We start from the raw sequence: 144,179 nt of genomic DNA, 5'->3' as shown, positions 1-144,179 counted from the left end.
AAGCCATCCATTTGGGAAGTCCGCCCAGTGCCCGCAGGCTAGTGGGGGCCAAGAGGGTAATGGGCTCGGTCTCTGGAAAGGGAGAGGTGGAGCCTTGCTCTTCATTAGCGGCCTCTGCTCTTTAGTCAGAGCACCCACCGCGCTAGAAAGGGCATCAGAGGTAGCAGTCATCCATTCCTGCCTTGGCTAGCCTAGTCTTTTACCCACACTCACCCCCAGGCCCACAATTCTCCCTCCAGGGGCAAGGCCCCAAGATGCCTTGAATCAAGAGCATTTCTGAAGCGTCTCTCACACACACACAAACACAGCAGAGGAGTGAGATTCAAAGGAGCAAAGCCTCCAGCGGGACATTGTCTGCACCCCGCTTACTGATGTTTAAAAACCATTTGCTCTCTCTAAGCTGCGGCACCCAGCGCAAGTACTACACTATAGACCCTGAAAACAGGCAGGTGCTTCTGAGAGCTTATCGAATCGCTTATCACACACAAGGTTCAAGGAAGTATGCTTTCAGAAACACTGCACACAGACTCACCTCCAAGCACACAGCCCAGTGTGAGAACATGTGGACCGTTCTTTTGTACACCAGGAAATCGGAGTGTCCCAATGCACTGCCCCAGATGGTACGCACAGTGACGGATGGATTAATTAAATGAAATGAAGGCCCCGGTGGCCAAAGAACGGACGAAAGCTATTTAAACACCAAATTGTATTTACTTTCTGCTTATTATTACTAGAAAGAAGCCATGGCGTAGAAGGCTCACACATCGCCTCTGAGATTGTAGTCTGTATTTTGAAAGAGACATTGTATAATTAAATGGCTAGGTTGAACAATATTCAACTGAATATTCTTCCTAATCCTTAAAAAGAGGATATATATATATATATATACACACATACATACACACATATACACATACGTGTGGGCGCGCATGTGTGTTACTGGGGATTGAACCCAGTGGCTCTCCACTGCTCTACCACTGAGATTTGACTCTCGGCCCTTTTTTGCTTTATATTTTGAAACAGGTTCTTGCTAATTGATGGCTTTGAGCCTGTGATCCTCCTGCCTCAGCCTCCCAAGCACTGGGATTACAGGTGTGCACCACTGCACCTGGCTAAAATTGGGGGGGATTTTTTTAATAGTCTACTATTATCAAAACTATATAGGTTTTCTTTATATTTACACTGTCCAGAAATTAATCATAAAATGCTAAATTACACCTCCTTTATATCACCCTCCCTTCAAATAGTTGTTGGTATCTTGAAAATACATTGGTTGACTTTCTTCTCCTCCTCTTCCTCCACCTCCACCTCCTCCTTCTCTCCTCTCCTTCCTCTCTCTCTCTCTCTCTCTCTCTCTCTCTCTCTCTCTCTCTCTCTCTCTTTCTCTCTCTCTCTCTCTCTCTGTATTAGGGATTGTATCCAGGGGCCGTCTACCTCAGAGCTATGCCCCAGCCTCTTTTATTATTATTTTATTTTTATTTTGAAACAGGGTCTTACTAAGTTGCTAAGGGTCTTGCTAAATTGCTGAGGCTGGCTCCAACCTGTGATCCTCCTGTCTCAGCCTCCCAAATACTGGGATTACAAATATGTGCCACCATTCCCAGCAACCGCTCTTTTTTTTTTTTTAAATAAGATTTTGAAGCTGGGCATGGTAGCTCACGCTTGTAATCCCAACGCTTGGGAGGCTGAGACAGGAGGATCGCACAGGTTCGAAGCCAACCTCAGATACTTAGTGAGGCTCTTGGCAACTTAGTGAGACTCTATTTCCAAATAAAGTATAAAATAGGTCTTGGAGTAATGCCCAGAGGTAGAAGGCCCCTACGTTCCACCCCCAGTACCACACATGCACAAAATAAATAAATAAATAATAAGATTTTGTATTCCTCCTGATGGATCCTTTAAAACGGTGCCAAACTCAAGTTCTAAACCACTTTCTAGTTATTACACAATTTCAAAACCAGAAGGTCAATATATTTTCTGTAGTTTTGAATTAGTGAATATCTAGCTGCTATTTTAATTTTTTTTTAAATTCCAAGTTCATATTGTCCCTCTCATTTCTTTTTTCTTTCTTTGCAAAGCTCATGGTGGTTTGAGTGAGTAAAGAATTTGATTTCCATGCAAGTTACTTAGCTTCCCAGGCCCTCAGTTTCCTGACCTGTGAAATGGGGACAGTTCTCGCCTAGATGTGGAATTCCAGGCGCGGTGCTCACTGCACAGAAAGCTCCCCTCAAATTCAAGAGCAGAGAGCAGTGACTCCCTTCTCACCTGCCATGACTTCCTTAAAGGGACACTCCTGGGAAAGGACTACTTACCCCTGCTTGGTGCATCCTGGGTCCTCGCGTGCCTTCACTATAGCCTCCGAGATTTATCCTCCCATGCACAGCCCACTCTGAAGAGGCCCAGACTATGACAAGCGCCACCACAGAGCCATGAATTAAACAGGCTGGAGGATGTGTTAAGTCCTGCGCAGCGCAACAACTCTGTGATTCCACGTGGGTCACGGATCTACCAACATCCGGCTGTGCCGTTGACCTCACTTCCTAAATACACCCAGCCTGGTCTTTTTAGTATCACCCACCAGGAATTGGTGGTATTAGGTAATTTAGAAGGAAAGCACCGGGAGCCATAGACATGCCCTAAAAAGGGAGAGAGCTGTGACCGCCCCCAATACAGAACAGACATCCAGCTTGACAAGATTGAACAAACCCAGGGCCCCTTGACTTCCTTTAACCATCCTTACCTCTTGAGAGACCCTATCTCCAAATACATTTGGAGAAACTAGAGGTTAGAAACTCAACATATAAAGTTGGGGACAGCACAGGCCCATGGCAGCTTTTATATCAGTAAAAGCATGGCATACATTAAGTTTGACAACAGAGACTCCAGCCACTTAGTGAGACCCTCAGAAACCTAGAGAGATCTTGTTTCAAAAACAAACAAACAAAATAAGCCAGGTATGGTGGTGTGTGCTTGTAATCTCAGTACTTGGAGACTGAGATAGGAGGATCATAGGTTCAGGGTCAGCCTCAGCAATTTAGTGAGGCCCTGTTTCAAAATTAAAGAATAAAATAGGGCTAGGGGTGTAGCTCAGAGGTAGAATGGCCCTGGGTTCCATCCCCAGTACCACAAAATAGATAAGTAAATAATAAGGACCAGAGTTGTAGCTTAGAGGTAGAATGCCCCTGAGTTCAACCTCTAGTACCAAAAATAAAAGTAAAAATAAAAATTAAAAGAGGCTCATATTTGTATCCACAGGAATATCAATGAACAAATGAGAAAAGGGACTGAATCTAGACCCTTGAGGAACCTTCCCTGAAATGAAGCGGGTGTGTTCCCTGTCTCTGGGTGAAAAATAGACCATTTCAATCTGTAGATAAATAAAAATCAAGTAAAGGCGAGGGTTATTACAACACTGTTAGGAACAGTGTTAATAGACTCATAGACTCCACTCACAAACCTTTGATAACATAAACCAAGAGAAATCTGTTTGAACCTGGGGGGGTTCATCCAGCTGAGGAGGAGGCTGGCAAGCTGCCTCGGTCCTGGGCTGGCTGGACCCAGCATTGAACTTTGTAATCTACCAATTTATGAAGAAAGGGAAGGATATTTCACAAGTACGGTTCGCTGCTTTACCTGGGGCAAGTTCGGTGACCAACTAATGACATAACTGCTATTCTACCATGGCCATGTCAATCCTCCCATTGTTCCAGAGACGACTGGGTTAACTAGCCAACCAATTTCTATTTTAAAATTTCTTAACTCGATACGTTCAGATGTATAGTCACGATCCTTCCCAACGCTCCTCTGTTGAGTTCTTTTAGACTCTCATTTGGGGATTTGCTAACTATGTCAGCCCACGGAATGTATCTGAACGGCATAAAATTTCATTAGATGTTGGTCATCACATTGCCTGAGCAAGAAGCTTTCACAGAAAATTAAAGTGGAAAAAAAAAAAAAAGATCTGGTATTGGTTATTAACTCTACCTCAGGGTGACTTCTCTTCAGGGGCAATTAAATAGCAGCTCTGGGCTGTTAAGTTTAGTGGCTTTACTTGTAGGTGGTACAGTCTTCAAGGACATCTCAGCTCAGATCCACTTTGATTTTGCCTGATGGCATGGAGGCTTCCTCGCGGGAACCAGGTTTTGTTTGAAATTGTAGACGTGACCATGCCTAGGTGCTCCGACCTTTCTTCTTTAAGAAACTAACTTTTGCACCAGGTAAATGCCCTTCCGGGGAAATTCCATGGAACACTGGGGACATCCTGTGGTCACTCCGGTTTAAGGCAGCCAGTCTTAGCAACTGTCTCAGGGAATAAAAGGAAGAGCTGTCCCATATAAATACTAGTTTGTTTTGCAAGCCTAAAAAGAAAGAAAAGAGAAGGAAAAAAGACGCATTCATGTCCTTAATCATCTTAACAACATGAGCATCTCTTTGAGTGGGAGCCATGAAATTTTTCAGTGAATGGGGATGGAACAAGATTCTGTAATAGGTATTTTGGTTAAGAATACATGTTTTTATTATTATTATTATTATTATTATTATTATTATTATAATACTGGGGATGGAACCCAGGGGCATTCTTTCAACCAACTACAACCCCAGCCCTATTTTTTAATCTTTATTTTGAAACAGGGTTCCACTGAGTTGCAAAGGGCCTAAGTAGCTGAGGGTGTCTGCAAACTGCGATCCTCCCATCTCAGCCTCCCAAATACTGGGATTATGAGCGTGAGCCACCATGCCCGGCATTTATTATTATGATGATTATTATTTATTATTATTATTATTTATTGCAAAATAACAGCTTCATCTACCAGTGGACTGTGCCACACTGTCGGGCGCTGTTCCTACTGGTCTTTCCCATCCATCTGCTATTTTAAGTTAGATGTCCCTCCGCTCAACTTCTAGTCTTTGCAGGAGACAGCTTTCTACAAAAGAGAGCCCAGCATGGCTTAACGGGAAAACAGTGGGTATTTTGGCAGTTTTACACCACAGAGAGTGTACCAGTGACACTAAATTGAAGCCATTTAGTTGTAAATGTGATACCGCATTTGACGGTTTCCCTGGGCAAAGCGCTGAGCTGCCCACATTGAACAGAGGCAAGGAAATAGAACCGGGGGGAGAAAGCCAGTCACCAGAGAAGAGGACCGAGGGGGCTCGTAAAAGCATTTGTCAGCCATTTAGCGTCATAACTCGGCTCCGCACACATGCTACCAGGAGCAACGAGCTCAGCTAACGCGTTGGAGAGCAGGCTGTGGAGTTTATGTTGTTCCTCTGTTTATTAAAAACGGATGGGAGCACTTGACAGAAAAATCAAACTTCTGGTCATGGCTCATTAATCCCTGTTGTATCTGTCAAGGGTATGTGTGCCGAGTTCCAACAAGCCTCCGCAAGTAAGATCGCTGTCGAGCCCTGGTATTTTCTCTAATTTTGAATTGGGGGGGGGGAGACCTGCCAATCACCGCCAAAGAGAGAGAGACGACAAGGTTATTTTTAACCCGCCTACTTTAGTGGTCATTAAATATAAGTGAGTTGGTTTAAGAGAAAAATGATTGTGGTTAATCAACTTATTGCGGATATTTTTCATTGAGCTTTCTCTGGGAGAGGCAGAAACATTCAGAGCAGCGTGGCCTAGAGACTGATGTTATAGTTCTCTTGTGAAAAGCAGGACTCTTGGCGGCAGACCTTCAGGGCAGCCTTTGAAGACTCCTCCTGTGTGTGCGTGGTCATTGGAGGGCAGCCCTGTGCTAAATCAAAGGGCCCCTCAGCCAGATATGGAGACAAGACCCTGGCCACCCCCACCGTTTCCATCAGCCCAGAAGACAGGAGTGGGCTTCCAACCTCTCTCTGGGGAACAATTATCATTGGTAAGTAAACACAGGTCTCTAAGCCTTCACTCCCTGCTTGCAGGTTCAGTTGAGCAAAAGCCCTGGGTCAGGAGAATCAAGACCATAGGGCCAGGGGAAATGCTGCTTTTGCTGTGCAATAGGGTGTGGAACCTCTCAGAGCCTGAGTATGTACATATGTATTTATTTATTCGTTTATTTTGTGGCACTGGGGATGGAACCCAAGAGCTTTCTACCTCTGGGCTATACTCCCAGACCTATTTTATATTTTACTTGGAAACAGGGTCTCACTAAGTTGCTGAGAGCCTCACTAAGTAGCTGAGGCTGGCTTTGAACCTGCGTGATCCTCCTGTCTCAGCCTCCCAAGTGCGGGGATTACAAGCGTGCGCCACCACGCCCGGCTCCTTCCTTGTATTTAAAGGGGATATAAGAACACTTTCTTAGCACATACCTGGGAGGACTTCCTTCCTAAGGATTAAATAAGACAATTCGTGCAAATTGCTTACTCATAGTGCATGGACCATCAGAAATGCTCGGGGACAGATGTTCCTGACGTTGCTTTTGCGACATTACCCTGCTCATCTTCGTGGAGAACATTGCTGCCTCTACACTGTGCTCTTTCCGTGTGGTATTCTCCGGCTGCACACTGGGAGACCCTGGTGGAAGGGAAGGTGGGTGAGAAAAGAGTCCTCCCTGGTCAATTTTCTCCAGTGGTTGGGGCAACCATCAAGGTCATACTTCTGAACTCAGGGCTAAGTTCGTGGTTGAGAAGGATACTGAGAAGTTTTCAATGTCATCTCTGAACCCAATAAACTTAAATCTAATTCATGTTCGTGGATGCAGGAAATTCTCTGTGCAGGCAATCTTCTGTCGGTAGCTTTAATGTAAGGTGGACGAAGTTCTCCAAAGGAGACTAGTGCCAACTCTAGGGAGAACTCAAGTCCTGGGCAGGCACTGAAGCCAAGCGCCTGTTAGATCTTTGAGTTCACTAGTTGCTAGGGATTGTCTGGAGCCATGCCTCTGAGTGCTTCCAAAAGAGCCCAGCACTTCCCTGGTTCTTTTTAAATTGTTTTTTTGTTAAGAAACAAATATGGCGGCTCCTTTCCTTTGCCCAGTATTCTCTACCAGTTGAATAATCAAAACCCAACCATCTGAACATGGAATGAGTTTCAGATAGGAGTAAGAAAAGCTCTAATGAGCTCTACTGTTGTAGTCTTTTTTTCTTTTTAAACCTAGGACCTAAACTCCAAATAAATCCTTCTAAAAGTAATTATTGACACCCTCAACGGAGCATAAACCCTAATGCCAGATTTGGCAGTTGATACACAGACAATCTGGCTTCTCCATCAGGGAACTGATATTGCAGACAGCAAGAGGTTTTGTGTTCATAAGGACGCTGGAAGTAAATCAGGCAGTACATGTTAAGTGACTGCTGCGGTCTGGATACGGTTTGGGCGTCATATCCCCACAGATTTAGACACTAGAAGTCCCCCTCACATGGCTCCCCAGTGTGTCAGAGTATAAAATCTTTAAGAGGCAGATCCCCAGTGGGAGGCGGTTAGGTCATGGGGGCACTGCCTTAGCGAGGGATTACTTCTGATCTCCTATGATGAGTAAGTTCTTGAAGAAGCCAGTTGTTATTAAGCAAGGTCACATCAACACATGGCCAGGCCCTTCTTCATCTCTCTACCATGTTGTGAGGCAGCCGGGGGTGGGGGTGGGGGGTCTCACCAGTGGCCACGGAGATAGGGCCAACTGACCTTGAATTTTCAGCCTCCCAGACTATGAGCTAAATAAATTTTCGAATGTCCCCAGCATTGGGTATTTTCTTATAGCAACACAAAACAGACTAATACTGACATAAGTCACCAAGTTCAGAGATGGAGGGAGCCCTTCTCAGGGGCCAGTCAGAAAAACTTCCTGAACTAACAGATTTTGCTTTCGTTGGACCGTGGAAGATTCTAGGTACTGGACATGCCTCCTAGAGTATGTTCCCAGCGGACAGACTAGCAGAGCTGGCGCCTGGGGCCAAGATGCTGAGGCATTTGGACAGAAAGGAGTGTTAGGCAACTTACAAAGAAGCCCCTGGAAATCTCTGCCTCACAAGTACAAACAAAAGTATTTCAAGGAGGGACACTTTGCACAGGAACTCTTATCTCGCCAATCTTGTCAAAACTAGTTCATTCTCTGCAACAAGGGACATCCCGATTTGGGAATCTAACTAACCCCATGGGTTTTGTTTCTGTTATAACTCCACCCTGTTTATCCGGCCCTTTCTCGCTGGGCCAGAGCACGGGGAGCCGAGGACTGTGGGCAGCAGCATCATAAAGGAGCATCGTGGCTGTGAGCCGTATTTTCAATTTTTATTAGCATTTCTTATTTGCCCACAGCCTGATTTCTTTTAGGCTTGACATCATTTGCATGATTGAGTTAATCCAAGTGTGAAATGCAGTAGGGACCCGATTCAATGGGTGGCCGGAAAGGCAGTATTATTAGGACATAAAAGAGATGGGGCAGGGCTCTGCCCCCGCAACTCCAGGTGCAAACAGACCACAAGGAGAGAACCGATCTGCAGGACCTGAGGATGAGCCAGCCGTGTGCGCTTGGAGGCATAGGAGATGCTTTGCTCAAGTGCCTTCTCCGAATGCTTCTGAGGCTGGTGCTATATTGGGGGTGGGCAAACAGACACTCTCCACGTGGTATCTAAATCTCCCAGCTTCATTCTTCCAGCACACCCTGTCAGAGGAATATTTTCAGCATGATCTTCATCTATCCACATTTTACTTTTTATTTTAAAAGAATGTTCGATTTACATGAAAGTAGAACACAGCGTTCCCATATCCCTCTCCCCCACCTCCCCCAATGCGAACATCATACATTACTAAGGCACAACTATCAGAACCGAGACATCGAAAGGATACAATACCGATAACTGAACCACTGAGAAAATAAATTTTCTGAGATGTGCTAAATTTAATTACAAGGGCCAGAGGACGGAGGGGTGGGGATGAATCACTTAACAGCTTATGGGCTGAAGCAACAGAAAAACCATTTCATATACCTGAATGTATGTTGAAACCTTAAGTCCCATCCAGAACCTCTGGGCACTGCCACATCCTGGTAATAACCCCAGAAGGAGCAAACACTTCTGTGTTCTGCCCTTTCAACCCCAAAGCTGCCCCCTCACAATGATCCCATCCCTCTTATCTATAGACGGTGGAGGTGCAGTCTCAACAATTTACACAATTTATGCTTTTCTCTCTCCAATTTTTCTTAATAAAAAAAAAAACCTCGTACTTTAAATTCAGTGGACATATTTCCAGTTTCTATCTAGTCTTGCTGCTGCTCAGTGTGGGAACTGGTCCCAGGACCCGGTTCCTCCCCCCCCCCCCCCACATCTATAACAACTCAATATGACCTTTTCTTTCGGAGATCCCTTGGTTTCAAGAGTTTTGTCTTCATTCAGATCTTCCCAGCTTTCCTACTAATGCCACTTTATTCATTTTTTTTCTTTATGAAACCCAGGGGCATTTTACTTCCATCTTTGAGCTACACCCTCAGCCCTACTTTTATTCTTTATTTTTTATTTTTGGTGGTAGTGGGGATGGAACCCAGGGGCCTTCTACCTCCAGGCTATATTCTCAGACCTATTTTATATTTTATTTGGAAACAGGGTTTCTTAAGCCAGCTGAGGCTGGCTTCAAATCTCCACAATCCTCCTGTCTCAGCCTCCCAAGCACGAGGATTAAAAGCGTGTGCCACCACACCCTGCTATTTATTCTTTATTTTGAAATAGGGTTTCACTAAGTTGCAGAAGGCCTCACTAAGTAGCCGAGGCTGGCTACAAACCCAGATCCTCCTGTCTCAGGATCCCAAATACTGAGATTACAAATGTGTGCCACCATGCCCAGCTTACTTTATTCATTTTTAAAGAGATATTTTGCCCTTACTCATTTTGATAATTACCTTTAAGCAACAGAAAATTATTTTTCTCTTTGTTTTTTCTTTCTCCCCCTCCCCTCCTCCTCCTCCTCCTCCTCCTCCTCCTCCTCCTCCTCCTCCTCCTTTTGAAACAAGGTCTCACTATGTTGCCCAGGCTAGCCTTGAACCAATGGGCTCAAGGAATTCTTTTATCTCAGCCTTCCATGGCCAGAGAAAATGACATCTCTCTCTCTCTCTCTCTCTCTCTCTCTCTCTCTCTCTCTCTCTCTCTCTCTCTCTCCCTCTGTCTCTCTCTCTTTCTTTCTCTCTCTCCCCCTCCCTCCCTCCCTTTTCTCTTCTCTATTTCTCCTCCTTTCTTTCCTCTTTCTTTCTTTCTTTCTTTCTTTCTTCCTTTTTCCTTCCTTCCTTCCTCCCTCCCTCCCTTCCTTCCTTCCTTCCTCAAGCATGTTAGGCAAGAAAATGTCCTTCTTGACTCTGTTTTGCAATCCGATGGCCTTGCCTGACCTTTGGGCCAATCAGGATGCAGCACATCATTTCCCAGGAAGCCAGCCGAGCCTCAGAGCCCCTCCCACTCACACCCTCATCTTTGCCAGAATCTCTGGGGACAGACTTTCTGTCCAGCCATTCTTGGAGCACGGAGATGGATAGTCCAGAATGCTAGCTCCGAGGAGCAGCTGCAAATGTGCTGGCACTTGGCGAGCGTGGCTGTGGAGAGCAGCTGTCCTCGGAGACCTTCACACCCAAAAGGAAGACCTCCAAGGGGAGCACGAGGACATGCAAGAGCAGTGCTCCGTATGATCCTCCCAAGCAAGGGTTTTAGCTTTCTTTTTACTACTGCAAACTCCTTTCATAATAACATACAGTCCCTTATATCCCCTTAAAAGTTTTCCTAATTATTTTACTGTTTTGTTAAAAAAATTTAGTTAAAAATGTGTCAATGTTATATTTTAATTTAAAATATTTAAATTTAGAATTTCATATTTAACAATCCTCCAGTGTTATTTCATATTTAACGATCCTCCAGGATAAAATAGATCTCAATTGTATAAGATATAAATAACATAGAATATTTCATTTAATCTAAAGTCATCTTTCAGGAAAATGAATGCTTTGTTGACTCATTAGTTTTAAAGTGGTACATTATCTCATCCTGGGAAACTCAACATATACTAAAATACATTACAATAAGCACACATTACTACCTCAAATGTACTCAAAAGACATTTCATGGCCTGGTATTTAGAAATCATGCATATTGCCCTTAAAAAGTCAACTGGTTTATTTTTATAATTCCCCCCCCCCTTGCTGACAAGATAAGCAAGAAAGTTTCATGCCGATGTTTGCAAAGTTTTGCGAATAACACATTGAGATGCAGATAGCTTTCCATTTTAAGTTCCCAAGAGATAACAAGTCAGATTGGATGTGTTTTATCTTTTTAACATTGAATTTTGACGTGGTCCTCTGCAACGAGCCTGCCTGCGGATCCATGCAGATTGCTCTAAGAGGGATTTGCAGACCCATTATCATTGTGTGCTCTTCTGATTAAACATTTGGCAGGATCAGTGTCTCCTATGCATCTCTTTCTGGCCAAATGTAAGTTCAAACTGTACAATACTGAACTATAAATAGAAGTAAGTTAAGCAGACAGAGTGGTGAAAACCACCCAGCCAGTGAGAAGTGTCCGTGTGGGCAAAAAAACCACCTGAGTCATTAGCAAATCTGTCTTGGCCCATTTTCTGTGGTTACGGCTAAGTAACATAGATTGGGTAATTGATAAAGAGAAGATGGCTATTTGGCTTGTGGCTCCCAAGGCTGGAAAGTCCAAGAGCCTGGTGCCAGCATCGGGCGAGGGCTATTGGTCTGCCTCATGACGTAGCCGACAGCATGACCTGGGAGACACAAGGCATCCTCTCTCTGACTTCTCTTCTCATAAAGCCACAATCCCATTGGATTACAGCATTACCCTCTGGTCTCATGGAACTGTAGTTAACTCTCAAAGGTCTCGCTTGCTAATACCATAGTCAGATTAAGTTTCCATCCTCTTACCGCCTTGCAATGGGGATTACATTTTGCCATGAGTTTTAGGAAGAACGATCAAACCACACTCACCCCCATGCAATCCCAAGTCAGCCCCAGGCGTACTCACTAGGTTAACTAGCGGATTGCCCACAAACTCCTCAAAGGGAAAGATGTTCCAACAGTTACTACATCTTTAAATCCATGGAACCAATGTGACAGTTCAAACTCTAAGTTGGAGAAAGGCCCGTGAGGGACCTTTGGACATTTGGGGACAGGGAAGGGAGGAGAAAATAGAAGGGGAAGAACACAGCTTGGGAGTTAAATGCTGGCTAGCCAGAGGGCTTCTGCCAAGTCCATCTCTTTTAATCTCTTTTCCTCCGTGGCTCCTGATTCTGAGCATCCTTATCCTCCACATTCACAAGAATTTCCCACCAAAACTTTCCGAGGGATGACTCCGTGTAAGGAAGACAGGTTGGCCACGTGGGGCAGAAAAGAGAACAGAGAGAAACCCATGTATTCAAGAAAAAAAAAACATTACTATAGTCTATATTTTAGGAAGGAAAAGATTGAACTCAGTCTGGTAGGAAAGGCTTGGATATGTGTGTGGCCACGGGCGTGGGACACTGAATTATTTATTATGGTAGATATAAGGCTACAGTGATATGTGAGGTAATCCATTTGGCATTTGAATTTTGTTTTTATCCACAGAAAAGCCTGGATTCTTATATCAATCCTGCTTTCCCCTTTCCAAAGATAAAAGCAAAGAGTTGAATTTCCAGGTCTTTCTGTGATCAGATTGTTAAAACTACCCAGCACATCAGCATGTTATATAGCTCGTAGCAAGAGGTATAATTTTTTCTATTATAAGGGTTAACCTTCAACTTCTAGGGAGATGATATGAATGAGAAAACATCTATTTCGGGAAAAAATGCAAAAGAAACTTTTTGTATTAGGCCCTGGCCAATTCTCACTAGAAATGTGACTTGGCAAACTGAGGCCTAATAGTCCATTTCCATCTGGTGTTGGAGCGGAGGCTGGCTGTAGATTAGAAGAAAAGTCACGAGGCTGTTTCGGGAGACAGCCCTGGTGTCCCCTCCTCACTCAACCATCCCTTTGGTTTTGGGGCAATATATTTTTTGGAGGTACTGGGGATGGAACCCAGGGGCATTCTACCTCTGAGTGACACCCCCAGCCCTATTTTTATTCTTTATTTTGAAACCGGGTCTCACTGAGTTTCAAAGGGCCTCACTAAGTAGCTGAAGCTGAATCCATTCTGGGATAATCATCTCATAAACTCAGATTGATACATGCCAGTGTTTCTTTTCTTTTTAAAACAATTTTAGTTTTTATTATGGAAACATACAATATGTACAAAAGTAGAAAGAGTAAAGCGAAGCGTCCACATGTGTCCACTCCCTAGCTTCGATAACTGATTATCTACAAAAGCCAAACATCTGTGCTCACTCACTTGTCCTCACCCACCTGCATGGGCTTTTCCAGATTGAGGCAAAACAAAACAAAATCCCATATAAAATAAAATTCACCCTACCCACTATTTTTAAGTGAAAAGTACACTATTGTCAACTGTCTGCATTTTTTTTTTTTTTTTTTTTTGGTGGTACTGGGGATAGAACCCTTCTACCTCCAGGCTACACTCCCAGACCTATTTTATATTTTTATTTGGAAACAGGGTCTCTTACGCCAGCGAGATTGGCTTTCAAACTTGCGCGATCCTCCTGTCTCTGCCTCCCAAGCGCCACCACGCCCGGCAACTGCCGGCATTTTGTTGTTGTTGTAGTACAGCAGATCCCAGAACCCCCATTAAGCCTCTACGCCCACTGAACAGCTCCCCACCTACTCTTCTCTTTGGTCCCTGGCACCATAGCCCTGTTCTCTGTTTCTATGAGTTTGATTACTCTGGACGTTTCTACATCAGTGGGACCACGAAGTATCTGTCTTTTCGAATCTAGCATTTTTCACTCGGTAAAATGTCCTCAGGGTTCATCTGTGTTAAACTCACAACAGGATTTCCTGTCACAGAGGCCGAGAGCACTATTGCATTGTACACATACACAGAGTTTTTCTTGCCCATTCAGCCATCATGATGAGATTCATGCTATGTTACGTACTTGATGTACATCAAGAGGCGATAACATCTGTGTGCCGCCCTTTGTTGTGATGCTAAGTTTGATAGCGGGTTTATGCCTTGACAGACAGGCATACTGGTTATGATTTCCCCTATCGGCTATCACCTGATGGTCTAGCAGTCATTAGTGAGCAGTGGCTATGTTCTCTTATTTGGGATTTCAAAATGATTCTATTATGTTTCTACCATTCATTTCAGATGAGCATTTCCTCAGAGCAAGGTATTGTTCTGCGAGCCTCCTTGACTCATATGTAAGATAGGAATAAGAACATCTGCCTCACCTGCCTCACAGAGATGTTGGATAGAATCGTACGTCACTGGGCAGGCGGAAGCTACTATATATGGTAGACATCGTTGTTGACCCCCAAATCCATTCCACTAGGAGGAAGAAAAAAGAAATCATGTTAGTAACTGACCTGGGAATGGGCTTATTGATCATACCCTCATGTATCAGTCAGCAGGGAAAAGAGCTTTTATTCTCTGATAGAGCCATAGGCAAAAACAAATGACTCTTTTTTTCCCTGCTGAATAATATATCTGAAAATCTCACCTGGAATAGGTGTTATTACTTGCTACCAGCTTTGATACTGTATTTACAAGAAATGACAAGGACTTTTATACTTGATGCTACTAATCTGATGGACCAACTAACTCTAGAGCCCATGATTATTAATCATCTCCTGTTAGGAGAGATACAATATTTATTATTAATGGCTAGTGTTTTTTGTGGTGCTGGAGATGGAACCCAGGGGCATTCTACCTCTGAGCTACACCCCCAGCCCTATTTTATATTTTTTATTTTGAAACAGGATCTCACGAAGTTGCAGAGGGCCTCATTGAGTGGCTGAGGCTGGCCACCAACCCAGATCCTTCTTTCTCAGCCTCCCAAGTACTAGGATTACAAACACCCGCCACCACACCTGGCTATCAATAGCTAGTTTGAGTGTGGATTTCTGTTGCCATTAAAAAAATAAAATAAAAAACTCTGCTAACTCCTAACTAGCAGAGAAGGTCAGAAGAAAATGGTGGTGATGGTGATGAATACAGCAATACAAACTTATCAGGACAGAAATTGACTTCAGAGGTGTTGAATAGAATGAGAACACATGAACACTCATTGTTAGTCGTCACGAACACTTCTTGTGTATGATCTCTGTTCAGAGCATTGTGCAAAATTCTGATTAAAAATTTCAAAGAGATTTCCAGGAATGGGCTATGTAAGGTTTCTAATTAAAACCTATCAGCTCTGATGTCTGCCCTGAAAAGAGTTCCTAGATCATAATGTCACGGTTTGGGTTTTTTTTTTTTTTTCATTGTTTTGTTTTGCTTTGGTGCTGGAGATTGAGCCCAAAGGCATTCTACCTTTGAGCTACCCACCCCCCAGACTTATTTTTCATTCTTCTTTTTAAAGTGTCTCCTCGCTGAAGATACATATGTTTCCTCTAATATGCCCAAACTAGGAAACACAAAGGATACCAGTGGGACTCCAGATATTGGAGGGGAAATACTAGCTAAGTTTGAATGGAAAGATAGGAGAGGAGGAAGGCCGATCTTGATTAATGAGGGTCTACACCTGAACATGTGTAAAATTATGAATAAGACATGGTTAACCTGGACAACCATTGGTGGGAGGGGGGAAGGGAAAACAGGGGCGGGGGGGGAGAGGACACCAAATATAGTTTAAATGTATACTATTTATGTTCAATAAAAAATTTGTTAAAAAAAAAAGTGTCTCCTCGCTAAGTTGCAGAGGGCCTCACTAAGTAGCTGAGGCTGTCCACAAACCCTGATCCTCCTTTCTCAGCCTCCCAAACACTGAGATTACAAGCGTGCCCCACCATGCCCGGCTCTGGTTTCTCTTTTTGAGGGACCACCTTTAAGCCATTTTGTAGGTCAGTAGCATTTGTGAGTGTGGAATTCAGCTGTATCTCGGGAAATGTGCTAGATGACTTCTCCAGTGTGTAACTTCCCACACATGGCTGCGAGACACTCCCAAAGGCACTTTCAAATGCACAGTGTCTTTCTCATTTGAGGGATGTGTTATTTTTGGAACACAAAATAAAAGTGATGCATCCTAAGAGATGTTTTTAGCACCTCGATGCAAAGACATATTTAAATCCCAGAAATATCCTGGATGCACACAGCCTTCTATCTAACTTTGATAAAGCATTTCCTCCTCCTGGATAGGAATATAAAATTGTATATTTTGAGAAATGTAAGAGGACTAATCCAAAAGTCATTAGGAGAATTTTTAAACCTCGGGTTTCACTGTTAACAGCCAGGCTGGAACTGGGTTTGGGGGTATCTGGAAACCATCATATATTAGTCAGCAAGATATTTCTTTAATTAAATACCTGAGGCAATTAACTTATAAGGAGAACAGGATTACTTTGGCTCGTGGTTCTAGAGGGCGACCTCACTGCATTGTACCTCTGGCAACGGTGATTGCCAGGCTGAGAAACAGACGGGACATCAAAATGGACACCGGATTCTTAGAACAAATAAAAGCAAAGACTAAATGTAAAACACCAGCCTAGCCTCAAAACTATAATTCGCTTTCCTCAGTCTCCCAAGTAGCTAAGGTTACAGGCATGTACTACCCAAACCGGCTTTGTGTGAATATTTTAAGTCAAGTTCCAGGGAGAGAAAAATCTCTGAAGTCGAGGTCCCTGGAAACTAACAAAAGAAGAGTTAGTGTTACGGTCAGAACAGGCAAGCGCTAAGGACAGTTACTTGCCAGAGAGACTCCTTTGGAAGTATGGCGCCCCAACCCTACACCTGCTTCTCTGACAGCCTTAAAAGTCCAGGATGCTGAGAAAAGCAGATAAGTTGTTTAATCTCCAAATTCATTATATGAAGGACGTTCATGGAAGTGGCCTATGGAGACCTTGGCAAACCTGACCATGTATCTGGCGAGGGCTGGGCTGGAAGTCTTCCATTTGGCCCTCCAGGCCCCTCCTCACCCGGCTTCCTACCTGCAGGGGAGCAGAAAGGCGGGCTCGGAGTGAAGAACCTCATTGGTCTCTGCTTCGGTGGGTTCAGCTGTTCAAGGACACCAACAGGAAGAAAGAGAGTTGAGGAAAGGTATTTATTCCCTCAGCCTGTCCCTGCCGCCGTTGGCTAGAAAAGACTACAACTTCCATCAAATAGCTCCTTCAGTCGACTAGCCCACTCTCCACCCCTTCTCTCTTTCCTTACACTCTCTCTCTCTCTCCTTCCCTCCTGCCCTCCTGCCCTCTACCTGGCCATCACTCTCTTGTCTGCATTTAAGTATTTAAGTTGAGGTGTGGTCAAGCTGCTACGGTTAGCCACAGGTACTCGCACCATCCCCCCTTGCCTTTTTTTTTGTGTGTGTGGTACTGAGGATGGAACCCAGGGGCATTCTACCTCTGAGCTTCACCCCCCAGTCCTATTTTATTTTCTTTATTTTGAAACAGAGTTGTGAAGGGCTTCACTAAGTAGTAGCTGAGGCTATCCTCGAACCGTGATCCTCCTGTCTCAGCCTCCGAATGCTAAGATTACACCCTTGCGCCCTTAATGCTTTTCCTAAACTTTGCCTTTTTAAAGAATCCCCGTATTAAGCTCAGCTTAGTTACCCAGCTCCTTGCGTACCATTAGACAGGATTGTGAACAGTCTAAGGACACAACCGGCCACTGGCACTAAGGTTGATTTTGTGCCTCTTGTCCTTGCCAGATGGATTTTTAAGAGTTGGTAAAGCAATCTCCCAGCTTGTGATGAGAAAGGAAGGACAAGATGACCCCCTCGTGGGAGCCCATGGGTGGCAGTAATTGAAGGCTGAGCAAAAAACGGGGGCCCCCTGTCTCCACACTATGCCACAGTGATAACAAGAAAACTCAACCCAGAGACAGGGCAGCAGGCTCCAGAGACTGACACCTCATCAGGAGGTGTTCAGACACACTCTGCTGTGCGGGCAGGTCCCTTCCTGCCCCCACTGTCGGCTTCAGTGGATCAGGTACAGCCAGAAAGCAGGAGCCCAGGCCCTGCGCGGCGCGCAGAGAGCAGAGCAGCCTGAGTGAACCGCGATAAGATTTCCCGCCCCTCTTCACAAAGCTCCTCTCCCCGTCACTGGAGGGGTGGCTTCCCTGCTGCCAGCACAGGCATCCAGGAAGCCGATTCGGTGAGAAGGAAGCAGAGGCCAACAAAGGATTCGTCCTTCTAACCCTTTCTTCATTTTCTTCTCTAAAATCTGGATTTCTGCTTGGAGATCGGCATACCCCAGCTCTCTGACATTCAACAATATTCTGTTGTTTCTTCAGTGACATGACAAGAAGTCGCAGCACTCTGGGATGAGATAAATGGTTTCGTGGTAAGTCCTCAGCAACAGGTAGCTTTTGAGTTTTCTTTCTTTCTTTCCTTTTCTTTTCTTTCTTTCTTTCTTTCTTTCTTTCTTTTTTTTTTTTTTTTTTTGGTACTAGGGAAAAAAACTCGGAACTAAACCCCAGCCCTATCTTTTATTCTTTATTTTGAAACAGGGTCTCACTGGGTTGCAAAGGGCCTCACTAAAAGCTGAGGCTGTCCTCGAACTGTGATCCTCCTGTCTCGGCTTCCAGAATGCTGGGATTACAAGCATGGGCCACCACAACCGGGCCTGCAGACATTTTTAAATTATGCCCTCAGTATGGAAGACGGAGACAGGAGGATCATGTAGGTTTGAAGCCAGCCATGCTGACTTAAGAGACCCTGTTGCCAAATAATAAAAAATAAGTATAAAATAGGTCTGGGAGTGTAGCCCGGAGATAGAAGGGTTTCCAGGAACCTCAGTACCACCACCAAAAAAAAAAAAAAAAAAAAAAAAAAAAAATTATGCCCTCAGTAAAGGACCACACAGTTCTGAAGACATTTGATTCTCTTTTGACTACTTTCCCAACATACCAGTGGGCCCTGTTAATAACATTACCCCAACATGCTGCAAATCAACTCATTTTCCCCGATTCCCACTGGTGCCTAAGCCCTCCCACCACGTCTTGTCTGTGCCGCCCTGATAGTCTGACAATATCCTCCCTAGTTCCTCTCTATGCTACACAGGACATCCACGTTGATGTTTTAAGAATATAACCAAGCCGAGCGTGGTGGCCCACACTTGTAATCCCAGCATTTGGGAGGCTGAGACAGGAGGATCGTGGCTCAAGGATAGCCTCAGCTACTTTGGGAGGCCCTTTGCAACTCAGTGAGACCCTGTTTCAAAATAAAGAATAAAAAATAGGGCTGGGGTATAGCTCGGAGGTAGAATGCCCTGGGTTTCATCCCCAGTACCACAGGAAAAAAAAAATAACCATTTTATTCTCTAGATTAAAACCCCTTAACCACTTTCCATGCTACTTAAAATGCACCCTCCCCACTACAACCTGGTGTGCAGAGGCTGTGGTATCCGGCCCTGCTCAGCCCTGTCCGTTGCCAGAACCTACAGGGCTCTCTCCAGCCCCTGCTGCTTCTCCTCTTCCGGAGCTTTTGGTGTCTGCCTCCTCCGCACTCCTCAGGCTTTAACCATAGGGCATCCTCCTGAGAACGGTTTGGCCTCCTTGCCAAAAATATAGTCAGTGTTCCATATCCACAGCTATATAGTCAGCCTTCCATATTCAACTGTGAGTGGAAACTTCAAAAAAAATTTATGTCCATGTAAAACATGTACTGACATTTTTCCTCTTGTAGTTCTTCCCTAAACAACATAATATAACAACTACTTACGTCACATTTGGTAGCATAAGTAGTCTAGAGATGATTTAAAGTATCCGTAAGGATGTGCATTGGTTCTTTCTTTCTTTCTTTTTCTTTCTTTCTTTCTTTTTCTTGTAGCACTGGGCATGGAACCCAGGGGCATTCTACCTTCGAGCTATACCCCCGCCATATATATATATATATATATATATATATATATATATATATATATATATAGTTTTTTGGGGTGGTACTGGGGGTAGAACCCAGAGGCTTTCTACCTCCGGACTATACTCCAAGACCTATTTTATGGTTTATTTGGAAATAGGGTCTCACTAAGTTGCTGAGAGGCTCACTAAGTAGCTGAGGCTGGCTTCGAACCTGTGCGATCCTCCTGTCTCAGCCTCCCAAGCATGGGGATTACATGCACCACCATGCCTGGCTCCCCAGCCCTATTTCTTATTCTTTATTTGGAAACAGGGTCTCACTGAGTTGCTGAGAGGCTCACTAAGTAGCTGAGGCTGGCTTCGAACCTGTGCGATCCTCCTGTCTCAGCCTCCCAAGCATGGGGATTACATGCACCACCATGCCTGGCTCCCCAGCCCTATTTCTTATTCTTTATTTGGAAACAGGGTCTCACTGAGTTGCAAAGGGCCTCACAAAGTAGCTGAGGCTGGCCACGAACCTCGATCCTCCTCCAGAATGCTGGGATTACAAATGGGTGCCGCCACGCCCTATGCAAATATGGCACTTAAAAAGGAACTTGAGTAGCTGTAGGTTTGGGATCTGCAGAGGGTCACGGAAGCAGTTCCTGTGAGTACTGAGGAGGGATAAGCTTCCCACTCCGCTTACTCTCGGTGAAATACCTGTGTTGATGTTCTTTGTATAACATCACAAGTATTGCATAAATTTTTATTTCAAAATATATGTGTCTCCCTCACAGGAGCTCAAGTGCCCCAAGGGTGGTGATACCGAGCAGCTTGTGTTTGGTTGTCTGCCCAGGGCCCAGCTCAGTGCTTGGCACAGAATGGACTGTCCATAGTACTTGTTGGAGAGATCATGACTGAAAACTGGATTTCCCTCTCTTGGCTCACCCTAGATCCTCATCACTGGTTCTTTCTTCTATCTAGGAGCGTCCTGCCCCTGGGATTCAATCCTGTGCCCAATCTCATCAGGAAATGCTTCTCCTCCAGATTCAAATGTGGGACTGATATCCAGATATCCAAAGTTCCAAACTTCTCAATTCCCCTTTTCTGTAAATTAAAGAAAAACCCAGTAAAAATAGAAATGTCTCCTGGGTTTATTATTACTTTCAAATCAAAATCGAAGTTTCCTCCCTTCTCCTATCCCTCATCTCCCTTCTCTCAAATGGACAAGGGCCCCTGGTGGCTGAGGGCCAGCACTGACCTACTGCCTTGGTTCTGACATGTTAGGACTAAATGCTTTGGATAAGAGATAAAGAAGACCAGGAATTTTGGCACATGCTTGTAATCCCAGCATTTGGGAGGCTGAGACAGGAGGATCGTGGTTCTCCAACAGCCTCAGCTACTTAGTGAGGCCCTTGCAACTCAGTGAGAACCTGTTTCAGAATAAAAAATAGGGCTGGAGGTGTAGCTAGAAGGAAGAATGACTCTGGGTTCCATCTCCAGGAGAGAGAGAGAGAGAGAGAGAGAGAGAGAGAGAGAGAGAGAGAGAGGGAGAGGGAGAGGGAGAGGGAGAGGGAGAGGGAGAGGGAGAGGGAGAGGGAGAGGGAGAGGGAGAGGGAGAGGAGAAGCAACTTGCCTACTGGGTAAGGTCAGGCTCTGCTCTGACCTGTTCCTGCTCCCACTCTGGTCCAGCTTGGTATTAAAAGGAAGGCAAAAATAAGGACAAAACAGGTGCAGGCTAGACACGACAGTAAGTATTAACATAATTATGGTCCTGGTCACTTAGTGACAGACATGCATTCTGAGAAATACGGTATTGGGTGATTTTTTGTCATTGTGCAGAATCACAGTGTGCGCTTACACAAACCTCGATGGTGCAGCCTGTTGATCCATGATCCAAGATGAGTAAAGCGTGGGGTAAAATCAAGCAAGAGAGCAATTATACAAGTGAGAGATGCGATCAACATGAGACGCCTGAGGCGTGGCCAATGTAATGGGGCATCCTGCTTTGCAGTCAGCTTGTTTTGACCAGAAGTAGAAGGAGGTACATTCTCCGATGAGGATAAAAGTTATAGTATAGTAAATACATAAACCAGTCACATAGTCATTTGTTATCATCAAGTATTATCTAATATACATAATTGTATGTGCTTTGCTTGTACACAACTGGCAACACAGTAGATTTCTCTGCAATGCCAGCACCACACACATGAGTAATGCCTTTAGCTGCGCATGACTAGGCTGCGACAGCTACTATGCTACTAAGTGATGGAAACTCTTCATATCCACTCTAGTCTTATGGGACCACCATCACACATGCAGGACACTTGATTGTTGATCAAAATGTCACCAAGTAACACGTGCCTATATTTGCTCCCCAATAAGACTTTGAGCAGTCTTTTGCTGGTTTTGTTTTAACTTTCAAATTTAAATTTTTTTTAAATTTTCAAAGTGATCTCAATGGAATTGAAAACAGGGAGATATTTTCTTGAGAAATATGTCATTACATATGGTTTTTAATCTAACCGTTAGTTGATACTCTCTTTTCTCAGTTTATATTCATCATAACCCGTTGACTTTATATGTACATAATGTAATTTATGGGGCTTTCCCCTTTACTGGGTACATGTTATATTTTGGATAATAATCATACCAAGCAGAATGGAACCAAGGATGAATTAGTCACTTTGCCTGTTGTGAGGGACGTTCAGAAGGATGGCAAACAGGGGAACAGTTCAGTAAAACATTATAATGCCCACAATGGCAGGAATGTGTGCAGTGAAAGGCAGGGGGGGGTGGATTTTGCACATGAGAAAACTTCTCATAGCGACGGCATCGTGATGCACCGTAAACATGTCGCCTAAATTATTTGAAGCATTTCTTATTAAGACAAGTCTGTGTCCCCTACTCCTGGACCTGGGCTTTGTGGCCACATGGCTGATGGAATGGCTGTGTACTTTACATGCCAGGCCTTAAGGAGCTGGCAGCTTCCACTTCCTGACTCTCGGGCTGCTTGATCTTAGAAGCCACCGCCATGCTTGGGGGAAGCCCAAGGTAGCTCACCTGGCGAGAACCCATGGTAGAGCTGAGCTTCATGAGCAGGGAGGACTCTGGCCTGTTTTTACCTGCTCCACCCCTGCACTGTTCCAGCTTCGACCACTGTCTGCCTGGGCTCTAGCAAGGAGTTCTTCCATATGTCTCTCTCTGTCTCTGTCTCTGTGTCTCTCCTCTTTCTCTCTCTCTCTCTCTCTCTCTCTCTCTCTCTCTCTCTCTCTCTCCATGTAGTCTCAGTGCGTTTCCTCATGGTACCATCTTTACTTTACTCCCAGCATGGCCATATCAGGGTAATAGGCCTCTTACATGACAACTGGATTCCCCCAGAGTGGGTTCCAAGAGAACAAGACAGAAGCCATGAAGCTCATTATTCCCCAGGCTTAAAAGGCTGCCATCCCAGAGTCAGTGGAGAGGGGAATGCACAGGTCACAACTTCCAGGAGGCAGGGCCCAATCAGAGGGACATCTTTGAAGGCCAGATGGTAGCTTAGCTATTATCCTTTGCATAACTGGGAATCACTGAGGCTTTTAAGCAGAAGAGGGATTTGATTGGAGTTTTTATAAAAACAATTATTCTGGAACCAAGTGGAATATATCAGGGAAAAAATGATCCATTTCCCTTCTGGGTGACATAAAGGGCATTTGGGAAGGGTTGCTGACCTCTTAAATGCCAAGAAGAGGTTCAAGACCAAGAACCCTTTGACTCCAAAGTAGAAAGTCTCCATCCATAACAAATAAAATAGCTAGTGTTATATCAATAAAGAAAACAACTCGGTGTGATTTTAAATCTCAGGCACATTCCAGAGAACTACTTCAGAGAAAAGAAATGGGTTGACTGTGGGAAACAAGTTAAGACCTAAAACCGTGGTCACATGAATTGTACATCCTGTATCTTATTTCTGTTTGTTGTGTGACAGTGCGGATATGCTAAAGGAAGTCTCAACTAGAAACAAAAGCGAAGGACAATTGCGAGTCCTATCTCACGGCAAGAGTCCCATACCTCATATTTACGCCAGCATGGTTGGTCCAGCCCAACTGGGACTCAGGACTCTAGGAGCAGACACTGGTGGGGAAGGAAAGGCGGCTCACACTGTCACACACTTATTGGATGCCGAGTGCTCCCGCACCTCCGGGAAAACGCTCTCTGATTTAATTCACAAAGTGGTCTTAGAGGGTGGGCATCAGTTTCAGGTTCTTTTGAGATGAGGGAGCTGGAATATAACTCACCCAAGTTCCCCCAGCCTGCAAGCATGGGAGCCAGGAACAGCCCCTGCACCCTGCTGTGTCTTACATGGACTTTTAATGAACTCCTCTGCAGCATTTTGTTATCAGAGGGTCTGCAAATGAAGAAGAAAAGGACTCCAGAGCTGAGGGGAGCTCCCTACCTTTGTGGGGTCACCCCGGCCATAAGCCTACTAACCATTTCTCGGAAGTATAACCTAAGGCTTTAAGCCATAGGCACCCCGACCCGGAGCTTAAAATTCTTTTTATTTTATCAGCTCCTTTTGGGAAAAGAAACCCTTCTATTCTTCTAGTTAAGAATTCTTAGTGGAGTTCAGCTGGAAAAATTAGTGAACACTACGTTTAATGGCTTCGATGCCTCTCATTTCTATAACGCTTCTATTGCATGGACTTTTTATGGCGTGTTAAACATGATGCAAAGTTGGCCAGGGCCAGAGGCTCTCAGCGGCACCGTCACGCGAGGCTGCAGTGGGTCTGCAAATCCTCGAAACTGTGGATCTTACAGCCCAGCGGCACCGAGGCCTGTTCACCACAGTCTCAGATTTTCAAGAGAGTCAGTCTGAAATCTCAAAGCCCCATAAGTGGTCAGTGAGTCACTCACAGTGGCTTTGCGGTACTTTATGTATGATACCCCGGGATCCATTCAGGAAACTGAAAATATGCCAACTATGAAAACACACCTATGTGTATGAAAACACAACTATGAAAACACAACTATGAAAACATTAAAACATATTTTAATGAGATGATTTAACAACAAAAACAGGTGACTATATATTGAGGAGCTAAAAAAAAAGGCAAAAAGGGAACACTATGAATTACAGGGAGGTAACAACAGTAGGGAGCAGATCCTTCTAGGACTCGAGGTCATGGTTATTTAAACTTAGAAGCTTTCAGAAAAGACCCCACAGGGCTAGGACGCAGACTTCCAAGGAAGGGAACCCAGTGGCTGGTGCTGGGGTCTCTGATAGGCTGAGATGAAGCTGTTTCTGTGCATGCTAAAAAAAAAAAAACTATAAATTACTTTAAAATGCAACCATTTCAATGAATCGCTGCTGCCTGTGTGAACTGAGGCAAGAAATGGATCCATAGAGACAGGAAGCAAATAGGAAGTGAGCAGGAAGTGGTTCTTTCTCCCTTCCGCCTCCAAAGCAACGTATCCCTTTTGTACCCCCTACTGACGATGTCTATCAGGGAAAGAGCTGGCAAACCAAGTGTGGCGTGCAGGATCCCAGCCTTGGCACCACAAAAAAAAAAAATGAATAGGTTTGAGTTTAAAGACAAGAACCGAATAACTGGCATATTTAGAAAGATTTGAAAAATAAAATTGATACCAGAAGCAAAAAAAAAAGAAGAAGAAAAAGAAAATCATGGCGCTAAAATACATTCATTTGGGAAAATATTTTTAGTTTAACCACTTGCTTTTTATATTAAGCCATTGCCTGCCTTAGTACTGGGAAGGGAAAAAAGTGTTATATTATTATTGGAACCCCTACATTCAAGTAATGCAAATCTGTCTTCAAGTTCATTTAACAAAGTGACATTTAAATTACTAAGAAGAATGGAATAAACTCTATGTTATTTGCACTCTCCCAATACACTGGGATGAAATTGTCCTGGGATCAGCAACTGATTAAGCTGATTATATACCTCATACATGTAGGATGTGGTTTTCAACCGGCCACAATCAAAATACAATTTACTTCTGTTAGTATAATAATGTAGATGCTATAAAAGGCATCTCTTTGTAAGTGTTTTTCATTTACATTTCTCCTACTATTAGCAGGGTGTTTTCACAGTCTCACTCTGTCTTTCCCCTTGCCTTCGATTCCATATTCTAACCGTGCGATTTTTTTTGTACTTCTTGAACTCCATACAAGTAGTGAAGCGTGTGTGATGCACATTGAGGATGGTGGAGGCAAAGCTGCGGGCTGCAGGGAAGCTGTCACTGCTAGCCTGGAACATGCCAGGAAAAGATGAGGGTGTTCCTGAAAAGGTGTTGGGCAAATTGTCAGGTAGGCCAGCAGAGCATCACCAGCAACCCAGATGGAAATGGATCTGCCCACCAACGAGCAGGCACTGTCTCTGTGTTGTTTCCCAATGGAAATGTGCATGAAGACCAAATCCCCGGAGGCAGTGGCTCATCTGAAAGAAAGCAAAACATTGGATAACTGGATTAGTGCCTACTGTCTCTCTTCCAAGCAGCAGGCCAGTGATTGGTGTGCTGCCTATCTCCTTGGCCAGATCATGTAGGGGAGATGCTGCAAAAAGCTATGAAGATTCAGGAGAACTCTTCTGATTGGCTTCTAGTTGGTGATGCAGGAAACTATGTGGAGCCCTATGTCTTCTCTCCATCCCTCCCGAAACACATCACTCCATCACTTTGTCATCATTCTTGCCCGGGCTTCTGTGCTCATCTTGTGCCTGGTTGTATTAGTCAAGGTCCTTCAGAGAAACAGAAGCAATAGGATATATAAATACATGTAGATATGTATTGGAGAGAGATGGGGGAGAGAACATGAGGTACTGGTTTATGCAAATATGGAATTTGAGAAGCCCCGCAATCTGCCATCAGCAAGCTGCAGAACAGCTGATGATTTGGTTCCAATTCAAGCCCAAGGCCTTAGGACCAGGACAACCTATGTTGCAAGTTCTAGTCTGAATCCAAAGGGCCGAGGAGCATCAGCTACAGTGTACAAAGGCATGAGAAGAGGAAGGGCCAATGCAAGGGGGGAATAAGCAAAGCCATCCTTCTTCTGCTTTTGTACTCTATTTATTCCCTTAAGAGAGCAAACGGTGTCCACCCACAGTAGTGATGGTGGAGCCTCAGCCCTCAGTCTACGGAATCAAATGCTGATCTCTTCTGAAAATGCCCTCAGGTGCACACCAGTCTCACCAGCTATCTGGGCATTCTTTAGCCCAGTCAAGATGACACATCAAATTAACCATCACTCTCCTCTTTCCAATCCTGTTCTTGTTCCCTTCCAATCCCTATAAAGCAGCCAGAGTGAACATTCAGAAACTCAACTTGGACCATACTCCTCCCTCATAAAAAAATACTCTCAGAAGTTCTCACTTCAGTTAGACTAAAATATACATTGGCAGAACTTTTAAGGTCCTGTATGATCTCATCCTGTGGGGCCCAACAACTTCCATCGGTGGCATTCTCCTCATTCCCTCTGTGTTAGCAGTGCTGCTCTCTCCGGTTTCCATCTCTCTGATGTCATCTCTCCTCCATGTCTTGTACATACAACTCCTATTTAACCTTCATCCCTAAGCTCAGGAGTCACTTCCTTGGAAAACTCCCCTTGTCCCTCCTTACCCCTTTCCCAATATGGAGAAAGTCTATATTCATTTATTTCCAGAACCTAATTATAATGTATATCCCAATACAATTATTTAGTTCATATACTGCTCCTCATTAGAAAGTAAGCCCCAGGAAGTTAGAGATTTTTTTTTAAGTATCTGTTGTATTCCTGGTGCTTAACAGGCTTGGTATATAAATAGGTACTTAATAAAAATTTTATTGAATAAACTGGTCGCACAAAATCAGTATAACGGTTCCTTAAAATACTAGGAATGAAACCACCATATGATCCAGCTATACCACTCCTTGCTACCTTTCCAAAAGAATTAAAGTCAGGAGACTACAGTGATATATGCATATTCATGCTCAAAGCAGCACGAGTCACAGTAGCCAAATTATGGAACCAACCTAGGTGTCTGTCAACAGATGAACAGGCAACAAAAATGATCTGATATATGCACAATATAACTTTACTTAGCCATAAAGAAGAATGAAATTATGTCATCCACAGGAAAGCGGATGGAACAAGAGAATATTATGCTAAGTGAGATTATCCAGCCTCAGAAAGTCAAGGGTCAAAGTTTTCTCTCAGATGTGGAAGCTAGAGAGAAAATAGGAGACAAAAGAGACGTTGGATAACTGAAGAGAGTGACCAGTAGAATAGTAGTAGGAAATGGGGAGGGAGATGAGGAGAAGTAAAGGAAGAACTGATGAAAGAAATAGTTCAAATTATGCTATGACCACGTTTGAAGGTATCACTTCCAAACTTGATATTATATATGGAGAGGGGTGAATAGTCGGGTGGGACCTGAAAAGTAACACACCAAAACCTGTGTGCATGTTCATTCGTATGACACCGAACCTCACTGTGATGTATAATTCCAACACACTAATACAAGTACAAAAAATACATATTGTCAGTCACAGTTGTCCTCAAAAGCCATTGTCATCCCTGACATAGAGGTTTTTACTGGCCAGGTCCAACTCATTGCTGTGTTTCCAAGCCACTTTCCTTCTCCTGCAACCTTGACACCTTTTCTCTTCTCACTAGTTGTTGGCCTCTAACATCTGGATCACTAATGTATTCTCTGCCTCAGATTAGCTTTGCATCTCAGTGGACCTGCTGTAGAAAAGTTACTAAAGTCACGTAGGTCATAAGTCAAGTAGGTCGTAAGTCACATAGGTTGTAACTACTTCAGGAATCTCCTGCAGTCACTAACTGTCACGTTTCAACTTCTGTAAGCCGGCCTGCCTACTGCCTCCCTTTGTTCGATAAAACGAGAGCTCAGGTGGAACTTGAGGCCTGAGTTTTTCAGGAGCCATCCCAACTTGGTGCCTGCCACTGTAATACACTTCTTCTTTTCCACCCTAATTGGCGTTGGGTCAATCATTCCAGAGAATTTCTGCAGCAGACCCTAAATAAGCAGTAGGCCAGCATTTCCATATTCTAAAATTCATCAAGAGAGTATGATAAATGAAGGGCTCAGTGATCTGTTCTCCATCCTCCGACACCACAGAAAGAAGCTCTCCTTCAGCCTTTTGACTCCAACACTAGTTCCTTCAATTAAATAGAAAAATTATTTGTTCATTTTTTTTTTGCGGGTCTAGAAATGGAATCCAGAGGCATTTGACCTCCAAACTACATCCCCTGACATATTTTTTTTATTCTTTATTTTTAAACAGGGTTTCACTAAGTCAAAGAGGGCCTCACTAAGTAGCTGAGGCTGTCCGCGAACTGTGATCCTCTGGTCTCAGCCTCCCAAATTCTGGGATTACAAGCATGCACCACCAAGCCCAGCTTTGTTTGTTCATTTTTTTTGCATTTAAAGTTATTTTCTTTTTCCAGTCTCAACCTCTTAAGAGTCATGGAAATTTTCACTTCCCATGACATCAGTGGTCTATAGGTGTTGTGGTTATAGGATATGGGTTTTACTTCAGAATCAAGGAAAACTGAAGTCTTTTGAAAGTGGAATCTGGGTTCAGTCACTCAAAGTGCTGGACACAATTCTGCTGAGCCAAACACGTGGCCACTACCCTATGGAGAATGCATCCTAAAAGGGTGACCATATAAGGAGGGGGCTTCCCTTTCTTATGTAATTTGTCAACATGGAAATTCTTGGTTTCAACAAGAAATTTATCTCTTTTGTTGAAATTCACTAAAGTAGGTCAAAATATTTTTAAATTCAGGACTGTAAGATTCATATCATGAAACAAAATTTTGTTTATTTTCAAATATTCTAGTTAGCAGAGACTATTCTACACTAGATAAGGAAAATTACATCTTTTCTCTGTGTCCTTATATGGGGAAGGAACAAGAAAGCTCTCTGGAACCACTAGAAAGGCAGTACTTCCATTTATGTGAACTCTGTCCCCTTGAATCAATCACTTTTCCAAAAGCCCACCTTCTAATAAGAGAATTACATTTCCAACATATGAATTTTTGGGAGACACAAACATTCAGACCATAACACTCAAAAAAAAAAAAAAAAACAAATACCAAACACACCCAAGGGAGCCTATATTATTATACCAACAATAATATTTCATCTACATCTGTAAGTACGCATAAAGTGCATGGAAAGGTTTTGTAAATTCATGGCTGAGCAGAATTACTGCTACTAAACCAATAAAAATCCCTTTAGTGAGAATCAAATGTTCTTTCTTCTGCTGACCAAATTATAAACCGTCTGAAATGAAACACAATCGTGCGGCAGCAATACGCTCAAGTCTGCCACAGAACAACTGGAGGTGTGATCGGCTCTGGTGGGTGCTGGATTCTAAATGCAGTAATTGCAGGGGCAGAATTTGTCAGACCTAAACACAGTGAGAGAACACGCATGATTAAGCCACTCTCGGAAGGAAGGAAATCTTTGACACAGCAACATCGAAAAAGCCTCAGAATTTTTGCTCTGGACAATTAGAAAGAACTTGACTTCATTTGTAAGTTTATATGCTTAACACAGAGAAATATAATCTAAATCGGACAGCAGGCCTGGAACTTCCATAAGCACCTTTCTTTTAGAGCTTTTTGCTTTTCTATGAGATGGAGGCATTGGGCATTTTTACTACTTTGAGATCTAGGTAAGAAGCGGGAACAGAGAGACAACTATCCCAGGTCATCTGGGTAGCATCGTTAGAGGCAGGGCCCATGGCTTCTCACTGACACTGTGGGTGGCATGGCATCTGCGTTTTCCAATTCCATGCCATTTCAGATCCAAGCCCAGGAGAGGCCTCAATGGTGTAAGAAAGTTGGCTAATTTCATGTCCTATGATTTAAAAGAATTTTTAAAAGATTTTATTAGGGGGCTTCTTGATTTAAAGTGGTACTTCAGGAAGTAATCAACTGTTTTACTGTCGTATTGAGATAATAGCTGCTTCTCAGCCTGTATGAACTAAAATAATACTTATATCAGGACCTACGCATGGGAGAATGAAGCATTTGAGAGGAAACTGACTGGAAAGGGGTCATTACAGCTAAAAGCCCACAAGAATCCTTATGAGGACCAGCGCCTACTGATCGTGGAGATAAGTGGCAAACTGTACCGACATCCGGGTATCTCTGATTACTTGGTAAGTGGAAAAGAAGAGAGAAAAGTGGGTAAGTAAAAGGAAGAGTAAGTAAAAGAATAAAAAAGGGAGAGCACGTAAAAGAATAAAAGAATTGGGGTGTAAAAAATTAAACAATCCACTTGTGTCAAATATAAAACATGTCTGCATTGTTTGGAAACTTCCAGTGAATTTGGACAGTTTACTCAATTAAAAGAAAGCCATTTATAAACATATTGAAGTCAACCACTAAGCCAAGCATGGGAAGGATGGATGGGGAGGGAATAGGGTAGGAGTTGGGTAGGGGCTGACTGGGTGATGTGTGCATGTATGTCTACACAAGTTTTTTTTTTTTTTACTCCATATGATATATGAATACAATGTACCAATAAAAGATTTCTAAAAAGGAAGCCATTCAAAGCTATTTTGATCCTGATGTTTTCTTTACTGGTGATTTAATTTTTATCCATTCATAAAATATGTTGAAATATTGAGATCCAAAGTTTGGGCTCTTATGATGTATAGTCATTAAGCTGGCCTTTTGGGATGGTGCCAGTTCACTTTCATGAACAGTCACTAGCATCACTATCACTACCACCACCACAACTACCATCATCACCATCACAACTACAATCTCCATCCCCACTACCACCATTGCTATCTCCACCACCACCCCAACTATCATCATTATCACCCCAACCACCACCAGCACAACCATTGTGACCACTATCACTACTATCACATCTCTGTCACTACCACCACCATCGCCACCATCACTGCCACTACCACCACCACCATTACTGCAACACTATCACCTCTACTGCCATCACCACAGCTGCCATCACCATCACTACTCTTATAATAACACTATCACCATCATTACCATCTCCATCATCACTACCACCACCATCACAATTACCAACATCACCACCATAACTGCCATCCATCATCACCAACATCACACCATCTCCATCACCAGTACTGCCATCACTATCACCACAACCATCACCATGGCCATCACCACTACCACAACACTATCACTGCCATCACCAACACCGTCACCACCATCACCTCCACTATTGTACCCATGCCATCACCATCACCACCACCACTACTATCACCATTGTGCACCCGAGCTACATTAAAACTAAGAATTCCATACTTATGGAGAGCTCAGGAAAATTAAGACACATTTCTTACTAAATTTCAAAACTTTCTAAGTGCAAGGAATTGTAAAAAGAAAAAAATACACACACACACACACACACACACACACACCGTTTCAGCTCATTTTTCATCCTGTGAGTAATAAAAGTAGAAGGAAGACAAATTGATGCAATCAAACCGACTCAAAAATAAGATCTGTCTTGCCTTTCCTGTTCTCCAGTCAGGTTGCCCGCGCCCCCTTAATTACCCTTTGACACCTAAGTGAGCAAGGGCTTCATGCAAATAAGTAGCTTTCTTTCTGATGAAAATAATGTTTGCTCTACAGCTCAGGATGCAGCATAATATGAAGGTTATATTTACAGCAATAATCGTTTGAGAGATTCTGACTTAATTCCTTTAACATGGGGAAGGCTTGCAAGAGTGCAGTTACATACTGAGCCCTCCTTTGGATGGAGAAGAGCCATCAGTTTAACAGGCAGAGGAAAGGTATGCATTTTTTTGTGTGTGGTACTGGGGATTGAACCCAGGACCATTCTACCTCCGTGCTACACCCCCAGCCTCATTTTTTATTCTTTATTTTGGAACAGGGTCTCTCTAAGTTGCAGAGGCCTCACTAGGTAGCTGAGGCTAGCTGCAAACCTGGATCCTCCTGTCTCCGCCTCCCAAGTACTGGGATTACAAGCGTGCGCCACCACACCCGGCTTGAAAGGTATGCTTTCGTTCAGGAATCTATTCATTTATACTTTGCATGCCTATGGAGTATTCTAGGCACTGGGGGTACAGCTATGGGGAACAAAATACCTTGTCCACTTACATGACCCACACCCTACATACTACCTGGAGGGGAGATGATAAATTAAATCTATAAATATATAACAAGAAGGAGTCATGTTTGGGAGCTGAGCATGAAAACCCTGGGTAGGTTCAAGTCTGGTGTATTTCAGAGATTACATACAAACTGAGCATGTCTGAAACAGATGAAGCAAGGAGGGTCTAGTAGGAGATGGGGGCAGGGAGGCAAGGGGACCAGTCCTGTAGGAACTTGGTTCATCGCCATAAATACTTTCCTGTTACTCTGAGCAACACGGGAGCCACTGGAAGGTTCTGAGTAGAGGGATGACATGATCCCACCTCTGACATTTTAAGACAACGAGAATACAAGCCGGGATGTCACTTGAGAAGTTACAGGACAGTCAAGATGAGGTAAAAGAGTTCCTGGCACCAGGTCGGTGAGCAGTGGGGTGTCGTGAGGAATTAGAGGATTCTAGATTTTTTTCTTTAAAGGTTGACTCAACAGGATTTCCTGATGGGTTGGATTTCTCGTGTGAGACAAGGTGGTCAAGGGAGATTCTGGGTTTTGGTTTGTGCTCTGGAAAGATGGAGTTGCTGCTGCTGATCTGAGACAGAGCTGGGCTGGAGCAGAGCTGGGGAAGGGGAGGAGATGACTCATTTACTCTGGAATATTGGACATTACAGGTGTCCACTAGACACCTACGTGGAGGGGGCAGGTCGAGAGCTGGACTCACCAGTCTGTAGTTGAGAGGAGAGGGCAGGACTGCAGACCTAGATTTGGAATGTGAAGGCATAAAAATGCATGGGGTTATTGGGGGGGGGGTCTGAGCAGGTTGAAAAGCATAACGTGGTCCCAGGATATAAGGAAGGTTGATGATGAGGAGCCCATAAAGGAAGAAGAAAAGCCAGAAGCTTGCACATAGATAAGAATGAGATGGAAGCCATGTGAACGATGAACCAATCAGCTGTGACTAGTGCTGAGATGGATGGGTCCTAGAGGACAATCACTGAAAACCACCCTCTAGTGGAGTGGGTATAAGGCAGGACAAGAGGTGACTGAGAAAGCTGGAAAGGAGCCGCAAACACAGAGGTCAACAAGGGGCGGTGATGTCCAGATACGTTCTCCATCTAACTGGTAAAATTCGAATAGATCTCCTTCCTCGATCACTATGAAATGGTACTATGTTATGGCCAAAGCAGGAAATTATGTCCTTGATATGTATATATTATATATATGTATATATGTGTGTATACATATATATATAATATATGTATATATATTATATATATTATATATATTATATATATTATATATATACACATTTCAACAATTTTCACAGGCTTGTCATCTACTCAGAGATGCCAGCATAGATAAGAATCAGCCAGGCACCAAAATCTAAATCGAATGGGTCAAGTTTTACATCACGGTATCTTGCTATTTCAGCAATAATGTCAGTGATTATACGCTGGCCCCGTGCCTAAACGCTGGTTGGAATCTATAATTTAAATACATATCACGCTAAATAGCGTCATTGTGCAAAAGCCAAGAGGTATTTAGTGGTTGGTGTTTCCCTCCTTTTCCAAGCACAAAGAAGCTCTTTTGGGGTCTCCAGGATGCAGGTGTAATGTTGGAAAATGCCTCGGAAATTCCACCCATGCATTTGCCTGGGAAAAAGAGCTCATTTTTTAGGTTATAAAAATATACTTGCACTTCCATCTGAGTGGGTGGATGGAAATGGTAAAAAAAAAAAAGTACCATTTTCAGCTGATATTGTTGATATAGCCAAACCCTGAAAACATTTCAAAATAAACAGTCCTAAATAGTTAAGCTAATTTAAATTTTGCTCTGAAACGTTTATCATATTTATTATTTCGCATTGAACCTTTTCTTGTACACAAGAAAATTAGATTAAGTCCCTTTCAGTACATTAGGAACTTTATCTTTTCAGAATCACTTGCAATGACTACAAGGTCAGGAAATCCCAAATAGCTTCTTAAAATCTTAAGTGCAATGAATTTGTGGCAATAAAAAAGATGTAAAGGACATGAGCAGGTAACGGTGCTCTTGCCAGACACACCTCCCTGGCCTCACTGAGTGGGAGACAAATGTTGGATCTTGTACAGCACCTGCAAACAGTACCTGGAGCTGAACTTGAACTTCTCAGTGTCTACCACTGCAAAATGGTTTCAGTTACGGCTTGGGCTGTTTACAGAAAGAAATTTCTTGGGCTGTTTACAGAAAGATATTTCTGTTGTCCTGAGCCCCAGTTAAATATGTCTAGGATGTGATACTTTTAAAATGAAACAACAACAACAAAAAGATTTTTATTTATTTGATATCATGGACAAAACTAAAAAGATATAAGCAGAATCAGTCATCCATCTTTCTAGTCCCACTCCCCTGGCCCAAGGTAGGAGTTGATTTTTCTGGATGTTCTTACTCAAAGCTTGTAGTTAGTCAAATTGGTGATGTAAATAGCCTTTCTCGTAGACCAGCTTGGCTGTGGCTGTGGCCCTGTTTCTTGTTACTTGGCTTGTTCTCTTGGGGGAGTCAATAAGGAGGCATGTAGGTCTTAAAGCACTGTAGTAAGCTGGGCGTGGTGGCTCACGCTTGTAATCCCAGTACTTGGGAGGCTGAGACAGGAGGATCCAGGTTTGCAGTCAGCCTCAGTTTCCTAGTGAGGCCCTCTGTGACTCAGTGAGACCCTGTTTCAAAATAAAGAATAAAAAATCGGGCCAGGGGTGTAGATCGGAGGTAGAATGCCCCTGGGTTCAATCCCCAGCCTTCCTCCCCCACACAAAAAGGATTGTAGGAGGCTACTAAGAGTAGACACATATTATTTGGTCCTCCTCTCATTTCCTCACCTCTCGGATGAAGGATGCCGAGTGACCCGCTTTGAACAGTGGATTGCAGCAGAAGTGAGGTTGCGTGCACTGAAGGCGGGTACCATGAGGTGGCTGTTGCACCCATTGCAACCACGCGCCAACATGAGGACAAGTCCAGGCCGGCCTGCAGCAGCAGCTGGGAGAGGCCCTGGCACCTCGGCTGCCCCAGCCCTTCCAGCCCTGAACGTGTAAGTGGGCTTTTGCACAGACCGGAAGGACACCCCACTGAGCTCCATCCAAATGGCCTCAGCGTGGGCAGTATGTTTGTTATGCAGCCATGGATAACTGCTACAAACGCTATCTGAAAAAGCAGGCGCATCTTGTGTGAACCCTCTTACACTGTCTCCTTCTTCTCTGTCTTTACTTCCACTGAGGGGAGACTGTTTCTTGCCATCCCACGTCTGACAAAAACAGTTGATCATGTCAGAAAATGCTTCATTTGTCCCCAAAAGATGAACCTACTTGTGAAAACTGACAGGTTTAACCAGGCGTGGTGGCACATGCCTATGATCCCAGTATTTGGGAGGCTGATACAGGAGGGTTGCCAGTTTGAGACCAGCCTCAGCAACTTAGCAAGACCCTTAGCAACTTAGTGAGGGCCTGCTTCAAAATAAGAAATAAAACAGGGCTCAGGGTGTAGCTCAGACATAGAGTGTCCCAGGGTTTAATCCCCTGTACCAAAAAGGAAAAGAAAAAGAAAGAGATGACTTCTCTGGATAAGATGTTCTCACTATCAAAAAATTAACTCTAGTCCTTGGCATGCATTAAACTAAAAAAAAAAAAAAAAAAGCATCATTCTGGGTTGAAGAAACTAGATATAAAGGTCCCCAGAGATGAGTCTCTCCAAAGAATCAACAGAATGCCCGCCCCCAAATAAAAAATAAAATTTCAAACTCTGCCAGGAACAGAAAGCACAACACTCTTAGGAAAGTAGCAATGAGACTTTCCTCCTCCACACCTCTCCTACCTCCTGCTCCACTCAGCTTTGACCTTCATGGATCAGAAACCCTGTGAGCAGAGCAAAGAGATGAAGGCTCGTGGTCCTTTTCCTTGGCTCCCACCTGCAGAAGACCCCAGCTGGGTGGGGAAGATGTTTTCAATTAAATCAGGCTTGGAGGCTTGGTTGTCACAGAGATGGCAGCACCTCCGAGGGGGCCAGTTCTCAGCTGTGTCTGCCTTGCAGTAGAGGGCCGAGCCGTGCTGTATTGGCAATGCCTTCAGAAGGGAGTCCTGGTGAGCTACGCACTTTGAATCAACTCCGGCCTTGGTGCCCTACAAATGCAATGAAAACAGTCCAAGAATCACTCGGTCTGGAAATGGTAAATAAATGGTTTCTGAGCTTAGTCATCTCTACAATGGTCCTGGGGGCTGTCCATTCCACATCAGTCCTCCATGGTTCAGAGCGAGGCACGAGAAGCAGGGAAGACACTGGTGACAATCTGCTCGATAAGCAGCAGTGGTCTCAGGCTCACATTGACAGGACAATTGATGAGACACAGCAGGTTTCACGCAGCGCGCAGCCAAGTCCCCTTTTATAAAGGATACACAGAGCTGGACGTGGTGGCTCTCGCTTGTAATCCCAGCATTTGCGAGGCTGAGACAGGAGGATCGTGGTTCATGAACAGCTTCAGCTACTTAGTGAGGCCGTTTGCAACTCGGTAAGACCCTATTTCAAAAACAAAGAATAAGCAGGGCGTGGTAGCGCACGCTTGTAATTCCCCGTGCTTGGGAGACAGAGACAGGAGGATCGCTTGGGTTTGAATCCAGCCTCGCTGGCTTAAGAGACCCTGTTTCCAAATAAAAAAATATATGTAAAAAAGTAGGTCTAGGAGTGTACCCTGGAGGTAAGGGCTTCCAGGAACCCCAGTACCACCAAAAAAAAAAAAAAAGAAGAAGAAGAATAAAAAAATAGGGCTGGGGGTGTAGCTCGGAGGTAGAATGCCCCTGCGTTCCATCCCCAGTACTGCAAATAATAAAATAAAATAAAATAAAATAAAAAGATATACATGGATAACACATGTAAGTATAAATTTATAAAACTCCGAGAAAGAATGGGGCAAAACTCCCAAGTTTTTAGACTCGACATCAAAAGCGTGACCTTGAAAAGAAAACTTCAATATATTAGACCTTAACAACAACAACAACAACAACAACAACAACAACAACAACAACTGTGTCTATGAAAGAGCACATTAAGAGGATGAAAAAGATAACCTACGGAATAGGAAACCACATATTCAAAAAAGAACTTATATCTGGAAAATATTCTCAAAAGTCTCAAAATCATTGGTTTAAAAAATCCTTTTAGAAAACAAGCAAAGGACATGCACATATTTTATTGAAGATATATAGGCAGCAAATAAATAAATGGAAAGCTGTTTGGCTTCAAAGTCACAATGAGATACAATTATAATTCTATCAGAATATCTAACATAAGTATTAACAACAAATGCTGTTGTGGATGCAGAGAAACAGGAGCTCTTACACAGTGCTCGAGAGGGAGGGAATTTTGCACTGCCCCTCTGGAAAACAGCTTGATAGTTCCTTATGAAATTAAACGTGTAGCTACCATAGAACTGGCAATCACACTCCTGGTCGTTTATCCCAGAGAAATAAAAACTTACGTCCATATAAAGGCTGCATTCGAATACTCATTGCAGATGTGCTGACAACAGCTGACACCACTCAGGTGGCATTCAGTGGGTCAAAGGTTAAACGACCTGCGGTACATCCACATCATGACCTATTGACTCAGCAGGCACAAGGAACAGATGGTCCACAGAACAACCTGAGTATCACGTCTCCAGGGAATTTTGCTAAGTGAAAAAAGCAAGTTTCAGAATGTCACGTATTGCATCATCCCGTTTATATAAGATGCTTGAAATAACACGATTGCACAGACTAGGTTTGTGGTTGCTGGAGGCTTAAAGGTGGGTGACTATGGAGAGAGAGAGAGAGAGAGAGAGAGAGAGAGAGAGAGAGAGAGAGAGAGAGAGAGAACCGGTGCATTCCAATAAACTCTCTGCATTGTCCCAGTGCCAACTTGATGGTGTGATATTGTACTACAGTCATGCAAGATGTTACCATTGAGAGAAACAGAGAGAAGAGTATATGAGACCTCCAGATCCATGTTTTTTTGCAACTTGTTGTGAATCTGTAATTATTTTAAAATATAAAAATTTAAACAAAACCAACAGAGGGATACCAGACGGGCTGTACGACACACCTAACAACAGGGGGACGACGATCTGTTGTTCCTTCAGGATGGGTTGGAAGAGAGGAGGCCCATGGGCATCTCCTGGAAGCCATCATCAGTGAGGCTCCCATTCTACAGGGCTCCGTTTTGCCAGCACTGGTTACTGGTAACTTGATCAGCAGTCTCAACAGGGAGGCACAGATGCTGGGTTTGGTACACAGACTTAGGTTGGAATCTCACTTCTCCTAAACCTCATCTATGTACCTTGTATGAGATTCCTAAGCTGGTAGTATAGCAAATGGCATTGAGCCGACAGCCATCTAGCTAAAGGAAGCTAGAGGGCGGGCCACACGGCCAGTCATTGACCTCTTCTCTCCAGTATCTCAGTGCCCACTCGATGCCATTAATGCATAGTTGCCAAATGTTCAGTATTGAGCTGCACAATGAATTCTGAGCTGAACTTCAGAATGTATGTGAGAATGATAGTCCAGAAAAATTAAAATAGTCAGTGTCCGGGGCCCTGGGAAATCTATGTAACCTGCTCATTTGCAGAAAACAATTCTTGGCTGAATTTTTTCATCCTAGGAGGAAGAGTCTAAAATGTGTATTTGCCTATACTTTTTTTTTTTTTTGGTCCTTATGGGATATAGAGTATCCCAGAAGGATTTACAAGAAAATTTCCATAATTTACAAGAAAATTCTAGAATTTACAAGAAAAAATCCAGAATTTACAAGAATTTACAAGAAAAAATCCATATAGGAAAAGGATTAAATATAGAAATCAGAAGAAAATTTAACTGATAAGCAGGCAACTTTCTTCGTGTGAAAAAGCAATTGTGTTCTCAATGACAAGAGGAAACAAAAACTGAAACAAAATGCTGTGTTAAGATTAAAAGGAAGTAGGGAGTGATAAGAAAGCGCTAAAGGAAATTACAAACCAATAGCACATCTATAACTTCAAGCTTATAAATAGTGGCATAAAGGATGAGGCTTGCCCTGTCTCCTCTCAAAAATTACCCTAGAGAATTAAGAGAGTAAGAAACAGAAGCACAATCCACTTTCCATATACCGGGAGACAGCTGTAACCTGACTGCAGCAGAAGAGGACTGGCTGGCCACTTGGGAAGGTCAAGCAGAAGTCCGGAGCTGCTGAGAAGGACAGCCAGTGTCACAGGTCTCAGAGGACTTGGGCCATCACTGCTGACAAAGTTACCGTCCCTCAGTCTCAAACTACCCCTTGCCAGCAGGGGGTGCTAGAGGAAAAATTGAAACAGAAGGGTGGCAGTCAAATCATTTACCACCAGTAGTAACTGGTTGCAGGAAAAGTTGGTTCCTTTTCCAGCTTTTCTACATCTCCAGAGCACCAACCTCATTTTGGCCCCTCTGAAATACCAGCAACTAACTGGCTGACATTTCCCCTCACAGGTCTGGGTCTCCCTGTAGGTGTTAATCCTAACTTTCCATTCCTCCAGGACTAGGGAGGGTAGCTGCCTCCTGCATTTATAATCTCTATGTCCAGTCCATGAAGTCTTTTTAATAATATTTTCTATCCTCTGATACCTATTTAGTAACTTTTTATATTAAATTTGCTCTAGTAAAATAACTGGTGGGATTCTGTTATCCTGATTGGCTCCTGGCTGATGAGAATATCACCATCCCGAGAAAAAAGGAAGACACCCTAAGGGGTCAAAGTTAAAATTTCTGAGGGCTGCTGGATGGAATTTTCCTAGACTCTGATTGATGTGAAGCTTCCAGAAGCAGGGCGGTGATGCTGGATAAACTATCATGTAGGCAGACGGCAGGTGCAAAAGGATGTGGCTTGGTGCAGTGAGAGCTGAGCCAAGGAAGGATGCTTGGTCTTATGATCCAGCTGCAGTACTTGTGTCCACTTGTCCACGGAGAGGTCACGTCTAAGAGACCACTCACAGGAGGGCCTGTGTCACAGGAATTCTTGCCAGGCTTGTACCTGCGATAGATAACTGGTCCAGGAAAGGCTCGTCTTATTCAAAGGTGATCAGCAATCCAAGGTGAACCTGACCTAAATTATATGCAGATACATACTACATCCTAGATGAGAAAACAATAGCTAAAGCGTGTTAATCCATCAAAGGAGGGGGGGGCCATAGCAAAAGATGGAGTGAAAAGGCAGATTGGTGAACCTGCACTGCAGTCTCAGAAAACAGCAGGGAAGAGCAGTCAGAAAGATTAGAGGCTTTCACCCACCCCAGACAAGCAGAGGAGCTGTATAGGCTGTTAAGTGTATTAGATTAGATAGAGGTGACTGAGGTTGGAGTAATCTTTTATTTGCATTGCTTTTAAGAAATGAATGTGAGAACTATCAAATTTCAATTAGACTCAAAGGAAAATTGCAGACCAAGAGCCTTGGCCCTTTATCACAAGAGAATTTAAGATATCTATTTATCAGTAAATTGAAGAATGTGAGTTGAAAGTTTTTTCCGTGGCAAGCAATCAGTATCAACAATACTTACAAATGGTATATAGTCTATAGTATGCACACTTTATTTGTTTTAGGAAGTGTAGATTAAAAACTAACAGATAATCATAAGAAATTATACACTCTCCCAGAAAACCACAACCTTGACATGATAGAGAATATATTACTTAAAGCAATGACCAAAGCCTTTACTAATCAGCCAAGAATTTACCATTAGAATATGTCATAGATGGTTGCATAAAGAGTACAGATCATGCCTTCTCATTTGAGAGTAAAACAGAATATACTAAACAGCTCTACAAATGACTTTATAGACCATAAGAATTTAAAGTAAGCATAACAGTATTAGTACATAATTTTTTATCCTTAAAGTCCTTCAATTTTGCGGTAATATTTAGAAGTATAATTTTATTATCTATGCTGTGGACTCATTTAAACTGAGGTCTTTGAAGTCATCTATAGGAAGTCTTTCATGTTTTTTCATTCTTTTTTTTTTTTTTTTGTAGTACTGGGGATAGAATCCAGGGGCATTCTACCTCCGAGCTACACCCCCAGCCCTATTTTTTATTCTTTATTATTGAAACAGAGCCTCACTAAGTAGCTGAGGCTGTCCACAAACCATGATCCTCCCGTCTCAGCCTCCCGAATGCTGGGATTACAAGTGCGCACCACCATGCCCGGAATATGTTTTTTTCATTCTTAGAAACAGATTATTAAATTGTATTTAACAACAAGTAAGTATAAAAGAAAACCAAGTTGAGATACAGACTAAAAATTTTAATTGCTGAAAAAAGAAGTTGACCAGATGGTATGATTATTAGAATGGTTGGTTGCACCAAAGGAATATTCATGAACAGAAGATCAGATCAACAAATCTTCCACAGAGCATCAGGATGTAATAAAATGTAAACTTTAAGATAATAGAGAAGCCAAAGTGAAAGGTAAAAAAAGAAGGAAGAAAGCACTTGAAAACAAATGTATAGTGACTAAATCCTCTGTGGTGTGTGTGTGTGTGTGTGTGTGTGTGTGTGTGTGTGTGTGAAGCCAGGGACATTCTACCAATAAGCTACACCCCCATTCCATTTTTATTTTGTATTTTGAAACAGTGTCTCACTACTTTACCCAGGTGTCATCCAACCTGCAATCCTCATGTCTCAGCCTCCCAAGTACTGGGATTATAGGCGTTCACCACAACGCCTGGCTTATGACTGAGAATTCTTAAAATGTGAGTAGAAAGAAGGCAGATCACATGCAACAAAAACAAAAGATACCAAACTTCCCTGTAACCAACTATAACAGATTTTAGATAGAATGAAATGTCACCAATAGCTCATGTGTTGGAGGTTTGCTTGGTCCCTATTAAAAAAATGTGTTCATATGTGGGGCCTTTGAGAAGTGATTGGATCGTGCAGACTCTAATCTCATCATTGGATGACCCCACTGATGGATTCATAATTTAATGGGCTACTGGGAGGTGATGGAGACTTACGAGGTGGGATCCAGCCGGAGGAAGTGATCCTTGGAGGAGAACCCAGAAAGGCTGTATCTTGCCCCCTCTCTCACTTTCTCTGCCTCCCAGCCTCCACAAATTGAGCAGTTTTGGTCCATCACACGCACCCTGCCATGAGGTGAAAACAAAGCAAGCCACCACAGATGGAAACCTCTGAAACAATGAACCAAAATAAATCTTTTCTCTTTTACCTTGATTTTCTCAGGTGTTTTGTCACAGTGACAAAAAGCTGACGGGCACAGGGGACATTCACGATCCAAGCCATAGCACTGAATAAAAGGGCTTCAGTTTCCAAAGCTGTCAGTCTGATGACTTTTTTGACAATTAAACTCAGTGAAGAATTTTATAGAGAAAATAGAGAGAAAGAGAGAGAGAGAAAGAGAGAGAGAGAGAGAGAGAGAGAGAGAGAGAGAAATTAAGCAAAATGTCCAGATGTCATCTGTTAAAAAATGTTTTATTGAGACAATAAACAAATAGCATCAACAAGTACTAAAATTTTAATTAAAATATGATTTACAACATTGCTATCTACCACGGGAGGCATTCTTATTGACAGGAAATAAGATTGCTCTGCTTGTATCCTTAGGACACTCAAACACTCCATTTGACTTTTTGGGTCTCCTACCCAAATAGTGTGCTCTTATATCTTTTCTATGCCCATGAGCATGAAAATTCTTCTCAATGCTTTAAAACACAACAGCAATATCAATCGTTCCCTTTCATGGCTGGCTACATCACTAAATAGATGTATATTATGTTCTCTTGCCTTCTGCTCAGAAGAATCTAAGTATTGCGTTTCTGTCAATCCATTGATTGAAGAGCTTTCCCCACAGAATGTTGACAGCTGTTTCAGACATTTACAAAATAACTTGGATAACAGCTGCAAACGGATTGGCTAAAGAAAATTTGGAACCGTGTAATTAGCATTCATCAAATGCACACATTTCCATTGCAAACCCTCTTCAACCCCAAAGTTGACTTTTATCAGGAAGTTGATATCAGGAAGCTTTCTAAGTCTCCAAACAGGACTTGCGAGTGCTTAGCTTTCCACTTGCTGATTTTAAATGGAGCATATTAATATGGTTTCCATTAACTAAGTTAATGTAGAGTGTTACCTGTAACCAACACTGCTTTGATTGTTATCCTTTATCTAGCTACAGTCATGTGAGAATGATATCAAATAATAAAATAAGCATGCGCACCTTACACATAAAAAGATTGTAGCTCGGTGGTGGGTGACAATATCTTCTATAATACATGGATGAAACCCTTCTACTTCAGTTGATGCAATTACCCAGATATAAAGTCACCTAATTAATTACCTTTCTGGACATAAAAATGTTCTTAACAGAAAACAAAAATTCCTATGTATTTTAGTCACCTCTATCTTCAGAAGTGTTTTAAATGCTACCACTAAACACCTAAAGATTGGTGGTAATTATTTACTGTCATGATTATGGGAGACTTTTTCTCTCTTCCTGTATATTGTATTTTATTTGAACATATAATGTTTATATAACTGAAAGAGTAAACTTTATATTAAAATGCATTGTACTTAAAGGAAGCTACAAGTTGCCTTCAGAGCCAAAGGACTACTGGTTCTTTAGCTACTTTGAAAGGACCTTCAGCACAAAAGAAACTTTCCCAGGGACCAGGTCCTAAATATACATAAATAGATACTATGGCATTTGTGTAATAGGCAGTCCAGTGCCTTTAAAAATTCAAGTGGCCTGTGAAGAATCAGGACTCTTAAACACAGGCTCTAATTTAAAAATAAGCTACAGTATTTGATTAGTAATATGATTATGAATCTGAATATCCATGGAGCAAAATGTAGGATACCTAGAAAAAAAGGTATTGTACTTAAATACCACCCCAAGCTTTTCCAAATCTATGCACTTTTTCCCCAGATAGTTCAGTCTACCAGAAATTCATTCCCTTCTTGACACTTTTATTTAAATCTTTCAGGACTTCTTTCGGAGTCGTCCCTAATTCTTCAATCATGTATGCATCTCCTCGTTAGCGTCTACAGGAGCCAATCACTTCTCAAAGGTGCCACCTAGGAACACTTTCTCATCGGGGACCAAACCTTCAACACAGGAGTGACTGGGTGACATTTCATACCCAAACCATGACATCCTCCAAAGCCCCAGGTATTAAAGGCTTGGTCTCCAGGGCGATGCTATGGGAGGAAGTGGACTCTTTAAAAGCTGGCCTAAGCTGGGTGTGGTGGCACACGCTTGTAATCCCAGAGCTTGGGAGGGTTGAGATAGGAGGATAGCATAGGTTCGAAGCCAGCCTCGGCTATTTAGTGAGGCTCTCAGCAATTTAGTGAGACCCTGTTTCCAAATAAAGTATAAAATAGGTCTGGGAATATAGCCCAGAAGTAGAAAAGCCCCTGGGTTCCACCCCCAGTACAAAAACAAAGCAAAACAAAACAAAACAAAAAAAAAAAACCCCAAAAAACTGGCCTAGTGGGAGGACTTCAGGCCAATGGGGGCATGCTTTGAATGGGAATGTGGGACCCTGGCACCTTCTTTCTCTCTTATTTTGGTGTCCACGTGTGAATGGTTTTGCTCTGCCATACACTCCCACAAAGATGTGCTTCTTTGCCACAGCACAAAGCAATAAAGCCAACCAATCATAACCGGAACCAAACCTTTTCTCTTTACAAGTTGATGAACTCAGGTTTTTGTTTTAGTGACGGAAAGTTGACTGCTACATTCGGCCTCAGAATCAGTGTGTTCAGGGGAAAAAAAAATGCTTTTGTATTGCTAGTGGCCTTGATTCTGCACCAGAGAGGCCACTTCTTAAGAGAAGGCTTAGGTTACTTTTAACCTTGATCTGGTATTTATTTTTTGCTATGGTTACAGCCTTAAGTGGAAAAACAATTATCTGTTAGAGCCATGCTCAAAGAGAAATTAAATTGAACCCACTATGTCTTTCCATCAGCAAGTGGTCCCCAAATGATTCTTGAACCACCATGACCTACTTAAAAGTAACCCAATATTTTTCTTAAAGAAAGAAAATCATGTCTGCTTTGATTTTTCATGTAACCATGTCCCTGCAGGAATAGTCATAACTTGTCACCCACTAGTAACCAAAAGACATAATTAGGGTATGGAACTTTGGGGAAGCCTGCCTGGTAAGTCATGCTGGAAGAATACACATACCCATCTTTGCAAATCTGAAACGTTTCTGATGATCAAATATGTGGAAACATTTTGCTGTCTGACCTTTTCTCTAAGAGCTGGAAACACCCATTGTCATTGCATAACATCCTCAGGCAATTTTTTTAAAGCACACAAAATAATATTTTAATTTTTCAAATAAAGATTAAAAATAGAAAGTCCTTTTGTTGTCTTTAGTCATTGCTGGATGTGTTTATCTGTTTCTTTCTGATGAATGTTACATTCATTATTTTTTCTTTCTTTCCTCAGCTATTTTCCCTTTCTTTCTTTCTTTCTTTCTTTCTTTCTAGGGTCAGTTAACCCATGAGACCATCATCATGCCATGGCCCCCAGAAGTAAATCCTGAGATGGGATATGTTGCAAGTGATTTGCTAAGTAAATGCTCCCAGTAGAAAAAGATAAGGGAAGAAGAAATGAAGATAGGGGAGAGGAAAAAGCCAAGCAAAGATATGATCTGAGATAAAGTTCCCGGGACAGAAGATTCAGCCTGGTTTGATCTATGAGTCTTGCGTTAGTTTATCTCAACTAGAGACAAGAGAGTTGGGCTGTACCCTTCAGCCATTAGCTAAGTGCTGGGCTGTTGGAGACAGAAATTCTCTGTCCCTATACGTATACACAGTAGCCCCAATAGATCTTGGGTAGACCTCCAAAAAAGACACAGGATGGTATAGGAGAAGTAAAAGTATAAGAGGGTATGGGAAGGGTGCACAGGAATAAAAAAGATCGATTCAAACCTGGCTGAACAGCGCCCACAAATAAATACATATGGCATTATTCCTGCAACTACAAAGTGGGGCTGACACTCCCATGGAAAGCATGAGCTGCACTCTAAAGGAAGAACATGACTATCTGAACAGGCATATGTTGGGTATCAGGCTCACTGTTGCAAGAGAAAGAGGGTAAAGATCAGTGATTCCTACACCCATGAGGGTCACTTTAGGGGGAATTTAGAAATACCAGAACTTGGGTCACACTCCAGAACATGTATACAGAATCTCTGGCACTGGGAACAGATATATATCTTTCACACACGGAGCCAGTGTTGGTGCTGGTTCTTGTGCTTTCCATCAAAAGAATCGAATAGAAGCACACTACGGCAAGATACAAGACTCTACTGGGACCTCTAGCTGTAAAAGATGGTGATAAAGAGTGGTGAGCCAGGGTAAGGACCCGGGCCAGCAGCTCTTCTGAATTCTAGCTTGAGACCAACCACAAAGCAATTGAAAATGAACCAATCAGGGTCCAGACCTAAGGGACTAAAAATGGACCAATCAGGGCCCAGATCCAATAACCAATAAGAAGAGTTACCAGATTATATGTGCTAGCCTCAATATTTCAGAGCAGCTACAACAAGCAGGAAGAGAGGGTCAGCAGCTAGCAATAGCAGCAACAAAGTAGTGACACATTCAGCCCCAGAGCTGCACCACCAACAGCAAAGCTAGAACAGGCACAAAAGTGATTTGATGGCACCTCCTTGGCTGCAGCAGCAGCAGCAGCAGCAGCAGCCAGGGCCCAGTGTGAGCACTGGAGTGTGCAAGCCTTCCAGGCCCCCTCCCCTGTGCACAGCCCTTGCTGCTTTTCCACTTCTTTCTGTTAAACACTGTACCCTGATTCTTGTGTCTTCTGACCTGAGTTATTTAGCTCTTAACAACAAATGCTGCGGTAAGCTACCAATCCAGGACCAAGAGCTTCTCACCCCAGCCTAACCCATAGCAGCCTCTGTCTCACTGGGAAATACAGTGCTGACCAAGAGAGTGTCGTGTTGGCTCTCATGAAAGTCAAGGAAAGAGCTAGATGGATTGATCCCGGGGGGTATTTTACCTCTGACCTCATCCCCAACCCTGTTTCATTCATTTTTTTTTTAAACAGGGTCTCACTAAGTTGTGGAGGCCTCACTAAGTTGTGGAAGCTTCTCTAGAACCTGTGATCCTCCTGTCTCAGCTTCCCACGTACTGAGTTTACAAGCATGCATGACCATGTCTGGCTAGAAAACTGTTTTCCTAAATCCTTATTTACTCATTTTATTCTAAATTTGGAAAATAAACGTGATCCCTCTTGTCAAAGGAGCATTTCATGAAATCTGGCCACCAATACTTAGTGTGGTAATGCAATTATTTCAAAGGCTATTAAGGGATTTTTCTCATATTAAGATTATTAGATTTGTTCTATGTATGGGTTGTATGTATGAAGAAATTAAGAGCATACAAGAAATTTAAGAGGTAATTCTATTTTTACAACCAATAAAACTAAGTAATATTTCTTCTCTGAAGTATTGCTCTTTGTATTTAATAGGTAGCTTTTTGATGTTATCACAACTTTTCTATTGTTAACATGGGTTTTTATCACTTAAAATATACGTGCCTGTAGGCCCAAACTTAACACCGTTCCTGGTATGCTTACAATCTAATTAGGGTGGTCTGAGAATCAAACAAGGTAAAAAAATATATAAAATTCTTTGTAAAACATAGATTATTGCATGATTATAAGGTGCAAATTTCCCTAGGTATGGTTTATAAGTCTAATTTGAAAAAAATCTTATTAAGGGAAAGTTTATAAAACAAGGAATTTAAATAGTGTAAGATAAATGCATTTAATTCCTAAAAGTGCTGAGCTTTGGATACTTCAATTAAATAGTCATCCTGATAATTTGTTTACAAAAATACATGGACCTGGGTCTGCATGTGAAATAAAATGAAGGTTTCTACAAATACCAAAAAGCAAAATGTAATACCAATACATTCTTTTAGATCAATGCTTTACAAACAAGTAGAAAACCCTGCATTAAGAAAATAATCACAAGGGAGGGAGGCATTTGCCAAGTAATTGGGAGTTCTCTTTATTTACCTCCATCCCACCTCACAGAAACAAAACCACGTCAAGGATGCACTATGTGGAGAACTGTCATGATAATCATTGCTATCTGAGTAATCATGTTGTATTTGCCATGCTTCAGGAACTGAGATGCTTTTTCTAAGGTTAGAAGGAAAGCATCTTTTGCAGGATTAAAAATCTTCAATGATACTCTTCTTTGTGCTAAAAATAGAGATATAGAGGGCTGGGGGTGTAGCTCAGTGAAATGGTAGAGCATTTGCCTAGCATGCAGGAGAAAGAGAAAGAAGGAGGAGGAGGAGAAGGAGGAGAAGAAGAAGAAGAAGAAGAAGAAGAAGAAGAAGAAGAAGAAGAAGAAGAAGAAGAAGAAGAAGAAGAGGAGGAGGAGGAGGAGGAGGAGGAGGAGGAGGAGGAGGAGGAGGAGGAGGAGGAGGAGGAGGAGGAGGAGGAGGAGGAGGAGGAAGAGGAGGAGGAGAAGAAGAAGAAGAAGAAGAAGAAGAAGAAGAAGAAGAAGAGGAGGAGGAGGAGGAGGAGGAGGAGGAGGAGGAGGAGGAGGAGGAGGAGGAGGAGGAGGAGGAGGAGGAGGAACAGATACTCATCAGGCAACCACACAGTTATTATAATGGCCAGTCCTACATTGAGTTAACTATCAAAACATATTTAGCTGTCAGTCTAAATAGAAGGCGTACATAAAGGCACTCACACATCCACAATTTAGGAAAAGGAAATGATATAACAAAATTATAAAAGGTACAATCTATAGGACATAAGAGAATAGGGAATAATTCATATACAAAGGTTGACCACTGAAAGCCGGTGGAGACAGAAGCAACACAACTTGTGTTTTATTTATTCACTCATTCAACAGAGTCTTTATTGATTGCCTTCTGTCAGGCACAGTATTGAGCTGGAGATGCAACATGAACAAAACAGGCAGAGCCCTGGCCTCGAGGTGTTTAAAAAGAGCCTGAAGTGCATCTCATCTAAGCATCTCCTAACTATCCAGGGGATGCTTAAGCTCTTGCCACAATATCCCATTGTTTGTTGCAAAAACTGTGGATAAGCTTCTTCAACATCCAATATCCTTCCTTCAGTGAATGTTTACACTCCAGATGCTGGGTACTGGGTACTGTTTGGAAAACTCTTAGGAATAAAACAGTGAACGAAACAATAGAAAAAATACTTTCTCTTATGCCACTAAAGCGGAAGAGAGTTCTAAATAGGTTTCTTTTCAGTCTGAGGCACTCATCTGAGACTTGAATTTGGAATTGAATTTAGTGAGCTTGAGAATAGACAGGCAGATCATAAGCATCTACTTAGCCAGTGCTGTTCACTGCAGAGGTAGTGAAGTTTTAGGGCCTGGGAGGTGTTCCTGAAGCTCAGTAATGGCTTGACCCACCTTCCCTTTTAATGATTTTTTTAAGCAAATTAATACCTGGGAACAAATCCCTTTTTACTGAAACCAATTAGGGTTGTTTCTGTTGCTCACAACTGATCATACAACCTGAGGCAATGAACTTATTCTAAGGCTTATGCCAAGTGTTTAGCGTGGATCCCTCTCTAATGCTGGCAAGCTGTGCAGTTATAGTACTGATGACGATTTGTGTGACTATAGCATGCATTAAAAAAAAACAAAGACCATTAAAGCTAAAACATTTTTGCTTTTCTCATGATCCACAATAGGTCAAATGTGTGCATGTGTGTGCATGCACACGTGTGCATGTGTGTGAATAAAATCTAAAAGTCATTCTAATTCATACTATCAGTTTTATATTTCCTGCTATAAATTTGTTAAAGTTCTAAACTGAACTCTTGATTTTGATAACATAAAGAAACACATGGTACTGACTGGATGAAAAAATTATAAAGGAGACGAATATTTGACAAGGGCATGCCCTGAGGTCAGCAATCTATATACAAAATATGTTGAATATTTAATTAAGTTGACAAGAAAACAGAGATTTATTATATAAGCATAAGCATTATAAACACTTCTCAGCTTTAGGGTCATTAAGAATGTAGCTCTAATATCTTTGCTGGAAAAGTGATATGTATATTTCAGGAAATACAGATTTCTCAGGATAAAATGTTCCTTTGAGTCTAAAGTCAAAATAGCACCATGCAGGTGTTTACAATTTAATCACAGCAAACTCTATTCATAAAGAGATGAGATAGTTTAATCACACACGAGGCTGTGAAATGCTCGTCGAAATTGGACACAATTTCAGATATCAGATACTTGATTTTGGAAAACACTTGGAAAATGGGCCAGGAATGTTCTTTCATTGCAAATAGGTAAGATAACATGTCAATGCTTAAGAGTTATTTAAGGATATTGAAGAATAATTTTTAATCACATAATTGAGAGAGAAAAATCCCACTTTGTAGATATTATATAATGGGGTAGATTAACTGCTTTTAGAAAGAGTTTAGAAGTCGTTCTGCATAGGGGTAAAGAAACGAATTAGATGATTTCTTTATTTTACTTTGCAACACTATAAAACATTTAGAAAATAAAGCCATCTTGACCATTTGGGAGGAAGCAATGTTTTCCTTCTTGATTTCTTCAATTACTTTGAGAGTCTTTCATGACTCTATCATGGTATTTTTAGAATTATCATATTCATGTACATAGCTCCCCCCCATACAGTTATATGCCTCTGAAAGGTAGGTACCATCTTAATACTCAGATGGTTCCTGTCACCAGAGCCTTGTGAAACATTTATCAATAAATATTTGTTGATAAAGAGAAAGCAGACCCAATGGGTATTTCTTTTACAAGACTCCCCGTGATGAACACTGAGTAGATTAAACTCTTAACTTCAATTTCTAAAATACCAAAATTCTACTTTCCAGCTGGGCAGCAAACCAGCAGGGATATTGGACCAGATTTCCCATGTCTCCAAATCACAAAATATCCAGCACCTGATTGTCCTTTCTAGAAGAAACTTTTCGTCCTAAAACCCTAGTATTTCTAGTCCTTTCTGGGTAAGCAAAACTGAGCAGTTCTGAAGTTCATATCTCTATATCAGAAATCATTTATCAAGTGTGTTTGTGCAGCACCCATGGTAGGCAGCCTAGACAGCAAGGATGTAACAGGAGCTTGGGAACAGCTTGGTATATATATAGGAGCTGAAGGCAGAGTAGGTGGAGGATGTAGTAATGGGCTGATGTGTGATTAATAAAAGCATCCATGCTTAAATTTAAATTTCATGCACATACACACAAAAAATACAGTGAAAAAATTAAATTACACACACACACACACACACACACACACACACACACACACAAACATGTATAGGCCAAAGAAGACATATTTGATTGGCGGCCAGTTTTCAGCCTCTTAAAAGCAACCAGGGCCAATATAATCTCATTCCTTACACAGGAGATAGGATAAGGGTCAACTGAGAGAGTGTGAACAGAACCGAATGGTTCTCCATGCTGAGATAGGAGGACAAGTGGACTTGGGTCCTCGGGCGAGGCACACTTGGTGAAGACTGAGGATTAAAGAGGGTGGTAGTTGCTGAGCGTGTGTGGTGGCCCATGCCTACAATCCCAGCACTTGGGAGGCTTAGACAGGAGGATCACAGGTTTGAGGATGAACTCAACAACCTGGGGAGAACCTGTTTCAAACCCAAACCCAAACCCAAAACAACAACAATAAAAGGCTGGAATATTGCTTAGGAGTTGAGCTATCGCTTAGAGATAGAATGCCCCTGAGCTCAGTCCTTAGTAACACACATACACAGACAGACACACATATACACAGACACACAGACACACAAATAGGGTAGTGGTTGGGTTCCGTGTGCTCTGGTCACAAGCCATCTGGGTCCATCTTGGAAGTTTGGGATATTAACTAAGCTGTTTAACATTTCCCTATGTCAGCTTCTGTATGTCTAAGAACAGGATACGAATAGTACCTCCCCACAGAGACAGTGCTATGACTGAGTTAAAACATTTAAGGTACTTACCACAGGGCTCAATTAACTCTATATCATGTTAGGTAATGTTCTTTGAACTCAGTAATGTTGTATGTAATGTGTCTGTTTACATGCAGATGCACATCCAATCTATGTAATTATCTTTCCATTTTTTAGAATTTTGTGCCTCATGGTCCATTTGAATCTCCACTTTTTTTTTTTCTTTCTCTGATGGAGACACACGAGATGGTGTACTCTCTTCTTTGCTTCCTTAAAAGGTTAAGAATGAAAATTACACTTGAGAACATTTCTCACTTTTCGGATCCAGATCACAGTCTTCTTATACTTATTTACATTTTCAGGCTGCATCGACTTCAGAGAGGCAAGGCACTTTTTAAGTTGCCGCCCTGCTGTGTAAAGTGGTACTCCTTCCATTTGTCCTAAAATAATCTCTTTATGCCTCAAGGATTTTCACTTCGGCTCTAGCTTTCTGGAATTTGATTATTAAGTCTGTACTTATTTTCACCAAATTTTTTCCTCGTATCCTTCCTTCCTCCCTTTCTTTTTTTCATTCATTCTGAATGTCTTAGTATCCTAAATATATCCAGTCTGTAGCTTTGTTTAGTTTTCTGTTGTTAGATCTTCTTTACCTCTGTTCAGTATGCATCAGAGGGAATCTTTTAAAAGGAAAACCCATTGGATCTGAGGGTACAGTTCAATGATAGGGCACTTGCCTAGCATGTGCAAAGCCCTGGGTTTGATATCCCCAACACCATTAACAAATAAAAACAAGCCTGGTACAGTGGTGCATGCCTGTAATTCTAGTAGCTGGGAGGTTGAGATGAGGGGATTGCAGGTTCAGGGCTAGCTTTAGCACCTAAGTGAGGGTCTCAGCAACTTTGTTTAAAAAATAAAAATAAAAAAAAGCTAAAAGGGCTGAGAGTGTAGCTCAGAGGTAGAATGTCCCTGGCTTCAGTCCCTAGTATTAAAAAAAAAAAGACAAAGAAAAAGAAAACAAATAACCGTGATGCCATAGCACTTTTTCAATACACTATTATTTTCATATTTCAAATAGGGGATCCACTCTTAATCCCACCACCCTATTGCATATTGCAATATGTACTTTAATTGCTTACCTGCCTTTTACGTGTTAAGATCTATGCAAAAAAAAATTTTGCAAACACAGTCAAGAAAGCACTGGCCCCAGGCACATTTGACCCTGAACTTGTGAACGCTTCAAAGGTATTTTCAATGCACAGCGAATGTTGTGATTGATCCATCTTTATGTTCCATGTAAATTTGTTTTATTTTTGATAACTAAGCCTGGAGAAATGATGCTTGAAGCATCACAACAGTATTGACTGACAGCTCCCTGAGTGTGTTGTCTCTCTTAAAGCAAACATGATTGACAGGTTCGTTGGTAAAGGCCCTATGTGGATGGATTTGGTCTACATTGAACACAGTGGGGGGAAAAAAATCAAAGAAAGTACTTGCTCTCTTTGTTATTTGTGAAAATCCAATTAATGCAGTAAAATGTATGCATCTGGGGAGAATATATTTACCTGTTTGCTGAAACAGATTTTGTTTTTACACTGTTATGGAAGTAATCATATAGCAATCATATGCTGAAATTACTTCCTAAATATTTTAACATTTCAATGAAATTTACATTGCTCATTTCCTTACCCATATATACTGTTTATTTTGTTGGGAATGGTCTAGGTAATTAGGAATTTTTTAAGTTTTAGAGTTAAATACCACTTAAATTTTCTTTGGTGGTACTTGTCTGTGTGGATTAAGTTTAAAAATCTTACTGGGCGTGGTGGCACACGTTTGTAATCCCAGCATTCAGTCGGGAGGCTGAGACCGGAGGATCGTGGTTCGCGGACAGCCTCAGCTACTTAGTGAGGCCCTCTGCAACTCAGTGAGACCCGGTTTCAAAATAAAGAATAAAAAATAGGGCAGGGGGTGTAGCTCGGAGGTTGAATGCCCCTGGGTTCCATCACCAGACCCGCAAAAAAAAAAAAAAAAAAAAAAAAGTTTAAAAATCTTACCACCTCCTGGGCACATGCTTGTAATCCCAGTACTTGGGAGGCTGAGACAGAAGGATTACAAGTTTGTAGCCAGCCTCAGCTACTCAGTGAGGCCTTGTTTCAAAATTAAAAAAATAAAAATAAAAAAATAAAGATTGGGGTGTAGCTCAGAAGTAGAATGCCCCTGGGTTCAAGCTCACTATTGGAAAAAAAAAAAAAACTGACCACATAAAATGAGAATCCTGCAATTTATAGGCAGAAGTATCACAAGTTTTCAGCCAGTCTTGCCTCCTGCAATTCTAAGAAATAATTACCTCCTGCAATTTCTAAGTACGTAACTACAAGAACGAAGGCAGGGATTTGAATGGATATTTGCACACCCATGTTCGCAACAGAATCATTCATAATGCCAAAAGGTGAAGACAACTCAAGTATCCATCAATGGGTGAATTATGGGTAAACAAAATGTGGTATATACAGTGGAATGTTGTTCATCTTTACAGGACATTCGGACACATGCTACAACAAAGTGAAACAAGATGGCCATAAAGGGCACATAGCACATGATCTCACTTGTATGAGGTCCCTAGCATAGCAAATTCATAAGGATAGAGAGGAGAATGCTTGTTTTGAGGGACTATGGAGAAGGGAGGAATGAGGGCTTAGCGCTTAGTGGGTAAAAGGTTGAGTTTGAGAGAATAAAAGAGTTCTGGAAGTTGGGGGTGGTGGCGCACACTTGTAATCCCAGCATTTGGGAGGCTGAGACCAGAGGATCGTGGTTCAAGGACAGCCTTACTTAGTAAGACCTTTCACAACTCAACGAGACCATGTTTCAAAAATAAAAAGAATTTAAAAAAATAGGGCTGGGGTTATAGCTTGGAGGTAAAATGCCCCTAAGTTCAATCCCCAGTAATGGAAAAAAATATAAAGCTATAGAGATGATTGGGGTGACGGTTGTCCAACAATGAGAATGCACTTGATGCCATTTAATTGTACACTTAAAATAGTTAAATGTTAATGGTATACATTTTTGCACTATGACTACAGTAATGACAATAATGATAATGATAATAATAATAATAATAATAATAGACTAAAAGACATATAGGAATCTACCAGAGGAACACAGTGGAAAAAGGCAAACAAGTAGGTAAAATGTAATGACATCTGACCAACTATCAAAAATAAAAACAAACAAAAGGATCACGATTCACAGACAGCCTCAGCTACTTAGTGAGACCCTTTGCAACTCAGTGAGACCCGGTTTCCAAATAAAGAATAAAAAATAGGGCTGCGGGTATACCTCAGAGGTAGAAAGGCCCTGAGTTCCATCTCCAGTACCGCAAAAATAAATAAATAATAAGTGCATAAATAAATAAATAAATAAGGACTGGCATCATAACTGTATTAGCATCCATCCAAATGACCTCAGCTTAGTATGGTAATCACCTCTCCATAGAACCTATTTCCAAGTAAGGTCACATTAAGAGGTACATGGGATTAGGACATAATTCAACTCACAATTAAATGAGGGAGTGCACCTGCTCCTGCTCTTGCTCTGAGAAGTACACCTTTGAGAACCACTGATCTAATATTCCCCATTGTTACACTCATGAGAAATGTAGGATACGCCTCAGCTAAATGAACAAGTGTCAGAGAGCAGGGCTCAGTTGAGAACTTTGCTTTCATGAACTAGCCAGTGTTTGGTCATCTTTGATTCGATGGTCCCAGTTATCTGTGGGATAACTGAAGCCCAGGGGTGTGGCCGACCCCATCGCCTGGGCGGAGTTGACCCTGAGTGGGAGGGTTAGTAGTCATTGAAATCGGCTTTTGTGCTTTTCCTAGGCTAAGGGTTTTTATACCCATCTGCAGTTCATCAGACAGTTTCTAGGAATTCTTTAAAGATGGAAGGGAACCACTTCTCTGAGGATTACATCATTTAGTATTTGAGTTATATACATTAGGTAGAAAGGGAGAAACAGTATAGGCTGGAGAAGAGGCAAAAGGAGAGACAAAAATAAGGAAATGAAGTAAGAATATTGTTTTTAGGGGGAAAAAAACACAATCCTGATAGTTTACAGCTTAGCCATTGCATCACCGAGCAATGTGAATCAGCATGAGACGAGAAACGAAAGTCATCCTGTTAGATGTAAACTTGTCCCTTGAGATCCATGCTAGAACCTCCCTGGGACACCAAAATCCATGGATGCTCAAATCTCATAGAAAAGGGTGTAGCATTTGCACATAACCTGTACACATCATCCTGTACCCTTTAAGTAACCTGCCATTTTGTAACCTGGAATTCTTAATATGTTATGGGTTCATCAGCACATCCCAATCTTTTCTTCTGTTTCCAAATTATTTATCCATCATCAATCTATAGCATTGACATAGATTGATCAATCTAAATACACCTAAAAGTTCCCAAACTTTAAGGCTACACAGGAATCTTAAAGCAGTAGTACCAGTTTTGCCCCTAGAGGTGGGCAATAGACTACTATTGCATTATATTATAGAACTGTAACAGGAATTTTAGAAAAAAATAAAAAATCTTTACAACTCCTAATCCTAATTTTGTTATTTCTTACATGTTCCAATATCAGCTTTTTATTGCTATAAATTCGGCTTCTACATACTTGTTTTTTAATCTGGTTATAGTTTTATTATTGTTTCTTTTTTGTAAAAAAAAATGCTGCAGTAAGAAGAGCTATTTAAAGGTATACATTTTAGTGAGCTATAAAGTTGATTTTCACATGTGAGTTCATGGACCTCTGTCAATTTCTCATCAAATTTTCACAAATCTAAAAGGTAATAATTTACCCGGGCGTAGTGCCGCATGCTTGTAATCCCAGCATTAGGGAGGATGAGACAGGAGGATTGTGGTTAGTGGACATCCTCAGCTACTTAGTGAGGCCCTTTTCAACTCAGTGAGACCCTGTTTCCAAATAAAGAATAAAAAATAGGGCCGGGGTGTAGCTTGTAGGTAGAATGTCCCTGGCTTCCATCCCCAGTACCACACACACACACACACACACACACACACACACACACACACACACACACACAAAGTAAAAGGTAATAACTAAATGCCAGAGACAGCTTGTCATACAACAAAATATATTACATGTAAAGAACTATCCTTTATTCTGAGATTACGCCATTTTCTACCTTAATGTTAAAAATCCTGTGCTTTGTGAGATGTTTATAGTATTTACTAGACCACTCTATGATTTGATCTTGTGTGTGTGTGTGTGTGTGTGTGTGTGCGCGCGCGTGTGTGTTAATTTGACTGCTCCTTCAAATCTAAGTATTTGGAAATCCTTTCTTGGAAATCCAGTGGGTACTGGCTTGCAGCGGCCCCCTGGAGGTAGCATGTTTCAAAGGAGAAAAAATCCTTTTAAGATGGTTTATTACATCATTTGATTTGGATAGAAAGTACCATGGGAATTGACAGAAGCATGCAAGTTTCAGAAAGCAAGGCATACTCATCTCTATTCAAGGAATACTTAATTTTGACCAGTTTCAAGTGAGCCTTAGTACAGATGCTTGGGGAATGCCCTGCAAAGTCCTGTTTGTCCTCAGCCTGTGCTGTTACACAATGTGAGAGTGCCAGGGAACCCAGAGTGGTTGGGCAGTTACTGCAGTGGGTCCTGGATCCTGAAAAACGTAGAAAGTTAGAGAGATGAAGAAAGTCCATTCTAGGAAGAAAAGCAGACAGAAACCATGGCTTTGGGAGTGTGAACGAGGACCTCAGAGAGGCCCTCTGTAGGAGAACTGAGAACTCCAATCCGACCGGCAGGGAAGCGCGGCAAAGGAGCACAGTCCAACAGCCTGAGCGCACGAAGAGCCAAATTCAATGACTACTAACCCCGCCCACTCAGGGTCAACCCCGCCCAGGCGGTGGGGTTGGCCACGCCCCTGGGCTTCAGGCACCCAATCATCCGCGAGCAGTCTCGCCCCGCGGAACACGCCCCCTTGTTGCACGGGCCTCCGCTGCTCTTCCTCCCGACAGTCTCCAGGACGCGGCATCCTCGGCGCCTGCGCAGTGCTCAGGCCCCGCCCCTCGCCCCTCCCGCCGGGCTCTCCACAGCCAACATGGCGGCGCCCTGTGTGTCCGGCGGCCGGGTGTTATCCTGCCGGTTCCTTCTCTGGGGTAGCGTCGGCCGGAGGCAAGGGCTCCTGAAAGCCGCAGCGGCTGACTTGCAGACAGGTTCCCGATCTCAGGTAAGGCCGGGGAGAACTGGAGACGATGGTCCATGTAGCGCGCTGACACCTCCCTGGCGTCTCGCGTGTCCGCAGGCGGGGATCCTGCGGTCTTTGATATTTAGTAGAGGTCTGAGTTTAGGAGTGGGCAGGTGGGTACTGGCTTGCAGCGGCCCCTTGGAGTTTGCTTTTGAGTTTTGTGGGGTGCAGTGAAGCCAAGTTACCTTCCGACGGCGTTGGAGGTCCCCTCTCCTGACTGCTGCAGAGCGGAAGGTTGGTGCCTAGGTGTGATGTGGGGTGCAGAGGGGAGGAGGGCTGCCCCAGAGGACGACAGTGGGAACTGGACCCTTCAGTGTGGTCTGAAACACTGAATGGAAAAAGGCAGGCAGTGGAGAGGATGGCGAAAGTGCCTGACATCTGTGTAGTTCCTGATTTCTTAGTTTTCTTGACACTTTGTCTCTGGAAGCACTTCATCCTGAGGGCAGCGGGAAGCTGTGATGATTATGCCAGTTCACCGACATAGCGACTCAGGAGGAATACAGTTTCAGAGGGAAGAAAACTACTTTAGTTGTGGATATAATTGTGTTTTAGACATTGTGGAATTTCCAACTGGAGATTTCTAGTAAGCCTATAGATGGGCGTGTCTATACCCCAGGAGAACTGATTGAGAAGTCCTCTGTTACCTTGTATTTGGTAAGTGAGGCCTTGCAAGGAGAGAGTACTTTATGAGTAGTGGGCAGAAGGACAGGATCCTAATGGACAAAAAAGTCAAAGAAGAGGAGGCCCCAAGATACTACAGATTAGCTGCTAATGAAGTAGGAGAAACGACGGACTGTGTTCTGGAAAACAGGAGTATGTTTCAAAGGAAAAAAAGTACCAAATATTGATAGAAAAGGACCAGTAGTTATCAGAATTACTTTTGATAATTTTGATAATATTAAATTATCAGAAGTAATTTGATATTACTTTTCAGTAATATCAAATATACTGAAACGTCACTTTGCCTGGAAAAAACATACTGAAAAAAGGATACCATCTTTTTTATATATTGAATATTTTAACCTAAAGCACTCCCATCCATTTATTATCCATCAAACATTTATTTTTATTATTTTTTATTGGAAAATGTGTTGCAACTTTTAATTTTTTTCTACATCTCTTTTGACTCATCTATTCTAGTTACACATAAGTATATGAAAGGGACTGTAACATCAGTTTGCTTTAATTACTGGTACTTAATGTGTTTATGGGGGTAGGTGGCTAAATTTCTTTATTTTTACCACAGTCCTGAATCTAGTATCCATCTTTTTAATGTCTCTTTTCATGTTCTTATAATCATGTAATGATATACATGCACATGCATACTTTAAAAAAATAGTACCATGTTGGATCACATTCTACTTTTTGCTTTTTTAACATGGTAGAAATTTCTTCAAATCACATATGTCTCTAAAACATTTTTTAACTGTGAAGTAATAGTCTGTAGTATGAATACATCAAAGTTAATATAACACTTGGTAAGCATAGGCATCCTTTCGCTTTCTTCCCACCAGCAGTGTTGCAGAAAGCATACTGGCCTAGTTCTTAGGTACTGATGCTTTTATTTCTGTGGAAGACATTTCCACCTGGGAGGTTATTGCTGCAAAGGATGCATACATCTTAAATTCTAATAGATGTTTCCATAGAGCTGTCCTAAAAGGCTGTAGCAATTCATATTTCATCATTAATGAGATGATTTTCTACCTACATCAGGATTTATCTATGCAGTACAATAAGATGGATGAAGACTGATTTCTTCTAATTTTCACCTCTCTGTCCACTCTTAAAATTATGGGCAGTGTTTGCTGAGACTTCACCAGAGCCAGACACTATGAGGTAAATAATATACCTGGCAGTATCAATCTTAGCACTCTCCAGGAATGGTCCTGAGAAGGCTGCATCCCACAATTTCTGAAAACTGCTATAGCATATATTTTATCACGTGAGGTATAGCTCATATATAACTTGGCAAAATTAACTGATCCCTTTAGATCCTTAATGATTCTATATACTGTAGCTAAAGACATTTAGAATGCTCCTTTTTTTCTAGTTCAGAGCTCATCTGTCTTAAATATTAATATTTTTAATCTTCATAATAATAAATACCTTGTTCCATATCCAGTTTTAATCGCTATATTAATAAAATATTAAATTTTAACCACTTTATGAGTGACTAAAACACAGTGCAAACCTTTATTTTTTTTCCAAGTTCCAACCCATTAAGTATGAAATCTTAGGTCAGATAACTTGAAAGGAATAGAGAAAATATAATAATGATCAAGTACATCTCATGTAGGTTAAGTGTTTCTGCATTTTGTTTACAGGTATGCATTAGGTGGTGATATAAACAGTACCTATAACTGGGTCATGGTCAAAAATAGTTTGAGAAACAGGCAGAAAAAGGAAACCAGTTTTATTAAACTACAACTTGAAGTAGTTATTTATTACTCTGTAATAAACTACCTGAAAATTTAGCAGCTTAAAACAGCAGATACTTGCCGGGCATGGTGGCACATGCTTGTAATCCCAGTGCTTGTGAGGCGGAGACAGGAGGATCCTGCTGGTTCGAAGCCAGCCTCGCTGGTTTAAGAGACCCTGTTTCCAAATAAAGAATATAAAATAGGTCTGGGAGCGTAGCCCAAAGGTAGAAGGGTTTCCAGGAACCCCAGTACCACCAAAAAAAAAAAAAACCACCACCACCACCAAAAACCCAGATATTTGTTTCCCCACAGTTTCTGGGAGTCAGGACTCCAGACCCACCTTGCTGATCTTCTTGACTGGGTCTCTCCTAAGACTGGTTGAAGTGTTTGCTGTAGCTGCAGTCATCTTGTCTCAACCTGGAGGGAATCTACTTCCAAGTCTTGGTGTAGCTGTTACCAGAATTTAGATCCCAGCAGCTGTTAGCCCCAGTTCTTTTTGTGACCTAATCTCAGAAGTGACATCCACGCTGGGTGTGGTGGCGCATGCTTGTAATCCCCGCGCTTGGGAGGCGGAGACAGGAGGATCACACAGGTTCGAAGCCAGCTGCACTGGCTTAAGAGACCCTGTTTCCAAAAATAAAATAGTTCTGGGAGTGTAGCCCAGAAGTAGAAGGGCTTCCAGGAACCCCAGTACCACCAAAAAAAAAAAAAAAAAGAAGTGACATCCACATTTTTAATTGTTTCTGTTCATCATAATCAAGTCACTAGGTCTACCCTGCACTTGTGGGAGGAGGGGATTGCACAAGGCATCATCAGTGGCAGACAGCAGACACTGGGAGCCCCCTTGGAAGCTGCCTATAACAGTGGCAGCCTGAGGCCGTTTTAGCTCTTTATCACATGTACTTCTTTTGATAATATCTAAGTGCCTAGTATAGTTAGAGCTTTTTGCTGCAATTGCTTTGTAAACCTCTTGAGGAGAAAAAATAGCATGTCCCTGCCGGCGTGGTGGCACTTGTAATCCCAGCATTTGGAGGCTGAGACCTGAGGATTGTGGTTCACGGACAGCCTCAGCTACTTAGTGAGGCCCTTTGCAACTCAGCGAGGCTTTGTTTCAAAATAAAGAATAAGAAATAGGGCTGGGGGCATAGCTTGGAGGTAGAATGTCCCTGGGTTTCATTCCCAGTACCACCAGGAAAAAAAAAAAAATAGCAGGTTTCTTATGTCCCCTCTGTGATGTCTAGCAGTATATACTGGTAGCTTGGAAGTGTTCACTGTTTTTCTTTTTCTTTTTTAGTTAGGGATTGAACTCAGAGGCTTATTACCACTGAACTATATTCCCAGTGTTTTTTACTTTTTGTATCTTGAAATAGTCTCACTAAGTTGCTCTGGCTGGTCTTGAATTTGTGATCCTCCTGCCTCAGCCTCCTGAGTTGGGATTACAAGCACATGCCATGGCACCCTGTTCGCTGTTTCTTAAACATGTGGGCCAGGCCCAGTGGCGTGGACCTGGCTATAGTAACAACTTGGAAAGCCGTGGGTGGAGCACATTTGAACCTAGAAGTTCAAAGCTGGCTGGGGCAACGTAGGGAGACGCCATCTCAACAAACAAATACACACCACAGGTGTGAGAAGTTCTTATGTATTGGCATATGTGTAACACATATATGTCTATGTATGAATACCCTCCACATTATTCTTTTTGCCAAGTAGAACTAATAGCTTAATGAAAACTTCATCTTTACTGTATTTTATATTTCCTTACTTTATGACAGCATTCTCCTGTAAATGCCACTCAGATCTGCTTTATAGTTCTTTTTCTTAAAATGTAGGACAGAGCCTGGCTCATAGTAGTACTTCATATTTGTTAAGTGACCTTGTAAAGTTGTTCATTCATTTATTTTTGTGGCACTGGGAATGGAACTTGGCACACCCCCTCGTCCTATTTTATTTTTTATTTTGAAATAAGGTCTCATTAACTTGTAGAGGGCCTCCTAGGTTGCTAAGACTGGCCTCAAACCTGTGATCCTCCTGTCTCAGCGTCCTAAATTCTGGGATTACAGATGTGCACCACCATGCCTAGCCTGTTTTTTTAGAATTTAACCAAGGAAAATTTCAAGCATATATAAAAATAGAGTAACTTTATAACCCCAGGTGTCTGTCAGCCAGCTTCAACAAGTATGAAGGTTTTTCCAGTCTTGTTTCATTTCTCTCTACAGAATATCTAACAGAATGAACAGTTGCTGCCATTTAATTACCCTAAGTGTCTCAACAGTAACTTTTTGTAGTTGGCTTGTTTTAATCAGCATTCAAACAAGTTCTACAGATTTTAGTATGTTTTGTCTCTTAATTTATAAATTTGTGAATGAATATAAGTGGTGAATATTTTGTAGCAGTGTAGTTAATTTTCTGTTGAACCTCGCATCTGTTTCCCCTTAATAGCAGCACCTCGGTTTCCTCAGGAATTCTTTCCTATAAAATATAGTTCTGAATTCTCATCTAGGGCACGAACCCAGGGCGGCTCTGCTACTTATCTCCCTGCCCTGAGATCTTAGCTTAGAAGCTCAACAGCTGGAATCCCACTTTATCCTATGGCCACGTTCTAAATACATGTAACCCGTGGTGGATCATCAGGGTTCCTGCTTTTTAGCTGCGAGACTCTGTGGGTCCTGCCCGCTTTTATGTGTTGTTTTATGGGCTACTGATTGCTTCTAAGAAACGTTTCTTTTGCTTAGGTGAATGAAAGCTGGCCTTTTTGGCCTGGATCCAGGGACCTGTTTTATACCTCTTCACAGAGGTCAAGTCCTCACTCTCTTGGCATAGCGTTTCTAGACGATTTTCTCTTATCTGACTTCAGTCTTACCTTTTTTAAAATTTCTGAGCTTTTTCCCTTTTCTATTCAAATTAGCAGCACATTCTTCTTTGTTCCTTTTTTATCCAATTAAACCAAAAGGAAATTCTTCGTACTGCCGTAATACCGTGAAAGTAGTGTTAACGCTGGCATTTGGCCAAATGTGGGACATCACTACTGTCAGGATGTGTCTGCATCTTTGGCAGCCAGCTTTATTGAAATTATAGTTGTCTGACCCAATGATTATCTTTAAAAAGAAACAAATCTGTCAGGTTGTATCTATACTATTCCTTAAACACAGTCTGATGAAAATCCACTGTTATAGAAGGGAATCTGTAGAAAATTAGGTTGGGAATTGTTAACAGTGGCGAAGCCAGTCCTCTAGGCATATTTTTTTTAGTGTTTTTGGCTAAAGTCAGTTTCTTTCAGTCGTAGCTTCCCTTTACTTAATGGATTGGACCCGTGCATAATGGACTTCATTGAATGCAAATATTTTTGTATGAATTCCTTGCTAAAATAATTCAGAACATTTAATACATATATTCCATAGCCTAATATTGATGGTGTGATAACTTTGTGAATTTAACAAATATTATGAATTCCTATGATGTCAAATTGTGAAGCATTGTGTAGATATGTTTTCCGAGAAGATTCTAGAACTTTCTGAAAATACCAACTTAGGGACACTTTTTTAAGTCCCATGTAAATCAACAATAATAAAAGTTTTAATAATTATGTTAAAACTCACTTATATTAAGCTTACTAGTTCATGTCACAAACTCCAGAGAATGTAGATTGATGTGAAATTTTAAATAAAGTAAAAAAAAAAAAGAAAACCCTAACTTTAAGGCAACAGTCAACTGTTTTGCTTGAGAATATGCCAAAATGCTATACGCCAAGAAAAGGAATGGTGTGGAAGAAATGGATGGGTAAAATACACAGGGACGAGGCTTGGAGCCCTCTGCCTTCCCTCACCACATGGTTTTGCCTTTGTCAATGTGTTAGTCGTAGCCCAGTGCAGTCCTAACGTATTTGTCTTTACTCTTCCCAAAGAGAGATCACGTTTGTGTAACTTCTATACCACATGATTATAATTGCTCTATTTTATTATTAGTTATTAATCGCTTACTGTGCTTCATTTGCAAATTAAACTTCACCACAGAAATGTTCATATAGGAAGTAAAAGGTGTATTTAGGACTCAGTATTGTCCATAATTTCAGCACTGGGAAGTCTTGGAATGTATCTTTTGTGGAAGAAACTACCTGAGTTTTCAGGGGAAACGATTTTACCACCACTACTCGTAGAGACATTCTTAAAATGTTTTGAGATGGGATAAGACCAGAAGATACGATTGAAAGGATTTCATGAGGCGTGAAGTTTGAAGATAGACCAATGAGACAGAAGCCTAAAAATGCAAAGTTGCCAAGGGAAGCCGACTTGAGACTGCAGAAAGAAGTGACGGTTGAAAAACTAGACGGATTGTGGAAACAGGGGACAAGGGGTAAATGGAGAGAAGCTGGTGTGTGTGGAGAACAGACGACCGTTGTTGATAGCAGAATAAGCTGGTGAGAATTCAGTGGACATTGTATTATTTCCAAAGTTGAAAGGAAAAATACACTTAAGCGTTTTACCCACAGGGACACTAATAAAATAGAGCAGGTTGCATACTATTCATATTGTCAGATCAAAGGAAAAATTTAAAACAACGAAAAGAGCCAGGCGTGGTGGCGCACGCTTGTAATCCCCGCGCTTGGGAGGCGGAGACAGGAGGATGGCGAAGGTTTGAAGCCAGCCCCGCGCGTTGGCTTAAGAGACCCTGTTTCCGCATAAAAATATAAAAAAATAGGTCTGGGAGTGAAGCCCGGAGGTAGAAGGGTTTCCAGGAACCCCAGTACCACCAAAAAAAAAAAAAAAAAAAAAAAAAAACCAAACCAAAAAAAACAAAAACAAAAAACAAAAACAAAAAACAACGAAAAAGAAAAACCCCGCCTTTTTCCATATGGCAAAAGAAAGAAAATAAGAAAGCATGAAAAATGAAAAGGTAAATGCGTGATAAGACAGAATAGCTATTTAAACCCATGTAAATAGGACATTTTCATCTATTAAAAACTTGGGCCTTGTTAAAAAACAACCTAAAATTTAAATGAAAAACTTAGGCGATGGCATTTCAGGAAAATGTAAATAGGTGGTTGAAAGAGTTGTAATATTATAGTTCAATTAGGATTGAACTCAAATTAAAAAATATTTCATGAAAGTGGAAATCTTTGTAATGCTGAAAGGTACAATCTGCCCTAAGATATAACTCTCAGAACTAAATAATACATTGAATATACCAATGAAACATAAAAGGAAATCTACAGGAAATGAAAAGATAATTGACAAAGAAAAATATCACACACACACACACACACACACACACACACACACACATACATGTTATTTTTCTCCTTAAATATTTTCTTGTAGTTTTCCTATCTGCGCTTTATATCGTTGTTTGAATAGGAAGTGCTTAGCTCATCACTAGGCCTTTTTGCTCTCAGCAGGCCATCTCATGTCCTACCTCATAAAGAAAATAGTGACCATAGACCAACTACCTTTTGTCCTCACCTGTAAATGGTTTCTTTTTTAATTATTCACTGGTGCATTGTAATAATACATCATTGTAATAACACATGAGGTACAGGATGGTAGACGCATATATGCACCCATCACTCATTCAGCTCTTCCCCAATTCCCCCTTCCCTCCTCCTCCCTCCTCGTGTTTGGCTTAGTGGCCGACTTTGATATGTTTGTGAATGTACATCGCACACATTAGGGTACTTGCCTCTTCCCCCTCATCTCCCTCAGAAGGTTTCTCCTTTGTCTGGAGTCCCCCCTGCATCCCGTTTTCTCCCTAGTTCCCACATATTAGGGAGAATACCTGACTTTCCACTTTTTGTGACTGGCTAATCTCATTTGGCATGATGTTCTCCAGTTCCATCCGTTTTCCTGCAAATTGTTTCTTTACATAGTAGAGAGGACACTTCCCACTCTAACACCAGGGCCTGCCGTTTCCCCTATCCTAATGGTGTCCTCGTCCAGTCTCATGAGAGTGTTGACACAGACTGCCCCTCTGCTCCGGTCTGACTGTGCATACGCCTTCAGAGCCATCCACCTCCTGGATGTCCATCGTGCATCTCCAACTCAACATTTCCACGCTTTTCCAACTCATCGCGGTCCTTCCTGATCTTGCTCTTCCTCTGGAATTCCTTACTTCAGTGAACACAGCCAGGCTCGCTGGCAGGCTCCTTGCTCCCTCTGAGGGCTGTGGCTGGTGACTGGTAGGGAGGGCAGCGTAGTAACCTCAGAGAGTATCTCCTGACTGTGTTTGAATTGTGGGCTCACCTGTATTATGAATGGATCATTTTAGCAGTGGACAAAAGCAGTATTGACAAAACCGGGTGTATAATCATCATTTGGTAGTGGACCGTGTGGGAGAATTAATTACCTCTGCTGTATGACTCCAACTTTTTGGCCCCAAACTTATACCTTTTCTGTGATTCTTGGGGGCAACAGGGCACTTTCTCCTCACTCTGAATACGGGAAGCAACATTCTCTTTTGCTCAAAAGACACGGAATCATAATGAAAACAAAAATACTCCTGTTCACCAGTAATAACAGGAAGTGATAAAACTAGAGTGGGAAGTTGATGGCCATGGGCAGGGGACCACAGTGAAGGCAAGCCCTGCTTATAAAGGAATAAGCTAACTTGTAGTCTCCCCTTCTTCAAGGGAAGTATTCTAAGACCCCCCTACATGATGCTTGACAGGTCATACTGTGTTTTCTTATTTTGACACATGTGTGATAAAGCTTAACTTATAAATTAGGCAAAAAATTACTTAATAACTAGTAATAAAGTAGAATAGTTATAAAAATAAACTAAGCTTTTTCAATGTGGTCTCTCAAGATATCTTCTTGTACTATACTGTTTTTCAACTGCTTTGGTAGATTAAACCAGGATAAACTACTGTATACATAAACAAGTTGTGGTCTTGTTTTTATTTATTGATAGAAATACTTTTTTTATAAAGCATTGTAAAAAAAATAGAATTCTTGATTAATTAGAAATTTTGAAAGAGTTGGGTGTGATGGCCCACACTTGTAATCCCAGCATTTGGGAGGCTGAGACAGGAGGATCACGATTTGAGGCCAGCCTCAGCTACTTAGTGAGGCCCTTTGCAACTTAGTGAGACCCTGTTTCAAAATAAAGAATAAAAAATAGGGCTGGGGATGTAGCTCAGAGGTAGAATGCCCCTGGGTTCTACCCCCAGTACCACAAAAAATAAAATAAATTTTGAAGGAAATTCCTCTGTGCTCACACCTAAGGAAAAATAAAGTTTTATGGAATTTTAAATTGTTCTTTTTTTACCCATTAAAGAGTAAGAAGATGGTTTTTTTTTTTATCTTAATTTGGAAGTATTTAAGAGCATAATTTCTACAGTGGTAAAAATGGGAATCATAATATTTTCCCTGCATTTTTCTTATATTTTCTGTTAAAACTGTAGTGATGCTGATGTTATCTGAATTTAGAAGTCTTAGCAGAAGGGAAAAGGTGTGGGAGGGGTGGATGGTGGATGATATATGTGTGAGAGAAACTTTTATGTGTATGAAAAGGAAAATGAGTGGATACTTAAGATTGCAGCTTTTAAGTCTCTTGCAGTAATAGTGTTTGGTATTGTTGGGCCATGGGTAGATTCGTGATCTGCAGGACAGCCAGTGCCAGAAAGACCTGTGCCGGTCATCGCCATCTACCGAATGCGGCTGAAGGGCATTTGGAAACCTTTCCTGGGCTTCTCGCACCCTTACTGAAGATGAAATGCTAATGCTTTAGAAGGAAATTCCGAGTTCCACAACGTAAAAGGACCAACAGCAGCAGCAGGCGTGATATAATTGCTGATGTTTTAAAAAGATCTGGAAGCCTTTATTTCTACAGTGAGCATGCGAAACCAAATTAAGAACTCTTCTCAATATTCAGTGAAACAGTCTTGTCATTATATTGTTTAGTCTTCGGCCCACGGAATAAATTCTTTGCTAGGTCAAACCTATTATTTTAAAACATTTAAAGAAAGGCTATATTACTACTCTCACACCAGGTGTGTGCCCAGTCTGAAGGCGCTCCTCCCAAGTCCACGGTTTCCCCCATGTCTTCCGTTTGCTAGTTTCTGGCTGCACGTGCTCTTGTCTCTTTGTAGGGGAGTCATTTTACTCTTTAGATGTTTGCTAGAGATACGGAGGTATAGCATACCACTCAGCAAGTTTGTGGGAAGGAATCAGTTTTTAAGTGACTTTGTTTTTGTTTGCTCTGTGATTCTGGGGATTGAACCCAGGGCCTGCTGCGGCCTGCTAGGGCAGGTGTTCTACCACCGGCTGTATCCCCAGCCTTCTAAGAAATTTCATAAAGGACCCTTTTACTTTGTTGCTGGACTCCTGTCAATTGAATATAATCATAAAAAGGACAACTGCTTAAAATCCCGTTTTATTGGATCACTGTTTAACTTAAAATCTTTTCTATTTATATTTTCTGTTAGATATTAAGGTTAATACACACCACAGTTGTAACAACAAAGAAAAATGTTCCAGCCTCCAGACGTGAAATGTACACAGAGGATTTTATTAAAAAGCAGATTGAAGAGTTCAACATAGGAAAGAGACACTTAGCCAACATGATGGGAGAAGATCCAGAAACTTTTACCCAAGAGGATATTGACGTAAGTACAGTTAACTCCACTGCAAAAGTAATTGGTGTAGAGTTCTAGACATTGAAAGCACTTTTCTTCTGCATGATCCCCCTTAACTCTTTGCAAATTTTAATCAAACTGTCAGAGTAAGGAAAAATGTCACTGTACAACTCAAGTTGGGACCATGATTACAAAGAGATGTCACTCTGTATTTGAAGCGTCACAAGTATTGTGGGTTTTGATTTTAGCCAGAAATGGGTACTTTTCTTGACTTAAGGTCATAGTAGTCAACCGAGAATACTTATACACTATTTAAAAACACTTACCTTATTTTATAGTCGTAGATTCTGCTTTCTAACAAAATTATAAAATACATGGTAATGGAATTAGGGCCAGGTTTATGGAAAAATCCTGTAAGTACTTTTATCAACTTAAGTTATAAGTATTTTTTTTATCAACTTGAGTGTATGTTTGAATTGTCAGAATAAAAGCATATTCTAAGTGTTTTGACAAATTAGGGTCAGAATTATACCCTTTTATGTTTACTATATTCCTCAGAAAAGTAATAATATTCAATAATACTTTTTTGCTAGAAATCCCAGAGTAGCTAGCAAAGGAATTTAAATTTAAAAAATAAGTAAAAGGAAAAAAAAGAATTTAAATTAAATTTAACATTAAACTGATTTTTTTTTTTGGTGATACTGAGGATGGAACCCTTCTATATCCGGGCTACACTCCCAGACCTATTTTATATTTTTATTTGGAAATAGGGTCTCTTAAGCCAGAGAGGCTGGCTTTAAACCTGTGCGATCCTCCTATCTCCGCCTCCTAAGCACGGGGATTACAGCCTGCACCACCATGCCTGGCTTAAACTGATTTTTTAAAAGTACCATCTAACATCTCATGATTTATATGACACTGAAAATGGCATCTTGACATAGGTGTAACCCTGTGATTTTTAAGTACTACTGCTTTTAAATAGTAGTGCTTTGAGCCGGGTGTGGTGGCACACGCTTGTAATCCCCGTGCGTGGGAGGTGGAGACAGGAGGATCACGCAGGTTCGAAGTCAGCCGCGCTGGCTTAGGAGACCCTGTTCCCAAATAAAAATGTAAAAATAGGTCTGGGAGTGTAGCCTGGAGGTAGAAGGGCTTCCAGGAACCCCAGTACCACAAGAAAGAAAGAAAGAAAGAAAGAAAGAAAGAAAGAAAGAAAGAAAGAAAGAAAGAAAGAAAGAAAGAAAGGAAGGAAGGAAGGAAGGAAGGAAGGAAGGAAGGAAGGAAGGAAGGAAGGAAGGAAGGAAGGAAGGAAGGAAGGGAAAGAAAGGAGAGAGAAAGGAAGGGAGAGAAAGAGAAAGAAGGAAGGAAGGAAGGAAGGAAGGAAGGAAGGAGAGTGGTGCTTTGCTTAAGGAATGGGGATGCATTCTGAGAAATGTGCCCTAAGGTGACTTCATGGTTTTGAGAACATCATTGAGTATATTTAAACAAATAGGACAACAATTTCACTAGGCAGTATAATCTCATGGGACTACCATGTTATATGGGGTATGTCTTTGGCTGAGCCATCGTTACGTGATATGTGACTGTACAGTTGTTCCTCTGTATCTGAGGGGGATTGATTCCAGGACCCCCATGGCTAACAAAGTCCGAGTCTCTTATAGAAATGATGTAGTATTTGCACATGACCTATATACATCCTCCTACTTATTTTAAATAAGCTCGAGATTACTTCTAATACCTAAAGCAGTATAAATGCTAAATGAATTAATTACTGTCTTACTGTATTGTTTAGAGAATATTGACAAGAAAGAGTCTGCTTGCTCAGTATACATGCAATTTTTCTTTTCTCAAATACTTTCAGTCCATTATTAGTGAATCCATAGATGCAGAACCTACAATACAGAGGGTTGACCATATTAATCATTTTTAATCATGATGTTATGCATTTTAGTTTAATTTCCATCTTTTAGTGTGCCTTTCCTGTCTATAAATGGTACTGGAGTATCTCTTTGATGCTACAGATCCATGTTTTTGACTCAATAAGAACATCCATTTCCATTGCCCCCCTAGGTCTAGGTGACGGAGAGTCATCCTCTTAGCTGCTATCCTTTTTTAATCTTACAGCATTATGGATAGTGTTTGGGTGTGTTAAGAAGACTGTGCTATTTAATTTTATTTTAGTTAGTATAGCTGTTGCTCCATTTTTTTATTAAAAAAATGGAGACTGAGACACAGGCTAAGCATCATGTTTAGTATTAAGTATGCAAAAGCACAGAGGCTATAAGACTTTAAACTTTGAACTTGGTGTTTTTTATTTGTATCCGCCTCAATTCAGAGACCATGGAAACTTGATGGTACCCAGAATGTATTACATAACTTTTCGCTAAGATAGGTATATACACCAAAAATTATAATTTTTAAGAATTGAAAAAAATGAACAAAAGGTAGTATCTGTATACTCAAAAACTTTTTTTTTTAAGAAATGAAGAAAAGGTCAAAGGCAAAATAGATGTTCTTCTTCACCGTCTTACTTCATGTCCCTTTAAAAGGATAGAATGGTGAGCATCATGGTGCAAACAGTCATGGCACAGATCTTTCTTTTCCAAATAGGAATGAGATTTTTGCTTTCCTAAGTATTATGTCCCAAAGTAATTCTTTTGCGGTTTCCTCTTTTGGGGGGTAACTTCTTGGTTGAGACGGTAATTCACATATCATTTAGGGTGCACTGGGTTTTAGTCTTCTGTTCACAGGGTTGTGCAGTCGTGACCACCATCTGCTTTAGAATGTTTTCCTCATTCTAAAGTGAAGCTTTCTACTTGTTACCACTCTCCACTTCTTTCATCTCCCAGCCTATCTGCGCACCTGCAGCCACTTTGTACATTCCTTCTCCATAGGTTTGACTCTTCTGGACATTCCATATAAAGAGTCAAATTATATGCCGCCATTTGTGACTGGATTCTTGTAGCATATGTAAACACTTTAGCCCTTTTTATTACTGAATAATTTTTGGTTGTAAGGATACACCGTATATTTTTAATTCAATCAGTGGGCACTTAGGTTACGTCTATCTTAGATTGTTTCCCCTTTTGATTATTATGAAAAATGCTGCTGCGAACATGAGTTCTGTGAACACTTTCGCTTCAGTTGGGGATATAAAGAAACCACTGCGAATCCAAGGTCCTGAAGCATTACCCTCATGTTTTCATCTAAGTTTTATAGTTTTAGTTCTTAACATTTAGGTTTTTATTCATTTTGAAGTAATTTTTGTATATTGTATGAGGTAGTGATCCAACTTCGTTATTTTACATGTGTATATTCAATCATCACAGAATTATTGGAAGAGAATGTTTTTACCTCCCTTGAATCCTTTTGTTACTCTTTCAAAACCCAGTTGACTTACATGAAGGTTTGTTTTTAGACTCTTGTTTATTTTCTTTACGATATGTTTATTATGTTAGTGACACTCTGTTTTGATTACCATAGCTTTGTAGTAAGTTTTGGAATTGGGAAGTGTAAATACTCCTACTTTGTTTCTTTTTTTTTTTTTTTTTTTTTAAAGGTAATTCTGTTCCTCTTGAATTTCTGTATAAAATTTTAGAATCTCTTTGTTAATTTCTTCAAAGAGCCAGCTAGGATTTTGATAGGGACACTGCTGAATCTCTAGATCAACATTGTGAGTAATGCCAACTTAATGTTAAATTCTTATCTCTGTGTGTAGGGTGTCCTTCTGTTTATTTAGATCTTCAGTGTTGTCCAGTGTTGTTTTACAGTTTTCATGGTTTGTTTGTCAGGTCTTTTGTTTTTAAACATTGATCTTTTAAAAAATACTACTGTTAAGTTGAATTATTTTCTTGTCTTTTTTTTTTTTTTTTTTTTGGTATTGGGGATTGAACCCTGGGACCATTCTACCTCTGAGCTACACACCCAACCCTTTTTATTTTGAAACAATGTCTCGCTACATTGCTGAGGCTGGCCTAAAACCTATGATCCTCCTTTTTCAGCCTCCCAAGTATTGGGATTACAGATATGTGCCAGCTTTCTCTTTGTTTTCTTAGTTTCCTTTCTGAAATCTTCATTAGAAGTAGATTCAATCTACTTCTACCACCAAAAAGAAGAAGAAGAGGAGGAGGAGGAGGAGGAGGAGGAGGAGGAGAAGAAGGAGAAGGAGAAGGAATATAGAGGAGGAAAGGGGGGAGGAGGAATATATTTTGTGTGTTAATTGCAAATCTCCAACCTTGCTGAACTCATTTACTGGTTCTACATATAATATGTGCTCACTCACAAGTAGTATACTTTTACTTCTTTTTTCTAAACTGGATGCCTTTTCTTTTGCTTTTCTTCACTGATTTCCTTGCTTAGGAGCTCTAGTAACGTTGAATAGAAATGTCAAGAGTAGACATTCTCAACTTGTTCTTACCTCAAGTGAAAGCACTCATTCTATCAGAGTTAAGTGTGATGTTGGCCATAGGGTTTTTTTTTTTTTTTTTTTTTTGGGTGGTACTGGGGTTCCTAGAAGCCCTTCTACCTCCAGGCTACACTCCCAGACATATATATATATATATATTTGAAACAGGGTCTCTTACGCCAGCATGGCTGGCTTCGAACCTGCGCAATCCTCCTGTCTCCGCCTCCCAAGCGCGGGGATTACAAGTATGCGCCACCACGCCCGGCTTGGCCATAGGTTTTTGTAGAATCTTTGTATAAGATTCAGGAAGTTCTTTTTCTTACCTAATTTGTTGAACTTTTGTTGTTATTTATTCTGAATGGGTGTTGAATATTGCCAGGTGCTTTTTCTACTTTTTTTTTTATAATCAAATGTCTTTTGTCTTTTATTCTATGGTTATGGTATATCATGTTAATTACTTTTGGAAGATTAAACCAACTTTGTATTCATAAGATAAATTCTACTTTTTCACTTGTGTAATCCTTTTTACATGTTTCTAGAGTTGGTTTGCTAGCATTTTATTAAGGATTTTTGCATCTAATTGATAATAGTCTATAGTTTTCCTATAAAATTGTTGTTTGAGGCCGGGTGTGGTGGCACACGTTTGTAATCCCCGCGCTTTGGAGGCGAAGACAGGAGGATCGCGCAGGTTCGAAGCCAGCCGCTGTAGCGTAAGAGACCCTGTTTCAAAAAATATAAAATAGGTTTGGGAGTGTAGTCCGGAGGTAGAAGGGCTTCCAGGAACCCCAGTACCACCAAAAAAAAAAAAAGTCTTTGTTTGATTTTGATATCAGACTAATAGTGGCCACTATGGAATAAGTTAGGCAAAGTTCTTACCCATTTTTGGAAGAGTTTGTGAAGAATTGGTATTAATTCTTAAAAAGGTTTAGTTGAATTCACTCACAAATCCATCTGGGTCTAGCTTTGTCTGCTTGTCTTCATAGGTTGGCTTTTTAGTTTTTGTTTTGTTTTGTTTTTCTCCTTTTTCTTCTCTTCTTCTCCTCCTTCTTCTTTCTCCCTGGTACTGAGAATGTAACCCATGGATGCTCTACTACTGAGCTATGCCCCTAGTCCTTTTTATTTTGAGACAGGGTCTCTCTAAGTTGGCCAGGTTGGCCTTGAATTTGAGAAACTCTTTTCTCAGCCTCCCCAATCACTTGTGCCAGCAGGCCTGGCTTATTTTTTACTTTGTAACTGTTGTTTAAAAATGCTCCTGCTGTTTCCTTATAGCCTGTGAGTAACAGTTCTCATTACCAACTGAGTTTTTCACTAAAGTATTTTTGAGTAGCTCTTAACTACTTTTTTGGAGATATTAGGGCATATTTAGTTTATTGTGAGAAACAGTCATTCAGCAGTTTTGTAATTCTATCTGAAGGGACAAACATTTTCACCTTATACGTATTATATTAATATGTTATTTGGAGTAGGTAGTTCATTGCTTGGATATTTACTTAGAATATTAAATTTTTTTGTGGGGGTTTAATTTATACAAAGCAGACATGGCCTATAATATAATTACCTAGTTAAAAGTCTAGGCTAACTGTAATTCTCACATAGGTAAATTAAGTGCCATTGTATTTAGATTAAACCATTCGTTTCTGTACATTAGAAACCATTTTTTTAATACTGCTTACCCAATTACTAAAAATATAAGCCAGCACCAATTATGAAATGTATTTAGGCAAAAATGTTTAAAATTTATGCTGGAGCCAGCCTGCAAAAGTACGGGTTCTAAAGAGAGGCGTGAGGATGAAGAATTCAACTCTTAAGAATTTGATTCCAAGAATATTTTATTCTAATGTGGGGGGACCGCCAGCCTACTCCTGAGTCAATATCTTTACTGGCCGCCCCTGCTCTTGGGTCAATATCTCTACTAGTCGACGACTGCTCCTGGGTCAATATTCTCTATTGGGCCGACCCTGCAGTTTATTTCACTAGAGGTATTTATATAGTTACAGGGCAGTCAATATCCTTGTGCTATCTTTCAGTCATCAGCATTAATCCGAGAATCTTCTATTTCTTTTTGATCCATATGTTGCACCAGCCGCTCAGATATCCACCGTGCATTATCTTCATCCTGTGAAAAAACACAAACATGCCTTCTTCCCCATATTAGTATGGGGTCGGCACCTTTCCAAATTCCTGTGCAAGGATCTTTCCATTTTACTAGAGCAAAATTGTTTTTGGAGGATAGATGCCAATATCTATCAGTTGCTGTGCAACCAGTTTTGTCACCATTCAAGAAATTAATAACACCTCCTTGGCCCAGTTTTGTCAGCATTTAAGAAATCTGATAACACCTTGACCATCAGTGTCTTCAGTAACCGGGAAAACTCTGAATCTCCTAGTATCTTCTTTGTTTTCTGCAGCCCGATTTATAGCTGCCTGAAGCAGTGATATTAAAGATAACAACTCATCTCTATGGTACTGAGCAGCAGTTTCCTCAAGCTGCTCCTCTTCTTCAGTATCTAAAGTATCCTCATCTTCCTTAGGAAGCTTAACACAAAGCATATCTTTTAACATATGTGCAAAAACCAAAAAACTAATTTTTTTGACCCATTGTATATTACAACTCTTACGTTAGGCGCCTTCGTGTTCTGTCTTAGTTTCTCTAGCACAAAGCATCTCTTTTAATTAGTCCATTGTATATTACAATTCCCACGTTTTTCACCGCCACCACAAATCTTCAAGCACGCTCCTTTTTACTCAGCAGTGTCCTTCACTGGATCCTCAGTTTCAGAATCTCCCCATATGGGCCACCACCTGCCGGAGCCAGCCGGCAAAAGTACGGGCGGGCTCCAAAGAAAGGCGTGAGGATGAAGAATTCAACTCTTAAGAATTTGATTCCAAGAATTTTTTAATTCTAATGTCGGCGGGGCTGCCAGTCTACTATCTCTGCTGGCCGATCCCTGCACCTGGGTCAGTATCTCTACTGGTCAACCACTGCTCCTGGGTCAATATTCTCTATTGGGCCGACGACTGCTCCTGGGTCAATATCAGTATTCTCTTTTGGGCCGACTCTGGGTTTATTTCAGTAGAGGTATTTATACAGTTACAGGTCAATCAATATTCTCGTGCTATCACCACCACAATACAATAAAGACCAGTCCAAAGCACATACATTACAGGTAGGTTAATCAGTACCCTCGTGCCATCACCATCTGATCTTCTCCCAGACCTTTTACTTTGAACTTTCCATGACCCCAAACCTTGTTGACTTTGGATGAAGGACAGTCAGCTGAATCAGAAATATTCTTTTAGGGGAAAACCTTAATGGCTTCCCACAAATTTAAAACAAATCTTTTTCATATATTAAAATATCTTAATTTTTAAAGGTGTTGACAACAGGCATACTGGTGACTCCATCTAAAGTATCCTTTTACTATTTAGAGAAATCTAAAAGCATATTACAGCTTAGTGAGTACATTGTCAATCTAGTAGAAACAAACTTTGGCAGCATTTAATGCCTTTTCTACAAGTGATTTGTTCTGATTCTCAAAATATGGAATTGTTTTCCAGAGAAGAGACACTTAACATCACTATGTAAACTTAGTAGTGACATCTGTTCTGTACTTTTAAAATTGTGTATATGTATATATGGTAAAAGTAACTTGATGTCATTTTGTCATTATGTTAATAGAATATAATAAAAATTTCTCTTAGTTTTAGCCAGTTAAGTAATGAATTAAGATTAAAAAAACCAATTCTTTGTATAAAATGTGTAGACTTTCTAGCTGGATATGATGGCACAAGCTTGTAATTCCTGTACTTGGGAGGCTGAGACAGGAGAATTGTAGGTTTGTAGCCAGCCTCAGCAACTTAGTGAGGCCCTCTGCAGCTCAAAAAATAGACGAGACCCAGAGATGTATCTCAGGCAGAATGCCCCTGGATTCAATCCCTAGTACCACGAAAAATAGGTAGATAGATTTTCTAAAAGGAAGTTAATTTTTTATGAGGAATATAAATACAGACCATGAAAAACCTTGTTATTACATGAATTTTTTCTAGTTTGTCTTGATAAATTCATTGTAATTGAAGTGATGTCGAAAGATGCAGAACTTGGTGTTAGGAAATTCTTTGCTTTGTCATCAGCCAGCTTTGTAATGTCGAACAAATCACAGCTTTCTGTCACTTGATTTTCTCATGTCCAAAATAATACTTGATTGCCTCAAGATATGACTAAAGAGCACGAGATTAATGCAATGTGTTATTATTCCGAGGCCTATCAGTAGTAATAAATATAGTCTGCCATAACTGGAATCACTCCCTCTTTCTCTAATTGCCTTTGTCTCACAAATCTTCCGTGCCCCTGAGGCTGAATGTTGGGAGAGGCCCCGGAATACTGACTGTGGAGCCTACTGACTCGTTGGTGGTTGACCTACAGGGAGGCTGATACCGTGTCTCGCCTAGCTTGGTGTCTGCAGCCCGTGTGGAGTGAGTGTTCGCCATTTTCCTTGACACTGATTGGCTAGTTCTTCTGTGTTAGACTTTGCTGCAAGTGATTGATCCCGCTTTACGTTCACATTTTGTATCGCTGAGCTGCTCTAGTGTTTTGTTAATTTTAGCGGTTCCTTTGGCATCTGATAGATATAAAGGAAACACAGGACAGTGACAACCAGCTCTTGCCAAAGCATTTTCATTATTATACCAATGATGATTCCTGTTTTAATTTGTTTTTGGAACTCTTGTTTTTGTAAAGGACTTAGCTGTGTAAATAAACTGAAAGTATAGATGATGAATCTTATTAACATTTCTATGTTGAAAAAATGCTTAGTTATTTCTGAAGACAATAATTTATTCAAAAATCAAAATTGTATTTCTTTTTTTTTTCCCTTTCGATTTGTTGTTGTTGTTGTTGTTGTTGTTGTTGTTGTTGTTGTTTTGGTACTGGGGATGGAACCCAGGGCCATTCAACCTCCGAGCTATAACCCCTGCGCTATTTTTTATAGTTTACTTTGAAATAAGGTCTCACTAAGTTGTAGAAGGCCTCACTAAGTAGCTGAGGCTGTCCACAAACCACAGTCCTCCTGTTTCAGCCTCCCAAATGCTGGGATTACAAGCGTGCTCCACCATGCCCAGCTCAAAATTACATTTAAACCCCCATTACAGTTGCAGTTACGTATTAGAAATTATAATGCTTCTATATAATATCTTTGACTTTTAATATATAAATCAAAAATAGATATATTTTTCTTATTTTATATGATCAGGAGATTAGATATTTCATAAAGCGAGTTTTCAGAAAAGGGAAAACTATTTTAATTGTTATTTGTAATGAAGTATATCAACACCTACTGGAACTTTCTGTGTTTGTGATGCTGTTGAAGAGCCTGACACGTTACCACGTTTGCTCTTCATAGGATATCAGAAGATCTTTTTTATCCAAAGACTGTTTAGGTGACATTTTCTAAGTAGGTTGCCTTCTCTCCAGCCTTTCTGATGTAGTGAGTGTTGTCTGGCCTCACGGTGCTCCGATCCCCTTTCACGGGGCTCAGCACAATGGCGCACAGCGTGTGTTTGCCCTGTGCTGAGCAGCCCAGTGGTGCGGCTAGTGATTTTTGTCGTCTCCGTTCTTGGCAAGATGTCTTCTGCTGTGTGTCTGCTTCCAGCGCGCTCACCTGCCTGCTGGCCTCTGGCATAACTAAACTCGTTAGACATGTGAATTAAAACCATGAGCCATTACCTCCGAATGAGGGCCCTATGCCCTTCCTATGTCAAATCCATGAATTTCATGTCAGCTATTTCAGTTCCTCTTCAGTCTTTTTCATTGATTTGTAGGTTTACAACTTTATTTCAGAGGACCGAGTTTGAATAGAAATGTGGCCTTACTGAATATAGCAAATATAATTTATGTGTGAGAATTATGCCTTATTAATTTTACATGCTAATGTTTCATGATTTAATTAAGCTTTTATCTTTTATTACTGTTTTCATTTTTGGTACCAGGGTTTGAACTCTGTGGCATCATTCTACCTGTGAGCTACAACCCCAGTCCTTTTTATTTTTTATTTTGAAACAAGCTGTCACTAAGTTGCTGAGGCTGGCTTCAAACCTGCAATCCTCCGTCTTAGCCTCTCAAGTACTGGGATTATAAATGTGTGCCATCACTCCTGGTTTAATAGGCTTTTTAAAGAGTACAGATGTGAATTGGTAAAAGGAAAAGAAATACAAAGTATAGATTTTCTGTTGTTGTTTGGTTGGTACTGGAGATTGAACCTAGGGACATTCTACCTCGGAGCTATACCTTTGGACCTGTTTATTTTGAAACAGTCTCACCAAGTTACTGAGGGCCTCTCTAAGTTACTGAGGCTGGCAGCAAACCTGAGATGATCTTGTCTCAGCCTTCCTAGTACTGGAATTTCAAGCATGTACCACCACACCTGGCTAGAATTTTTAAATAACAGTAATTTTATTCAACAATGCTTGTCACGGTTGGTATTTATACTTAAGTTACATCATCTAATAAGACTTATTATTATTAAGGCTATGGTACTATGTGTTGGAATTTTTTTGAAATTGCTTTGGTACATACTTGTAATCCCAATACTTGGGAGGCTGAGAAAGGAGGGTCACAGGTTCATGGTCAGCCTTGGCTATTTAATGAGGCCCTCTGCAACTTAGTGATGCCCCTGGGTTCAATCCCCAGTACCACAAAAAATAAGAGAGAAATTGCTTTGCTATATTATTTAATGCATAATCTTTTTGTTAAATTGATATGAAAAATATTTTTAGTTGGCATGGTAGCAAATTAAAAGGCAACTTGTCGTTGGCAGGTATAGGTTCTTCTATTTCAAAACAGTTTAATTTCTGTTTGCTTCAGTTATATTGAAGAGAAACAAATTATGATTCCTATTACCACTCAGCCACTCTGGTGCTACTGATAAGCTTCAGAAGATGTAACAGGAAGAACCATGTGGCCTCTAAGAACTAGTAGTAGATATGGCGTTGGGTGGAAAGTGCTTACATGCATGCTAAATAGTTTGAAAATAGACCTTCATGCTAGGATTCTCAATTCCTGCCCCATTTCTTTCACAGGTTACTGCCAAATGTTGATGGGTGTGCACAAATTATTTTTGGCTGTAACAGCATTCATTAGTGTGAGGAGGAAGCTGTCAGATAGAACATTGAGCTGAGTGGGTTTTGTTATGCAGTGGAGAGCAATTATAAAAGAAGAATCTGTGTGTGTGGAGGCTGTAAAGAAGTAAGCCTGTGCGTGTGTTACCAAGGGCAGGAATAGTTTTTCTTTTCCACCCCCAGGCAACAGGATGGCCAGGTGAATAGTGCAGCCACGGCCGTGGAGCTTTGTGGGCTCTGGACCGCATCGGTGTGCCAGAGATGGGTAACAGTTGGTGGCCGTTTTGTTCAGTGTTCTTGTTCCAGAATCCTTCATCTGTACCAAAACACTCTTTTACTCAATCTTGCTGTAAACACAGAAAAGTTAAGTAGCACTGATATCTACATGGCCTCTTTGAGCAGGTAGTAGTTATAAATTGTAGTTCGGAGACGTCTCATTCATAGTAAATCCTATGAATACAGGCTTGCATTTACTAATGTCTTTTTATTTGAGAATTAAAAGTTAAGTTCTCCATTACTATAGAATTTCAGGAAAAAAGCCAGCAAATTGATATATAACACTGCTGAAGTCTACCAATTACTTTTTAATTGGTATTATAGACCTCATTCTGAAACCAGAATGTTTTATTCTCCTAAGTGTGAATATGCTGTATGAAGTTTCTCTAATTGATTTGCTGTGCCCATTCCATTTGATGTATCATTTTTCACAATATTTCATAATTTGTGCTCACTTCTAATGAACAGAGTCGTTAGGACAGGCATGTCTAAGTACAACTGACAGCTAACATTAGGTGCCAGATGCAGTTTATAAAGCTATGTAGAACTGTAGAGAACAGTTTAAATAAATTAGCACCTGTACATTAGTCTCACTTGCTGGTAATTTATAAGCGAATCAGTAGAGATGACATTTAGGTAAGTCATTGATCAAGTTAACAGCTGCAAACCCACTGCCCAGCTGGGATACCTAATTAATAGAAATTGCATTCCTGACCCAGTGCTTCTCCTGGGTTGAGCCCACTATCCTTTTATACTTTGACTTAAGCCTTAAAATACAGTCAAATACTTTGTGTTCATTTTAGGGAACTGTTAAATTATCAGTATTCTGGTTAAAACTCAAAAATTTTGAAAAAGAACCATGTTTACTAGTGAGTTTAACTTTATTTTATGACATAGCTAGATGAAATTTTAAAAACATACCTTCTCTTTCTTTTTATTATGTGAGCTTTCTTATTTTCTATTCAGGTTAAGCACACCTTGCATGCTGTAGTCCAAGAAGTTTTAAAGGATTCAGTACTTAACATTAAATGTAATCCCATTCTTTTCTTCCCAATAGATACAGACACTTTCTTTTTTGTTTTTGTGGAGGGTTTGGATGTCTCCTGGTTTAATTAATAATTTTTATTTAGGTTGAATAGAAGGGAGAAAGACTTTATTTCAGATTATTATAAAACTTCTGTTAATTCTCGCGTGGTTGGCAAGCCGCAGCTTGGAGTGAACTGCCTGCCGGATTCCTCTTGCTTAAGATGTCAGAGGGTCGTGGCTGGTGGTCGTGGCGCCTGTTCTGGTGTGCCTACTAAGGGCCACACAAAGAACACCTACTGTGAGCGGGAAGGCCACATCTGCAGTGAGTCCTTCCCTTGTGCCTTCCTTTGGTTTCCTAGTTGGCTAATTTCATGTATCATATCTAAATTTTGCCTTATTTTTCATGCTAATATGATGAACGTTTGGGCTGCTATAGAAGACTGAAGTGCCCCAACACTTCCTTGTTTCTTTGTTTCTCATTTTCTTTTTTCCTTCTTTGTACTTCAGAGCCTTTCCCAACAAGTCTGTACTCTAACTTAAAACTGTGTGTGAGATAGGCTTCTGCTCCCAACCATTTATGCTACTTGTTCTTTGTAACAATTACCTTGTTTGAACAAGGTGGTGAATTTAGTCGGAATGTTTTAGGTTAAGCTTCATGCTTTCTTGTCCATTGGAACATTGTGTTTCTAATTATTGTGTGCTCTGGGAAGCCCTGCACACTCATGATATCAGTTCATGGAAGGTTGTATTTCTAATGAATTGTTTTCTCAAAATAGAGCAAACAATGTTTAACTAAAAAAGTAAGAATGAAGTTGTTACCTGTTCAGGAAGAGCTTAGTGAAATCTCTTGAGCTGGTGGCTGGAGGGAAGCTGATTAAGAAAGCCACGCGCCATCAGTGGGGCAGAGGTGGAGATGTAGATTTGAATCTTATATTTGGAAGGGCGGGAGCAAGTGCCTTTCTGCTGAAATGCACAGGTGCCCTCATGGCTCAGCTTGGGGCCCCGCAGAGCTGACGCAGTCAGGCGTGTGCCCCTGTGGTGGTTTCCCCCTAGCCAGCCTGGTCTTGAACTAGGTTTGTGTAATCCTGGTCAAGGAAGGTGAAATCTTAAGCATAGTGTTTGTGGGGTAGGAAGGCAATTTGAGAGGAAAACTGACTAAAACCACCTAGAGTCTTATGGTCACCACCAGCTACATGTGGCTATTTTAATTAAAATTAATTAATATGAAATAAGGTAAAATGTATATTTTCAGTTGCACAAGCCATATCAAGTGCGTAATAAGCCATGGAGGCTACAGGTTATCATGGGACATCACAAATTATAAAATATTTCTATCATCAAAGGAAGCTCTTTTGGACCCTGTTGGCTAGAAGGTTGTTTCTTCATTCCTTCCCAAATAGGAACTTAGGAACTTGTTTTTTTTTGTTGTTTTTTTTTTTTTGTTTTTTGTTTTTTTTTTTTTTTGGTCTCGTGTTATTTAAAAGAAAGGGAATACTTGGAGGTATAAATAGTATCACTCTGCCATTTTGTTTATATATTGTCTTTCACTGAAACAACCCAAAATACCTGAAGAGTCAGTTTTGAAAATAGTTCATGCCAGGCGTGGTGGTGCACGCTTGTAATCCCAGTATTTGGGAGGCTGAGACTGGAGGATCGCGGTTCGCCGACAGCCTCAGCTACTTAGTGAGGCTCTCTGCAACTTAGTGTGACCCTGTTTCAAAATAAAGAATAAAAAATTGGGCAGGGGGTGTAGTTCTGAGGTCAAATGCCTTTGGGTTCCATCCCCAGACCCACACACACAAAAATAAGAAAATACTTCACAGTACTACAAAAGAATAAATTGAAATGTAAAAATGTAGAAAGTGGTTGCCTGAGCCAGGTGTGGTGGTGCACGCTTGTAATCCCTGCACTTGTAATCCCTGCACTTGACAGGAGGATCTTGGGAGGCGGAGACAAGAGGATTGAGCTGGTTCGAAGCCAGCCTTGCTGGCTTAAGAGACCCTGTTTCCAAATAAAAATATAAAATAGGTCTGGGTGTATAGCCCGGAGGTAGAAGGGTTTCCAGGAACCCCAGTACCACCAAAATAAAAAGAAAGAAAGTGGTTGCATGAAATAACAGTTTAATAAAGCAGTTACAAATACACAAAAGCAAAAGATTCATGACTCACATGTATCTATGTATGTACATTACATGTATATTGGAACCAGAATTGAGAAACATCAAAACATTCTAGGTTGCTGGGCATAGTGTTGCATGCCTGTAATCCCAACACTCGGGAGGCTGAGACTGGACGGATTGCAGGTTTGAGGCCAACCTCAGCAACCTAGCAAGACCTTGTTTCAAAACAAAAAATAAAAAGGGCTGAGAGTGTATCTTAGAGGTAGAATGCTGAGTTCAGTCCCCAGTACTATTCATACTCAGATGAAAAGGGTCACTGCAACAGTAATGATACTGCTGTGCACCCTTTGTGTAGCCTAGCTGTGGTTCTGTCTCAGGTTCTGCGTATATCTTATGCTATATTATTTTATGTATAATAAGAGGCCCTGTGTTGTCTCTGCCTGCTGAACGAGGCTGGGAGCCAGATCATGTCCATCTTTCTAGCATAGTGCCTAGGACTCAGATGTGGGGGTGGGGGTAAATATTTTGAATAATATTTAGTTAAGTGAATAATCAGTTTCTTGGATTTCTTTTGGATTTTTCTCTAAGTCTTACTACTAAATAGCCAACATCTTTGGTGTCAGTGAAGAAGTAAGTCTGTTATCTTAAAGAACTGGATTCGTTCCCTGGTATAAGAAGATCACATTCCCAAATTAAATTTCATAAGGTCCACGTTCTGGCTTCGCCACTTATGTGATTTTGAACTAGCCCTTAACCTCTTCTCTTTTCATCTGGAAACAGAACTAATGAATGTATGACTTAAGTTTCAATACAGGAAATAATACTTTTAAGTTTCAACATGGGAAATAATGTGCTTTATGTTAACTGAGAATTCTTGTGCATCTCTGTGACATTCACTGAGCCTGCTTTGTGCTGTGCTTCTACAAGTATCTTAGTAAATCTCAAGTAGATAGAAATGGTTCTAACGGGAACACAGTAAGGATTGTTTTTACTTCTTGATCCCATTCTCTCTTGTCCATCACTCCCTTTTTTTCTGAATTCTGCAAGGTAGAGAAAGTAAAGGTTTTCCTGTTTTATAGCACATACTGCTCTGCCCAAAACACATCTCTAAGCTGTTCTTCTCAGTACTAACACTCAGAATTCTCTCGTTGTTTGTATTTGTTTCAAACGGTTATTCGCCTACTGGGATTTTAACAATTGTATTAACTGGGAATTAAGCAGACCTAGAAAGTAGCAACTTTTTTTTTAATTAAAGCCTGCTAGCCCTTTGTTTCAGAATTTGTAAAAATTCTGTGAAGAACACCCATAGGAGACAAATGGAAGTAAGAGGTTAGGTCATATTAGTGGTGTTCCGTGCGTACTAAACGCGGCAGGCCGCGTGCCGGGAGCCTCTCTTTTCTGTCTTCTGTGTTCTGTGACTTGGTTTACCAACAGCTGGCTTATTTCATTTATCATTCCTGCACTTGTTCCAGGTTCTTCTGTCCTTTGTTTTTCGTTCTTTCCCCTGAACTTGTGATTCCTCTTGACTTGACGTATCTAATGCACTGTAGGATGCTGGGTTTAATCCTCAGGACTACACACTCCCAGAGGAAAAGGGTCACTGTAACAGGAACTACTTTGTACCCTCTGTGCAGCCTAGATATGGTTCTCCCGTGGGTCCTTTGATATTTTATTATGCACACACATGCCCAGACTTGAACACACGTACACCTACAAATGGAGTGTATTATTGGGCATCCTCATTGTTCTTTTTGATCAGCAGATTGTCCTGAGTTTGGCCCGGGAGCCCTTTGGAGCTGATATCCATGTCCTTTCGAGTACTTGCTTATTTTCTGACCCAGGAAGATGTTCTTTGTCTGCTTCTGGCCTGCAGTCAGCCATTTAGTCCAGACTCAGTTCTCTATACTGAGACTATGTATTTGGAAACTAAGATTGGAAGCATCTGTGTTCTTTTAAGAGAAGAGAAATAGGAAATACGACTTTTAAAATATTATAGAGAGCCGGGCGAGGTGGCGCATGCTTGTAATCCTAGCATTTGGGAGGCTGTGACAGGAGGATCACAGTTCGTGGACAGCCTCAGCTACTTAGTGAGGCCCTCTGCAACTCAGTGAGACCCTGTTTCAAAATAAAGAATAAAAAACGGGGCAGAGGGTGTACTAAATTAGCACTCTGATGTTTACCTCTGTTTTTAAGGTGCTGCCAGTGTTACCTGTAAACATTTAATGAGAGAAGGGAACCTGACCCAGAGACACAGCTGGGGTCCCTGATACAACTGGGTTTACACCCTTTTCAGAGGCCCCTCTTCAGGTCGGCTGGCTCAGCACATTCACTGCCTGGACGGAAGAGCGGCTGCGCTGTCTTTACGTGTGCACCAGGTCATGGAGAGTTCAGTCCAGATGCTAAGCCCTCAGGCCACAGCCTTCCCCTGGCTGTCCAGCAAGGACATTGCACACTGTCCTTGAGGGGGAGCAGTGCTAAGACAGCACCCCGAGGCTCCAGCCACTCTTCCCAGGGAAGCCAGTGCTGCCTTCTGGGGTGGGGGTTATTTGGAAATGTGTGTGGGGAAATTTGTCGTAAAAACAGTACAGGTTGAAAAAGCACCATGATGTTCTGCACTCTGAAAAGTTGCCTGTACTGGGGTCTTCACCAGTGTGACTGGGGTCTTCACCAGGTGCACCTGGTGTCAGGAGCACCCCATTGAGAAATGGCACCTGAGAGAATTTGTTTGGAAAGAATGTCATTTAAAAACTGGAAGGACTTGGGTAGTGTAGGTTAGTGGTAGAGCATGTGCTTAGCATGTGCTAGCCCCAACACTAAAAACTAAAATAAAATTTCTAAGAAAAGTTGAATAGCATCTAAATACATGAGCAGTGTTATTTCCCTCTGCTTTTCCATCACCGTGGCCAGAATGCCTGACCAGCAACACAGCGGGGAGGGCTGTTGGGCTCACAGTTTCAGCGCGCAGTCCAGAGTCGGCCGGCTCCAGGGGGCCGGCCTGGGTGTGCGGCAGAGGGCAGCCACTTGTGCCACGGCAGCTGGAAAGCGAGGGGGTGGCCAGAACAGAGGCCGAGACCTTGCCTCACCTGCCTAAGTCCATTCAGAGACCTGTCATTGATTGGAACCTGGATTCGATTATTTTACCTATGGATATTTTTGCACTGCTGATATATGCGCTTTTCCAGTGGGGGAGACATAGAGCCTGCTCCTTGGGTTTGTTTTTCCCCTATTTGTGTGACCAACGCAAGTTGGACTGAGCACATTACCCAGAAGGTATCTATGCACATCTCTAGTTTTTCTTGAGAAATAAAAGGTGTGTGGCATCACATTCAGGGAGTGACACATTTGAAGCTAAAACTTGAAAATTGTCAACAACCAGTTTAATTTTGTGGGCAGTAGATGGTAATTTTATTACCTCATTAAAAAAATTACTAAATGAGAATTAATGTGAACTCTAGTTCAAAATCTGTTGTACAGTAAGCATGCGATAACTGTTATAAGGTAAACTTGTTTTTATAACAGCTGTTAATTAACCTTTGTGTATTATTTTCAGAGAGCTATTGCATACCTTTTTCCAAGTGGTTTGTTTGAGAAGCAAGCCAGGCCAATAATGAAGGTAGTTATCTTAATTACTTTTTTAAAATTTTTATTTAGTTTTATATGTTACAGTAATTATCTAATCTACTTTAAATTTATTTTCCAGCATCCTGAACAGATTTTTCCAAAACAGAGAGGTAAGTTTGCCCAAGAATAAAATAATTCCTCCTTATTTTTGTGTCTGGTTACATATCAACAGTTCTTACATATTTTGTAACTAATAATGAGTGACTGGAGTTTGCCAACTATTAAACAATATTAAAATTAGATCAGGTTAGTGTGTATGCCTATGTTAATATCACACTACTTTTATTATTAGCATGCCTTTTTAAAGAAGAGCTTGATTTATACCTGCTGGTAACTTTTTCAACTTTGGTTTATATGAACCCACCACGCCCGGCTCATCCACATTTTTTTAGTTTTAATTTTCTTATGGTGGAAGAAAGAACTTAAAGAAACTTCTTAAGAAACCATAGTACAGCTGGGCGTGGTGGTGTACGCTTGTAATCCCAGTGTTTGGGAGGCTGAGACAGGAGGATCACACAGGTTCGAAGCCAGCCTCAGCTACTTAGTGAGGCTCTCAGCAACTTAGTGAGACCCTGTTTCCAAATAAAATATGAAATAGGTCTGCAGGTGTAGCTCGGAGGTAGAATGCCCCTGGGTTCCATCCCCATTACCGCAAAAAAAAAAAAAAAGAAAGAAAGAAACTATAGTGCAGAATATACCTGTATTTCCATCAGTTTTCACCTCCAGTACACTAAAGTTGAACACAACATGTTTTTTGCAGTTTGCCGTTGAATCTTTCTAAAGCATTCAGCTTAGTTTTCATAGAGGCAGCAACTACTTTGTTTATGCTCATATTTCATCTGTTTATGTAATACTTAATTCATGTACAGTAATTATAGAAATAAGTGCAGCTGTAATAAATTGGTTTGGGGATAAACACAATTGACTCTTGGTGAGCATGTAAATCAGTAGCAGAAATGTGCAGATAGAGCTAGAGTAGCCTGAGAGCCACAGGCTGCAGTCAGTGCGCAGGCAGCAGAGTCAGCGTGCTGCAGTCCCAGTTAAACAGCGACTGGTAAGAGCCCATGTTCCTACAGAAAATGTGTGTGTTTTACATTAGTGTTTCTGCTAAGTGGGAACTTTTCTGAACAATGCTTCTGTTCTCCTTCATATCACTTCTTGAAGTGATGATCTTTCTTTTGAATCAGTTGTTAAAATATTTTGAATCTCACCAGGCGTGGTGGTGCACGCTTGTAATCCCCGCACTTGGGAGGCAGAGACAGGAGGATTGCACTGGTTTGAAGCCCCTTGCTGGCTTAAGAGACCCTGTTTCCAAATAAAAATATAAAATAGGTCTGGGAGTGTAGCCCGGAGGTAGAAGGGTTCCATCTCCAGTACCACAAAAAAAAAAAAAAAAAAAAAAATTTGAATCTCTTTATGAATATGTTCTGCATATCCTATTTTCTCAATTCTTAGATATGATCCATTATATCTAACATCAATTTGATAATAGCTTTTGGATAAATAAATGAATGCTGTGTTAAATGCCCCTGCAAATGTAAAATATCATGCTCAGTTTTGTAGCATAACCACATTCATAGAGCACAGCAACTGATGCCTGTGGCTCTTCTGTAAGTGTTTGTAATGGTGATTTTCTCTGGCTCCTCTTATTTTCAACCTCTCAGGCTTCCTAGCTCCTCCCCCTCTTCTCTTGGTTCTGTGTATCTCTACTGTTGTCTCTTCCAATGCATCTGTCCCTCTAAGAATTGTTTATTCAAATCATAGCAACTTCTCAGTATTAGAAGTTCCTTGTTATGAGAAGCTGCTATTCAACAATTGAAAGTTCCGTATATACCTGCAAAACGCCCATGTGTTATTTTTAAAATATGTCAGTGTTGGTAGGATTGTTTTGCATTGCAGTTCTGTATATTTAAGCACTGCTTCTTTAGAAATAGCAACATAGCTTTTTTTTTTTTTTTTTTGTGGTACTGGGGTTCCTGGTAACCCTTCTACCTCCGGGCTACACTCCCAAACCTATTTTATATTTTTATTTGGAAACAGGGTCTCTTAAGTCAGCAAGACTGGCCTCAGACTAGCGCTATACTCCTGTCTCTGCCTCCCAAGCGCGGGGGTGACAAGCGTGCGCCACCACGCCCGGCTGCAACATAGCTTTTGATGCACACCTTCCTACCATCCAGTTTTGTTGTAATTTGTAAATATAGGAAAAACTGATTTTTTTCTGTGTTTAAAAAATAAGTCAACTTTAGATTTGGATAGATTATAGCACTTCTAATTTACTACCACTTCCTTTGTTAAAAGATGGAAACTTATAGAATGAGTGAACATAAAAATTCTGCTCAACGAGTGATAAGAAGATTGGGGAAATGCAGCTGCATCTCGGCCGGTGACAGAAGCCAGTCGTAGCCCTTGCTGTTAGACAGCATGGTGTCCTGGGGTGAGGGCAGCCGCTGAGGCAAGAGCGCTAACTTACACTGGTGAAAGCCTGTCGCCGTTACGTGCATTGGATGACCTTTTGCACCAAACGTTTAGCATCGAAATGTTATAAAGCAACAGTTAGCCGGGTATGGTGGCGCACATTTATAATCCCAGCGTTTGGGAGGCTAAGTAAGAAGGATTGCGGTTCAAAGACAGCATCGGCTACTTAATGAGGCCCTTTGCAACTCAGTAAGACCCTGTTTCAAAATAAAGAATAAAAAATAGGGCTGGGGGTGTAGCTCGGATGTAGAACGCCCTTGGGTTCCATCTTCAGTACCGCAAATGAATAAATAAATAAATAAATAAATAAATAAATAAAGTTTGTTTAAAGCAAAAACTTAACTAAGGCTATAAAGAATTGAATAGCAGCATGATTTTATAGCTACAGTTAGTATTTTGTATTCAGATGCCTATGGAATATTAATAGTTTATGATATAATGAGTCATAGGGAAAACATTGCAAAATCAAAAAAATGAAATTGTATCAATTAGATTTTCTGACTTAAAACCAACAGAACCATATCTCTGTTGAGTTAGAGGAATAAAAGTTGAGATGACAGACTGTCTAGGGATATATGACAGAACAGTTCCTATCAGATCTTATGGAATGTAGACATTGTATTATGCAGAGACAAACACATATTATTAGTAATTAAGAAAGGCTGGAAATAGATGAAGTAAATGTTCAGGAATCCAGTAAAAGAAAAACAGAATTGATGAGCATAATAAAGAAATTTGTAAAGGGCATGATAGATAAAACCAAGTATTTCTTTGGCAGAGCCAATGAAACCAATCTGCCAGCAAATCTAATCAAAGGAAAGAAGACATACGAGGACAGTATTAAGGTGTTTGGTGTGGCGGCGTGTGCAGTGTGGGGTTAAATCCAGGCTTCACGCATGCCAAGCTAATGCTGTTCCACTGAGCACATCACCACTCGAGTATTAAGAAATTTTAAATAAAAACATTCAGAGAATATGTTTTTTTAAATGGAAGATTTCTGTGACTTTATTCTAATTAATTTGAAAAATCTCCCAAATAGTGGGCGTGGCTTGTAATCCCCACGCTTGGGAGGCAGAGACAGGAGGATCATGCAGGTTCGAAGCCAGCCATGCTGGCTTAAGAGACCCTGTTTCCACATAAAATAGGTCTGGGAGTGTAGCCCAGACTTAGAAGGGCTTCCAGAAACCCGAGTACCACCAAAAAAAAAAAAAAAAAAAAGAAACCTCCCAAATAATAACAGTAGCTAGCATTTAGTGAAACTTAAGAGTATAACAGGGACACTCTGTTTGTGTTCTAACTCAAAACCTTGCCAGTGGTTTATTAGGCACATACTGTTATTCCCCCCACTTCATAGATGGTCATATTGAAGCACACTGAGGTAAGGGGCCTGGCACAGAGAGCATCGTAATACCGTACCATACGCACAGCTGTATAGGAGTGAGCTAGAACTCATTGTATTAGCATAGGTGAGATGGTGGGCTGGGAAAGCAGCTAAAAATGTGTGATTTAACTGCAGTATAATACCATTTATGTTTACTTACTTTCTTTTTAAAACAAGCAAACAGTACTTATTTCATTTAGTTACACAGGTGAATGTGCAGTTTAGAACATTAAACTCATCTTGCCAGAGAATTCTTATAGCCTGTAAGAGAACAATGTATTGTGTAATTAAAGTTATATACTTTAAAATTTATTATAGATAACTAAATGAGAAGAGCTATCAAGAGCAACAAAAGCTAAACTATAAATACAGATAAAACAGGTAAACTAGGTAAGAGGTTTGTATATTAAAGACTGTGAGCAAAAATCTTAATAGTTGAAAGAAAGTGTCTATTTTCCTGTAAGGGAAGATAACATTGTAGGGTTACTACTTTCAAAATGAACAAATTGCCTGTCAAAGGCTTGGTATGATTTTTGGGAGAAACTTATTAATTTAAAAAGTACAAGAAGTGAGAAATTTTAAAAAGAATGAAAGAGCTTACTCTATGTGGTAGCAAAATGCAGCAAAATGCTCTGATGATTAAAATGGTGGTTGAGGTACAGAATGGGTGAACTAGTAGAGTCGAATAGCCTATTCACCAGGTGTTTATACTAGATTTTATGAATCTGAGACACGATTTTTCTTTAATCTTCTTCCTTTCCTTTTTTCTTTTCTTTTCTTTTTTTTTCTTTTTTCTTTTTTTGGTATTGAGGGTTAAACCCAGGGGCATTCTACCTCTGCGCTAATCCCCAGCCCCATTTTATTTTTTTGTTTTGAAACAGGGTCTTGCTAGGTCACTGAAAGTCTTTCTAGGTTGTTAAGGCTGGTCTTAATTAAACCCATAATCCTCCTGTCTTAGCCTCCATGTTCTAGGATTACAGGTGTGCTCCACTATGCCGAGCTAAGACATGTTTTTCAAACTTTAATATCTTTGATAATAGGATGCATGTTGTATTAATATAAGTTTTGATACATACTATAGTTTGTGACATTTTTGTGGTACATAAAAGTATATTATGGGACATCTTAAAATCTGTGTCACCTTAGATTTAAAGAAATCAATTATGTGTATATATGAATATATACATGTGTATGGATGATGTACCCACATTATGAAATCAAGTGTGTGCGTATGTGTATGGATGACATGAAGCTTAACTTAAAAGTCAACCCAAACTTAAGTGTACATTCTTATTTATAACCATTATGTTTGTCTTTTCTGACTGAATAATAATAAAATGAAAAGCTATTACATAATAAAGACAAATATTGAGAAATATGTAGGATTTTTGTGAAGTCTTTAAAATAGTATTAGAAATGCATTTATCCATATGACTTTAGCAAATGTAACTTTGAATCTAAATACCCAATTAAATCTGTTTTTGCCATTATGACATTCTGGTTTTTCATGTTAAGTGTATTCACTTAAAAAGGTTCATGTCTAGGATCACAGTTTGCAGATAGCCTCAGCTATTACTTAGTGAAGCCCTCTGCAACTTAGACCTGTTTCAAAATAAAGAATAAAAAATTGGGCTGGGAATATAGCTCAGAGGTAGACTGCCTCTGAGTTCCATCCCCAGTACGGGGAGGGAGGGAGGAAGGGAGGAAAAAAAGGCTCATGTCTAGCTAGGCCTGGTGGCGCACGCTGGTAATCCCAGCATTTGGGAGGCTGAGGAAGGAGGATCACAGTTCGCGGACAGCCTCAGCTCCTACTTAGGCCCTTTGCAATTCAGTGAGACCCTTTTTCAAATAAAGAATAAAAATAAGGCTGGGGGTGTATCTAGGAGGTAAAATGCCCCTGGGTAGCATCTCTAGTACAGAAAAAAACATCTCCTATATGTTAAATATTAATTATTCTCAGAGAAGAAAGACATTGTACATATAACACAGGTAATATTCAACAAAAAATAAAAAACTATAGAAGGATAAAAGCTATAAAGACTCTTTACCAAACAGAATAATACTGGGCTTTCTGCCTTACAAATGCAAATTCCAGATAAAGGATCTGAATATGAAAACAAATACAAACTTCAAAAGGAAATACAGGGAAGTAATTTTGGGGAGGCCCAGGCCTCAGCGAGCCTCCTCAGTGAGGGGAGGATGTCTCACGAGGAGTCAGGAGACCTGGCTGTTTCCCTGGTTTCTGCTCCTCAGCCATGTGCAGCGTGTCGTCATAAACCGCGTCATGAGTAGGGCGGCAATTGGGGTAAAAATGAAAGGGTCTCTGGAGTGGGATCAGTAATGGAGCAATGGTTGAGAAACACTGTAAAAAGAGAAAAATTAACAAATTCAACTATAGATACATATTTTAAACTTTTGGGTTGTGAAAGATACCATAAACAGAATAACAAGAAAGTAGCTGACTAGGGAGAAAATCATTCACAATTCCCGTAAGGGACCCAGGACTGTGATCTTAAATGTACAGGAGTTGATACAAATGGTTAACGAAGCAGCTCAACAGAAACTCGGCCCAGGGCCTGGAGTGAGGGCTCCCTCACTTTCCTTAGCAGAGCTATTTCTCAGCTTGTTTGGGGGCTTCTGGATGCCAGTGACCATTTGTATTGCAAAAGGAATTACATGTAACTTCTTTTCTGAGGCCCTTTCTCTAGTAGAATTTTAGACTCTCAGAGATAAGCTTACCACAGGTTGAAACAAATTGTGTGAGATAATTTGTTTAATAAGCTCCTTAGTGTTTTAGTTTGTTACGTGCTTTTGAATTCTGATTGTACTGTATGATTGATTGGCAGTGCTCCTTTTGAAGAATATGAGAGTACATTGTATTTAAAACCAACATAATTTTTTGTTTTAACAGATAATTTGTCTATTTTATGTGTTTTTATTTAAGATAAATTACAGAGTCTCATGAAGTATTTTGTGGGTTTTCTTGTATTTTTAAAATTTTATTTATTTATTTATTTTTGGGAGGTGGTACTGGGGTTCCTGGAAGCCCTTCTACCTCCAGGCTATACTCCAGACCTATGTTATACTTTTTATTTGGAAACAGGGTCTATTGTCTATTAAGCCATTGCGGTTGGCTTCGAACCTGTGAGATCCTCCTGTCTCTGCCTCCCAAGCGCAGGGATTACAAGTGTGTGCCACCACGCCCGGCATGCAGTACTTTATTAAAGGACATAAACATTGTTTTGTATAATGGATATTAAATATCTAACATATTTGCCTATTAAATATACTAAACTAAATATATGAATTGTAAATACTATTTTTTATTTTAAAATTTAAACAGATTTATAAATGTGTCTCTTAACTACATTAAATATAGCCATTTGATCTGTCTCCTATTTTTTTTTATTTTCATCTATTTTTTTTTTTCTTAGCAATCCAGTGGGGAGAAGATGGCCGTCCATTTCATTTTCTCTTCTATACTGGCAAACAGTCCTATTACTCACTAATGCATGTAAGTACATTATATTTGTGATAAGTAACGTGAACTGTAAGCTACTGTACTGGAGATTTCTCAGCTTAAGAATTTACTACGTATTTTATAACGGACAAAAATAAGACTTTTAATGGTAGGATAGTATGTTGATGAGAGGACTTATTTTTGCCAACAGTACACTTTATACTATTTGTATCAGAATAAATACAAATTGTCCTTAAAATGTTCTTATTTGCAAATAGAAATCGCACTGGGAGAAAGGCCCTCACTAGTAGCGTGCGTTTGGCCTCCCAGAGGAGGGAAGCTGAGATGGAGTGCTGCCAGGGACCAGAAGGCATCGACCTTGAAAGTCAGTTAGTCACCTGGCTTGGTTTTTCTTATTCATGTGAAATGTTTGCTTTTTGTAGGTTGAGGCCTTGTATGAGTTGAGAATTCAGGCTCCCGAAACAACCCAAGAAATGATTTTACTGCTCATGGGTCTCCCGCTGCTTTTGAGTATCCTATGAGCAGTTTTGTTTAGTTTCAGAGCTGTGTTTGAGAGTGTGCAAATTTGGGAAAGTTCTCCAGGACTGCTATAAAAAAAGACCAGATGCCAATACTCACTTTAACGGCAGAACCCCCATTTTATTTTTACAATATGATGTCAAGTTCAATTTTGCCCATTATATGATTTTTTTCAAAGTTCCAGAAGTACACAGGGGGCTTCCCCTACCCACGGTCAGACTGCAGTGGCTCGAATCTGCCCACGTTTACCCTGCTTTTTAGACTCATCTGGTGTTTATCTGTGCTCCACAAACCCAAAGGACAAAATCCCCACTTGTCAGCTACATTTATTTCTTGGGGGAAAAAAAAAGAAAACCTTCCTTTTGCTTTTTGTTGACCTTGGGCAAATGAGCTTCTTGCCCTGGCAGAAATGAAATGAATGATGAATGTACAGGGTGTCTTTGCTGAGTAATGGAGCTGCTGCTCGGCTTCCACGCGGCCCTCCGCACCGCCCGAGGCTCCCAAGGACCCCTGCTGTTCATTTAAATAGGTATGTCAAATCTGCCTCCAACGCCGCTGGTTTGATCTGTGGTAATATTTGTGAAGGTTCCATATGGACTTGAGCCCCCTGCAGTGCTAAGAAATAATGTACAACGCTTCATGGTGCAGACGCAAATTTTCTCTGAAAAGGGATGCAGCGCTGCGTTTTAGCTGTCGGAGGGGATGATGGAGCGGACGCGCTAGGCCTGTCAACTTGTTACACGGATGGGTTGCACGCAGCGAAGCTGTGGAAAATCTGTGCCTTTTAACTTTTCTACTTAATCACGGTTGTAGCATTGCCTTTAGACTGTATGCTACATTAATTCTCTTCCTGCCTTCTGCCTTTCATCCCAAGTTTCACGGAAAAAAAGTAAAGCGTGCAGGTCTTGTAGAGGAGCCTTATCAGGCAGCTGTCATCTGACAAGCCATTTGCATTTGTTTTGGCTGAAACTGAGCAGCCCAGGGGCGAGTTATTTTGTTGCATTCCATCATAATGAAGAAATTACACATTGGATAAGAGGCCTGGCTGTATGTTGAGTTGGCTTCTGTGTTTTAAAAGGTACTGCTCCAGAAGCTGATCGCTTTCTCGGTGGAGAGATCCAAACTCGGATCGGTCGCAATATATCTGGCTAATAGGTATTCTTTCTTTGCGAGTAGTATAGCTTTTGTTACCTATAGAGGAGTTCTCCGGGTGTTTATATTTCAGTAACTCTTTATGTTTCGTAATCACGTCAGCATCACACATGGCAAATGTCATTAGTTATGACTGTAGTCACATTGGTCTCATCCAACAGTCAAATCACTGTCATCTGGGGTACCGTAACTCTGAAATTGTGGCTAATGTTCACGGTTGGACTTGCAGGAGCAAGTGGTGGTGAAGGCAGGCCCTGCACGTGAAGCCCAGCTGTAAACTTGGAGCCCTTTCCAGTGCTGCCTCTCCTTGGTTCTGCCTCCTGGTGCCAGGGCGGGGCCTCCCTTCTCTTTCTGTGTTGTCCCCGCAGTGCACAGGAAGTAGCCCCCTGAAGGCTGTCAGCCTCTAAAGACTTGGAAATGAATCTTTGTTGCTACTGTTGGTTTCTGTTGATAAATTTTCTTCCTCTGGGATGGGGTAAAAGACACTAAGCCAAACTGTTTTCCCACATCTCTGGCCAGCTGTAATTGTGTGAGGCCTGGCAGTCAGTGGCTAGGCTTTATGCAGGGAAATAGATCTCCAGCCTGTGTGCAGCTGTGTGGGAGGCCTGTCTGAGGCCCATTAGCCTTTCTTATCTTCTGTAAGCACCCCATAGTCTTTTTAGTATTTAGTGACTGTTTGCATATTAAGCATGTATGCTACTTTATAGCAACTAATAAAAGATACTTCTGACCGAAGCCTACAATTCTTGTACTTTAGTGAGTACTGTTTCCAGTCAACTTACATTTAGTTCCTCTAGTTTTTTGTGAGGAGGCTTTTGAGGAAAGATGACAGTGAGGAAAGTGGGACTTACTGTTCCAGAGCTGAAGCATGAGGGAGAATGTAAAGGAAGTGGCCCGACCCTGGGTCCTCACACTCGTGGACGGGCCACACTCAAAGGCTTCACTCATGGCTCAGCTGGGGTTCCCGTTCTCCGGTGGGTGTGATGACCGGCTTGTCATCCAGTTTCTGGGAAAGTCAGTAAAAACCCATCGAGGCATGGTGGCTCTCGCCTGTGATTTCAGTACTAGGGAGGCTGAGACAGGAGGATCACAGGTTCTTGGAGAGCCTCAGTAACTTAGCAAGACCCTATTTCAAGGAAAAAAAAAATAAGGGGGGATGGCAGGATAATTCAGAGATAGAATGTCCCTGAGTGCAATCCTAGTACCCAAACACAAACAAACAATAACAACAAAAATTTATAATATCACTAATAAGATAGGTCTATAGTGAAAATTATAAGATAATACTAACGTAATTTTTTAAAAAATAAAAGTTGTTTCAAAGCAGCGTTGGGTACCATAATAGGGACTTCAAGCTTGATGACGCTGGCTGCCTTTTTTTTTTACCAAAATAGATGGCTTCCCATTTCCTTAATAGCCATTTAGTCAATAGAACTTGTATGCTTTTCAGACATGATTTAAAGCTTCAATTTAGAGTGGGGCGTGGTAGCACACGCTTTTAATCCCAGCTTTGGGAGGCTGAGACAAGAGGATTGGGGTTCGTGGACAGCCTCAGCTACTTAGTGAGGCCCTTTGCAACTCAGTGAGACCCTGCTTCAAAATAAAGAATGAAAAATAGAGCTGGGGGTGTAGCTTGGAGGTAGAATGCCCCTGGCTTCTACCCCCAGTACTGCAAAAATAAATAAAGCTTCAGTTTAGGTTTTAGTAGCAAACACAAGAAAGAAAGAATAAAGTTTTTTAAAACAACTGAGCAAAGATATTCAAGGGAAAGGGGAGAATTTGAAAGAGGATATCACTGTCTACACAAAATAGAAAATGAAGTTGTGACGAGCCAGGTGTAGACTAGAGAACACCCTGTGTGTACAGTTAAGGGACATGGCCCGAGGGCGCGGTGCCGGGTGACGCACTGACAAAGTGCGAGAGCCCCTGCACTGCTGGCACACTTTTTTTCACTTCGTAGTTTCCCATCATGCTTCGTTCCTAGGCAGGAACAATAATCGCACGCTCCCCAGGTCCTGGTGGTGACTCTTCCAGGACCGCCTCTTACGCACGGCACCTGGAGCTTGTCCAGGACAACTGAGCTAGTGGAGAATGAACCGGCAAACTGTACCACGGGCAAGACGTTGGCAGCCTTGGAAGTCGCCATTCAATTTGTGCCGCTCTGTTCCTTCTAAGAAAAATGTTGGTGTGAGTTTATGGATTTTACCAGTACATATGTTTATAAAAATATTGAAACTCACTCACTCAAACTGAGTTGAAGTTGTGTTAGTGCGTTTTCCATTAGTGCAACAACTTTTTTACAAAGGTTTATTTGGGTTTGCAGTTTTGAAGGTTTCAGTCCGTGTGTGGTTGACTCTTGTTTTGGGGCCTGTGGAAAGGGGAACCTTTAGTATGTGAAAGAGAAAGGAAGAGACCAGGGTCTCACGCTCCCCTTCAAGGGCTTGTTCTCAGTGACTAGGAAGCCTACCACTAGGCCACGCCTTTTAAAGGTTCCACCCCCTCCCCATAGTATTACCTAGGGACACACGGGCCTTTGGAGAACATTTATCCAGGCCACGGTGAGAATCATTTAAAACTAACAAGGCTTAGATACCTAATGGGATGCAGGGTATGCAAAGGCCGCAATGAAAGAATCCCCTGCCTTCCCGCACTGCTGCTCAGACAGTGCATGAGGAACCCCTTGGCCCCGACGCCTTTGGGTGTTGGAGAGACCTCTGCTGTGGAAAGGCTGTGTGATGTGTGGATAGCTCTCAATGCGTTTTCCTCTTGGGCAGTGTTCAAACAGCTGCATTTTCTCAAAAGGAGGGAAGGTTGAAATCTCCTCATTTTTAGGCCTGTTGTCAGCCCCAATACTTTAGGCATTTAAGGTATTTCATGGAAGCTTGCCCTGTGCAACTCTAAAAATGGCATTGAGAAGTTAGCATCACAGAAACTTCTCCTGCATTTTAGGGGTAATTTTGGTGCCAATAAGGAGTCTTTTCAAAATATTTCTTTAAATTGAAGGCATGTTTGACCACTGATGAAGCTTATACCAAGGGAGCAAAGGACGAAGTAGTTCTTTGTTACTTGAACTATTATGCTAAATCGAAAAAACTTTAAAATAGGAAAGAAAATAAAGGGATTCTAATCCTTCCCACTTATGCACAAACAGGGCTCATTTGCCTTGTGAACAAAACTAAAACAGAACAAAAGCCAGAAGTCCCTGGCTTGCCTAGAGGTTGCCCCGTTGGCCTTCCTGACTTAGCAGGCAAGGACAGCAGCCCCAGAGGCTGCAGCTGCTCCCTGCGGCGACCTTCAGCCCAGGGCCCAGGTATCAGGAAGGACTTGCTGGGCTCAAATGCTTTAGATCTTTGTGGTCTTGTGGCGAATATTTTAAACTCAGATGTAGTGTTGTTACCCTTAAAATAGAATTAAAATACTGACCCTTTTCATACTGAGCTACTGCAAAATAACTGTTTTACAGCTATGTTAAGTGGTTATTTTTAAAAAGCTACAGGCTAGTGCTAAAGTATATCTGCATGCTGTTTTAAGACTTCTTGACAGCAGGAGTTAATTCTGTAATAAATTCAGCAGTAGAAATTGCTGTTCTAGAGGTATCTTTAATGTACATTTTTCTCACATATGAATAATTACCATTGTATATCTTGTGTGCTCCAAGTGTAACAATTAGGAAAATTAATTTTTAAAAAACAGGATTCAACTTTTTATTGCTGCCACTATGTTGATTTTAATCAGATTACTTCTTTTGTAATGCTACAATTGTTGTTATAAAATGTGGCTTTAATTTGAGAAGTAAAAATATATGGTATCTGAGTCATCATCACTCCTGGCTTTGCACGTCCTCAGAGTCCTTTTTCAAGTGACCTATATACGAGACTGCTTCCTTCTCATGGTGAAAGCGTTACGTGATGTTTAAACTGTACTGCATATTGTATTCACAAAGGAATCCGGGATCTATGGTAGAAGCATGTCGCTTGGAACTTGGAGCACAGAGCAGAAACCTCTCTGAATTACATGTCTATTTATTGCACTTGATTTGCCTAGGGCAGTGGCCAAAAACTTGAGATGGCTGTTATTAAAGAAATAGACACTCTGCGATTTTAGCAAACACAGATTGTAAGTTACTGAGCTAGTGTCAAAGATGGCAGTTATTATTAGTTTGTTACTATTTCTTTTGTGCGCCAAAATACGGTCGACTTCCCATGGCATTCCCCCACCATGAAAGTGTGACTTGTTTGCCCTTTCTAAAATTGGAATTTTCACATGGTTAATATCACCACAACAGATTTTTAGAAGGATACTAAAAATCATACCGCTCGTGCTCTCAGAAGGGTTCGGTTTAAGCACTTCTTTTCTGCTACCTGAGCATCTGGTATTTTCAAATTAGGCACCTTCTAAATTTGACTCATACATTATGGAAATCTGATGACACAAGGGGTGGATAGGCTTGCTTTGATTTTATGAAATATTAATCATAGCTGTGATTAATGATTCAGCATTTCACATCTGGGTTATTCCTGTCATATTTGAAAATTACACTATTAAATACAGTATATAAACTTGGTGTAGGTGGGGTCAGTCCAATTCTCTAGTGTCCCTTAAAAATTAAGCGGAAACTTAACAATGTACCAGAAGCTCCCAGTGATAATCCATGATGTTGACAGTTCCTGGCACATTTTATACCCTCAAGGACTTTTTGATGTAAATTAGAGCACATCTCTTTGAGGAGTTGAAGCTGTAGACTGTAGTTTCAGAGAACTGTTGTTTCTAACTAACCAAGGTAGAATCTCAAAAGTGGACTTATTAGCAGAAGAGAAAGAATAAAGAAAAATGGTCCACCTGTAAAATTATTTAGATTATATGGCTCCTAAAAGCCATGCCTCACTCCTTTGCCATTCAGCAGTATAAACATACGTGTTCTTACTTAAAGGAGCGTACAGAGCGGGCAGTGTGGCTCGGTGGTGGAGGTGTGCTTATTAGCATGTGTGAGGCACTGGGTTACATCCCAGCACCACACTTCCCCAAAGACAAAGTGCATTAATGAGCATTATGTAATTTTTTGGATTATAGCTATCAAGTTGTAAGCAGTTGCCTTAAATAAGTGGATATTTGCCATGTTTGAAATTTGATATGTACTTTTCATGGATTGTTCTTATCCTCTTCCAAATTTTTTCGGATTATTTTACTTATATCATTTATAAACTACTATGAACAGAAATATAATACATTAAGAACATGACATAGTGAAAGAATATTCTGAGAAAAATATGAATAAAGTGAAAACTGCTTCAACGTGATTGGAAAGTGAAGATGGGCTTAGCAGCCTAAACTCGGCCTGGAAGCATGCCTAACGAGGAAGGTGCGTTGTTGTTGTTGTTACTGCAGTTGCCACGGTTAGTCCAAAAAATTCAAGAAACCTTTTCAAGCAGAAGAGCACGTCCTGCAACTGGTGGTGGTCTCCAAGTTCATATAGCCGTAGGTAGACTTGAGAGCCAGACTGTCTTTGGGCTCTGCACTGTCCGACTCAGGACTGTGGACCGGGCAGCTCTGAGGCCTGCTGCCATTCCCCTACTGGAGCACCCCGTCGCCTGGCTGTGGCCAGCCTGCCAGCAGACCATGCCAGGCACGCCGTAACAAGATGTTTGCCTGTGTCTGTCCACTTCCCTGCGAGTGGGAAGGATCCCATTTGTGAGAATTTACCTGTTCAGAGCATTTGTGAATTGCCTTTTAGAAAGAGAGGCACATAGAAAAATTACTGATATGCTATCCAATGGAAATAACAACATATGATCTTAATCTTTGAAAATAAATTAGGGGGTTGGATATGGTGGTACAAGCCTGTAATTCTAGTACTTGGGAGACTGAGACAGGAGTGCAGATTAGAGGGCAACCTATAGGACTCTGTTTCAGAAATAAAGGGCTGAGGGTATATGGGGGTATAACTCAGAGGTAGACTGCATCTGCCATCCTTCCCTAGTAACAGCCCCCCCACACACACACACGTTAGGGACTGAGGTTGTAACTCAGTGGTAAAACACCTGCTCAGTATGCATGAAGCCCCGGGTTCAGTTCCCAGCATCACACACATATACACACACATTAAAAAAGAGAGAGAGAGCTAAAGCTACTCCAGGCACAGTCAACAAGGCCTTCCAGTTTTGGGGAAACAAATTATAAAATTTCATTCCAAGTTGAGTAACAGGTACATGTTCTAATGTGCATGGTTCACCTAAGCGAGTTCTTGCTCTCCTCCAGGTAGCAGTGGTTTTTTGTTTGTTTGGTTCTAGATTTTCATATATATTCCTCTGCTGCTCTAGCTGACAGGTTTATGCCTGGGAAGTGGTTGTAGGCAGTGTACGTCCTTCCTCTGGGCACTAGGATTGAGGCAACTCCGTTTGTCCCTTTGCTGTTGTGTTAAACTGGACTCCAGGGTTCCTAACTTGAGTGACATCACTGGGTGGCTCGCTGGCCCCGCCCAGGGACTCCTCTTCACAAGTCTGCCTGAGGCCTGGGAATGTGCCTCCTCGCCTGGCCAGCCCACCCATGCCATCTCCCCCTCTCTACTGCCACTGCTGGGCACGGTACCTTTAGCAGTTCTGAGCCGGAAGGCTGTGCTCGGTTTGAGAAGCGTGTGTCCACTCTTAAGTCTAGCTCACCTCACCCCCCACCCGTTTTGTAGCTTCTAAGTGCAGCTTTTTTTCTACTTCTTTTCTCTTTTGAACTCTGAATTAGTCTCCCATGCCAAAGGAAAGACCTTATTCACAGGGTTGCCCACCAAGTAGAGCCTCAGCTTTTCTCGCCTCCATTTATGTTGCAGAAATGCAAAGGCAGCCTTTATGGTTTCCTTTCTTTGTACATTCTTTTTTTCTCAGCGAGAGAAATGGATTCTCAAAAAAGAGACTGGAAAATGAAGATAGTACCAAAATGCAAGGCCCGGGTAATATGATGACAGTGGCAAAGACATCTTAGAACAAACTCAGCGACATGATGTCCTGTGGCAGTCGAATTAGAGCCCACAAGCAGGTGCACCCAACAGTTGAAATCATTAAAACCATTGGATACATAGATTGACATCTCTCTCAGGAATGGGTTGTGTCTTCTGACAGTAGGTAATGGCGGTGGGAGCTAGCCTATTAACAACAAAAAGGCATGTTGTTGTTTCCAGCTCATCTCTCCACCCCCATGCTGGGATGGAACCTAGCGCCTTGCATATACTAGGCAAGCGGTCTACCCTTTGTCAAAAATCAGCTGGCTCAAGTGAGAACTTGCATCTGTATTTTTTGGTCTGTTCCCTTGGTCTTTGTGTCTGCTTTCACGCCAGTACCATGCGTCAAACTAAGTGTTTATCAAAATGATGAGCTGTCACTGATGATGAATTTCAGAATGGTGAACTCTCTTCATTAGATGTTAGTATGGTAGGTTACACGTAACTTACAAACTACTAAATACTAAGATAATTGGGTGTGAGTCCTCAAGAAATTTGTTTGCTCAGTTTTTATCCTGTTGGTGAAACTAAGGAAAGTAAATTGTCTACAGGATCTTTCTTATCATTTAACCACATCTCCACTTAAGTAGAGTTGCAAGATTTTTAGTTATTTCTACATCAGTCAGAGCGCGCGGTGCTGTGATATATGATACCAAGTTCTCACTGAAATTATTCTACCTTCCTTGAGTTTGGATGAAAAATAGTTTTATTAAGAAACATTTTGTTTTATTTACACTACATCTAGCCTGAGGAAGTCACATTAAAATAAGAAGTACTTGCAGTGAAAAAAATACAAAAAATATCATAAGTAGTAATATATTATCTCTCAAGTTAGCATGTATGTTTTATTTGCCCTAGGAAGTATATGGAAAGGTGCTCCAGGCAGAAAAACATCAAGATCAGCTACGAGCCAGAGGTTTGCTCCCAGAAAATACTGAGATCAAGTAAGTTTTTGTCTCTAATTATGACAACTGTGAATTTTGAACTCTAACATACACCACTTATTGGCATGCCTGAAGCCTAAAGTTTAGGATTCCAAATTATAGTTTTGTTTAGGAAGAAGTAAATATTGAGGTTATTTTGTTACTTTAATCTACATTTGTGTATTAAATGGTATTTAATTACTACATTTAGATTTGATTCCATGTATGGGGGTAGGTACTGGGAGTTGTACCCAGTGGTATCTTACCTCTAAGCCATACCCCCAGCCCAGTTTTATTTTTTATGTTGAAACAGGGCTCCACAAAGTTGCTAAAGCTGGTCTCGAACCTCCTAAGTGACTGGGGTTACAAATGTGTGCCATCACGCCTGACTTTCCTTTGAATTTTAATTACCTAGTGGCATATTTACTCAACATCTGTATGCTTTAAGTTTTGTGGGTTTTTTTTTTAATATACAAACCTCAAAATTTTATGTTTCCATTCGGCAAATAGTTGAAAGATTAGATCCTTCAACCTACACGACCATTGTAAAGTTTGGGTCTGCTATCTCGTTTGTATTTCTTATTGTGCGGAAAACACAGATGTCTGAACACACCTTGTTTGAGCAGTAAATATGTTCTTGTTCCCTTATTTGGACTGTGTTACTACTTCTGCCCACTGAAAGGTTAGCTTTGTATCCATAATATCATCAAAGTAAATTTTACAGACACAGTTTTAATCTTTAAGAAATCTGGTGGCTTTTAGATGAGTTCCAGAGTGCTGGAGTTAGTGTCTTTTCCAAAGTAGATTGAGAACATGGAATAATATTTCTCAAAAAGGGTCTACTTGGATGAAAGTACTCATATACAATATGAAGTTTTTTTTCCAAATTGTGAACCACTACTGTATGTGAGATCTTTTGTGATATAACACTAATTGCATGGTTAATTAAAAAGAGAATATATGTGATATTTTAACAGAGACCTGATTGGCAGCAGATGGCTGATTAAGGAGGAACTAGAAGACATGTTAGTGGAAAAACTGTCAGATCACGATGTGAGTAATTAATCTTTTTAATTTAAGGGGACCTGTGTCTTAGAATGCAGACAATTGCTGCATTACGTATCCTAATAGTGATGTTCCTTAGAGGCAGGTGTTCCTTGGACAAGCTTCCTTTTTTTAAAATGCATTTCTTGTTGATTGCTGCTGTGGGAGGAGGACCCCCGATTTCAGGAAAGGGACATGTCCAGTCTCCGGGTCCTCCTCTTACAAGTGCCCGCATGTCCTCTGCCCGTTGTTTAGGGAAGTGCAGCAGATGTGTTTTTGTCTGCTTCAGTGAGGCCAGTAGCTCATTTTACAAGGTCAGGATGAGAACAAGGAGCCGATACAGGTTAAGTAGAAAAGGGAGCGCGGCAGGTGCGGCTTGCAGTTCCCTGGCTTAGCTTGTGTGCTGTTTCTGTAAGGTCAGGGTTTTCCATCTCAGGCTCTGCAGACCACCTGTGTCAGTCACGTGGAATGCTCTGTGCAAACTTGCCGCGCCCCAGGCCTCACCCAGACCCCGTGCAGCAGCCTTGGGAGTCACTCGGGAATCCAGCCTCCTAGACTCCACAGGCGAATCTTAGGCCAAACTGTCACGTTTATGAGCCCTGTCAAGGCCTGAGTTGTACTCTTGTTTTGTGAAGTGTTCTACTATAGCCCAGCATTATCAGAGGAGGTTGGCATTTTAAATATTTTGGTGCTCTAAATTTAGAACTCTCAAGCTGGGCGTGGTGGCGCACGCTTATAATCCCAGCATTTGGGAGGCTGAGACCAGAGGATTATGGTGCGCGGAAAGCCTCAGGTACTTAGTGAGGCCCTCTGCAACTCAGTGAGACCCTGTTTCAAAATAAAGGATAAAAAGTAGGGCTAGAGGCGTAGCTCAGAGGTAGAATGCCCCTGGGTTCCATCCCCAGTGCTGGAAAGAAAGACAAGAGAGGGAAGGGAGGGAGGGAGAGGGGGAGGGAGGGGAAGAGAGAGAGAGAGAGAGAGAGGGAGGGAGGGAGAGAGAGGGGAAGAAAGAGAGAAAGAAAGAAAGAAAAAAAGAAAGAAAGAAAGAAAGAAAGAAAGAAAGAAAGAAAGAGAAAGAAAAAAAGAAGAAAATCGGGCTGGAAGGTGTAGCTCAGAGGTAGAATACCCGAGTTCAATCCCCAGCACCACAAAAAAATTAAAAAAAAAGAACTCTCTTAGGTCCGAGCGAGCAGAGATACATTCACACGTCTTCCCAAGGATTCTTTTCTTCATGTGAGTGGCTGACGCCGTCAGTGCTTTGTCACCACATAGGTCTTAGGTTGTATATTTCCACTGCTCTTTTTCTCCTTTAACATATTGGAGAAATTAATGCTTTGGAAAAGTTGCAGTTTGCTTAAACAAGGTGTCAGGCCTTTGGTTAGCAGTGGGTCTGGACTTGATTTCCAGTATCCTGACTGTCGGTTTTGCTGTCCTTGAGTCAAGCTGAAGCACTCTGCTTCTTCACTGAGCACCTCTTCCCACCCTTCCCTTTGTTTTCTAGTTGCTTTGATGTTCACACCTCAGTTCTGTTTTTTGTTTTGGAAATATCCTAAGGACTTTAATATAGACATGCACCCATGAAAACAAGTTGTATTTGATGACCCTTTATACTTCTGGTGTACTGAATATCAGAAAACATCCTAAAGTTTGAGAGCAAGTTGGGGAGGTGGGAGTAGTCAGTGGTTTCCTGACCCCTTCACCTGGTTCACAAGCAAGGCTGTGTTGTACTCATAGTGACCCTAAGCAGTTTCAAAAATAGTGACAGAGTGTGCAAGACGGACTTGAGAGCAGCTGAGAACAAAGGGTGCGGTGCGCGGGCAGGCGGGGACTGGAGGACGGGCAGGAGCTGTCAGCCCAGGCCAGGAGGAGGCCCAGCGTGTGCACCCCGAGCTGGAACCCGCCTTCACTTGTATGTTACACCAAGGGAAGCTGTGTCTGACAGTGTTCTTTTAATATTAATCTTACTGATGAGATTCTTAAATATTTCAAATTGTTATTGGCACTATAAGGACAAGCGGCAAGAGGATTGAGTATGATTTTTAGGGTTGGCTAAAAAAAAATAAGATCAAAAACTGGATTTCACAATCCTTATTAACTAAGAGTCTTAAGTATTAGTTGTTTCCTTCTCCATAAACACTTTAGAATGATTATTCTGGCTTCTAATTTTAAGGGGTTAATACCAAGTTGTTTACTTTCTAATCACATGTTCAAGAACTATTAAAAAAAATGCACAGAGTAGCAAGGATAATTTACTTCAAGAGGTTGCCCTTTAAGTCAAGTATCTCTTGAATTTTTAAATAGCTTGATTGTTCGGTTTTAAAGGAAATCATAAACATTAAAGTAACACAGCTTGAACAGCCAAAAATATATTTGCCAAATGTATTATGAAATATAATTTAAGAGGTACATTTTCTCAAAATCAAACTCTTCCCATCTTACCATACATAACTTAGTAGAAATTATTTCTAATGCTCCTTTTGATACAGGTTTAATAAAAGTGGAAATTACACTTGAAGATCATCTAAATATATTTTTGAGAATGAATTTAAATCTCAATCTCATAATCATGATCCAGAGAAATTGATTTTCCTTTGAATGATAAGTCTCTTTGTTTCTCAGAAGAAAAGATTTAGCCCCAGAGATACACAGGGAAAGGGGTGCATCTGCGTGCTGTTTTAAAAGCAGCATGAAGAAGCAGAAGTGTCATCCTGTCAAGATTCATCAAGAAAAGCAACATTGGAAAGATCAAGTATATAAAAATAGAAAAATCTTAGCAAATGCAATTACACTTGCATCTTCTAATGAATTTTTATTGTCTGCAGTATATGCATTTCATTCAGCTGCTGGAAAAGTTACTGACATTGCAGTATGGTCCTACTGAGGAAGAATTTATACAGAAGTTCCGCAGAAGTGTAACTGTTCAATCAAAAAAACAGCAGATTGAACCCGTGCAGTATGACGAAAAAGGAATGGCCTTCAGTGCAAGTGAAGGTAATGCCTGCCGCGGGGAGAGTAAGCTCTGTGAAGACTCAGGAGCCGCCGTTGTTTTCAGTTTGCTGTTGCCTCCGCTGTCCCTTTAATTTGACTTGATTTCTTTATTTGTGCTATTGCTACATTAGATTTCCTAATTTTAAGACTCTGTGGTGGTTTTCAAAAGTTGAACCTTACAGTGTCCTGAGAAAAGAGGTGGATGCACACCTGTGCAAACCTACGAATGTTTTTTTCACGTGCTAAGTGGGTAGAATCAATAAATTATTTATAATAAGGGTTTATTCTCAAAAACTAAAAATGCGCAGTGAATCGGCATGTCAGATGTGAAAACTGTACCATGAAAACTTGAGACCTTCAACTCATGTTTTTGTTGTACGTGTAGAGGCATTTGACATGGTCCATCTTAAGAACTGACCTGTTAAGTGCTACATTTGCACTTAATATTTTAACATCATTTCTTTGAGTTTTTAAAGCAATACGACGTTTCCTAAGGATTCCTTTCATTTTTACTAATTATGTTTCATCCTACTGTTTACATATTTTAAAAATTATTCTATTAAGTATATGCTTATTGGTTACAAAAGAACACTATTTAAATTGAGGGTTTTAAAGATAAATCAAGTGAATCTGAATGACTGTTTGCTGCTGAAATTAACTTAAAATATTACAGTGTTCCTAAAATGGAGCTGAAGTATAAAACTCCCCCCACAGTGAGCTTTAGCTCAGCAGCTGTATTGTACTTTAGTGTCTTTAGTTTATTTTAAGAGTTACAGAACTTTCCTAAATACTCTATCTCGTATTGTTATTCTGGGAAAGCTTATTTTAATATAGTTTTACCTGTCTCACAGTACAGGTTTTTAAGATTTTACTTACAGGAACTGTTACTTTTTTAAAGGTAGGAGAAAGACTGCAAAAGCAGAAGCCATTGTTTATGAGCACGGAGGTGGAGAAATAAAAGTGAATGGAGTCGATTATCTGCTTTACTTTCCGGTCCTACAGGACAGGTTTGGTTTCAGTTTGACTTCTTGTTTTTGAAGAAAATATTCTTTATGATACATCATAATTAAAGAGGCTTGTGGTTTTCTAATTCTGTTTAACTGTTTCTCTTTACTAATCTATCGAGCCAGCCAAATCAATGCTGTCGCTATTTTTCTACATAGTGGTCCAGATTTTTAAAAAAGCATCTCTCGAAATCCTCATGAATCCTTCCTCCTCCTTTCATCAGATCCTTCTGGAATTTGAGTATCTTTAGATCTTGCAGCCTAGCCCATGGTGCCAAAGTGCAAGAAAGGCAGAGTCCCGCCTTCTCATTTGGGTGGCTGTGCACCAGGCAAAGCAGCGCCATAGCGCAGCCTCGCTCCTGCGATAGGCCAGCCCGGACCAGTGGTGAGGAGGTGTGAGCAGCTGCCAGGCTGTCTCCTGATTGGAAATACCGTGAAACTACTTTATCCTTTTGGGTTTTTTTTTTTTTTCCCCTGTTTAAAGCAGTTTGATTATACCTCTGTTGAGCAAGTAAAGAAATCTGGTACTATTGGATATATTGGATATGAATTTTTTAAATAAACTTATCAGCTTTCCTTAGTTTCCAGTGCTAAGTTCAGCAGTTATCCCATGGAGGGATAGACAATCATCATAAGTAGATATTACAGTTCTTCTGCTCCCCTAAATGCAAGTTGTATACACAGACCTCTCCTTGAGAAAGTTATTTTTCCAGGAGATATTGTCATTCTCCTCCACGAGTATCAGAAGTTCCATATGACTAGCTCCTCCTTCCTAATCTTTCTCCTGTTTCCTGGATGTGCTGTGGTATTTAAGGTCACAAGGGCTGCAGCTCCTGCATCCCGTTTCTCATGTAAGGGAAAGAAGATCATTCTAATGTGCTTGTAAGCTCCTGGGCAGAGTAATTACCTCAGAAAATGTACATTTATTGTATTTGTGCCTGTGTCAAAAGGTAGCCCAATCTAACTCTATTTAATATCAATTAAACTAGTTCTGCCATTATTGTCCCAGGGAAAGGGATGGAGGAGACTCTCGTTTCTCTTAGGAAAAGCAAGAGAGACCCCCTAACACAGGGGATGGTAACTTCAGCACTGGGGCTGCGAGGAGGGATGGCGGTTGACTGATGACCTGTGTGTGTTTAGACGTAACTCCTGAGGAGTTAGCACAAGCCTCATCTATGGCTTGGCCTCACAATTAGACTCTGTCCTTAGGTCTTCTTCCTCCCTTTGGGTTCAGCAAGCATGCGCCGATCTCGTGGGCACTGTGAGGAAATCCGTGCTATTCCTGTCCTCACAGCACATAGGTTGGGAGCCTGCGGTAGTGGGAACGGGCACCCGGGCCTCTCATTAGTGTACGTAGTGGTAGGGGTTTGAGACAGCCACAGACTGGCCTTTGCTTTTGTGAGAACAGCTCAGGTGTCGACAGGGTAGACAGTGACGTCACCACTGACCAACAGGACAGTGGAGCCAGGGCCTGGGCTCTGGGTGCTGGTCCTGGTTCTTAACTTAGACCAAGTGCTTCAAGGTCACTTTTCTAATTAGGAAGAGGGAGTGACCTTGACCTGTAAGATGGCTTCATCAAGGTCAGCTGAACTGCTTATTTCTTTCTGGGGTCCTTTCGTGTGTGTGTGTGTGTGTGTGTGTGTGTGTGTGTGTGTGTGTGCGCGCGCGCGCACGCATATCCATCTATCAACAAAATAAATGTGGTTCTTTTAACATACGATTTCATCTGAGATCCCTGAGAGAGGTGACTTGTGAAATATTTTCCTCTCTATCTATTCATTATAATACTGGAGATTGAACCCACAGGCCCTGTACCACTGAGCTACATCCCCAGCTGGTTTTATTTTGAGACAAGGTCTTATCAAGTGGTCGGGCCTGCCTTAAACTTGGGGTTGTCCTACCTCAGCTTCCCAAGGAGCTGGGATTACAGGTGTGCACCGCCACGCTGAGCTCCAGGGCTCCTTTGTGGGCTGTTTTTGTGCAGACAGCACACTGGTCTTGGGAATGTTGATTATGTTTCCTTCCCAGTGTCATCAGAAATTTTTATTCATTCATTCAAGTTTACAACAAACATATGTATTGCTGTGGGTCTGGTACTCTGAATTATAAAGACTCACAGCCTTTCTGCAAAGGCTTTTATTCTGTTAGGCAATAAAGCACCTCTTAACTGATCACCTCAAAAGAAGTACATTCTTCGCACATCTAACCGAGTAGTACAGAGACGAGGTTAGCACTTTAAGCATTTACTGAAAAACAAGAACATGTATTTAGTGCCAGAGGAGCAGCATTCAGAAGAAATAGAAATCATTTACTTATTTATTTTTTAAATTATGCTGATTATATAACAAAGAACAAAATGAATGTGGTTCTTTAACAGAAGCTTTCTGGCGAGGTCCCTGTGGAGAGCTGCGTGGGGCACTCGCATGGCGTAGGGCTGCTCCGCAGGAGCTGGTCAGCGGTCCAGGGTTGGAAGAGACAGCAGCATAATCATCATTTTCACCTTAGGGCATCTTTTTATTTTTCCACAAACTTCAGTGTTTCTCCAGCTATCCAGAATCTTTTTGATGGTTCTTTCTCATCTTGACCACTCTGAGTCCATTACTCTGATATAAATTACAAAGTCTCTTTTTCTCTAAATTTTGATGTTTGTTCATTTAAGTGTTTGTTAGAGGATCTTAAAGTTTTAGGAATTAAGACCGAGAGTTATTTCAGTTCCCAAGCACATGGATGTCCAAAAGCCTCTCTTATAAATTAGCTTCCTCTGCAAACCTTCTTAGCTGTTGGGTACTTCAGAGCCATCCCTGAAATGCACCTGACAGTCCCATAAGGCTGTCTTCGCTCCAGTTTCCTCACTGAGAGAAAACACAGTGGTAGAATTAGATTATCAGTCTCCAGATTTTCTTTAGTTATGATAATATGGCTACCAGTGGTACTATTTTCTGATAAGCTTTTAGTTTTTACTTGTTTGCTTTGTTGAAGCACTTATTAAAAGGGGCAGTGTAGATAGATAGATTGATTGATTGATTGATTTTGCAGTACTAGAGATGGAACCCAGGGGCATTCTACCTCCAAGCTCTATCCCTAACCCTATTTTTTATTCTTTATTTTGAAACAGGGTCTCACTAAGTTGCAGAGGGCCTCACTAAGTAGCTGAGGCTGGCTGCAAACCGCGGTCCTCCCATCTCAGCCTCCCAAGTCCTGGGATTACAAGTATGTGCCACCACGCCCAGCTAGATTTCTATTTTTTGCTGTAGGAGCCAGGCCATATTTATTAAATAGCTACAGATTCTGTTTGCTCTCGCCATGGGTGTGGCTGGCCCACCTGCTTGCAGTTATTTCTGTCCGTGGAGTGCAAAGTGTAGCACTTGAATGCCCTGCCATAACCATTTCTTAGCTTAACTATAAACTATTTTAAGTCTGAATAGTTTCCATGTCAGACAAAGAAAGCAGATGTAATATAAATAGACTTTCCTAAATAAAAATTCTGGAGTGGGGGTAAAGCCAGCTCCGTGACAGAGAAGTTGCCTGGCATGCACAAGACCCTGGGTTTGATCCCCAGCCCAGTACACACACGTATATAAGCAAACTAAGAAGTTCAGCAGAGATACCGAGGTGAAAGAGCAAAATCAAAGTCTTTGACATAGATGGTGGATAGCAGTGTTCAGCAGGTGCGCGCTGCCGAGCGGTCACAGCCAAGCCACATCTGTCCTGCTGCCCTCCTGTGGTGCGTCCTCGGGGCCACCCGAGCCCCACTGCCCGACGGGGCAGTCGGAACTGCAGCTGCCAGCTTGGAGAGCGGTGATCTGAACATAGGCTTTCTGGGCTTTTCTTTTCTTTTTTTGTGGAAGGAGTATTAAATATAATTCTAGTTACTTCAACAAGTAATCTTATCATGATGAGCATTATATGTCTTGTTTAGTAAGTCCAAATGGCATTTGATAATTGCTTTGGAAGACCTACTAATTTAATATGATCATTGAATCTAGAGGTGGTATGCTCAATGATTAATGGCGTTCCCCAGCTTTAAGATTTTATGAGATTATTTACAGGCTTGCAAAGATCTGATGAGACAAAAAGAATCAATAAATGGTGTATTGCTATACTCTTTATGTCATATGCTTTGCTGTATGCAAGAAAAAGGTAGAAACCTTACAACCCTAAGCAAAGCAGTGTGTCAGAAGAATCAGTGTTCCTGTGTCTCAGCGTAATGAGTTGATGGGGAAGTGTGAAGAGTGTGACCTTGGCGTGCCTCGTGTGGTTTTTATAAATATTCAGAATGCCCAGTGTATGGAATCATGTATCTTTGTAGTAGACTAACTGCGTGCATTTGCGGTGTCCGTAGAGAACAGCTGATGTTCCCGTTCCACTTCCTGGACCGGCTGGGAAAACACGACGTGACCTGCACAGTGTCGGGGGGCGGGCGGTCCGCACAGGCCGGAGCCGTGCGCCTGGCCGTGGCGAAGGCCCTGTGCAGCTTCGTCTCCGAGGAGGAGGTGGAGTGGATGAGACAAGGTACGTCCAGAGGCCTGGTGTGCCACGTCACCTGTGGGTGTCATCTAGTTAGTGAGAGAATACTCAGCTAAGTGTAATAGTGCAGCTCTACCGGCTGCCGCTCTTATGCTCCAGAACCAGAAGGATTTCAGTAACAATTTAATGACAGTTTACGGTTTTCTTTGCTATCTGGCCATTAAAAGACCCCTAATAAAATACCTGATTCATGTCAGATAATGAGAAGTGCTGGTGCTGAAGGAGTAGACAAAGGGAAATGACGGTGTATTCCCTATGTTTATAAGAGCGTTCCCAGCAGTGTGCCCCTTACTAACATGCCGGGGCTCCAGCCGCTGCTCCCACGCTTCCATTTGGACCATTTGCTAAGAGAAGCTCAGTCACTGCCTGGAAACATAATCACTCCCTATGACTGGGAGAGTGGCAGTTTTCAATTTAAACCGACTTCATTCTTGTAGAGTAAACTGCTTATACTCAGAATACAACTCTAAAACGTGTTGGTTAAGTTCCAAAACAAAATGTCACGGGATCAAACTTCCACAGAAATGATCGTAACACAACAGTTTCTTAAATGTGTTTAGCACGTCCTATTAGACTGTACATTCACGCGTGCTGTTAACACGGTCTGGCTTCCTCATCACCACAGGATGGGCCCTGTGTCTCTACCTCCTGTCTCCATTACACTCTCACCTCTGCTCACAAGCATACGGAGTGAGCACTCACAGCAGACCAGCTGCAGCCTAAGTTGGACACGTTTAAAACCAAAGAGGACGCCATAATTCTCATAGGAAAAAAGAGAAAAACAGACTCAAATAACATCGCTGGTGTTTATCCCAGAAGTTGAAAACATAACCCAGAAGAGGGAAATCAAACAGCCGTTAGGAGGCTTTTACAAGGCAGGTGAATTACCACAGGTCTGGTTGACATCCCCTAGCTTTCTCTGACAACAGTTCCAATAAATGCATGTGTGTTACCTGCTTTTCTGCCGGGCAGTACTTTCCGTGGCTCATAAGGGCGTCTCTCCCTATGCTGCAGCTGGACTACTCACTGCTGATCCCCGTGTCAGAGAACGGAAGAAGCCAGGCCAGGAGGGAGCGCGCAGAAAGTTTACGTGGAAGAAGCGCTGAGGTTTTGCAGAAGAGAGGAGAGGAGAGCTGCGCTCTGTGCCTGCCACACAGGGCAGGGTCAGCGCCTGCTGGCTGCGAGGGCAGAACTGTCCGAGATGGTTTTGATTTGAAAGATGATTTATTTTTACATTTATTTTATCTTAAAAGTTACCATTAAAAAGTAAATAAAATTATATTAGCTTCATTCTGCTACCCTTTCTTCGCTCTTTCAAAAGATGGGCTTAGAAGCATGATTCATAAAGTCTTGGCATATTAGACTTGAAAGGCTCATTTGGTGAAATCTAGTCAAGTTCCCTCATTTTGCAGATGAGAAGGCTCAGTTTCAAAGATTAAGCAACCTACCAGAGCCAGACCATTGCTAATTTAATGCTAGACCTAGACCGGAACTCCTTCGCCGGGTCTGTTGTTTCCCACACGACAGTTGTTACAGCCTGCTTTTGTGGCTGGGAGGTAAGGGTACTGTTCAGGGGAACAAAGTGGGTGAGTGAGCGTCTGGCAGGAGCTCGGGCGAGCTAGAGAGGGCTGGGCTGCCAGGCGGTGAAGCGGACAGCACCAGAGGCAGCCGGAGGCCACCGTGGAGCCTGCTCGCTCACTGGGATGGTGGGAGCGAGAGGCCAACCCGGTTTGGGGCCTATTTCACTTTTCAGGTTTTAAAATCTCTATTGCAGTAGGAGTGTGATGGCCACTGTATGGTATGTGGAGAAGCCATTGCTACAGTGGTGGCCGCCATCCCAAGTAGTCCCCTGTTTGAGGGGGCTACCTGACATCTCCCCTCCTGAAGATCCCGAGAGTCTCATTGCAGTCTCACTGGTCATCCAGGCTCGCTCTCCTGTGACCGCGCCGGCCCGTTTCCCCACAGCCGGTCACCGCTGCTCTTCCCTCTGCTTCCAGGAACTTGACTCTTAGATTCTGAGTGAAGTCCTGTGGTCTTTCTGGGCCTGACTTTCTTCACTTCACATGATGTGAAATGAAATAAGATTCACCCATGTTGTGTCAAATAGCAGACTAAAAGTCCGAATCATCTCAGCCACCGAGGTCTGTGTGTGTGTATTTGCGTGCGTGGTTCAGCTCTCTGTCCTTGTGACACAGCGCCTGGGGCAAACAGCACAAAAGGGGTAAGTGTTGATTTGGGCTCATGGTTTCAGCGGGGCCCTGTGGCTTTGGGCCTAGTGAGGCCCACGTGGCAAAGACCGTGTGGTGGAGCGAAGCCGCTCACCTCCCGGGACCATGAGAAGTGCGGGTCCGGAATAGTAAAGAATGGCGGTGTTGATAGGCCGGGTCCCTCCCTTTCCCCACGGGACCCTGCAGCGGGACAGGAGGTGGAACCCCGGAAGCCAAAAGCGGAGGTGTCGCGAGACTCCAGACATCCCAAGACAGACTCCAGATGCCTCTGGACTCCAGATGTTGCAGAGGGCTGGCCCCAAACCCGGCTACATAAATACCCTCAGTTCCCCTCTGACCGCGTGGCTCTGCTGACTGCGTGGCTCTGCTGACTGCGTGGCTCTGCTGCTCCATCATCGGTCCCTTCTCCCACTGTCGGCAGACCTCGCCCGAAGGTGCCGGATGATTAAAGAGGCCTTTAATGACTTGGTTGGTGTTTGCCTCCTTTGCAACTCCCAACTCAATTTCAGCATTACAGGTGTATTTGTATATTTATAAGAGCATTCTCAGCAGTGGTATTCTTTCTTTTTCTTTTTCTTTTTTTTTCAGGTACTGGGGATGGAACCAGGGACATTCTACCTCCAAGCTACACCCCCACCCCTATTTTTTTAGTCTTTTTTATTTTTTGAAACCGGGTCTCACTGAATTGCAAAGAGTCTCACTAAGTAGCTCAGGCTGTCCGCGAACCACGATTCTCCCGTCTCTGTCTCCCGAATGTTGGGATTACAAGCATGAGCTACCATGCCCAGCAGCAGTGGTATTCTTGGACAGTGTGCCCCTTATGGGCAGAGAAGGGCTGGGGCCAGGGCCAGCATCCCCTCCAGGAGCATGCCCACCACGACCAGCTTCCTCCCTCGGGGCCCCATTGCCTCCCAGGAGCATCCCACCTCCCAGTAGCACCACCGCCTGGGAACCAAACCTTCATACATGGGCCTGTAGGGGACATTTTAAGGTCCAAATCATCATAACATACACCACAGCTTCTCTATTGAACTAGTTTTGGATTCTACTTGGGACCAGCACAGGTGCTGAGGAGGGCCTTGGGTAGAGGGAGCAGGCCCAGAGGCCTCTGAAGGCACCTGGGCTACGAGGGCCGCCACTCAGAAGAGCATGGGGTGGGGTGGCAGGAAAAGCACCTGCCAGAACCCCCAGAGACGGCCAGGGATGGACCCGCCAGAGACGGCCAGGGACGGACCCGCCAGAGACGGCCAGGGACGGACCCCCCAGTGACATCAGGGACTGGCCAAGCCCGGCTCTTTGTATTCTGCCATGGTTGGACCTCAAAACTTTTCCATTTTAATCTTTATGCAATTTTGTGTGGGCTTTTAAAGGGGGGTAAAAAGCAATTGGTGATGGGCTACTTTAAAATCCATTTCAATGCAATTGGTTTAATTAAGTAAAAATACTTCAAGAATTAGACCCTAGGGCTAAGGATATATATAACTCAGTGGCAGGCTGCAAGGCCCAGGATTCCGTCCCCAGCAACACACACACACACACACACACACACACACACAGACACACACACACACACACCATCCATTGTCCTTGATACAGAGAATTGTATACTGCTGATTTCTTCATAACATTTCATATGTCGAGTCGAGTCCTTATATAGCGAAACAACATGATGACGAAAAAGCGCGTCCTATGGATCCTCGGTGGATTTCTCATCGCAAATGAAACGGTAGAAAATGCTTCCTGTGCCTCTGGCTGTATAGCTCGTTCCCTGGTGCCCCCACGGCAGGTTTGGGTCAGTCGTGTCTATTTAGACTCCGTGCAGTCCGAAGGGGAGAAAAGAACAGCAAGAGACAGAGGGAGAAAGGAAGACAGCCAGCCCAGGGCGGACCAGGTGGTGACGAGGCTACCGGGGCAGGACGGGAGGTGCCTATTTTGGGTACAGCCAACAGCCTTGATGAGGAAGGTGGAATTCCAGCCAGATCCATATGGTACCGTATAGGGGAGACACTGCTCCACCCCGGAGCCCACCGAAATCATCCCAGCAGCCAATCCGAAGTCTGCCAGGCACTTGCACTGCCTTGCCTGTTCCTTCCATCAAAAACTGGAGTGAGTTTTGCCCGATTTCCCCTCATTCCCTCTGCCTCCTGACCAGCCAAGCCTGATGCTTTCCCATGTGGCCCTACAGGGTGTGGCGTGTCCCAAACTCTTGGGCTCTGTGAGTAATCATTTATCTTTTCAATGGCCTTCATTTCTTGACCTGTTGGCTTCTCTGTATCCGAATAATTAAAAAAAACATACTTTTGAAAATATGGCCTTGACCTTTAGGCTCTATTATGACAGCAGTAGAAAGAGGATAGAGTGTAACTTTTCTGTTACTGCCTTTTCATTATTTGGTTTTAATCCATTAAATATATATTCTTTACCATGATCAGAACCATCAGCCAGACAAGTTCCTTCTAGGATTTTTTTTTTTTTTTGGGTGGTCCTGGGGATGGAACCCAGGAGCCTTCTACCTCCCGGCTATACTCCCAGTCTTATTTTGTATTTTATTTGGGAACAGGGTCTCTTAAGCCAGCTGAGGCTGGCTTCGAACCTTGCGCGATCCTCCTGTCTCAGCCTCCCAAGTGCGGGGATTACAAGTGTGCACCACCACGCCCAGCTCTTCAAGGAAAATATTTTTGAGGAAGAGAGAAAGCCCCCTTTATTAGCACAATATGTTAGTAGAGTTACTGAACCAGAACTATTTTGCCCATCCCTCGGTGTGTAAGTCACTGAGAAAGCAAGTTTTGCAAAACGACAAAGTTTACTCACAATTTGGCCAAGTGTGAATGTGGGAGACCAGGTTTCAAATCTGCCTCCCTGAGGACAGGGGTTGGGGATATTTATGGGATATTTATGGGATAAGGCACAGGGAAAGGCTGGAGGTAAAGTAATTAGTAGTCATATGTAATCCATCGCTCTTTATGGGACACATGTTCAGAAAATGGTGTTGTTAGTATGATGTGAAGGTGGGGTCCTGGCCCCCTGATATCAAAGGTCACCCACAGGACACCTGCACAGGCCCAAGTGAAGTCAGTGATTTGGACCACATGGCCTGGCCTCCAAGTTGCTGAAAAATAACCTCAGCAACTACTTATTATCATGACCTACATGTTTTATCTATAGCAAAGCTAGTGGGAGATGAATACATTGCTCAGCTTCGTGACCTCCAGAATTAGTCATTTTATTTATTTATTTATTTATTTATTTATTTATTTATTTAATGTATGTATTTAGTGTAGTGCTGAGGATGGAACCCAGAGCCTCATGGATGCCAGGCGAGTAAGTACTACCACTGAGCTATCCTCCAGCCCCCGGAACCAGTGACTTTTTAAAACATTTTTATTGGTGCATTGAAATTGTACATGATAGCGAATCCTAGCAGTTCATTCATATATGCACATATTGGTCTGTTTCCTTCTCCGTACCTCCTCCTTCCCTCCTCTCCTCTGACAATACACTTTGAGTACCGTACTGGTCTCTCTCCTTATTTTTTATAAGGTTTTTTTTCTTTTTTCTTTTGAGAGCTTCCATGTTTAAGAGAAAATAACCATCCCTTGACTTTCTGAGTTGCTGATCTCACTTAGCATGATGTTTTCCAGTTCTATCTGCTTTCCTGCAAATAACAATGTTATTCTGTATGTGAGTAAAATGCTATCGTGTGTGTGTAAAATTATATATATATATATATATATATATATTGATATATATAAACACACACACACACACACACACACACACCACTTCTTTTTTGATTCATTCCTCTCTTGACAGACACCCAGGTTGGTAACAGCCTTGCCTATTGTGCATTGTGTTGCCATAAACATGAATATGCACGTTTCACCAAAGTACGCTGACTTTGGTTCTTTGGAAAGATACCAGTCTTTTTGTAAGAACTGGTATAGCTGAGTCATGGTGGTTTCATTTCTAGTCTTTTGAGGATCTTCCATGTTGGGGGCGTTGTTAGTCATCCACTTTGAGTTCACCTCGGCCCACCTTGGGAGGGGCACAAACTACCCACCCAAGTGGGAATTGTTTGCACGTAGACAAATTTCCAAGGACCAAATGGGACTGATAACCAGGGACCCTGACCGATGGCAGAGACGCTGACAGCTTCCTTGTTTACCCTTTCCTTCCCTGATGCATCAGTGACTACCTTGGTGCTAGTCCCTGACTCACCCCATGATTGCTTTGCTATTTCCTGTGATTAATAATGTCTTATAATGTTTTGGTTATAACCCTCCATAAAAGCAAGATGCTAATGGAAGGACCGCAGGAGTAGAGACATCTCTCTCCTCCCCAGCTGCCATGTTGACTCCGTTGTCATTCATGTGAGAGACGACTTCTCTTTAATCAGTCAACAATCCGCGCCATTTGCTGCACCTCTGCGCTGAGCTCCATAGTGGTTCTACTAATTTACCATCCCGCCAGCAGTGTATAAATGTTCCTTTCTCACCGTATCCTCACCAGCACTTATTATTTGTATTCTTTATGATTGCCATTCTAACTGAAGTGTATGTAGAAGAAAAGACAGACTTCTTAACAAATGATGCTGGGGAAAGTGGATGTTCATATGGAGACAAATGAAACTAGATCTTAATCTCTCTCCCTGCACAACAGTCAACTCAAAAGTGGACCCAAGACCTAGGAATTAGAAACTTTGCAACTGCTAGAAGAAAACACAAGACCGGCTTTGTTAACACAAGCACAAGTAGTGCCTTCCTCGGTAAGACTCCTAAAGCTCAAGAAATAAAACCAGAAAATAATAAATGGGTATCGTCAAATTCAAACCCTGCACAGCAAAGGGAACAGTCAAGTGTATGAAGAGAGAGCCTTCAGATAGGAGAAAATCTTTGCCAGCTGCTTTTCTGACAGAGGATAGATATCCAGACGATATAAAGAACAAAAAAAAAAAAAAAAACTTAGCACCAAAAAAAAAACACCCAATAGGTAAATGGACAATTGAATTAAACAGACAATTCTCAGAAATAAAGATACAAGTGGCCAAAAAATATATGAAATGTTCAACATACCTAGCAATTGGAAATGAAAATCAGAGTTAGTGTTTATAGGGAGGGCATACTAGGGGTTGAATCCAAAGGCATTCTATCTTCGATACCTTTGAGCTATATTCCCAGCTCTATTTTCTATTTTTTACTTTGAAACAGGATCTCACTAAGTTGCTGAGGCTATCCTCAAACCTGCTATCTTCCTGTCTCAGCCTCCTAAGTATTCGGATTATAGGTATGAGCCATCACTAGAATTAGTGGTTTTGTTTGTTTTGTTTTTGTTTTTGTTTTGTGGTGCTTGGTATTGAACCCAGGGCTTCCTACCTCCAAGCTACACTCCCAGCCCTATTTTATTTTTTATTTGGAAAAAGGATCTTGCTAAGTTGCACAGGCTAGCTCTGAACCTGGGATCCTTTTGTCTCAGCTTTCCATACTAGGATAGAAGGCATACACCACCACACCTGGCTTAGAATTAGTAATTTTTAAAGTCAGCTAAAAGCAAGAAACCATGAGAGAGCATAGGGACTCAGAAAAGTAAAAAGTCCAAAGGATTGGTTACTGTACATGTACTGGGCCAGCTATCTCTGTTGGCTTGCGATTACAAAGTCACCTGTCCTCTCTTGGCGCCTTGGTGACAGCGTTCTTATTTTTTCCATGGTTACATTCTTGGGAATGGATCTCAAGGCCTTGAGAGATGCTTCTGAGCTATAAACAATATCTACTGATCATTGTGAGCCTTTCTTTGTAAATGCCCAGCAGAAGGTTATGGGCTATCCAGCAAGGGCTTGGTTTTAATATTTCCACTAAATCACTACCCCCTAAGCTTTAAGAGAAGTTAGGGCCACTTTTGGATCTTCTATGAAAACTATGTGGGAGGATTTCAAATTTATTCCTTTCTCATTTTCTCAGGACTTGATTGTACTTCTCCTAAAAAAGATTGAAATGTCCCCAGGGAAGCTGGTCTAACAGTGGGCGGTCCTTCTCTCCATATCAGGAATGAAAGATTCATCCCAGCCCCCTGGATGGTGTCTAAGCTCACTGTAAACCTTCTCCACCAAGGGCACCATGTTACTCTGCTGGGATAACTGTTCCCTCGCAGCATCCCCCACCACGAAGTTGATTTCTCTTCTGTAATTTCAGAATATTGCTTCTTGAAAGCGAGGGGAGGAAGCGGAGCAGGGCAGGTCGTTTTTCATAGTGGTGTTTAACAGATCAGGTAAAGGAAGCCGGACACCACATTTCAGTCCAGTGTCCTATTAGGTTATGTTAGGACTTTCTTGGTTACATGTGACAGAAGCCCACCCTGGACTCTCTATGCCGAAAAGCGTAATTTATTAGGAGGCTCTTCGGGTACCCAATATTTGAGGAGTTGAGCAGCTTCCTACTGGAAGGGCAGCCAGGCCTCATGGATGAAAGCCCACCCTGGAACCCTCTCCTGCCTGCCTGTACCCTTCCCCTTTACACAGAGCCGCTGCCTCAGCTGCTTAGCCTCACTTCTTACATCTCCATGCTGAGGTTCTCAGAGTTTTTCCAAAAGATGCCAGGACATTACTCATGGGTCCAACCGTAGCGGCTCTAGGAGCCGGGGACTCATGAGAAAGATGGCGGCACCAGTTGAAGACTGTGGCTCAGACAGGAGCAGGGATAATTCCTGGATCATAGAGCATCCTTTCCTACAAGGTGGTAGATTGCATAGCCCTTTCCCCAGTTGTCCCTGAGCTGTCTTAAGATACAAGTGGTGGTTTTAGGCGTGTAGGATGTGGTCTTTCTAAGCCCTAGTCATTGGGGGCTCTTGACTACTTTTATCTCTGTGCCCATCTTTCTAGGATTCTTGTTTTCTCCTTCAACAGCCTCCCACCAGACATCCAGAAGGCTGAGCCCAGATGCTCCACCATTGTGCCTCAGTCCCCATGCTCAGCAGGGCCGTCACACCCTTGCTCTCCCCGGTCCCATCCGCCCACCTCTGTGACTCCTGGCAGGTGCCTGTGCACCTGTTACAGCTCATCACAGACAGTCCCTGTGAGCTTTCCTCCCACCAGACTGGAAGTCGATCAAAGGCAGGGACGAGCTAGTACCCACCCTTATTCCCCAGGCCCTGGTACGAATATGAATATATGCCTACTGGTTGAAGGACCTCGTCACAGATCCTCCCTGAAAAGGTTCAAGGTGATGGTCTGCCCACCTGCCTGCCTTGTGTCATCTGGATTCTTCTCTCAGTCAGTACATGTTTACTTGAGAACTCTTTTGAGTCTGGTAGTAAGCAGGTTTACAAAAAAAAAAAATAGTCAAGTCAGACTTTTTGTCCTCAGAGCTTTGAGTCTAATTAGAGAAACACAACAAATAGAGAAAACAATTAGGAAGCAATTAAGTCCTGGCTGTGCGGTGTTGGCTGAGCGGCAGCGGGAATGGCTCAGAGCTGGGGGAGTTGCCCTTGCGTGGGGCAGGAGGCCTGGACACAAGCCTCACCTGTCACCTGCGGCGGGGGCAGGTGACCGAGTCCGGGAGCCGCAGGCTCTCCTGGCACAGGGCTCTGGGTTGGGGGATTAATACCTGGCACATAAAATCTGCCCAGAACACCACAGTCAAGGCTTCCTGAGCCTCACTGCCTTTCCTTTCTGAAAACTGAAGACAATATCCCTGCTCACCAGGGCTCTGCGGACCCCCCACAGGACTTAAGAGAAGCACCTGGTACAGTTTCTGACACTGAACAGGCCCTTGGTAAATAGGTGTTACCAGTGTTGATGGAAAAATGCAATCAGCCTCAAAGAGAAAGCCAGCTCTGACCAGCAGGTGTTGCTTATTCAGAGAGCAGGTGACAAGGACGCCCACAGTCTCCAGGCCCCTGGGCTGTGTCTTCCAGAGGTGAGAATCTACTGGAAACCATGACAAACTGGTATTTTACTGGCTCTCCAGCCCCTGCCATGTCGGTTTGACTTCAGTCCTCTCTGGGTGATCCTGGGGGGTCTGCGTCTCCTCACCCACCTCATTTCTCACAGCTCATCACAGTAGTGAGTCAGTGGTGGCCCGTGGCATTCTCTCCACTGAAATGTCTCCAAAGACCGACGGAGCTAGGGGCCATAAGTACCATTCACCTCTCAGAAGATGGCACATTTAAACAACATAAAAAATGCCAATGTCCCAGAAACAGCATATACAAGCAATACTGTAGCACAGCATTGAAGAGGCCCAGGTACCCCTAACTTCTGTCCATGGACCGAGGCTGCATGTAGCGCCAAGCTGAGAATTCCCATTCAGTTCATTGCTAAGGTGGGACACAGTTCAAAAATTCATCACAACTTACTGTCTGATTTTCCTGCCCCTAGCTTTGATATACCACTCGTGAGCACAGCGCTGTACCTGTAGACCCAGCTACTCGGGAGGCCGAGGCGGGATGTTCCCTTGAGCTCTCCAATTTGAGGCCAGCCTGCCAACTGAGCAAGACCTTGTCTCATAACAACCACAATAACAATCATAATAGTAATAGATTGATTTATTTGCGGTACTTGGGATGGAACCCAGGGACATTCTACCTCCAAGTGACACCTCTAGCCCTATTTTTTATTCTTTATTTTGGAACAGGGTCTCACTGAGTTGCAGAGGGTCTCACTAAGTAGCTGGAGCTGGCCGTGAACCTAAAAGATTGATTTTGACTTTTGTCTATAGCTTCCCTGTGGATCAGCGTAAAGTGTGTAAGAGGTGTCTGCCAGTGAGGCCTCTCTCTCCATTGAGGGTTTCTTCTGCCCCAAATGACCCTCCTCTCTTCCCTCCCCAGTCCCCTGCTTCCTCCATAGGAGACACAATGGAACACCAGCTCCTTTCTCCATCCACATGTGTAGCTTCTCCAGGACTGCTCTGCTGATTGGTAGAAATGATCTTGGGTCTCAAAGAGAGGATGTGGCAAAAGAACTTAGAGACCTATAATAAGCCACTCAAACTCCAAAGCAGAGCATTAACTTGTGCACTCAACTGCCCCACCTACTGGGGCTGACATGGGGGTCCTATGAGAAGGACAGTCGCCATGTCTCGTTGGTCCAGGAGCACAGCAGGCTCCATGTTTGAGATTAGGGGTGACACCTGAGACCAGAGGGCTCTGGGCCAAAGGTTCAGCTGATGTGAAGGCCCTGCAGGAGCCGAGGGATGAGGAAGGGACTGTGTCTGGAACTTGGGGAGAAAGAGGCAAAGATGAGGTGAGAGGTGGGCAGGGCGACCTCCAGAGCCATGTTATTTAAAGCTGTGATTTATCTCGGGCTCTTGAGTGAGCCTGAAGCAGAGGTTGGCTTGCCTTTGCCCATGGGAAGGGGCCACAACAGGGGTTAGGATGGACACAGGGAGGCACAGGCAGCAGACATCAAGCCTGTGACATGACGGTATCGTGGACCAGAGTGTTGTCAGGGGAGGTCAAGAATGTGACAGGCGGCATTTTTGAAAGCTTTATTTATTTATTTATTTATTTATTTTATTGGGTCTGGGGATGGAACCCAGAGGCATTTGACCTCCAAGCTAAACTCTTGCCCTATTTTTTACTCTTTATTTTGAAACAAGGTCTCACTAAGTTGCGGAGAGCTTCACTAAGTAGCCGAGGCTGTCTGCGAACCGCGATCCTACAGTCTCAGCCTCCCGAATGCTGGGATTACAAGCGTGCACCACCACGCCCGGCTGAAAGCTGTGTTTATTTGAAAGCCCACTCTAAAATAAAATGGAAGTAATTCTATAGTTCTCTAAAGCCTATGTTACCCTACCCTTCCTTGAGCAGAATTTCCAATAACCACCATTTTCATGAATACTATAATTTATATCATGATCACAGCTGAACAGTGGTAGCCTAACCCTGAGTGGAGGGGAAACTGAAAATTCCTAACCAGAAGGTGGAAGATAAGTGGGTAAGAAAGAATGGAGTGTCTCCATCGGCGCTGTTCCTCCCTCAGCGGTTCTCAGAGCTAAGCATGCCGCAGCATCACCTGGAAGCACGTGGAGCCCCAAACCCTGAGTTACGCCTGAGATGTGCACCCCGACTCATTCCCAGATGCTGCTGGTCCAGGGCCCCACGCTGCAAACCATCATTTGTTTACTAACTGTTCTCAGGAGAGGAACAGCACCATTAAATGTCTCCAGTGGAGGAGAATTTAGAAACCATTTAACCCAGCTACTGCAAGCCAAATACGTTTCCCAGGCAGGCACCATAAATACGTGGCCCGGGGGTAGGCCAGAAAGATGGGGTGAAACATAATTTTAGCCCAGAAAGTCTACTTTTATGAAAAGTTTGGATTTGGATTTTGGGTCTCTCTGATGTGCAACCCTTGTCCCCTACCCTGGTTAGCAGATCTGGAAGCCTGGACCGAAGGAGACTGATAACCTTCATTGCATTGAACATATCCGGGGTTGTTAGTTCAATCTGCTACCGTGGTCAAATACTGATCTGCTTTTATTTCTGAACTGTGGTGAGCTGGTGATTATTTGAGATAGCAAAAGGCAAATGGAAACTGTTCCTCTTACATACAAAAGTATGCATGTATTATATGCCTGCATCTGACTTCTAAAATACATGTGTGTGTACATATCTCTAGACAATGGGATTATGGATAGTTTCTACTTTATTTCTTTACATATAGTTAGAAATTTAGCCGGGTGTGGTGGCGCATGCTTGTAATCTCCGCGTTTGGCAGGCAGAGACAGGAGGATCGACCAGGTTCGAAGCCAGCCTTGCTGGCTTAAGAGACCCTGTTTCCAAATAAAAAAAAATATAAAATAGGTCTGGGAGTGTAGCCCAGAGGGAGAAGGCTTTCCAGAAACCCCAGTACCACACACATAAAAAATTTAAAAGCCAGTTCGTGTGTGTGTGTGTGTGTGTGTGTGTGTGTGTGTGTGTGTTACTGGGGGTAGAACCCAGACAATTCTACCCCTGAACTACACCTCCAGCCCTATTTTATTTTTTGTTTGATACAGGGTCTTGCTAAGCTACTGAGGGTCTAAGTTGCTGAAGCTAGCCTTGAACTCGTGACCCTCCTGTCTCAGCCTCCCAAGTACTGGAATTACAGGAATGTGCCACCATGTTCATGTTCGGCTTGGTTCATAACTTTTGCATTGTTTGAGTATGTCTAAAGCCCATTCATATCTTTTAAGAGGAGAGAAAGCGGGAGCTCTGCCCACCGTTATCTGAAGTTTCACTTTCCAGGGTTTCCGTTGTCTGAGGTCCACCGTGGTCCAAAAATATCAAAGAGAAAATCTCAGAAATGGATAATTCATACATTTTAAATTGCATGCCTTCCTGAGTGGCATGATGTAATCTCGCAGGGAACCATTACAAGTCCCTTTGTCCGGTGTATCCACACTGTATGCGCTACCCGCCCCTTCGTGAATTAGCAGCCACCTCGGCCACTGGCGCGACTGGCCCAGCCCGGCAGTGCCAGTGCTCAAGCGGCCCTCCTTTTACTAAATAATGGCCCCAAAAGGCACATGTAGTGCTGCTGAGAATTCCGATGTGCAGAAGAGAAGCAATCAAGTGCTTTCTTTAAGTGAAAGATTCAATGACATATTTTCAGAGAAAGAGAAGTAGAGAAAGACACTGCATGAATATAACTTTTATTATAGTATAATGCTATACTTGTTCTATTTTTATTAATTATTGCTAACCTCTTACTGTGCCTACCTTATAAAGTTTATCATATATATATATATGAATACATACTATATACATATATATGTGCACATATATACATATACACACACATATATATGCAGTTTGATATCATCCACGGCTTCAGGTCTCCACTGGGGATCTTGGAACTTGTCCTCCACTGATAAGAGGGGGACTACTGTACATTGATTTTCTTTGTGAAAATTAGTATTCGGATTCCTACCAGCTAGTTCCCTTGTTTAGCCACAAGATGGAGCAGTGTACAACCGAATCAGGAACTAAAGGCACAGAGACAGGAGGGAGACAAGATTCCTGCCCCTGCCTGGGTTAAACCTAGGTGATTCAGGTGCATTTTAATGCCTCTTGAAAACACCAGGCGTGTTAATCACTCCTTTAAACCCATCTATTGCAGACGAATTTCTAAATTCTGATTTTCTTATACTTACATCGGAACCTGTAATTATCTCACCTATTAAGTTGACTCAGTGAAAGAGGAAAATCCTTAGGAGTTAGGGTGCTCAGCAGCCGCTGCGTCACTGAAGGGGGGCTCTTGGCCGTGGAAGTCTGCTGGCCACGGCTTCCCTCCCAAGCTGCCCTGCGGGGAACCCACCTCTGCACGTCCAGCTGTCGCCTCAAAGGGGATTTGCACCAGTGTTTGGAATCATTAATAAGCTTTCTAAATCCTGGCGTGCCGACAGAAGGAGAAAAATAGAATTAAACTCAAAATGACAGACACAGACGCCCAAGGACAATTAGCCTGTTGCTTCAGTCTGTCCCTCCTGAGACCTGGCTGAGCGGCGCCCTGGAACCACACAGGGGACGTCAGAGGGCTCTGCAGGGGAGAAGAAAGCCACATCTGTGTGCGGGATGCAGGATCCGCAGAAACAGCCCTTTCTGCCTGCCTTCCTCCCAATGCCTTCTGGCTTGATGCTGGACTGAGAATGTAGGGTTTTTTGTTTGTTTGTTTTGTTTTGTTTTTTTCTTTTTTTTTTTTGTTTTTTTGGTGGTGGTACTGGGGGTGGAATCCAGAAGCTTTCTACCTCCGGGCTATACTCCCAGACCTTTTTTTATATTTTTTATTTGGAAACAGGGTCTCACTAAGTTGCTGAAAGCCTCGCTAAGTAGCTGGGGCTGGTTTTGAACCTGTGAGATCCTCGTGTCTCAGCCTCCCAAGCACGGGGATTAAAAGCGTGCGCCACCATGCCCAGCTGAGAATGTAGTTTTTAAAAAGTTCAAACAAAGTCTTGTCCTACCCTGTACCTCCTTCTCTCCCCATTCCTCTTCCCTTTCTCCCTTCTTTCCTCCTCAGTTGATTACTTGGTCTTTCTTTCTCTCTCCTCTCTCCTTTCTCTTACTTTCTCTTCTCTTCAGTTTCCTCTCCCTCTCCCTCTCTCTTGTCTGTCTGCCTGCCTGCCTCCCTCTTTCTCCTTTCTTTCTCTTTCTTTCTTTCTTTCTTTCTTTCTTTCTTTCTTTCTTTCTTTCTTTCCAATCAAATAATTTGTCTTTCTATTTTCCCCAGCATATACTCACCTCCCAGCACATACTATTTTTATTATTTTACTTTATTTTTTTGGAGGGGTAGCATTAGGGATGGAACCCAGAGGCATTCTACCTTTGAGCTAGTGGCCCCAGCCCAGTTTCATTTTCTGTTTGGATACAGGGTCTCAGTAGGTTGCTGAGAGCCTCGCTAAGTTGCAGAGGCTGGCTGGGAACTTCCCATCCACTGGGATTACAAGTGTGTGCCACCATGGCCGGTTTGGTTTCTGGCTTTTCAAAAATCTGCATCACAGCCGGGCATGGTGGTGCACCCGGAGACAGGAGGATCACGCAGGTTCGAAGCCAGCCACGCTGGCTTAAGAGACCCTGTTTCCAAATTTAAAAAAAAAGTATAAAAATAGGTCTGGGAGTGTAGCCCGGAGGTAGAAGGGTTTCCAGAAACCCCAGTACCACAGTTGTTTATGGCGAGTATATTTAAAAACCTCTCAAGTAGACATTTTGAAGTGTAATTAGAGTCACCCTGCTGTGCACACCTGAGGGTGATCAGCCTCTCCCTGCCCCTCCCTCTTCACCCCCATGCTCCCCCCAACCTCTTCCAGAGAGCAGAGACTTTTTATTTTATTTATTTATTTATTTATTTATTTATTTATTTATTTATTTATTTGGTGGTACTGGGGTTCCTGGAAACCCTTCTACCTCTGGGCTACACTCTAGAGGTAGAAATATATAAAATATATATTTTAATATATTTTTAAAATTTGGAAACAGGGTCTCAAGCCAGCATGGCTGGCTTTGAACCTGCGTAATCCTCCTGTCTCTGCCTCCCAAGTGTGGAGATTACAAGCCTGCACCACCACGCCTGGCTGAGCAGAGACTTTTTAGATTCCACATATGGATGAAAAAAGGTGGTATTTGTCTTTCTGTACCTGGCTTATTTCACCATCATATCTTCCAGATTTTGATCTGGCCAGTGTTGTTTTTGGTGTTTGTTTTTGTTTTTCTACCAAAGCATCCAAGTACTTTGAACTTTGGGATGACCAAGCTGCAGGCAGGGCACTCCCATCTATATCAACATCAGATCTTAAGGACATGGGAGATTCTAGTGGACTCCACACACAGCGGAAAACAGCCCATCTTCTGTGTGTGTGTGTGTGTGTGTGTGTGTGTGTGTGTGTGTGTTGATGGGGATGGAAGCCAGGGGCCTTCTACCTTCAGGCTACATCTTCCCAGGCTCATTTTATTTGTAATTTGGAAACAGGGTCTCGCTAAGTTGCTGGGAGCCTCACTAAGTCACTGAGGCTGCTTCAAACCTGTGATCCTCCTGTCTCAGCCTCCAAGTACTGGGATTACAAGTATGTGGCACCATGCCCGGCATAAAACCCATCTTATTAGACCTATTTTCAGGGTATAGAAGAAAAAAAAATCCAATGATGGTCTATTTAAATAGATTAATAGCTAATACATTATTATTCTATTGTTATTCAAACCAGAACTGTAGCATTAAGATTAAAAATAAAGCTGGGCGTGGTGGCGCACCCTTGTAATCCCTCACTTGGGAGGCAGAGACAGGAGGATCGTGCAGGTTCAAAGCCAGCCTCACTGGCTTAAGAGACCTTGGTTCCAAAATAAAAATATAAAAAATAGGTGTCTGGGAGTGTATCCCGGAGGTAGAAGGGTTTCCAGGAACCCCAGTACCACAAACACAAAAAAAGATTAAAAATAGGCTTACAAATTGGTAAAACACACACACACAATCTCCCATAATCTTAGCTTTGTCCTCAATGGGCAGCCAGTAGTTACTTCTTTGGCAATGTGCTTACAAGTAAAATCATATTTCATGTGGTTGCCACTACAGTATACACACAATTTTAAAGCTGGTCTTTAATTTACAATCGTAACCAAGTTTCTGTACAGTTATAAGCCTCGTGATTACAATTTTAATGACTTCATAATATTCTACCCATTGAGCATATGTTCCATAATTTAACTAACTAGTTTCCATACCATTAGCCACATGTGCTTTTTTTAAAAAAAAAATAATACTGTAAATAATGTGCCACAAGCATAGTCAATTGCCTGCATTTTCTTTTCTTTTTCCTTAGGGTATGTCAATGAAATTCACTAGAAAACAGTTCAAGAATAGGGAAGGGAAGGCTTTATTTCAAAAAAGAACAAAAGAAAAGTTTGCAAACCAGAGTCTTCCCACTCCTGGAAGATGTGTGTTCCAAAGGACAAAGGAAAGGGCTGGCTCAGAGGGAGTTACTCATGCAAATGAAGGAGGAGCGGCAGCACGCTTAATTCTGATTGGTGGGTTTTATGTAAATGAGGGCTGCAATCTTGCCATCCTGATTGGTTGACATTTACATATAGATCATAGGTCCGAGTGCTTAGGTCAGGTCCCTGCAGAAAAAACGAGACTTTTAGGAACTCTTTGTCTAGCCAGTTGAAACAGGAACACGCCTGGGCCAGGGTCGCAAAGCTCAGTCTTTTGTTCGAAGAACAGAGTAGCGTGTCATCAGCAGTCTCCATTAGGAATTTTAGGCCTAGTTAGCCACTTTGAGACCCTTCTTGGGGTTTCTGTTTTTCTTAAAATTCCCAACTGAATTCCCCAAACAATCAAGTCACCGGGCATCAACTGCTGAATGACTTTCCTCCAGGGATTTGCCCTTTCCAACATGGGAATGTCACTGGGTCGACGTCAGCGTCAGCACTGAGCGGTCTCATTTTCCAAGGCTCCTGCAGAGGCGCGTGCTGTTCACAGCCTGCTGAGCTGTCCAGCTCCTCTCCAGGGGGGCATCAGCGGCGTGGACCCTCCTGTGAATGAGCTCAAGAGGCCAGCAGCCCCCAGCAGGCCGGCCCCACCGGCTACGGCCATCCCCAGGTCCATTTCTCTGGACTTCCACACCAGGGTGGAAAAACCGCGAAGCTGTCAGAATCAAAATGGAGTGGCTTGCGTCAACCCTGTCAAGAAAAAGTAAACAAAGCCAGGATTTTATACAATGCATGGTTGCCTGATAGTTACTATCTCAAAAGACTCTGCTGGAACCATCTTGTACCAAGGCCTCCATGATCTTGCACGAAAGATACTTCTGTGAAGACATCTGCCCAGCAACTGTCTGTCGGTTCTCAGACGGATGCCACCCTGGTTAGGACGCATTATGGCCACGGATTATTGTTTCTGGATAGCTGATATAAGAATCATTATTTTTACTTTTAAAAAATGTCCCTTTGCCTCAGTGCGTTTGTACATTACTGTGGCTTATGATTCCCATTGCTGTGCTCTGCTACTCCCAAAAATATATGATTCTTTGAAGTATTTCTATTTTTTTTTTTTTTTGCGGCACTGGGGATAGAACCCAGGGGCATGCTACCTCCGAGTAACACCCCCCAGCCCTATTTTTCATTCTTTATTTTGAAACAGGGTCTCACTGAGTTGCAGAGGGCCTCACTAAGTAGCTGAGGCTGTCTGTGAACCAAGATCCTCCTGTCTCAGCCTCCCGAATGCTGGGATTACAAGCCTGGGCCACCAAGCCCAGCTCTGGCATTTACTTTTACTTTTTTTCTTTTTTAAGACTAACATTCATATACAAACCTGGTTATGATGCATTATGGCCACAGATTATTGTTTCTGGATAGCCACCCTCATGCTTTAATCCAGAGCAAAGTGGCTCCTGCTTTCCACCTCTTCACTAAATATCCGTCCCTAGGTCATCAACAGTGTTAAGTGTAAAAGTCAGCCATGCCTTCAGGTCTACTCCATCCGATGTCCGCAAAGCATTTGACAGCATGCTTCTAGGAGGTTCCCTACCTTGGGACCCATACCCTCTCATTCTTCTGACACTTCCTTCCAAAAGTACGTTGTTCCCTCTCTACTGGTCCAGCCCCTTGTGTCTCCCCAGTCCAACCCTAGTGTCCCCCAGAATGGGAACATGGCCGGGTTGGCTCAGGGGCCACGCTGTGGGGCCTCACTCCTCCTCTCTTGCTGCCCGGTCAGTCCTAAAATTGCCAACCCCAGGGAGCCCTCCATCCCAGGTCTGCGACACCCCGGTTCCTGCAGACCAGTTTTCACTCTCTTCTTTCTGTGCACATGATCCCTGGATTCTCAAGATTCAAATCCTCCCTCGTGCTCCCCGAGCTGTGTCTCTGCCTGGAGTTTTCCACAAGGTCTGGCTCAGATCACAGTCCCCGTGGCAGGCCACCTCTACCTGAGTGTCCCGTTGGCATCTTGGATTCACAGGGAAGAAACAGAATCATGTTTCTCCCTCCCAGCCAGTTTAACCCTTGTCCTCCCATTTGTGGAGTCAGGTTCAGGTCTGCCCATCATCCCAGACCCCGGCGCCTTCCTCACTTCCACGAGAGTTTGACATCTACTTCTGAACGTTCTCAGCTCTCCCACCGTGTCCAATCCTTACTGATTCGGGAATCAGTCTCCAGCTCCCTTCACCTCCTGCTCAGGTTATCCCAATGATGTAGCCAACAGCCTCTGGTCACAAGCTGGTCCCTTCTAGTCCCCCGGGGAGAAGCGACGAGTCAGGAATCACGACGCGGGCATGGAAGCCTGGCCGCAGACTCCCAGACTCAGTTACAGGCTCTGTCTTCGGGGTTCTGCAATCCTAGGCAGATTTCTTAACTGCCTCAGAGGCTCTGTTTGCCCATCCGAAGGATGGAGATCTCAGAAGGGCAGGTGTGAGGATGGGGGTCGTGAGGATCAACGCTTTGCCCAGCACTGAGGATGGCAATGGCGAGGCGCAGGCTAAGCGCACAAGAGATATTAGCCGCCCTCACCGTCGCTCTCAGGGGCTGCGCCACCATGGAGAACTTTCTAGATGATTTTTCCCAACACTGTCCCATGCAGAGCCCTTCACTTTGAATAGATTAAAAAAAATTTTTTTTTCAATACTTGGAAAGGAACCCAGGGGCATTCTACCTTTGAACTATAACCCCAGCCCTATTTTTTATTCTCAATAAATTGTGGAGGGCCTCGCTAAGTAGCTGAGGCTGGCCGTGAACCGTGATCCTCCTGTAACAGCCTCCCAAATGCTGGGATTGCAAGTGTGTGCCACCATGCCCAGCTCTAATTTTTGTTGTTGTTGTTGTTGTTTGTATGTGTGTGTGGTACTAAGGATGAACCCTGGGCCCCTCACCTATGTGGGCCAGTATTAAACCACTGAACTATATTCCTGGCCTTTAAGAAAAAATAAAATGAAAAAAAAAAATATATATATATATATGTACACATACATACATTCTGTATATGTTTATGTAACTTTCAAAATATAGCTTTAATTGTACTGTGGGGTATGATATAATAATTTGATTCATATGTATGCAGAAGGATAAAATCAAGATAATTAGCATTTCTATTTCCTCCAGCTTTTATTATTTCTTTGAGTTGGAAACCTTCAAACACTTCTCTGTTAGTTCTTTGTAAAATCTATACCAAATTGTTGTAATTACAGTCACCCTCTGTGCTGTAAAACACCAGGATTTATTTCTTCTATCTAACTGTATTTTGGCATCCATTACCCAGCCTCGGTTTAGCTCACCTTCCTAGGCTCTGAGGACCACTTTTCTACAATCTGCTTGGATGGGAGCAACGCTTCCACATCTGTGTGAGGACAGGCGATCCTGGTCTTCCTGTGCCTTAATATAATGACCCTAGTTCCACCAAGTGCCACAAACGAAAAAAAAAAAAATGTAGTGGCTGAATAGCATTCCGCTGTGTGTGTGTGTGTGTGTGTGTGTGTGTGTGTGTGTGTGCGCGCGCGCACGCTCGCGCAGCTATCTGCATACTTTTTTATCCCTTCTTCTATCCATCTTTTGATGGGCATCTTGGCTGATTCCACAGCTTGGCTATTGTGAATTGTGCTACAACGAACACGGGGGTGCAGGTTTCTCTTTGATATACTGATTTCATCGATTCCCAGCAGTGGGATAGTTGGATTAGAAGATAGTTCAATGTTTAGGGTTTTTTGTTTGTTTTTGAGCAATCCCCATAGTGTTTCCCCTTATTGTTTTCCATCATGACTATACTAATTTACATTCCCACGCAGAGTGTATAAAAGCTCCCTCTTTCTTTGTATTTTCCGCAGCATTTGTTGTTGTTTGTTCAATCTTTTTTGATTAATGACATTCTAACCAGAGTGTGACATCTCACTGTGATTCGCTGTGCGCGTGCGTGTGCGCGTGCGCGTGCGTGTGTGTGTGTTGCTGGAGGTTGAATGCCGGGCACATACGAGATGAGTGCTTTATCCCTGAGCTACAGTCCCAGTCCTGCCCATTTAAAAAATCAGATTATTTGGTCTTTTTGCTTTTGAGTTTTTGAACTCCTTACATCTTTTAAAAATTAACCTCTTGTTGGATGAAGAGTTGGCAAGTCCTTTCTCGCGCTCTTCAGACTCTTTGTTGATTATTCCCTTTGCGAAGCAGAGAAGTCTTAGTTTGCTCTAATCATATGTGTCTATTTTTCGCTTTTGTGCTTGTGCTCCTGGGGACTTGAAGTGTTTCTCCTACATCTTCTCATAGTCTCCCAGTCTTAGATGTTACATTTATACCATCGGTTCACTTTGAGATTATTTTTATATTTGGTGTACACCTGTATTTGGTGTATGGATTTCCAGTTTTCCCAGCATCATTTACTAAAAATATATTTTATACCTATGCTCAGGGCAGCATTATTCATGATAGCCAAAGGTGAAGACAACCCCAACATCCACCAAGGAATGAATGAATGATTAAGCAAGATGTGGTTTATCCATACAGTGGAATATTGTTTAGCCTTCAAAAGGAAGGCAATTGCGCAGGGCATGGTCATCCACAACTGCACCCTTAGTACTTGGGAGGCTGAGACAGAAGGATCGCAGGTTCCAGGCCATCCTCAGCAACTTAGTGAGACGCTAAGCCACTTAGGGAGACCTTGTTTCAAAACAGAAAGGGCTGGGGGTATAGCTTGGAGGTAGAATGCCATTGGGCTCCATTCTGAGTATCAAAATAAATAAAAATAATAGAACGGAGGAAAGTCTGATGCATGTTTTAACATGGATGAACCTAGAGGGCACTGTATAGTCACAAAGGAACACATACTGTATGATTACATGTACATGAGGTTCTAGTGGCATGGTGTTAGCCACAGCCCACAGCCTGGGGAGGGCGGGGAGGGGAAGTGGTTATTTAATGGTTATAGAGTTTAGTTAGGGAAGATGAGAAAATTCTGGAGGTAGATCCTGGTGATGGTCACACAACCACGTGAATGTACTTAATGCCACCAAAATGTACATGTAAATTAGTCAAAACAGAGCTGGGGTTGGTGGTGCACAATTGTAATCCCAGTACCTGGGAGGCCGAGACAGGAGGATAGCAGGTTCGTGGCCAGCCTCAGCAACTTAGGCCCTCCGCAACTTAATGAGACCCTGTTTCAAAATAAAGGATAAAAAGTAGGGCTGGGGGTGTAGCTCAGAGGTAGAATGCCTCTAGGTTCAATCCCCAGCACCACACACACACACACACACACACACACACACACACACACTAGTTAAAAGGGTAAATTTTATGCGATATGTGTTTTACCACACTAAAATGATTTTTCCTATGTTGCCCACAAAGTTGACAGAGCACACACGTGCTCAAGCCTTCGAAAATTTGTCTCAGCGCATCTTTTATGACCCCATCTCCATCCCTGAGCTACGGCCACGCAACACGACTGTGGGCTCTGGGCTTTGAACTTGGGCAGTGCTCAGCCTCTGTATAGACCTCCTCTCCACCCAGGATGGCTTCACACCACGTCCTCAGAAGCTTGCTTGACTGCATGGTGAGCATCGGCTTATTACAGCCCCTGGCACACGCATGCACACACACACACACACACACACACAGTACATTTTCACACCAGGTAGAGATGCTGGCTGCGTCTGTCTCCCTTACACAACTGTGCTCGGTCATCTCTGCCTCAGCCCACTCTGTGACCAAGAGTGAAAATATCGGTGCACATTTAGCAAACAAGGAAATGAAGAAATGAATGCTTTCTCAGGAGCACAGCTATAGCGGAGGGCATGGTGTTCCTGGGCTCCGTCATGCCCCTCGGCTGTGGCAGAGATTGAATTTTTTACCTCTCTAAACACTAATCATAATAATTATCCTCTAGTGCATCTACTTAAACTTACTTCTAACCGTAACGGTTGTTTAGTGTTTTGCCATGAAAATATTTTTGACAGCCGGGGCGTGTCTTCAGGACCATCCTCATCAGAAAGACCGGTTCAGATGAAGCTGTCTCAAGAGAAAACTGCGCAAAATTCTCACACATGGCGGCTCACCTAATTTCTGCCCCCTAATCTGTTACCTCTCCAGAACAGATGTATGTTGAAAACAATTATAGCCATTTACCTTAAACTCAGCCTTAAGCAGAGAAATTGAAGAGCTTACCAAGAGAGAATGCTAAATGGCATTTCTTATTGGATCAGTGTGCCCTGTGTGTACCCGGAATCTCTAAAAACCCCAACCCTGCTTACTACATGGTCCAGGAAGAACCAGGGGCTGAGAACAAATGTTGGCTGTAAAATCCACTTTTATAAAACAAGCCGTGTCCTCTGAGTTTTCTTGAATTGTTTGGAGGCATCCTTCCCTGTTCCCTTTAACTCTCACTTCATACGTGAAGAGAGGTCTAACTAAATATTTGCTTTTCTCCTTCACTTAGTAAGCTCTGAACAGTCAATACGCCGGGGTTTGTAAGGTGAACACACGTGGCACCAGGCACGAATTGTAACTTGCCAAGGCTGGGAGTGGGTAGAGGCTGAGATGCGATGCTTCTTCCCTGCGGGAGTCGAGGGCAGCCAAATGACAGCCTCAGATCCAGCTGTACTTTCAGTCCAACTGGTGGACTTCACTGGGACAAATAAAACCATTGTGGAATAACAGGAAGAGAAGCTGAATTCACTCACATACAGACGTGGAGCTAGGTCATTGATTTGCGGGCGCAGCCAGGAGAAAGTGCCGGTTTTCTGCCTCCCAACTTGGAATTCCTGGTATTGCATTGCAGGAACCATGATATTTGTAAAAATGCATGTCCAAAGACAGGACCAAGGCCAGATGTGGATATACCAAGACCACAGACAAGCCCTGGGAACCACAGAGCGCCAGAGGAACCAGCAGCTGGCTGAGCTGTCTAAGAGCTGGACTCTCAGCATCAGAGTGACCAATAGGGCAGTCCCAGCTCAAGATGGAAGGAACAGAGAAACTCTCCAGAGAAAACTGGTGAAAGCCGGGTATGGTGGTGCATGCTTGTAATCCCAGCATTCGGGAGGCTGAGACCGGAGTATCACGGTTTGTGGACAGCCTCAGATACTTAGTGAGGTCTTCTGCAACTTAGTGAGACCCTGCTACAAAATAAAGAATAAAATATAGGGCTGGGGGTATAGCTTGGAGGTAGAATGCCCTTGGGTTCCGCCCCAGTAAGAAAAAAAGAAAGAAAGGAAGGAAGGGAGGGAGGCAGGGAGGGAGGGAGGAAGGAAGGAAGGAAGGAAGAAAGAAAGAAAGAAAGAAAGAAAGAAAGAAAGAACGAACGAACTGGAGAAAGTCCAGTTTGAAGAGCTGAAGGCTAATACTCGGGGCAAGAGCAGATGTACTTTTCTCAGAAATATAACCATGCAGGATTTCACATAACTCCTTTTTATCCCGGTCTTGCGCCAATCAGAACCATGCTGCCCACATTCAGAGAAGGACTTCCCCTTCCATCTGCCATGACGTAAGCCAAATCACGCAAAGTCACGTCATCCTGGGTGTTGTTGAATCCAGTCAAAGTTGACAACCCAGATTCACCCATCACGTTGTACCTACGGCTCTGTGGGACCAATGTGTTGCTCTGTCGATTTGGTCACGCACATGTCTGTCTGTTCATCCCCTGTCATTCACTGTCATTCGTGTGGGGAAGGCAGCGTAGCTTGAGGCTAAATCTGAGCTGCTTGGGCTGAATCCTAACTCGACTACCTATTTTTTTCTGATCTTAAACAGGTAATTTGCCTTCCTGTGTCTCACTCTCCTTATTCATAACACGTCGTAAACAATACTATTTACTTCACAGGGTGGCTCTAAGGGATAAATTCATTACTGTGGCTCTAAGGAATATATTAATTAGTATATGCAAGTGCTCGGAGTGGGCTGGCACACAGACATTTTTGGGAAGTTTTGACTCAGCTTTGAACTGAAGGAGAAACACCTCTGGAGTTCGGAAGGGAGGAAGACACAGATGGGTCCCTTTGAGGCCCTCCTCCTTCTGTCTTCAGTACAGCCAGCAGTGATGGCGACGTATCTACCATACAGATCCAGATTCCAAAGAAGAGAGGCGTTTGGGGGTTGCAGGAGGTTTCAGCTCCTCTCAGGACGCACGTATCCCTGCACTCGAAATGAACCAAGACACCTGAATGTAAGATTTCAAACCATACTTTGACAGTATGCACAGAAGGTAGCGAGCTCTTGTTTAAAAACATTAGCATAAGTAGAATGTGAAGTTTATGGGGTTTTTTCTAACGTGAGAGGCAAGATGTGAAGCGGAGTGGTAATTTCTGGCAATTCACCCAGGCGATAAGAGGTCACAGGCCGTCAACAGGGAGGAAGTGTGTGGCTCTTGGCACATTTAAACCAGAGAGGTTTCTCTCGCTACTCCGCTCTCTCTCAAAAGGCATTTCAGGTGTTAGGAAGTCTTCTTGGAGTATTAATAAATTAAATAGAAAACTTCCCTTCTCATCATACAAGAACTTTTTCCTGATTATCTGCTAATTTGCATCATCTGCAAAACAGGAAAGAATTTCATTAAAGGCATTTTTTAGCTGCTGGTTGTATTTTCTTCAGTATGAGAAGGTTATTCTTGTGAGTACTGATGAATATGGCTCATTTTTTCATTTTTCATCTAACTTTAAATACCTTTTATTCCGACTTGAGAACAGGTAAATCTTCCATGAGCATCCATAAACTTGTTTTTGTGTGACTATCAGTCTTTATTTCTCTGGGATAATGTCCAGGAGTGTAATTTCTGGGATCTATTTTGTGTGTGTGTGTGTGTGTGTGTGTGTGTGTGTGTGTGTGTGTGAGACTGGGAATGGAACCCAGGGGCATTCTACCTTTGAGCTACATACCCAGCCCTATTTTTTATTCTTTATTTTGTAACAGGGTCTCAATGAGTTGCAAAGGGCCTCACTAAGTAGTAGCTGAGGCTGTCTGCGAACTGCGATCTTCCTGTCTCAGCCTCCTGGATGCTGGAATTACAAGCATATGCCACCATGCCCGGCTTTTTTTTTTTAACTGAAAGTTTTATAGTTTGACATTTTGCATTCTTTTAAGCCCATGATCCATTTGGAATTAATTTTAGTTGTATAAGGTGTGATGTTTTATTTATTTATTTATTTATTTATTTATTTATTTATTTGTGGTGGTACTGGGGTTCCTGGAAGCCCTTTTACCTCTGGGCTACACTCCCAGACCTACTTTTATACTTTTTTTTATTTGGAAACAGGGTCTCTTAAGCCAGCGCGGCTGGCTTTGAACCTGCGCGATCCTCCTGTCTCCGCCTCCCAAGCGTGGGGATGACAAGCGTGTACCACCACGCCCAGCAGGTGTGATGTTTTAATCAAGATCTTTTTTTTTTTTTGCCCATGAGTGCCAGTCACAAACAGCACGTCAGTCTTGATTTATAAACATTGTCATTCATTATGCTTCCCACCATGATGGATCATCACCCCCAAAGTGATGGCACCAGCCAATCATTGACTGAAATCTCCCCAACTTTGAACCCAAATAAACCTCTTCTCTGTATAAGCATATTATCTCATGTATGTGTTGGAGTAGTAAAGAGCTGGCTAATACAAAGGGTTTTCTGTAGTCAGCTCACGACAACGTGAGCATCAAAAAGAAAAATAACTATGGAGTAGTGAACAAATGAAAATCTGGTAAACCATCACAAGAGGGACAGAGACAGAGAGAAAAGCCGGTATTTTTAAGGGATTCATATTTAGAAAGTGAACAGGCAAAGGGAGAGAAATCAATAGCTATCAGAGAAGTCAGGGTGTGTGGGTGAGGGCATGGGGAAAGGCTGGGCGTTTGGGCTGTGGGAAATATCTTATTTCTTGTTGTAGGTGTTGATTCTGTGTGCAGTTCACTTTGGAGTTATTTGTTAAATTATACATGCCCGTATGCAGGTGCACTGTACTTCACAATGAAAAGAAAAGCCTTAATATAAGTTCAGAGAATAATAATAAAAAAAACCCACATAGCCCCTTGCTTTCTTCCTCCCTTTCCTTCCTTCTCTCTCTTTTGCCCTCCCTCCTTTCTTCTTCTTTTCTTGCATCATACTGGGGAATTGAACCCAGGGACATTCTACCACTGAGCTACACTCCAACCTTTTTTTCGTTTTTTTAAATTTTGAAACAGAGTCTCACTAAGTTACCCCACACTGGCCTTGAACCCGTGATCCTTCTGTCTCAGCCTCTCAAGTAAGGGAATTACAGGTGTGTACCGCCATACCCAGCCCAAGTAGCCCACTTTAAAATGTGATTTCAGTCTACTTATTTCCAATCCAAGCGCCTATTATATTGGCAAGGGGTATATGTATGCATAATATAGACCAAACTCTTGCACAAAGGTTATCAAGAAAGCCATATTTTACTAATGCATCACAGGTCTTTGTAGAGAAACCCAGATGAGCAAGATCAAGTTGTCAGAAAAGAATTCGCTTTCTAACTAATTCTTTTTCCTCATTTTGGAAGGCTCTGAAAAGTCCTCAAGCTATAAAATGTTCTAAAAAATGGAAAGAGGAAATGAAATGGAGAATCTCTTTCACTTGAATTAACACCCAGCAAACTTGGAGTCTTAAGTGGGCTGGCTTTCTTTAGCTGCCTTAGAAAATATTAATTAAGTTACCAAAAGAAATTTGATTTTCATAGAAAAGAAATTCGATTTGGACCTGAAGGAGAATGGAGAGGAGTCTAATCAAGCAAAGGTCCGTGTCGGGGGCTCTGGCAGTGCCTGCTTCCTGCTAATTGATGGACACCATTTGTTCATTTTTTCCTTCCCTTCCAGAATGTCTCTACTCCCCTATAATTACCTTGATAATAAAAGGCCAGATGATAAAAACGGAGAAAAAAGCCAGATTCCATATCTCGTAGCTCAGTCTTGACTGAAAACCCCTTTCATCATCACCATCATCACCACCTTCTTCTTCTCCTCCTCCTCCTCTTCCTTCTCTTCCTCCTCTTCCTTCTCCTCCTCTCCTTCCTCCTCTTCCTTCTCTTCCTCCTCTTCCTTCTCCTCCTCTTCTTCCTCTTCTCAACACATTATTTTATTTCACCCAGAAAATTATTTTGGTCGCAGGCAACTCTTATTTATTCATGCTTGTGAATGCAAGCAGAAATCTAGTAATGCAAAATAATATAAATCCAGGAACCTCCTATATTTGACTTTCAAATGTGAGTTTGTACTTACATTTGATTATGTATATGTTTAATATTCTGGGAATTCTATTCAAGCAAAATAGCTGTAAGGCAAGATAAACATCTACCTGGAAAAAGCCCGAGATGCTACACCAGGTCCTGCATACCGCCCCTTAGTGGATATCTAGACG

General features: G+C 42.1%; 1 protein-coding gene across 1 annotated transcript; it reads left to right on the top strand.

The window, feature by feature from the left end:
* Nucleotides 1–59,000: 59,000 nt before the first annotated feature.
* On the top strand, nt 59,001–116,275 carry MRPS9 (mitochondrial ribosomal protein S9; the record flags this gene model as incomplete). The annotated part of the gene is made up of 11 exons (XM_080711735.1): nt 59,001–59,129; nt 69,984–70,163; nt 88,620–88,682; nt 88,770–88,800; nt 95,981–96,060; nt 105,542–105,627; nt 106,584–106,659; nt 109,473–109,641; nt 110,537–110,645; nt 114,985–115,154; nt 116,184–116,275. 11 exons carry the CDS (start codon nt 59,001–59,003, stop codon nt 116,273–116,275), a joined length of 1,185 nt encoding a protein of 394 aa, XP_080567861.1.
* Nucleotides 116,276–144,179: the final 27,904 nt, after the last annotated feature.

This window comes from Muscardinus avellanarius (assembly GCF_963383645.1).
Source record: "Muscardinus avellanarius genome assembly, chromosome: 15".
Classification (NCBI taxonomy): Eukaryota; Metazoa; Chordata; class Mammalia; order Rodentia; family Gliridae; genus Muscardinus; species Muscardinus avellanarius.
The sequence above is the reverse complement of the archived record's forward strand: the minus strand, read 5'-3'. Positions and strand labels throughout refer to the sequence as shown.